The following is a 144,179-nucleotide window of genomic DNA, read 5'->3' as shown; positions in this document are numbered from 1 at the left end:
AATTGAGTGGTGGTGATGTGCTGAATTTGTGAATTATTGTTGTAATTACTACTGGAATTGTTGCAGAGGAACCATGAATTTGATGTTATTGATGTAGTGCTAAATGTCATGGAACTATGATGATGTTGTGCCAAATATGTAAATTTGGTATATGATAATTGAGGCTCTTGGGGCTGTAACTTACATGAGACAAGTAGAGATGACCTAAATAAATTAAGATCAATGATAAACAAGTTTAGTTGTTGAAAACTTAAGTAGAGTTAAACCTCAGACTGGTCCCTGAACTTGCACTTGACCCTCAAAGTGGTCCTTAAGCTTGCACTGGCCTCAATATTATCCCCGAATTTAACACAAGTGTTTTACGGTCGTCCCTGAAGCATTTTTCGGGAAATATTCCTTAACGGCGCGCTGACGTGTATGGAGAGGGGCCACGTTAAAGAGGTAACGGTTATCTGATGTGGCAGTTATCTTTATTTAACTCAATTTAGTCCCTGAAATCATTTATAACCCTAATCCCCAATTTATCACGAGAAAGCAAACTGTTTCTTCTTCTCTACTCTCCTTCGTCTTCCCTGGGACCGTTGAGCTTGATTTGAGTGGGTCATGATGGGTGGAGGCAGCAACCATATTAGTAGCTCCAGTAATCGACGATCAGAGAGAAGCTGTGGGAGGAGAACCACCAGAAGTAGTCACGAACGAGTTCCAGATAGGTGTGGGTGTGGTAGTCGACCCGTCCTGAAGTGGTCAGGAACAGAGGCGAATCCAGGGAGACCATTTTATGGTTGTCCTAACTACAATGTAAGTGATTTTTGTTAATGAATATACCTAGCATCGTTGCTTATTAAATTTGTAACATTTCTTCTCCATGGGCATGAAATGTGGTTGCAGAGTGTTAGCAAGAGGTGGTGTGATCTCTTTATGTGGGCTGACAAAGTTGCTGATAAAGAAGAAGAAAGTGACAGAGGTAATTCTGGCTTTGAAATGGAGGAGTGGAGATTGAAATTTGGTTGGAAACTTGGAAGCTTGGAGTCTGAAGTTAGGGCTCTAAAACTAGCATTTTGTTTGTTGTTGGTTGTTGTTACAGTAATTGTAATTGTTGTTTGTGTAGTATGGAAGAAGTGATTTTCAGTTGAATATTGTGTAAAACAAAAGTTGTAATTGCTGTACCTTATGATGAAGAAATAAATAGATTTGTGTAATTCTATTTTAAGTAGCCAAGGAAGTGTAATAAAATTTGACACATTCAACAATAACATTCCCACATTGTTAATTGTTTTCCAAAGTTGTCTGTGTCAAACTAGACACGATCAAAAGGCAACATAGAGTATTTAACTACCATAATCCAAAACACATACACCCTGACACATAGAACTCAGAAACCATAAAGTTCAATGTTTAAAAGCAAAATATCCTAACAGAAAAATAGCAAAATGTTCATTTGTTGAATTTTCTTGGTGGTTTGAACCCCGGAGTTGGAACAAAACGCATGGTGTTACGCAACCTTGAAGCTGTAGCTGCTGATGCACCAACCATTGGATCGATACAAGCACTTGTCGTAGGTGGAGTATTTGAAATAGTTGGTGGAGGAGCACTGGTTGCTGCTAGAGGAATCGAAGCTGTTGCAGGTGGTGGAGGTTGTCTTCTTTTTTGAGGGAGCTTTGGTGGCCTTGCCTGTGGCTGATTTACCTGGTGGGATTCTTCATTTTCATTTTCTGATACCATTGGTTGACTCATGCCTACCTCAATCTCAGTAGGATTGCCCTCATCTGGGACTTCATGTGCAGCAGGGAGAGGTTGTTGCTGATTTCCTGTATTAGCTTCACTAGCAGCAGCAGCTGTAGCAACTGCCACAGCTGCAACCTGCAGCCTCGTCGTCAGCCTTCTTCTTAGCACAATTTTTCTTATCGTGACCCTTGCCACCACAATGACGGCATGAACCCTCTTTATATACCCTCTTCATCTTGGTGATCTTCTGCTTCTTGCCTCCAACCGGCCTTCTTCAACTCCCTTTCTTCTTTTCTTCTTGGGTGCCCCTAGCATCTTCTTAAATTTGGGTTCTTGTGGTTTGTTATAAAGTGACTTCTCCCATAGTTTCTGGCCAGTAATAGGATTGATATGGAATGCATAGGTGTCATTGTATGCATCCATTGTCAACCATCTATGACAGAAGTCTTCAGGCTACCTGCCTGCCCTAGCCATTGCAGTATGGACACAGGGCATTCCTGTTTCAAATCAATAAAATGCATCCAAGTTACTAAGTAACCAATTCCAATTCCAGTATGCAATCCACAATAAATTAAGAAAAACAATTACAATATCAAAATAATTATTGGAATGGTAGTGAAAATTAAAGTAATACCACTTCGTTGCCAAAGTCCTGACAAACCCCAATTTGACGGTTTATCTTGTATTGATTTTAGGGGATTTTATAACCCTTTATCCACATTTATTCAATGAAATAGCATGGTTTTGTATATTCTCCTTTAATTGTGCTTAAGAGTGAAAACATGCTTTTTAGGTCTTAAAATAGCTAAATCTAATTCTCCTTGATTCCATTAGATGCCTTGATATGTTTGTTAAGTGATTTAAGGTTTAGGAGGCAAAGATTGGATCAAGCGAATGAAGAAAGAAGCATGAAAAGTTGGAGAACTCATGAAGAAATGAAAGAACCGGAAAGCTGTCAAGCCGACCTCTTCGCACTTAAACGACCATAACTTGAGCTACAGAGGTCCAAATGATGCGGTTTCAGTTGGGTTGGAAAGCTAACATCCGGGGCTTCGAAACGATATAAGATTTGCCATAGTTACTACAAGTATGGTGGTGCGCACGCGCCGTTGCTGCCACCTAGTCCACTTGAAGCAAAACGTGGCCAGCGATTTTAGAAGCCTTGTGGGCCCAATCCAACTCATTTCTGATGCTATTTAACCCAAGGAGTGAAGAGGGAAACACGTGTTAGTTACCATTAGTTTAGTTTAGTAGTTAGAATTAGTTTCTAGAGAGAGAAGCTCTCACTTCTCTCTAGAATTAGGATTAGGATTAGTTCTTAGATCTAGGTTTTAATCTTTACTTTCTTCCACTTCTACCTCTCACTTTGTTGCTACATTCATCTTCTTCTACTCTTTTATTGTAATTTCCTTTATGTTGTTCTTATATTTTGTTGTAGATCTAGTATTGTTCCTTCTACATTCTTCCAATTCAATAAGAGGTAATTCATAATAATTGTCCTTCTTTGCTTTTCCATTGTTGATCTCTTATTTTTGTAGTTGTAGATTCCTTTAATTCTTGCATTTAGTAATGTTTACTTCTATTGCACTTTATGTGTTTGTTAAAATGTCTCTTTTAGTTTTAGTGTAGATTTTGTTCCTCTTGGCCTAGGTAGAGTAATTAGTGACACTTGAGTTATCTAATTCCTTTGTTGATTGATAATTGGAGATATTGCTAATTGGTTTAGAGTGCACTAAAGCTAGTCTTTCCTTAGGAGTTGGCTAGGACTTGTGGCTCAAGTCAATTCATCCACTTGACTTTCCTTTGTTTAGTAAGGGTTAACTAAGTGGTAGCAATGAACAATTCTCATCACAATTGAGAAGGATAACTAGGATAGAACTTCTAGTTCTCATACCTTGCCAAGGGCCTTTTATAGTTGTTAATTTATTTTCATTGCCATTCACTTTCATGTCTCTTATCCAAAACCCCAAAACAACTCAAACCAATAACAAGACACTTTATTATAATTCTTAGGGAGAACGACCCGAGGTTTGAATACTTCGGTTTATAAATTTAGGGGTTTGTTTTAGTGACAAACAACTTTTTGTATGAAAGGATTATTGCTTGGTTTAGAAACTATACTTCGACGAGATTTTATTTGAGAAATTCTAAACCGTCAAAAATCCAATCGTCAAAATGGCGCCGTTGCCGGGGAATTGCAATGGTGTTGTGTTATTGGTTATTGTATATATGTGAATATTGTGAATAGCTTGATTTTTAGATTACCTGTTAGTTTTTGCTAGTTTTAGTATTTTGTTTCATTATTTCTTATTAATTTTTGTTTCTTATTTTCTCTTGCTACCATGAATTCTCACTTTGGCTATGAGTGTAATTACAACTATGTTGTAGGTGATGAGAACTATAATGAGAATGTGTATCAAGAATGGGATAACAAAAGGTGGGAGGAACCATATGCTTATGATCAATCTTCTTGGCAACAACCTCCACCAATGAACTATGAAGAAGAGCCATTCCATGATGCATACCAATCCAATGGCTATGGTGAATCTCCTTGTGATTTTCAAGAACCACCACCATATGCCTATGAATCATATCCTCAACATGGCCTCCAACCACACTCACCAGCCTCTTTTCACCAACCACCTTCATATGACCCTAATCCATATCCATCCTACCAACAACCATATGAGCCATATGAACCATATATAGAGCCACCACCATTCCAACATCAATATTTTCAAGAGCCACCTCCTCCATATTATTACCAAGATGAACCACCTCCAATAAATGAAAATTTTCAACCACAAGATGAATACTACTTTCCACCACAACCTCCCATGGAAGAATATTCATATCCATTGATCCAAGAGCCACATGATCCTAATCATGATATCCAAGTGGAACAAGAGTCAAGGGATCGTCTCAAGGAAGCATTGGATCAATTTCAAGCAACCATGGAGTGTGTTGTGCAACAAGTGGAAAGAATGGAAAATATTGAACCACCACAATTCTACCAAGAACAATCATCTTCCTACTATGAACCTGGTGGACGAAATTGTGACTTATACTTTCACACAACTCGAATAATCCCCGGTAATGGCTCCAAAAACTTGGTGCACAATACCATGGCTTACATACATTCTTCACAACCTCGCACATCTAGCCAGCAAGTGTACTGGGTCGTCCAAGTAATAAACCTTACGCGAGTAAGGGTCGATCCCACAGAGATTGTTGGTATGAAGCAAGCTATGGTCACCTTGTAAATCTCAGTTAGGTAGATTAAATAGTTTTGGGTTTCGAAAATTAATAATAAAAAGAAAATAAAAGGTGATAGAAATACTTATGTAAATCAATAGTGGAAATTTCAGATAGGCGTATGGAGGTGCTGTGCTCCTCTTGAATCTCTACTTTCTTATTACATTCATCCAATCCTTCTTACTCCTTTCCATGGCAAGCTGTATGTAGGGCATCACCGTTGTCAATGGCTACATCCCATCCTCTCAGTGAAAACGTTCCTATGCTCTGTCACAGCACGGCTAATCATCTGTCGGTTCTCAATCAGGTTGGAATAGAATCCCTTGATTCTTTTGCGCTTGTCATCACGCCCAGCCTTCAGGAGTTTGAAGCTCGTCACAATCATTCAATCCCAGAATCCTACTCGGAATACCACAGACAAGGTTTAGACTTTCCGGATCCTCATGAATGCTGCCATCTATCTAGCTTATACCACGAAGATTCTGTTGGGGAATCTAAGAGATATGCGCCCGTCCTAAGGTAGAACGGAAGTGGTTGTCAGTCACGCGCATTCATGGGTGAGAATGATGATGAGTGTCACGGATCATCACATTCATCAAGTTGAAGTGCAACGTATATCTTGGAATAAGAATAAAAGAGAATTGAATAGAAAGTAATAGTAATTGTATTGAAACTTGAGGTACAGCAGAGCTCCACACCCTTAATCTATGGTGTGCAGAAACTCCACCGTTGAAAATACATAAGTGAAAGGTTCAGGCATGGCCGAATGGCCAGCCCCCAAAACGTGATCACAGGATTCAAAATACAATCCAGGATGATAATATGATAGTAAAAAGTTCTATTTATAATAAACTAGCTCCTAGGGTTTACATGAGTAAGTAATTGATGCATAAATCCACTTCCGGGGCCCACTTGGTGTATGTTTGGGCTGAGCTTGATCTATCCATGAGCTGAGGCTTCTCTTGGAGTTGAACTCCAAGTTATAACGTGTTTTGGGCGTTCAACTCCGGATCATGACGTTTTTCTGGCGTTTAACTCCAGACAGCAGCATGTACTTGGCGTTCAACGCCAAGTTACGTCATCAATTTCCGAATAAAGTATGGACTATTATATATTGCTGGAAAGCTCTGGATGTCTACTTTCCAAAGTCGTTGAGAGCGCGCCAATTGGAGTTCTGTAGCTCCAAAAAATCCATTTCGAGTGCAGGGAGGTCAGATTCCAACAGCATCAGCAGTCCTTTTGTCAGCCTTTTTCAGAGTTTTGCTCAAGTCCCTCAATTTCAGCCAGAAATTACCTGAAATCACAAAAAAACACACAAACTCATAGTAAAGTCCAGAAATGTGAATTTAACATAAAAACGAATGAAAAAATCCCTAAAAGTAGCTTGAACTTACTAAAAACTACCTAAAAACAATGCCAAAAAGCGTATAAATTATCCGCTCATCAGAACCCTTCTCCCAAAATGATGAATCCTTCCATCCACCCCAACCTCTAATGGATGAAACCCTTGGTGTTCTTGTTCAAGGGCAAGAAGTGATGAAAAGGGATGTGCAAAATTTCATGGCCGCCTTGGATGCGGTAACAAATCAATTAGCCTCCCAATGCTTGAACACTCATGGAACTCCCATGGCTACATGTGGAGAATCAAATGAAGAACATAGCATGAAGGAGAGATTGGAAACTCCGGTAGGAAATGAAGGAAGTTGCTTTGTATTGGAACAATTGGAGGAAGCTTTAATTGTTGAAGACAAGGAAGAAGTGGTAGAAGACTTAGGAGATGCGGAGCCTCCATGGGAACATAGAGTTGAAGAAAATCCCTCCAAGATAATTCAAATTGATGCTAGGGAGGAAAGTGCACACCTTCCAAAGCATATTCCATATGAAGACTTGGATGGGATAGAGAAAGAATTGAGTTCCCTTGGTGATGAAGAGCAAGTATCAAGTCCTAGTGGTGGAGAATCCTTTAAACTTGAAGAACCTTTTCCCGGTGCATTTGAAAATGTTGTGGAGGTAAACTTCTTTCAACCTCCCAATTATAGTTTGATTAAGGGAAAAGGCTTAGATAGTATTGATGAACAAAGGATTGAATTAGAGAAATTTAGTGAAGAGGTGGAAGTCCTTAAAAATAGAAAGATGGGAGTGGAATACGCTTTGTCAATATCTTTGGGAGCATATTTGCCTAGGTTGTCATCTACTCCTTCACTTGAGTGGGTAAAATTCATTTCTATTAGCTTTATTGTCCCACTTGAATATGGCTTGTGGTGCGCGAAATTGTGAACAATACTTTTTCACAACTCTCATAATCCCCGGTAATGGCTCCAAAAACGTGGTAGCTCAATACCATGGCATTACACAACTTCGCACAACTAACCAGCAAGTGCACTGGGTCGTCCAAGTAATAAACCTTACGCGAGTAAGGGTCGATCCCACGGAGATTGTTAGTATTGAAGCAAGCTATGGTCATCTTGTAAATCTTAGTCAGGCAAACTCAAATAGTAATGGTGATGAACGAAAATAACACAAAAGATAAAGATAGTGATACTTATGTAATTCATTGGTAGGAACTTCAGATAAGCGCATGAAGATGCCTTCCCTTCCGTCTCTCTGCTTTCCTACTGTCTTCATCCAATCCTTCTTACTCCTTTCCATGGCAAGCTTAAGCAAGGGTTTCACCGTTGTCAGTGGCTACCTCCCATCCTCTCAGTGAAAGCGATTGCATATGCTCTGTCACAGCATAGCGGAATTCATCTGTCGGTTCTCAATCAGGCCGGAATAGAATCCAGTGATTCTTTTGCGTCTGTCACTAACGCCCCGCCCTCAGGAGTTTGAAGCACGTCACAGTCATTCAGTCATTGAATCCTACTCAGAATACCACAGACAAGGTTAGACCTTCCGGATTCTCTTGAATGCCGCCATCAGTTCTCGCCTATACCACGAAGACTCTGATCTCACAGAATGGTTGGCTCGTTTGTCAGACGAGCACTCGGTTGTCAGGCGATCAACCATGCATCGTGCAATCAGGAATCCAAGAGATATTCACTAGGGCCTTGATCGCTTGTAGAACAAGAGTGGTTGTCAGTCACCTTGTTCATGGGTGAGAATGATGATGAGTGTCACGGATCATCACATTCATCAAGTTGAAGAACAAGTGATATCTTGGACAAAGAACAAACGGAATTGAATGGAAGAACAATAGTAATTGCATTAATACTCGAGGTACAGCAGAGCTCCACACCTTAATCTATGGTGTGTAGAAACTCCACCGTTGAAAATACATAAGCATAAGGTCTAGGCATGGCCGAATGGCCAGCCTCCCAATGATCTAAGATAGCATACAAAAATGAAGATAGCTACCAAAGTCCCTTTTTACAATAGTAAAAGGTCCTACTTATAAGAACTAGTAGCCTAAGGTGTACAGAAATGAGTAAATGACATAAAAATCCACTTCCGGGCCCACTTGGTGTGTGCTTGGGCTGAGCAATGAAGCAAATTTCGTGCAGAGACTCCTCTTGGAGTTAAACGCCAGCTTTAGTGCCAGTTTGGGCGTTTAACTCCCATTTGGGTGCCAGTTCCAGCGTTTAACGCTGGGATTTCTTGAGGTGACTTTGAACGCTGGTTTGGGCCATCAAATCTTGGGCAAAGTATGGACTATCATATATTGCTGGAAAGCCCAGGATGTCTACTTTTCAACGCCGTTGAGAGCGCGCCAATTGGGCTTCTGTAGCTCCAGAAAATCCACTTCGAGTGCAGGGAGGTCAGAATCCAACAGCATCTGCAGTCCTTTTTGGTCTCTGAATCAGATTTTTGCTCAGGTCCCTCAATTTCAGCCAGAAAATACCTGAAATCACAGAAAAACACACAAACTCATAGTAAAGTCCAGAAAAGTGAATTTTAACTAAAAACTAATAAAAATATACTAAAAACTAACTAGATCATAACAAAAACATACTAAAAACAATGCCAAAAAGTATACAAATTATCCGCTCATCACAACACCAAACTTAAATTGTTGCTTGTCCCCAAGCAACTAAAAATAAAACAAGATAAAAAGAAGAGAATATGCAATGAATTCCAAAAACATCTGTGAAGATCAGTATTAATTAGATGAGCGGGGCTTTTAACTTTTTGCCTCTGAATAGTTTTGGCATCTCACTCTATCCTTTGAAATTCAGAATGATTGGCTTCTTTAGGAACTCAGAGTCCAGATAGTGTTAATGATTCTCTTAGTAAAGTATGATGATTCTTGAACATAGCTATTTATTGAGTCTTGGCTGTGGCCCAAAGCACTCTGTCTTCCAGTATTACCACCGGATACATACATCCCACAGACACATAATTGGGTGAACCTTTTCAGATTGTGACTCAGCTTTGCTAAAGTCCCCAATTAGAGGTGTCCAGGGTTCTTAAGCACACTCTTATTTGCCTTGGATCACAACTCTTTATTTCTCTATATATATATTTTTTCGTTTTTTTCTTTTTTTTTCGATTTTTCTCTTTTTTTTTTTGAATAGCTTTTTCTTGCTTCAAGAATCATTTTAATGATTTTTCAGATCCTCAGTAACATGTCTCCTTTTTCATCATTCTTTCAAGAGCCAACATTCATGAACTACAAATTCAAGATACATATGCACTGTTTAAGCATACATTCAGAGAACAAAAATATTGCCACCACATCAAAATAATTAAACTGTTATAAAATTCAAAATTCATGCAATTCTTCCTTTTTCAATTAAACACATTTTTATTCAAGAAAGGTGATGGATTCATAGGACATTCATAACTTTAAGGCATAGACACTAAGACACTAATGATCACAAGACACAAACATGGATAAACATAAGCATAAAATTCGAAAAACAGAAGAATAAAGAACAAGGAAATCAAAGAACGGGTCCACCTTAGTGATGGCGGCTCTTTCTTGCTCTTGACGATCCTATGGAGTGCTTGAGCTCCTTAATGTCTCTTCCTTGTCTTTGTTGCTCCTCCTTCATGATTCTTTGATCTTCTCTAATCTCATGAAGGATGATGGAGTGTTCTTGATGCTCCACCCTTAGTTGTCCCATGTTGGAACTCAATTCTCCTAGGGAGGTGTTTAGTTGCTCCCAATAGTTTTGTGGAGGAAAGTGCATCCCTTGAGGAATCTCAGGGATCTCATGATGAGTGGGATCTCTTGTGTGCTCCATCCTCTTCTTAGTGATGGGCTTGTCCTCCTCAATGGGGGTGTCTCCCTCTATGTCAACTCCAACTTATAGAGTTCTTGGGCTATAACCTCATGAACCTCTATTTCTTCTCCAATCATGATGCTATGGATCATGATAGCCCGGTCTATGGTAACTTCGGACCGGTTGCTAGTGGGAATGATTGAGCGTTGTATGAACTCTAACCATCCTCTAGCCACGGGCTTGAGGTCATGCCTTCTCAATTGGACCGGCTTTCCCCTTGAATCTTGCTTCCATTGTGCGCCCTCTTCACATATGACTGTGAGGACTTGGTCCAACCTATGATCAAAGTTGACCCTTCTTGTGTAAGGATGTTCATCTCCTTGCATCATAGGCAAGTTGAACGCCACCCTCACACTCTCCGGACTAAAATCCAAGTATTTCTCCCGAACCATAGTAAGATAATTCTTTGGATTCGGGTTCACACTTTGGTCATGGTTCTTGGTGATCCATGCATTGGCATAGAACTCTTGAACCATCAAGATTCCGACTTGTTGAATGGGGTTGGTAAGAACTTCCCAACCTCTTCTTCGGATCTCATGTCGGATCTCCGGATATTCACCCTTTTTGAGTGAAAAGGGGACCTCGGGATCACCTTCTTCAAGGCCACAACTTCATAGAAGTGGTCTTGATGCACCCTTGAGATGAACCTATCCATCTCCCATGACTCGGAGGTGGAAGCTTTTGCCTTCCCTTTCCTCTTTCTAGAGGTTTCTCCGGCCTTGGATGCCATAAATGGTTATGGAAAAACAAAAAGCAATACTTTTACCACACCAAACTTAAAATGTTTGCTCGTCCTCGAGCAAAAGAAGAAAGAAGAGAGTAGAAGAAGAAGAAGAAATGAGGAAGAGGGAGATGGTGGTGTGTTCGGCCAAAGAGGGGGAGAAGTGGTGCTTAGGTTGTGTGAAAATGAAGGGTTGAAGAAGGGTATATATAGGAGAGAGGGGGGTAATGGTTCGGCCATTATGGGTGGGTTTGGGAGGGAAAGTGGTTTGAATTTGAAGGGTGAGGTTGGTGGGGATTTATGAAGGATGGATGTGAGTGGTGAAGAGAAAGATGGGATTTGATAGGTGAAGGGTTTTTGGGGAAGAGGTGTTGAGGTGATTGGTGAATGGGGGAAGAAGAGAGAGAGTGGTGGTGGGGTCCTGTGGGGTCCACAGATCCTGTGGTGTCAAGGAAAAGTCATCCCTGCACCAAATGGCATCAAAATTCACGTTTTGAGCCAATTCTGGCGTTAAACGCCGGGTTGGTGCCCATTCCTGGCGTTTAACGCCAGGTTCTTGCCCTTTCCTGGCGTTTAACGCCAGTCTGATGCCCCTTTCTGGCGTTAAACGCCCAGAATGGTGCCAGACTGGGCGTTAAACGCCCAACTGCTAGGCTTACTGGCGTTTAAACGCCAGCAGCATCTTCCTCCAGGGTGTGCTGTTTTTCTTCCTGTTTTTCATTCTGTTTTTGCTTTTTCAATTAATTTTGTGACTTCTCATGATCATCAACCTACAAAAGAGATAAAATAACAAAAGAAAATAATTAAATATAAAACATTGGGTTGCCTCCCAACAAGCGCTTCTTTAGTGTCATTAGCTTGACAGAGGACTCTCATGGAGCCTCAGAAATGCTCAGAACCGTGTTGGAACCTCCCAACACCAAACTTAGAGTTTGAATGTGGGGGTTCAACACCAAACTTAGAGTTTGGTTGTGGCCTCCCAACACCAAACTTAGAGTTTGACTGTGGGGGCTCTGTTTGGCTCTGTTTTGAGAGAAGCTCTTCATGCTTCCTCTCCATGATGACAGAGGGATATCCTTGGGCCTTAAACACCAAGAATTCTTTATTCACTTAAATGATCAACTCTCCTCTATCAACATCAATCACAGCCTTTGCTGTGGCTAGGAAGGGTCTGCCAAGGATGATGGATTCATCCATGCACTTCCCAGTCTCTAGGAGTATGAAATCAGCAGGGATGTAATGGTCTTCAATCTTCACCAAAACATCCTCTACAAGTCCATAAGCTTGTTTTCTTGAGTTGTCTGCCATCTCTAGTGAGATTCTTGCAGCTTGTACCTCAAAGATCCCTAGCTTCTCCATTACAGAGAGGGGCATGAAGTTTACACTTGACCCTAAGTCACACAAGGCCTTCTTGAAGGTCATGGTGCCTATGGTACAAGGTATTGAAAACTTCCCAGGATCCTGCCTCTTTTGAGGCAGTTTCTGCCTAGACAAGTCATCCAGTTCTTTGGTGAGCAGAGGGGGTTCATCCTCCCAAGTCTCATTTCCAAATAACTTGTCATTTAGCTTCATGATTGCTCCAAGGTATTTGGCAACTTGCTCCTCAGTGACATACTCATCCTCTTCAGAGGAAGAATACTCATCAGAGCTCATGAATGGCAGAAGTAAGTCCAATGGAATCTCTATGGTCTCATTTTGAGCCTCAGATTCCCATGGTTCCTCATTAGGGAACTCATTGGAGGCCAGTGGACTCCCAGTGAGGCCTTCCTCAGTGGCGTTCACTGCCTCTTCTTCCTCCCAAAATTCGGCCATGTTGATGGCCTTGCACTCTCCTTTTGGATTTTCTTCTGTATTGCTTGGGAGAGTACTTGGAGGGAGTTCAGTAATTTTCTTGCTCAGCTGACCCACTTGTCCTTCCAAATTTCTAATGGAAGACCTTGTTTCAGTCATGAAACTTTGAGTGGTCTTGATTAGATCAGAGACCATGGTTGCTAAATCAGAAGTATTCTGCTTAGAACTCTCTGTCTGTTGCTGAGAAGATGATGGAAAAGGCTTGCTATTGCTAAACCTGTTTCTTCCACCATTATTATTATTGAAACCTTGTTGAGGTCTCTGTTGATCCTTCCATGAAAGATTTGGATGATTCCTCCATGAAGGATTATAGGTGTTTCCATAGGGTTCTCCCATGTAATTCACCTCTTCTATTGAAGGGTTCTCAGGATCATAAGCTTCTTCCTCAGATGAAGCTTCCTTAGTACTGCTTGGTGCATTTTGCATTCCAGACAGACTTTGAGAAATCATATTGACTTGTTGAGTCAATATTTTGTTCTGAGCCAATATGGCATTCAAAGTATCAATCTCAAGAACTCCTTTCTTCTGACTAGTCCCATTGTTCACAGGATTTCTTTCAGAAGTGTACATGAATTGGTTATTTGCAACCATTTCAATCAGTTCTTGAGCTTCAGTAGGCGTCTTCTTCAGATGAAGAGATCCTCCAGAAGAGCTATCCAAAGACATCTTGGACAGTTCAGAGACCATCATAGAAAATACCTATGATGCTCCATTCAGAAAGCATATCAGTGGGACACTTTCTGATCAATTGTTTGTATCTTTCTCAAGCTTCATAGAGGGATTCTCCTTCCTTCTGTCTGAAGGTTTGGACTTCCACTCTAAGCTTACTCAATTTTTGAGGTGGAAAGAACTTTGCCAAGAAGGCATTGACTAGCTTTTCCCAAGAGTCCAGGCTTTCTTTAGGTTGAGAGTCCAACCATGTTCTAGCTCTGTCTCTTACAGCAAAAGGGAATAGCATAAGTCTGTAGACCTCAGGGTCAACCCCATTAGTCTTGACAGTGTCACAGATTTGCAAGAACTCAGCTAAAAACTGATGAGGATCTTCCAGTGGAAGTCCATGGAACTTGCAATTCTGTTGCATTAGAGAAACTAATTGAGGCTTAAGCTCAAAGTTGTTTGCTCCAATGGCAGGGATAGAGATGCTTCTCCCATAGAAATCGGGAGTAGGTGCAGTGAAGTCACCCAGCACCTTCCTTGCATTGTTGGCATTGTTGTTGTTTTCGGCTGCCATTTGTTCTTCCTCCTTGAAGAATTCGTTCAGGTGCTCTAAAGAGAGTTGTGCTTTGGCTTCTCTTAGCTTTCTCTTCAAGGTCCTTTCAGGTTCAGGATCAGCCTCAACAAGAATGCCTTTGTCTTTGCTCCTGCTCATAAGAAAGATAAGGGAACAAGAAAATGTGGAATCCTCTATGTCACAGTATAGAGATCCCTTTAGGTGTCAGAGGAAAAGAAGAGTAGAAGACAGGAGTGGAAAAATTCGAACTTAACAAAGAAAATGGAGTTCGAATTTTGCATTAAGGGATAGTGTTAGTCCATAAATAGAAGGATGTGAGAAGGAGGGAAGTAATTTTCGAAAATTAAGTGAAAATTTTGAAAACAATTTTGAAAAACATTACTTGATTTTCGAAAATGAAAATGGAAAAGAAATCAAGTGATTTTTGAAAAAGATTTTGAAATTAGAAATCAAAAGGATTTGATTGAAAACTATTTTGAAAAAGATGTGGTTAAGAAGATATGATTGATTTAAAAAAAATGTGATTGAGAAGATATGATTTGAAAAACATTTTAAAAAGATTTGATTTGAAAATTAAAAATTTGACTAACAAGAAAAGATATGATTCAAACATTAAACCTTTCTCAACAGAAAAGGTAACATACTTGAAATGTTGAATCAAATCATTAATTGATAGTAAGTATCTTTAAAAATGGAAAGAAATTGGTTTTGAAAAAGATTTGATTGAAAAATTGATTTGAAAAAGATTTGATTTTGAAAAGATTTTGAAAACTAATAAAAAAATTGATTTGAAAACAGAATCTTCCCTTCTAGCCATCCTGGCGTTAAACGCCCAGAATGGTATCCATTCTGGCATTTAACGCCCAAAATGCTACCCTTTTGGGCGTTAAACGCCCAACCAGGTACCCTGGCTGGCGTTTAAACGCCAGTCTGTCCTTCTTCACTGGGCGTTTTGAACGCCCAGCTTTTTCTGTGCAATTCCTCTGCTGTATGTTCTGAATCTTCAATTCTCTGTATTATTGACTTGAAAAGACACAAATTAAAAATATTTTTGGATTTTTAATAATAAGGAAAAATCAAAATGCAACAAGAATCAAATAACAATGCATGCAAGACACCAAACTTAGCAGTTTGTATACTACTGACACTAACAAAATGGAAATGCATATGAGACACACAAAACACTCAAGTCAATAGAATTTCAAAGATCAGAGCAAGTAAATCATCAAGAACATCTTGAAGATCACTAAGACATATGAATGCATGCAATTGACACCAAACTTAGGATGAGACACTAGACTCAAACAAGAAATATTTTTTTGATTTTATGATTTTGTAATTTTTTTTTTGTGTTTTTCGAAAATTAAGTGGAAAAAGATATCAAAATTCTTAATGAGAATTCCAGGAATCAGTGCAATGCTAGTCTAAGACTCCGGTCCAGGAATTAGACATGGCTTTACAGCCAGGCAAGCTCTCAAAGAAAGCTTCGGTCCAAAACACTAGACATGACCAAAGGTCAGCCAAGCCTTAGCAGATCACTGCTCCAAAAGCAAGATTGATAAGAAATCAACAAGCTCTTGTGGTGATAAGTTGAAACCTCGGTCCAATGAGATTAGACATGGCTTCTCAGCCAGCCAGATTTCAACAAATCATCATGAAACTCTAGAATTCATCTTCAAGAATTTCAAAAAAAATAAATACCTAATCTAAGCAACAAGATGATCCGTCAGTTGTCCAACCTTGAACAATCCCTGGCAATAACACCAAAAACTTGATGTTGTTGCCGGATCTTGGCACTGATGTTACCAAAAGCTTGCTCAAAACTAGAACAATCCCCGGCAACGGCGCCAAAAACTTGGTGCGCGAAATTGTGAACAATACTTTTTCACAACTCTCATAATCCCCGGTAATGGCTCCAAAAACGTGGTAGCTCAATACCATGGCATTACACAACTTCGCACAACTAACCAGCAAGTGCACTGGGTCGTCCAAGTAATAAACCTTACGCGAGTAAGGGTCGATCCCACGGAGATTGTTAGTATTGAAGCAAGCTATGGTCATCTTGTAAATCTTAGTCAGGCAAACTCAAATAGTAATGGTGATGAACGAAAATAACACAAAAGATAAAGATAGTGATACTTATGTAATTCATTGGTAGGAACTTCAGATAAGCGCATGAAGATGCCTTCCCTTCCGTCTCTCTGCTTTCCTACTGTCTTCATCCAATCCTTCTTACTCCTTTCCATGGCAAGCTTAAGCAAGGGTTTCACCGTTGTCAGTGGCTACCTCCCATCCTCTCAGTGAAAGCGATTGCATATGCTCTGTCACAGCATAGCGGAATTCATCTGTCGGTTCTCAATCAGGCCGGAATAGAATCCAGTGATTCTTTTGCGTCTGTCACTAACGCCCCGCCCTCAGGAGTTTGAAGCACGTCACAGTCATTCAGTCATTGAATCCTACTCAGAATACCACAGACAAGGTTAGACCTTCCGGATTCTCTTGAATGCCGCCATCAGTTCTCGCCTATACCACGAAGACTCTGATCTCACGGAATGGTTGGCTTGTTTGTCAGACGAGCACTCGGTTGTCAGGCGATCAACCATGCATCGTGCAATCAGGAATCCAAGAGATATTCACTAGGGCCTTGATCGCTTGTAGAACAAGAGTGGTTGTCAGTCACCTTGTTCATGGGTGAGAATGATGATGAGTGTCACGGATCATCACATTCATCAAGTTGAAGAACAAGTGATATCTTGGACAAAGAACAAGCGGAATTGAATGGAAGAACAATAGTAATTGCATTAATACTCGAGGTACAGCAGAGCTCCACACCTTAATCTATGGTGTGTAGAAACTCCACCGTTGAAAATACATAAGCATAAGGTCTAGGCATGGCCGAATGGCCAGCCTCCCAATGATCTAAGATAGCATACAAAAATGAAGATAGCTACCAAAGTCCCTTTTTACAATAGTAAAAGGTCCTACTTATAAGAACTAGTAGCCTAAGGTGTACAGAAATGAGTAAATGACATAAAAATCCACTTCCGGGCCCACTTGGTGTGTGCTTGGGCTGAGCAATGAAGCAAATTTCGTGCAGAGACTCCTCTTGGAGTTAAACGCCAGCTTTAGTGCCAGTTTGGGCGTTTAACTCCCATTTGGGTGCCAGTTCCAGCGTTTAACGCTGGGATTTCTTGAGGTGACTTTGAACGTCGGTTTGGGCCATCAAATCTTGGGCAAAGTATGGACTATCATATATTGCTGGAAAGCCCAGGATGTCTACTTTCCAACGCCGTTGAGAGCGCGCCCATTGGGCTTCTGTAGCTCCAGAAAATCCACTTCGAGTGCAGGGAGGTCAGAATCCAACAGCATCTGCAGTCCTTTTTGGTCTCTGAATCAGATTTTTGCTTAGGTCCCTCAATTTCAGCCAGAAAATACCTGAAATCACAGAAAAACACACAAACTCATAGTAAAGTCCAGAAAAGTGAATTTTAACTAAAAACTAATAAAAATATACTAAAAACTAACTAGATCATAACAAAAACATACTAAAAACAATGTCAAAAAGTATACAAATTATCCGCTCATCAGCTTGCTTGAAACGGATGGTCAACTTAGGATGCTTTGTGGGATGAAGCGTAAGCGAAAGATGTTTCGTGGTTGGCGTTGCAAATCAAGGCTCATTTTGGTTGATACTTCAAGAGTTGAATACAAAGGTGGGAATAGTGCTCAAATAGATGGGTCTAGGAGGATTGTTGGACACTTCATAGAGGATTCTTCTTGTTTACCACCCGGATGGACTAATAATGATGATCAACTTCAAGACGGGTGTGAAAACAAAGTGTGGGACCCCGGATCACAAGAAGAGGATCAACTTTGGGAGCCCCAAGCTTGTGAAGAACTCCATCAACACTTGGCTCAATCCATAAAGAATCTTGGGCCACAATGGAGAACCAAGCATTGGTGGGAGTTCCAAGATGAGTACAAGCACAGGCCACCTTGAGAGAAGCTCCCCATAAGTCCAACTTAAGGACAATAAATAAAAGTGCTAGGTGGGAGACACCCCACCATGGTAAACTCTCTCCATTCTCTTTTAGTTTTGTTTAATAAGTGATTTGAGTTACCATTGTAGGTAGATTTTCATTTCATATTGATTTGTTTGTAAAGATTGGTTGTTAGTATGTTGTATTCATTAGTAGTAGATGAATAAATCCTAAAATTGAATTGTATTTTTGTGAATTGTTTGATATTTGATTGAATAAAGAAGAGTTTTGGACATTATAGGGAGCTCTTGGGCATTTTTTCTGCTTTTTGGGCAAAAAAAAAACGGCCATCGGCGCGTAAGCACGCTGTGCGCGCGCGCGCACATTGTACTTCTGCAACTTCTGGTACAAAAACCAGAGAGTTGTGCGCGCGTTGTGCCAGCATTGTGCTGGGAGCACAAGCTCATCCACGCGTAAGCGCGCTGTGCGCGCGCGCGCGGATCGACCCAACCTCATCCACGCGTAAGCGCGCTGTGCGCGCGCGCGCGGATTGTCCCTGCTGCATCCACGCGTAAGCGCGCTGTGCGCGCGCGCGGATTTGCACCCTGCTTTTCTCTCTCCTCCTTTCTCCTTCTTTCCTCTTCTCTTCTTCTTTCTTTCTCATTTTTTTCTTCTTCCTCTCTTGAAAGATTTTTTTTCTTTTCTCTTTTAATATAAAAAAAAAATTTTAATAAAAAAAAAAAGAAAAAAATATAATAATAAATAAATAAATAACTAAATAAAATACTAAAAAAATAAAAAAATTAAAAATATAAAAATTTTTTTTTCTCTTCTTCCATTTTCTTTTGTCTATTACATTTGCATACTTTTATTCTTTGCATTTTAATTTTGTTTCTATAATTTGTTCTCATTTTATTTTCTAAATTTCTCATTTTAATAATAGTGTTGAACTCTCTCACTCAATTGTTGAGAATTTCTTGCATTTGTTTTGGTGCTTCATGACTTGTTACATTAATTGTAATATTTGTCAACACACAAGATTAGTGCTTTATTCCTTCCTAATTCATTACCCTTTGTTTTTTTTTCTTGTACCGCTTCATCATTGAGTTAGGATGGAATTAAATGCTTTCATGCGTATCACTAATCTTGTTTGTGTCAATTCTTATTTGATCTTGATGCTCAATATCCTCTTCATGCTTTAACTTTACTCTTGCATCAAGTATCATTGATATGCCATTTTCTCTTATTGTTTCCTCCTCTACATGTTGTAGCTACCATGTAGTAGAGAACAATACCTTTATTTGGCATTAGCCCCCGCCTATATTCTATTTGCTGTGATATCTTTGTTATAGGCTTAACTTTCTTTCTTTTTCTTTCCTTTTAGGTTGGCCACCAAGAGAGGAGAAAGGAAAAGCTTTTAAATGGGGCGACACACAAGTCATCCGCACAACCTTTTGCAGGAGCTCATCAATTGTAGCAACCCGTCCACCTTGCTCTCCTTTGCGTGCACCGAGGACGGTGCAATCTTCAAGTGTGGGGAGGTCGGCGACCGATCTCCATGGGTAACAATTTCCTTTTCAACACCAATGTTAGTTAGTTGTTGCATTTGCATGATAGGTTGCATGTTAGTTAGAATTTGTACATATTTTACTACCTTCTTCTTATTAGGACTACTTGGTTAGAGTGATGATTTCTTTCCCAAGAAACCGTTTTAGGGGAACCTACCAATTTGAAAAATTTTTGTTGAACTTGCTTGATAGAATTTATTTTGGAACATGGTTTTTGAGTTAAGAACACAAGCATGTGAGTTTTGAGCCTAATTGGGTGGTTACATCTTATAACCACCTATTTTCCATTCTTGTGTGCATTATTCTCTTTCTATGAATGTAATCTTTGATTTGTTTGATTCTTTATGTCCATTATTTTGTGTATACATGCATTTATATGATTGAGGCCATCATTTCATTAGCTCACTTACCCAAATGGCTTTACCTTTTATCTTCCTTTGTTAGCCAACTTTGAACCTACGCTTAACCCACTTATTCTTATTTTAGCACATTACAAGCCTTAGAGCGGAAAACAATAAATGTCCTTAATTTGGATCTTTGATTAGCTTAGGCAAGTGTGTGTGAGTATCATTCAAGTGTGGGAATCTTGGGACATTGGGTGAATAAAAGGGTGTATTTTGTATTATTATTGGAAATATTGGGAATTGGGTACATACTCATGTATTAATCAAATGTAAAACCTTATGCATTGAGGTTCTTGTATATAGAAAGAAAAAAATGAGAAAAACAAAAGAAAAAGAAAAGAAAAAAAATAATATGGAAAAGAAAAAAATGTATATAGAAAAAGAAAGAAAAAGAAAAGCAATAAAGGGGACAAAATGCCCCAAAGTGAAGCTCAATAAGAATCAATGCATAAATGTTGTGAAATGAAAAGAAAATGCATGAGTATGTGAAAAAGTGAGGAATGGGTAGTTAGATTAGTACTTAATTGTATAGGTCATTATATAGGTTAGGTGGGAAAGTTTAAGTTAATCAAAGATTCAAATCCTAAGTCCACTAGCCATATATGATCCTACCTTGACCATAACCCCATTACAACCTAAAGAAAAGACCTCATGATACATGTATGCATGCATTGAATAATTGTTGATTGTTAGATGAAAAACAAATCTTGGAAAGCATTATTAGGGGAGAATTGAGTAAATCAACCCCAAACACCGAGTGACTAGAGTGCAAACACTTCCGGTGAGGGTTCGATGCTCAATTCCTTGATTCCCGGCTTTCACGAGCGTTCTTCTTGCAAGTCTATGTGAACTTCATGTTTATACTTCAATTGGTAGGACTCATGAATCGTTATATGATCTTAAGCCCTACTTGCGCTTGTATGTCTTGGAGATTGATTTATTTTTAACCAAGTAGGTAGAATCATTTTGCATTTAGTTGCATGCATATAGTTTCTTTGCTTTGAATAAATGTTGATCCCTTTGCTTTCTCTTGGTTTTAGCATGAGGACATGCTTGGTTTAAGTGTGGGGAGGTTGACAAACCCCAATTTGACGGTTTATCTTGTATTGATTTTAGGGGATTTTATAACCCTTTACCCACATTTATTCAATGAAATAGCATGGTTTTGTATATTCTCCTTTAATTGTGCTTAAGAGTGAAAACATGCTTTTTAGGTCTTAAAATAGCTAAATCTAATTCTCCTTGATTCCATTAGATGCCTTGATATGTTTGTTAAGTGATTTAAGGTTTAGGAGGCAAAGATTGGATCAAGGGAATGAAGAAAGAAGCATGAAAAGTTGGAGAACTCATGAAGAAATGAAAGAACCGGAAAGCTGTCAAGCCGACCTCTTCGCACTTAAACGACCATAACTTGAGCTACAGAGGTCCAAATGATGCGGTTCCAGTTGGGTTGGAAAGCTAACATCCGGGGCTTCGAAACGATATAAGATTTGCCATAATTGCTACAAGTATGGTGGCGCGCACGCGCATAGTACGCGCACGCGCCGTTGCTGCCACCTAGTCCACTTGAAGCAAAACGTGGCCAGCGATTTTAGAAGCCTTGTGGGCCCAATCCAACTCATTTCTGATGCTATTTAACCCAAGGAGTGAAGAGGGAAACACATGTTAGTTACCATTAGTTTAGTTTAGTAGTTAAAATTAGTTTCTAGAGAGAGAAGCTCTCACTTTTCTCTAGAATTAGGATTAGGATTAGTTCTTAGATCTAGGTTTTAATCTTTACTTTCTTCCACTTCTACCTCTCAATTCTTTGTTGCTACATTCATCTTCTTCTACTCTTTTATTGTAATTTCCTTTATGTTGTTCTTATATTTTGTTGTAGATCTAGTATTGTTCCTTCTACATTCTTCCAATTCAATAAGAGGTAATTCATAATAATTGTCCTTCTTTGCTTTTCCATTGTTGATCTCTTATTTTTGTAGTTGTAGATTCCTTTAATTCTTGCATTTAGTAATGTTTACTTCTATTGCACTTTATGTGTTTGTTAAAATGTCTCTTTTAGTTTTAGTGTAGATTTTGTTCCTCTTGGCCTAGGTAGAGTAATTAGTGACACTTGAGTTATCTAATTCCTTTGTTGATTGATAATTGGAGATATTGCTAATTGGTTTGGAGTGCACTAAAGCTAGTCTTTCCTTAGGAGTTGGCTAGGACTTGTGGCTCAAGTCAATTCATCCACTTGACTTTCCTTTGTTTAGTAAGGGTTAACTAAGTGGTAGCAATGAACAATTCTCATCACAATTGAGAAGGATAACTAGGATAGAACTTCTAGTTCTCATACCTTGCCAATGGCCTTTTATAGTTGTTAGTTTATTTTCATTGCCATTCACTTTCATGTCTCTTATCCAAAACCCCAAAACAACTCAAACCAATAACAAGACACTTTATTGTAATTCCTAGGGAGAACGACCCGAGGTTTGAATACTTCGGTTTATAAATTTAGGGGTTTGTTTTAGTGACAAACAACTTTTTGTATGAAAGGATTATTGCTTGGTTTAGAAACTATACTTCGACGAGATTTTATTTGAGAAATTCTAAACCGTCAAAAATCCAATCGTCAAGTCCACAGGTGCATATTCGCTTTCCCATGTCCACTACCATGTTTGTTGGCCACCCATGTACCTCGAATTGTTCATAGTCTGCATCTCCATACCACATTGGCACCCAATGCTTTGAAGCATTCCTGATCTTTTCCAATCGGCTACATTGAACAGGGGGTAGTAGCCCAACATGGTTCTTGAATTTCATTTTATTTTGGGCTATCATCCTCATGATATACATTCTAACTTCCTCGAGTAGTGTGATAATTGATTTAGCCCTTGCTTCCTTGATTCTTGCATTGAATACTTCGCAAGCATTGTTACAAATGTTGTCACATTTTGGTTGGATAGGGAAGAAGGCCCGACTCCATGCATCTCTTCGCCATTTGGCAAGGTACTCCCAGGCTTCCTTCTTAGCTCTCTGAATTTTCATCATCCCCTCAACGAATTCCTCTTGAGTGGTAGATCTTGCACACTCCCACAGTAATCCTCTAAGTTTGTTGTCTTTCCACTACTTATTAAAGTTTCTCCACAAGTGCCATACACAAAATCTGTGTTGGACATTAGGGAAGACCTCCTGGACAGCTGTGATTAGTCCCTGCAGGAAACTACAAAAATTATTAACTTACAATATCGGGACCCAACCTAGTCCCTCAACTTACATAAGTGACATAAACTTAGTCCCTACATATACATAAGTGTTATAAAATTAGTCCCTACACATACATAAGTGACGGTAAACTCGTCCCGACGAGATAGTAAGTTCTACTCCTATCCTATTCTATTAATACAGGCATATTAAAATAGAATCATGAAAGCAAAATATGACAACAACAATGTCTGAAACAAACCAATGCATATTGAAACAGAATCATGAAAGCAAAATATGGCAACAAAAAATACATCAACCTAAATAGTTCAACCATTTCTAAATTACAATAACTAGTGTATAACAAATTCGTCGTTACCTTTTGCATGTCCAAAATGAAACAGCATCCATTTTGGGTGTAGCTCCCTAGATCATCATGCATCAGCTCAAGGAACCACCTCCAATTATCTGTGTTCTCTACTGGTACAATGGCATATGCAATAACGTAAATGTGATTATTGGCGTCTTGTCCAATGACTGCCAATATTTGTTCACCAAATCTGGTTTTCAGGAATGCTCCATCAAGCCCTATTAGAGGTCTGCATCCCGCCTTAAACCCCTTCATGCATCCATCGAGACAAATGTACATCTTGTCAAAAGTGGGCTCTTCTGATTGGTTGGGATGAGGAATTGTTGTGATGCGCACAGTAGAACCAGGGTTGCACTTTAGGAGAGTCTCATCATCATCTCTCACCATCCAATATTGTGCAGCAGCATCACCATACACAATGTGCCTTGCATCTCCGAGTGCTCTTGTCAGCGAAGATTTGTTCAACTCCAAGTCACATTTACTTTTAAAGTATGTTAAAGCTTCAGAGTGCTTCAGATTCGGAAATTTCCTAAGCTTCTTGACCAACTTGCTAGCTAACCACCATCTGTTAGCTAATCTATTTTTTGTCTCCCTTGGGCAGGTATGATCATCATTGAAGGTTTTAACTTGCCAGCAAACACTCTCACTATCTTTAGAGGCATAGATAACCCATGGACAATCCTCAACCTTACATAAAGCCCTGTATCGTATTTTATCATTTTTTCTTGAATCTAACTCTCTTACCTTCATGGATGCAATAATCCCTCACAGCCTCCTTAAAATCCATCTTTGTGTTGAATTTCATCCCTACCTCTAATTGGAGTTCCCCGAACCTTGTTCCTTCTCTGAAAACAGGAAATGTGTCGTCATCCTGAACTTCAACAAATTCATCCTCTGAGTTGGGGGTGTCTTTATTTCTTCGGAATGCCAAGAATCTGCCCCATCTGACTCATCATGATATTCATCATGAGCATCATAACCCCCAATATCAGGACTACAGTTTCCCGGTTGTCCAAAAAAGAACTCATCACCGGAATCATCCTCAGGTACTAATCCATCATCAGGTTCTAGTATCTCCTTCCACAATTTACTGAGTTTAACTTTTTTAGGATGCTTCATGTTTACCTCTTTCCTTCTACCTTGCAGTATTGTATTGGTAACCTCTTCATCACTCGAACTTTCCTCAGCTCTAGGCTTGTAAGCACTATCCTCCGCACTTTCATAACTGTCCAAAGAGTCTGATTCTGATAACACAACCGTATCAGCTTGCTTTCCCTTATCCTTAGTTGTTTGCCTCGTCACATGACTTTTGGCTAGACCCCTGGTTATATATCTCCTATTCAATGTTATTCTTGGTTTGCCTTTCTTTCCAGTTTTTTTCAAAGCAGCACCTTTCTTCTCTGTCCCATTCTTTGAGAGCACTTTCGGTTGGAAAATCTTACCCTGTTTTGGCTTAGGCACCAGTGTTGGAGTACTTTTGGGAACTGGTGTTGATTTTGTGGTTGCAGCTGGTTCTTGAGTATGACCTATGTCTTGGTTGGGTGGGGGCAGGAGTAGCAGCCATAGAAATTGGGGTCTGAATGGTGGATTTGGAGGTTGGGGTTGATTTGGTGGTTGCAGATGGTACTTCAATATGGTTTATGTCTTGGTTGGGTGGGGCAGGGGTAGTTTTCGTAGAGGTTGTCTCCTGGGTGGGTTCAGTAGTACTCGGACGGTTGATACATGGGGTTGGAACTAGGTCTAGAGGAATGGCCCTGGAGCTTGGTCCTGTTCTCAGCAAAACTGGTTGGGTAGGGACTTCAACCACCACCTCTTCCTTGTCCTTTCTGAATGGTGGTTCTTCCAAGTACGTTGGAATAGATACCCCATGTTCATAGTACACATGCACCTCTCTATAGTTGCTTTCAGCAAGGAAGCACATCTCCAGGAGCTCAGCATCAGAATTAAGTTCCCTTAGGCCAGTCTGTAAATCATGTTGCTTGTATGTGAAGTTTGTATTCATAGGTTTTGATGAATGACAAACCAACAAACGACATGAAAGACAAACCAACAAACAACTTGAATGAACAAGCATGATTGAAAGATCAACCAACATTCAACGTTGAGGAATGAAGAGTTGAAAGCAACACAACAACAACAACAAGAAACTCAAGTCCACAACATTTGAAGACAAGTATAGTGTCTTAGGACTTAGGTAACTTCTTGTTAAGAACCAATTGCTAAATCTCTCAACACACACTCACAAAATGTTTTGATGCACATCTTGCAATTCGATGCTAGCCAAATGGTTTAAAAACTTGTTTTCAAAGGTACAAAAGCATAGAAATTGACTCCAACAAGTTTGAGATCAATCCTAAGCATTTTGAAGTGATTTTAAGCCATTCTTTAAGGTTTGCATCGATGCACACTCATCTTGCATCGATGCAAAGCATGCAACGACTTGTTGCATCGATGCAAAGATGTTTGCATCGATGCAACCTAGCTGAAAATTCAAATTTCAGCGTCAAAGACACATTTGCATCGATGCAAAGTGTTATGCATCGATGCAAATAATTCAAAAACATAAAAAACGGCTAGTTTTGACATAAAGGCTCCATCCCATTAATTCCCCAACGTTTCTAAGGTTTGGGGAATCTATAAATGGATGGATTGAAGCCTTATTTCACAATTTTTGAGTATTTGGAAACTATCTTGTTCATATTCTTTCATTCTACACATTTTTAAAGTGATATAATACACAATTTGAGAGAGCAATATCAATTGGTTCAATAGTGCTAAACTTGTAATCATACACTCTTCTAGAGAGTACTCATTTCATCTCAACAATTCTTTGAGAATTGTTTTCTTGTACACCTTGTAAATTGGAGTGTGATCTCCAAGATTGAGTCAAGAGTTATAAACATTATAGTCGGTGAGGATACCAAAGAGGTATACTAAGTACTCAAGGCAAATCTTAGAGAAGGTATCTCTAAGTGGAGTGGGTTAGTATACGAGTGGTGATCATATACCGTGAGGTGTTAGAAACTAAGGACTCGGATTGTAAAAGGTTTTGCGCGAGCACCTTGAAGCTTGGCAATAGTGGAACTTCTCAATTGCGATTGAGAAAGAAAGTGGACGTAGGACAAGGATTGTGCCGAACCACTCTAAATAGCGTTTGCATCTCTCCAAACTCATCTCTTCAATATTATTGTCTTTTACCTTTGAGCAAATAAATTGTGATCGAAAAGTAGCTTCGTAAGTACTTAAGGAGTGGCTTAAGTCTGATTGGTGAAAAGCTTGATCAATTTATTTGAGTTGGTGTCTATTGGAAAGTAAAAGCTCCTTATAAATGCTTAGCAATTGAGTTAAGCTCTTGGAAAAATACTAGTACAATAACACTTTCGTATATTGTCTTTAACTTTCGTAAAAAGATTCATTGTTGTTGCAATACTCAATTCACCCCCCCTCTTGAGTAATTGTGCATAGGTTCTACAAGTGGTATCAGAGCTTAACCCTTTGAAAGACTTAACCGTTTAAGGGAAAAGATCATGGCAAGCACAGGCTTTAACAACAACAACACTAGCGAAGGTAACTCAACCGCTAGACCTCCTCTTTTCAGCGGAACAAATTACTCTTATTGGAAAAATAAGATGAGAATTTGGATCCATTCTCAAGATGTGAGAATTTGGAAAGTGATTGAGAATGGAAATCACATTCCAACAAAGACAACAAGCGCTAAAGAAGGAGAAGTCTCCGTCTCAAAGCAAGTACCGAAAGGAGAAGATGAATATAGTGACGATGATTGGAAGAAAGTGGCAATGAATGATAAAGCCATCAACTTCATTCATTGTGCACTTAACGAGCATGATTATATGAAGATCTCTACATGTGAAACCGCTAAAGAGATTTGGGATAAACTCCAAATCACTTACGAAGGAACCGACCACGTTAAAGAATCAAAGGTATTTATGTTGGTTCATGAATGGGAAAATTTTAAAATGAAAGATGAAGAGAGCATTGAAGAAGCTCTTGAAAGACTCTCCAAGATCTTCAACAATCTAAGCATGCTTGGCACAAAATACAATGATAAACAAATTGTGACCAAGGTGCTTACAAGCCTTACACCAAAATGGAACTCCAAAGTGAACGCCATTGTGGAAGGAAGGCTCTATGATCAACTTACATTTGATCAACTACGAGGTAATCTACTCACCTATGAAATGACTATGCTAAATAGACAAAAAGGTGAAGAAAGCAAGAAGAAAAGTCTCGCCCTTAAAACAACATCACTGCAAGAAGAGAGTGATGATAATGAAGAAGAAGGAGATGAAGAATTTGCACTCTTATTAAAAAGATTCAATAAGTTTGCAATGAAGAAAAACTTCAAGAGCAAAACAAAGGTACCAAAATGCTATGAGTGTGGAGAAGTTGGACACATCAAACCCAATTGTCCAAAACTTCAAAAGGAGGACAAAAACAAGAAATTTAAGAAGAAGGAGAAAGCATACATATCATGGGAGAACGAGGATGAATCCGACTCCGATGACGACGAGGTTGCAAATCTTTGCTTAATGGCAAGCGAAGAAAAGGTTAGTGATGACAACTCCACTTCTTTTAATTTACAAGATGAATATGATGCCTTACTTGAGGTGTACACAAAACTTACCCAAGATTATTCTCTCCTAAAGAAAAAGAATATGGAACTTTTAAAACAAAATGAGTTGTTGAAAAACGAGAATATCAATCTTGGAAAAGATAAGTGTAGCACAAGTAGTGATCCATACAAATCTTGTAAAATGCATGAAAATGAAATTACAAATCTTAAGAACACTTTAGCTAAGTTCAATGAATCTTCAAAGAACTTAGATAAAATGTTGAAAAACCTAAAGCATGTTCATAATAAGGAAGGTTTGGGTTTTGAAAAAGGAAAATTTAAAAATGCTAAAACTCCTATTAGGCAACCGCAAGCCCAAAAGGTAAGCATGCCTAAAAGGAATGAAGCCTTTAAACATCCTCCTCAACATGCTTCATTTAGAAATTATAATCACAATGCATATAGATCAAAGGATGTTGCATTTAGGAAACAACCTAGGCAACCATTTAGAAACATGCATAGGATGCATAATCCAAATGTCATATGTCATTATTGTAATAAAGTAGGTCATATAGCACCCGTATGCTTTACTAGAATTAAACATATAAACTTTCGTAGTCAAGATACGAGATGGGCACCTTATGGGCATTATGCTCATACTAACCATCAAGGACCCAAATTCACTTGGGTACCTAAATCCCAATTTTAATCATTTTGTAGGTACGTGTTGGAGCTAAGGATACAAATTGGTATGTTGATAGTGGATGCTCCAAACACATGACCGGCGATGAATCAAAGTTCACCGCAATAGAGCCTACAAACGGAGGAAACGTGATCTATGGAGACAACAACACCGGTAAAGTAATCGGCGTTGGAAAAGTTGGTAAAAATCCTTCTACCTCCATAGATAATGTTATACTTGTCAAAGGTCTCAAACATAATCTCATTAGTGTTAGCCAACTTTGTGACAAAGGAAACTTAGTCACCTTTGATTCAAAATGTTGTTTGATAAAAAGGCAAGACACTAATGAAATTGTGCTAATTGGGCACCGTGTTGACAATGTATACATGATTAATCTAAATGAAGTTTCCTCAAATGATGTGAAATGCCTTGTTAGTAAAAATGATGAAACTTGGTTATGGCATCGTAGAGTAGCTCATGCTAACATGGACCATCTTAACAAGTTGGTCTCTAAAGAGTTAGTAATTGGCTTACCAAAGCTACGTTTTGAAAAAGACGTCCTTTGCGACGCATGTCAAAAGGAAAAACAAGTAAAGGCCTCTTTTAAATCCAAAAACATTGTTTCAACAACAAGGCCATTACAACTTTTGCACATGGATCTGTTTGGTCCTTCTAGGACTATGAGCTTTGGTGGCAATTACTATGCTTTAGTTATTGTTGATGATTACTCTCGATTTACATGGACCTTGTTCCTAGCAAACAAGAGTGATGCATTTCGAGCATTCAAAAGATTAGCCAAAGTTATTCAAAATGAAAAGAATTTGTATATATCATCTATTAGAAGTGATCATGGTGGAGAATTTGAAAACAATCTTTTTGAAACTTTTTGTGAAGAAAATGGCATTGAGCATAATTTTTCCTCTCCTAGAACACCACAACAAAATGGTGTGGTTGAAAGGAAAAATCGTCATTTAGAAGAAATGGCGAGAACTATGCTCAATGAGGCTAATATTCCTAAGTACTTTTGGGCGGATGCGGTTAGTACCGCGTGTTATGTTATGAATAGGATTATCATTCGACCTATTCTTAAGAAAACACCGTACGAATTGTACAAAGGAAGAAAGCCAAATATTTCCCACCTTCACGTCTTTGGTTGTAAATGCTTTATTCTAAACAATGGAAAAGATAACTTAGGCAAATTTGATGCTAAGGCTGATGAAGGAATCTTCTTAGGCTACTCTTTAACTAGCAAAGCTTTTAGAGTATATAATAAACGCATCATGACTATGGAAGAAAGTATTCATGTCGCTTTTGATGAAACTAACCGTTGTTGTGCTAGAAAAGATTTTGATGAAAATGTAGAAAACTTTGATTCACTAAATTTGAATGGTGAAGACAAAGAAAAAGATTTAAATGAAGCCTCTACAAGCTCAACAAAGGATAGCGTTCAAGTTGAAGAAATTGAACCATCACAAGTACAAATAAATGCACTTCCAAAGGATTGGCGTACTTCAAAAGATCATCCTCTAGACAACGTCATTGGTGATGTTTCGAAAGGGGTAACAACTCGATCCACTTTTAGAAATTTATTTGCATATAGTGCTTTTGTTTCTCAAATTGAACCATCTACCATTGAGTCCGCAATTGATGATGAACATTGGGCTATGGCAATGCAAGAGGAGCTTAACCAATTCAAACGAAATGACGTTTGGGAATTGGTGCCTAAACCAAGTAATCAAACAATTGTAGGAACAAAATGGGTTTTTAGAAATAAACTCGATGAAAATGGTACAATTGTTAGAAACAAAGCTAGATTAGTAGCTAAAGGTTATAATCAAGAGGAAGGCATTGATTATGACAAAACTTATGCTCCCGTAGCTAGATTAGAAGCAATTAGGATGCTACTTGCTTTTGCATCCTCTTATAACTTCAAACTTTATCAAATGGATGTTAAGAGTGCCTTTCTTAATGGTTTCATTAAAGAAGAAGTATATGTTGAACAACCTCCCGGTTTTGAGGATTATGAAAATCCTAATCATGTTTTTAAACTCAAGAAAGCTCTTTATGGTCTTAAACAAGCTCCAAGAGCTTGGTATGAACGTTTGAGCAAGTTTTTAATAGAAAAGGGTTTTAGAAGAGGGAAGGTTGATACAACTTTATTTATCTTGATTGAAAACAAAAATATCCTTTTGGTACAAGTTTATGTCGATGACATAATATTTGGTTCAACTAACGAATCACTTTGCAAGTTTTTCTCAAACCTCATGCAAAGTGAATTTGAAATGTCCATGATGGGCGAACTCAACTTCTTCCTTGGTCTGCAAATCAAACAAGGAAAAGAAGGAACTTTCGTTAGCCAAACCAAATATTGCAAGGAACTGCTCAAAAGATTTGGAATGGACAATGCTAAGGCAATGGACACACCAATGAGCACTACTTGCTACCTTGACAAAGATGAACAAGGTAAAAGCATAGATATAAAGAAGTATAGAGGCATGATAGGATCATTACTTTATCTAACGGCAAGTAGGCCAGATATCATGTTTAGTGTATGCATGTGTGCGAGATACCAAGCTAATCCTAAGGAATCTCACTTAAGTGCGGTAAAAAGGATTATGAAGTATCTCATAGGAACATTAAATGTTGGATTGTGGTATCCGAAAGGATCCACTTGTGATTTGATTGGTTATTCCGATTCCGATTTTGCCGGTTGCAAATTGGATAGGAAAAGCACTAGCGGCACTTGTCACTTGCTAGGAAACTCTCTTGTTTCATGGCATAGTAAGAAACAAGTAAGTGTAGCCTTATCTACCGCCGAAGCCGAGTATGTAGCCACCGGTAGTTGTTGCGCCCAAATTTTATGGATGAAACAACAACTTATGGACTATGGACTCATGCTTGATCACATTCCTATCAAATGTGATAATACTAGTGCAATAAATTTAACCAAGAATCCGGTTCAACATTCAAGAACCAAGCATATTGAGATTAGACATCACTTCATAAGAGACCATGTTGAAAAGGGTGATGTGGTTATTGAATTTGTCGAAACTAGTAAACAACTAGCGAACATCTTCACTAAACCTTTATGTAAAGAAAGTTTTTTTAACATCCGAAATGAACTTGGTATCTTGGATTCTAATCTAATATGATTTGTTTGAATTCATTGTATTCATATTGTTTTTTTTTCTTATATCTCTTACTAACTTAAGCATTGGAGATATCCAATTAGCCATTGTTTTGTAGGTTTATGAGTTGATGAATGAGTGATTAATCTTGAGGTAGATTGAAGAATTTGAAGATTATAAACAATGGAGGATCAACAAATTGAAGTTTATCATGGTTTAAGTGAGTATATACATGATGAAACTCAAAGGATTGAAGAAAGAACCACCAAAGGATGAAAATTTGGTGATTTTGGGCAAAATGATGCATGTTGCATCGATGCAACCAAGCTTTGCATCGATGCAAAGCACACGACGTGCTATGTGCATCGATGCAAAGCCTATTGCATCGATGCAAACACGACCAAATTGCACAAAAACACGTGAATTTGGCATTTTTGAGAAACAAAACCCCATTTTTGAGCAAAGTCACTTTTTATTGCTTTATGTTTATTTGATTATATGAATTGTTAAACTAACTCCTAGTAAGCTAAGGATTTCTATTATGGTTTAAATACTTTGATATTTCCTTCATAATTTTGTTTAATGATTAATACTTGTATGCTTATTTGGTGAATAACTCAAAATAGGCTTGGTACCCCTATTTTAAGTTAATGTGCATGCTTTGATATATTTCACTTCTTTAGGGGGAATTATGCATGCTTATTATATATAAAGAGAGGAAATCAAATTCTTTTTGAAAGGGGGAATATCTCATCCTTGGGATTAATAGAGAAATTGAATTTAAAAAAAAAAATTTCATTGTTTTATGCATGCTTCTATGACACATTTCAAACTCCCTTTTTTTTGATAATGTCAAAAGGGGGAAGAAAAGTTTGAGGATATTTGAAGTTTTGAACTTTTGAAAAAAGAAGAAAAGTTTGAGAATATTTGAAGTTTTGAACTTTTTTTTGAGGATTTGAAAAGAAGAAATAAGTTTGCGAAACAATGATTTCAAAAAGACTTCCGCTAAGCAAAAACTTTGATATCTAAATCGTTTTCTTTGATAAGCGCCCTTTAAAGGAACAAATGCACATATTTAGGGGGAACTCCTGCAAAATTTTTTTGTGAAGTCTTCTCCAAAGCTTTCTATAAAACAAAGTGCATTATTGTTGCTTTCAAAATCATTTATAAATACATATCCTCAAAATTGGTTTGTCATTATCAAAAAGGGGGAAATTGTAAATCATGTTGCTTGTATGTGAAGTTTGTATTCATAGGTTTTGATGACTGACAAACCAACAAACGACATGAAAGACAAACCAACAAACAACTTGAATGAACAAGCATGATTGAAAGATCAACCAACATTCAACGTTGAGGAATGAAGAGTTGAAAGCAACACAACAACAACAAGAAACTCAAGTCCACAACATTTGAAGACAAGTATAGTGTCTTAGGACTTAGGTAACTTCTTGTTAAGAACCAATTGCTAAATCTCTCAACACACACTCACAAAATGTTTTGATGCACATCTTGCAATTCGATGCTAGCCAAATGGTTTAAAAACTTGTTTTCAAAGGTACAAAAGCATAGGAATTGACTCCAACAAGTTTGAGATCAATCCTAAGCATTTTGAAGTGATTTTAAGCCATTCTTCAAGGTTTGCATCGATGCACACTCATCTTGCATCGATGCAAAGCATGCAACGACTTGTTGCATCGATGCAAAGATGTTTGCATCGATGCAACCTAGCTGAAAATTCAAATTTCAGCGTCAAAGACACATTTGCATCGATGCGAAGTGTTATGCATCGATGCAAATAATTCAAAAACATAAAAAACGGCTAGTTTTGACATAAAGGCTCCATCCCATTAATTCCCCAACGTTTCTAAGGTTTGGGGAATCTATAAATGGATGGATTGAAGCCTTATTTCACAATTTTTGAGTATTTGGAAACTATCTTGTTCATATTCTTTCATTCTACACATTTTTAAAGTGATATAATACACAATTTGAGAGAGCAATATCAATTGGTTCAATAGTGCTAAACTTGTAATCATACACTCTTCTAGAGAGTACTCATTTCATCTCAACAATTCTTTGAGAATTGTTTTCTTGTACACCTTGTAAATTGGAGTGTGATCTCCAAGGTTGAGTCAAGAGTTATAAACACTATAGTCGGTGAGGATACCAAAGAGGTATACTAAGTACTCAAGGCAAATCTTAGAGAAGGTATCTCTAAGTGGAGTGGGTTAGTATACGAGTGGTGATCATATACCGTGAGGTGTTAGAAACTAAGGACTCGGATTGTAAAAGGTTTTGCGCGAGCACCTTGAAGCTTGGCAATAGTGGAACTTCTCAATTGCGATTGAGAAAGAAAGTGGACGTAGGACAAGGATTGTGCCGAACCACTCTAAATAGCGTTTGCATCTCTCCAAACTCATCTCTTCAATATTATTGTCTTTTACCTTTGAGCAAATAAATTGTGATCGAAAAGTAGCTTCGTAAGTACTTAAGGAGTGGCTTAAGTCCGATTGGTGAAAAGCTTGATCAATTTATTTGAGTTAGTGTCTATTGGAAAGTAAAAGCTCCTTATAAATGCTTAGCAATTGAGTTAAGCTCTTGGAAAAATACTAGTACAATAACACTTTCGTATATTGTCTTTAACTTTCGTAAAAAGATTCATTGTTGTTGCAATACTCAATTCACCCCCCCTCTTAAGTAATTGTGCATAGGTTCTACACAGTCTTTAAGGGTCTGTTTGGAATCAGCTACCAACAGTGTTCCTCCTTATCATACCCAAGTTCTTTGTAGTAATTTCTGATGAAAAAGACATCTAGCCTATCAGGGTCAAGCTTCGGAATCTCTGAAATATGGTCCCTGGTGTATGACACGACACCGTCTTCACTCCTCACAAAAGATCCCCCATGGTGACACACAATAGTTATGAGACCCATCTGAAAAAAATAACAAATGATCATCAAAATTGGCATCAACCAGGAAAGCACAATAACCCCAGTCCCTAACCATCCATGAACACACATAAACTGCATATATAAATAAGCTACATTCTTCTATTTTCAGCACATTACAACCATAGCTACCATCATTACAGCAAAAAACAATAACAAAAAAAAAACGCAACAACAACATACGGAGAAAACCCTAACAAAAATTTTCAGAAAAACCATATAACAAAACGATGAGCGAATGAATATATAACGACTTGACAATGTACAAAAAGTCATGATCAACAAAAATAGAGGAGCAGATGGTAGCTATTTTGTTTATCCTTTCTATTTTGGTTACCTCTAACAATCAAAGTGCTTCCCGTCAGACCACTACGTGTGCGATAGAGACGAGATAATCTCAATATGCTTGATTTCGTTGAGAGAGAAGGGCAGCAAAAATCCTTCTCAAACTGGCGCCATTGATGACAATAAGGAGAAGAGGAAGAGACTGTATTGGCTTGAGAGAGAAGTAGTAACTGTATGTTAAATCCCTTCTACAAACACTAACCGACGACGTTTCAATGCAATTTGGGCGCCAAATTAAAAACGAAGTCGTTTTGGGAGTCCATCCTGGCTTCCAGCGTGGCACCCGTCAATCCAAGTCATCTTTCTGTCACCAAAAAATGCTTCAGGGACGACCGTGAAACACTTGTATTAAATTCGGAGATAATATTGAGGCCAGTGCAAGCTTAAGGACCACTTTGAGGGTCGAGTACAAGTTTAGGGACCACTCTGAGGTTTAACTTAACTTAAGTATCTATGCTATAGAAATTCTGCAAAATTTTGGATAGTAATTTAAAATGAATTTTGGGAATAATTTGGCCGTTTTTTATAAGCAAAATTATTTTTCTAATGAACTTCAAGAAGTCCAGATTATCCCATAAAAATTTCAGAATTCTTCACCAAGTAGATTGGAAGATATGATTTTTCAAAGAATAGTATTTTCTATAGAAAATGTCAATTTCGTATTGACAAGGCAGCATCTTCAAATCCACTTATCTTTTTTTCTATATAACATTTTGAGTTGCAACTAAAAGGATGTCGAAGCTCTGTATGTCTAATTTATCTTATCAAAAATTTAGGTCAGTCCAAGTTCTGTAAGTAAAGTTATTCGATTAGGAAGCTGTCTTGCCATTGTTACGATCGAAACAGAACCTTGTATAATTTCGGCAAGCTTTCTCGAGGCATTTCTTCTATTCTATAAATTCAACTTGAGTGAGACCAATTTTATACAAAACTTTGATATGCCAACTTATTTTTCAAAACATTTCAGAATTGTTGGAGTTGTGACTTGAGAGTTGTGATTTTTGAAAGTTTGAACATTTTTTGCATAAAACTCTTTTCGCAGATTTTGAACCAACAACTTCCAAGTCACATATCTTTTGATTCTAAATGATTTTAAAGTTGAAACTTGTGGTACACAAAATATTTAGATATCTAGAATAGTTGGTTGAAATTTCATATTCATAGCTATTTCAGAGAATTAATTGTGTATCTCGGAAGGTGACTTGTTCATTGAAATTTTAGAATTAATTGTGCATCATTCCTCAGCATGTAAGCAGCAAATTCCACTCGCTGTCCTTCAGGGACTTGCTGTACTCGCATTGCTCGTCCTATTTCTTTAAACTAGTCATCAGCTCGTGTAGCACTAGTGTCCCCATGGAATTGAGGCGGATTTATCTTCAAGAAAGTGGCTAACGTCATGGGCCGGTTATCGTTACGTCCACCTTCACCTTTGTCGCCATTTTCATTTCCATGTCTAGTCTCATGGTTATTTTCAGCTCCATTATGACGATCAAGATATTCAGCTACTTGGTTAGTAGCAGCTACTGAATCACGTACCAGCGACCATAGCATTTACAGATTCGAGAATAGTCATTACATCAGGGAAAGTTCCCTCACTTGTTCCTCTCAGTCGAGAGCATCCTCACCTATTTGCATCCATTTGAGTCCTATCAATACCCAATAATCAATATTAAGGTGATTAGTCTTAATATATCAAAATTAAGTATTTCTTACAATGGATGTTCATAGACCTCCATGTAGATTATATTACAAAAATAACCTAACTGCATGGTATAAAAAGATTCAGAGTATGCAAGGAAGTATAGGCAGTCCGTCCCAAGGCTCAAAGGACAAACCGCTCTGATACCAACTGTAACACCCCAAATTTCGACACGTCATGACTAATGTCAATTGTTTAGGTGTTACTTGTCGTAAGGACCTACTTGGCTCTAGACTCGGATTTTAGTATAAGCCTTTACCGGTTTAATCGTGAATAAACTATTTATAATCAAACTCAGTAGTCAAATATAGCACCAAACCTGACTATAATCAAATTCAATAAACATTTATAATCAAACAAACATAAGTTAAGTTTGAGGATACATGCCAAGTACCAAAATAACGAGTACTACACCAAGTTATATTTACAAAGACAAAATTAAAGAAAAAAGTACTACAAAAGCCTGGGGAAAGTAATACTAAGATCACCAAAAAGAGTAAAAAGTCAGCTAGGTCGCTCTTCGGAATGGTCTTCAACTAGAGTGAATACGTACGACATGCCGGGGTTGAAACATGGGCGATGTACCGAAACTCTAAACTTGATGCATGAAAACTTGTCTCTCAACAAATTTCCCTTCGGCAAGTATACCGAATTATCGTCAAGTAAAACTCACAATAGAGTGAGGTCGAATCCCACAAGGATTGATTGGTCAAGCAACTTTAGTTAGAAGAATATGCTAGTTGAGCTAAACAGAATTTAGATTGGGAACTTGCAGGAATTTAAATGACTGGAAAGTAAATAACAGAAATTAAAGTGCAGAATCTTAAATGGGGATTTGAGTAATGAGCATGAAAATAAATGGCAGAAAGTAAAGAGAATGGGTAAGATCGGAAATGGGGTAATCATTGGGTTCAGGAGATGTTGCATTCTCCGGATCAAGTTCATTCTCATCTCTTCCTCAATCAATGCATTCATGGATCTCCTTGGCAATCTTAAGTGATTGGATCCCAATTCCTTGGCAATCCAATCTCTCTAAGCTTGAACAATTACCCAATTTCTTAATTTAATTGCTCATGGGAAGAGATGAAGTGTGGTCATTGATTATACCACATGTATTTCCAAATCAAAGTGTTGGGAGGATTACATGTCACTATATCCGCCCAAACCCCAATTTGGTCCAACATGAGAAAGCATTTCTAGCATGATCTCCTCATCCCTTTTCCAAGGCTCAAAGGAGATCCAATTATGGAGAGTTTCTTTTCCAAGACAACTAACCAATTGAATTAAGATTGAAAGCTTTCTAGTAAGATCAAGAGAAAAGAAAGAAGAAGAAGAATGAAAACTATAATTGATCCATCAAATTACAACAGAGCTCCCTAACCCAATGAAAGGGGTTTAGTTGTTCATAGCTCTAGAAATAAAAAATGACAGAAAAGAAGTATCCATGCTAAAAGTGCAGAAAAGTAAATATGCAGAGAGTAGTTCCCAAAAGTACCAAGCTTCTCTATAGTTCAAAACTACTCCTATATATATTACTCCTCTTGATCTTCTAGTGAGTTCTTCAAGTCTTGGATGTGGGCTCTGGATCTTGAGTTGAAGCAGTTCTCATCTTTAGTGGGCCCAGCTTGCAGAGAAATATGCATTAGGCTTGGGCATTTAGTGAGATTAACGTTGAGTGCCGTTGTGGGTTCGAGAACGTTAGTGGCATTCACTTTTTCCACTAACGTTCCACCCTCATGTACCCACGTTAACTCCAACGTTAGTGGTCTTAACCTTCTCACATAATAAAATTTCACTGTGTATCATAGTAAGGAACAGTGCTATCAATTAGGCGAACATTCTCGCATTAGCAATCTCAGACTATCCGTTAGGCGGGCACTTTCGCATTAGCAGTTCGGCATAAGGCCCATTCAATATAATTCTTAACTTTTATTCTGTTCCTTGTTTCTCATTTTTCTTTCTTCACTTTATCTCTCAATATCATTGTCTTTAATTTTAACCTTTCTTAGGGGCAACTTACATTACTTTTCATTTTCTAAGTTTGTCTAATCTAAAACCATATTAGTAAGGTAACTCTAGAGATCTTAATCTTTAATTTAAGTTAAATTTTACTGAATTTGGATTAGAATTGAATTTTATACAAGCTTTAAAATTCTGCTATTGCATTTACAAAATTTCAGAAAAATAGACAGCAGCCATATTTTTTCTAAATTTCATAATAATTTCAATTCTAATTTGTTGCTTCTAAATTTTGGTGAGATTACAGTTAACATTCCTAAGTTTCAGAATCCACAAGTTTCAGGTTCATATCACTTCATTTGATTAATTAATTATCAATTGGAAGTGGAGCTCTATTTTCATAAACCAGTTCAGAGTTTCCAGCAAACAACCGACCTTCCAAGTGACTTTTCTAAGTCTAAAAAATAGATATAAACATGAAACTTGTACTCACTTAAAATAGACTAATAGATCTTTAAAATCTTTCTAGAATCAACTCAAAACTCTGTTTAAATTAAAAGTTATATTGTCTGGAAGTTGGTACTGCAGAACCAGAAAACCAGAAAACTCTACAGCAACCACTAAACTTCAAAAAATCATATCTTCCAAATCACTTGGACAAATTCTCTGAAATTTTTGTGGCATGTTTAAGACACACTAAAGTTTTACAGAAAAATAATTTCATCTAAAAATTAGGTCTGGACTGCTCCCAGAAAGTTGTTCGTTCTGCTGCTAATTATGCAGATTTTTGTGGAAATTATGCACAATGTATTTCTAACAACCTCATGTACCAAATCTCATATTCAAGCCTAGAATTCATATAAAACCATAATTTTACCTTTCTTTTGACTAACTAAAATTGCTAGCATGGTCAAAACAGCTCTAAAAGTTCATACTCATTAATTTACCCCTTTTTACAAACGCACATTCATAATTCTAATTCACTTTCTTTGCATTTCATCATAACAGAAAATTAATAAACACTCCTCATCAATCAAACACATGGTAAACCATCCATCATCATCAGTAGACACAGCTACAAACAAGATATTCTATATATACTATCCCTTACCTCTCTTTGAGAATTTCACAAACCAAAGCTATCATTTGCCATATTAAATCAGAAAACCCTAACAAACATAATTAAAGAGATTTGTCAATTTACAGGGCTAATTGGCTGAGTTGCATATGGAGCAAGAAAAGAGTTCTTACTCTTGTGATGAGCTAAAATTGATTGGTTTGGTCACCAATTAAAAGAATTGAAGCTCAATAAGGGTAGAATCTTTAATTTAGGAAAAAGCAACAGAACACAGAGTTATTGGTTCTTACCCAACAAGAAAAACAATAAGAAAACCAGAAAGCGAAAGAGGTAGGATTCCTTCTTTGGCTTCGGGTAGCAGCTCTCTTGATGGCCCTTCTCTTTCTTCTTGGTGGTGACGCACGCAGAAGATGATGATTTCTACCGGGTCTTCCTCTTCCTCCTTCTTGGCCACTACTCTTGCTTCCTTTCTTCTCTTTGTGTGGTTTTCAGGAAAATTGAGAGACTTGGCTCATATATATATATATATATATATATATATATAGAAGATGGGAAGAGGTGAGCTGGTGTGGCAAGTCTTCGTGGCCTCTTCCTCTTGCAACACCATATCACAGCATTGATTACATGAAGAGGTAACCATGGTTTCCTTTGAAACACGTTCAGTGGTGAGCGGAGAAGAGAAGATGAGTTTAATCAAAGTTTCTTCGGGTCTGGTTTATTTAAGGAAAGCATGGTTTGGTTGAACCGGGAAAAGGAAAACCAATCCGGTTTAAGGGTTTGGATTATCAATCTAATATGATTCAATGATTCATTCATTTGTCCTCTTCAAGAACAACCAAAAATATTATTAAAATCTTCTAGGGGAGTACTTATTCCATAAAATAATTAAATCGAAAAAAGGTTCATTGCATGGAAGTACTAAAAGAAAAGTTTTGCGCTACGTGTTCTAATTCTAATTCGTTATATATATATATATATATATATATATATATATATATATATATATATATATATATATATATATATATATATATATATATATATATATATATATATATAAAGCTATGCATGTCAGCAAATGCTGTAAAGAATCAGAAATCACAGGCCTCATGGGGTAGGATGGTTACATTATACCCTCCTAAAAAAAAATTTGTCCTCAAAATTTTGTTACCTCGAGTGTGGGGATCGGTTTCGGTAGTATTTCCTGCATCCAAAACGAACACCCTTCCTAGCTGTTGCTGTCCGGGGGAACCAAATTCAGGCTTTCGTCGTATACATTCTTTGGCTATAGGTCCGGGCTTTCCGCAATTATAGAAAATGCCGGACTTCAACAAGCAGGGCTTGCCTCCATGATTCTTACCACACACGGTGCATATCAATTTTGGTTGGGTTGGTTGTAGCTGTTTGCCTAAGTCTGGCTGCCGAGTTACTTTGAAGTTTCTTCCTTGCGGAGCGAGCTTACGATTGAAATCCATTGTTGGAAGGTTCCTGTGGTTAGTTTGTGCTGCCACCAACTTCTTTACACATTCCTCCATCAGTTGGCTCTTGTTAACTAATTCTGCAAAATTCTGAATTTCCATTGGACCCACATGAGCTAACAATTCTTCCCTAAGTCCTCCTTTGAACTTGATGCACTTCCATTTCTTATATGCAGCTGGTGCTCCTTGACAAATGTTTGAGAACCGGCATAACTCTTCAAATTCGCGAGTGTACTCAGTGACTGTCATGTTCCCCTATTTCTACTGAAGCAACTCTAACTCCTTAGCGGTACGGAAACACTGAGGAAAATACTTTTTATAAAATTCAGCCGAAAATTCCTTCCAAGTAATGTCAATAGCTTTTCTTCCTAATAGTTGGAGTACTCCTTGTCACCAATGTTGTGCATCATTCCTCAGCATGTAAGCAGCAAATTCCACTCGCTGTCCTTTAGGGACTTGCAGTGCTCGCATTGCTCGTCCTATTTTTTTAAACCAGTCATCAGCTCGTGTAGCACTAATGTCCCCATGGAATTGAGGCGGATTTATCTTCAAGAAAGTGGCTAAAGTCATGGGTCAGTTATCATTACGTCCACCTTCACTTTCGTTGCCATTTTTATTTCCATGTCTAGTCTTATGGTTATTTTCAGCTCCATTCTGACGATCAAGACGTTTAGCTACTCGGTTAGTAGCAGCTACTGAATCACGTACAGTAGCGACCATAGCATTTACAGATTAGAGAATAGCCAATGCATCAGGGAAAGTTTCCTCACTTGTTCCTCCCAGTCGAGGGCGTCCTCGCCTATTTGCAGCCATTTGAGTCCTATCAATACCCAATAATCAATATTAAGGTGATCAGTCTTAATATATCAAAATTAAATATTAATATTACTGACAATGGATGTTCATAGACCTTCATGCAGATTATATTACAAAAATATCCTAACTGCATGGTATAAAAAGATTCAGAGTATGCAAGGAAGCATAGGTAGTCCGTCCCAAGGCACAAAGGACAAACCACTCTGATACCAACTGTAACACCCCAACTTTTGACACGTCATGACCAATGTCAATTGGCTCTAGACTCTGATTTTAATATAAGCCTTTACTGGTTTAATCATGAATAAACTATTTATAATCAAACTCAGTAGTCAAATATAGCACCGAACCTAACTATAATCAGACTCAATAAACATTTATAATCAAACAAACATAAGTTTAGTTTGAAGATACATGCCAAGTACCAAAATAATGAGTAGTATACCAAGTTATATTTACAAAGACAAAATTAAAGAAAAATAGTCCCAACCCTCACACAGGTTTCCTAAAATGGAGCCGAACTACTAAGATATCCTACCCCTCTAAAAGTACTACAAAAGCAAGGGGAAAGTAATACTAAGATCACCAAAAAGAGTAAAAAGTCAGCTAGGTCGATCTTCAGAATGGTCTTCAACTAGAGTGAATACGTATGACATACTGGGGTTGAAACGTGGGCGATGTACCGAAACCCAAAACTCAACGGACTTGTCTGCCAAACCCATCTGGGGAGGGAAAAGAAAAGAAAGAAGGGTATTCTCTAAAATTATCAATTTTTCTTATTTCGCAGCTCATCACACTTGTCATCAATATAGTACTCCAATGGTTCACTCACAAACTCCAGAAATCTAAGTCTCCGTCTTCTAAACTTTCTACCAGAAAATATCTAGTTAAACTCACTTAGGGCATTCTCTATGTTTCAAAGTCTAAAAACATTTCATTGAAAAACAGGCCAGTGTGCGAACACATAGGGTTGTGCGTACGCATGCCCAAAAGAGTTTTTTGAGGTCTGTATGTACGCAAAGTAAAATTTTCTATTTTGTGTGCACGCATGAATACATGCGGATGCCCTCAACAGAAGGCACTTCCAAACTTGTGTGTACGCACAACTTGCAAATTTCACAGGGTGTGTGTGCGCACCATAGTGTACGTATGCATGTTTTCTAAAAATTATAGGGTATGCGTGCGTGTAGGCACAAGTGAAAACATGGCCCCTACTCCGAGCATGTGCACAACAGTGTGCGTGAGTACACAAACCAGAACTCACAATTTCTACATCATTATAGAATTCAGATTTTTGACACAACTTCCAATGATCATATCTTTTTCTACAAAATTATGATTTTCACAAAATCTATACCTTTTTGAAGCTCCTTAAATTATCTATAATTTGGTACAAAATCCAATCAATTTCAAAAACTGAAGCTCAAGATATAATCTGCCAAAGTTGGCACAAAATCCATTTTTACCAAAAACCTTAAAAAACTCAATTTTACCAAAACTCTCAATTCAAAACCAATTGCTCTACATCCAAACTAGTCCAAATGTATTTAAATCATATTAATATACTCTCCAATCATTCCACAACCTATCAACATGCAATTTCATCAATTTCATCCAAAAATTCTCACTTACATACCTCAAATTCTCAATTATTACAACTCAAAGCAACATTTCACTATCCTCAACATTTATCAACATCAACAAGCTTCATAATTCTTTATCAACACTCATAATCATCATTTTCAACCCCACATCATAAATCAACATCAACATTCATCAAAATCATACATTCATAAAAGTCATCATACATCAACACTCAATACCAACCAATTCAATCCTATCCTAAAGTCTACTAGCCTAAGTGTCCAGAAATATTACATATTACATAGAGAAAACTGAAACCATACCTTGGCCGATTTCCAATATGTCTAATACACCAAATTTGAGTCCAAATTAAACCTCCAAGCATTAACCAATCCACCAATCAACTCCAACAAGCATCAACAATTTAATTTTCCAAGATATATACATTAATTTACCACTAATCAATAACTAAGGTTCCTAAATACACAATTTCACAAGGGTAAAGAGTTTTCTTACCTTTCTCGATGGTGTTTGGGGGCACAAATTACCAATAGCCCAATATTAGATACCACCTAATCAAAAATACAAAATCTACTTAAAACTTAAACCTTAATTTTTGAATTTCTTAGGGCTACATGATGCGTGAGCATCCTTTCTATCTTTTTCTAGTGAATTTGCATTCAAATTATTAAGTTTAATCAAAATTTAAATATCTTTTAGTCACTATGGATGCTACTTTGAGTTCTATACAATTCTATTTATTTCAGGTAGCATTCGGATGGATTTGACGGAGTTTTGTAGCAGAAAAGGAAGAAAGTGAATGATGCTGTCAACTCTGACCTCCTTGCACTCAAACAGGAATAACTTGAGTTACAGAGGTCTAATTGACGTGATTCTAGTAGCATTGGAAAGCTAACTTTCAAAACTTTCCAACGATATATAATAGTATACCCTTTTCGTCCAGTTCACACTACCTCCTCCACGCTGAACTTGGGAATTTCCAAGTTCAGCGTGAAGTCCACTTACAAAGGAAGAAATTGCACATCACCCCACGCTGAACTTGGGCTAATCTAAGTTCAGCGTGGAATCAAAAGGGAAGCGTGAATCAACACTGCCTTCTCCACACTGAACTTGAAGTTTTCCAAGTTCAGCGTGGACCCTTAATACGCAAGTGGTCCCAGGCATTCATACAAAGCTGCGAATGGAGCTAAATATAATTTGATTGAATTTGTATTTTATTTTAAAATAGGAAAAGATATTATTTTAATTTTAGAAAATATAATTTACATTAAATAGGATTAGATATAAAAGGGGAAAGAATCAGCCCTTGGGGCTCCTCTCTCTTCTCTTCTACATCATTCCGCACTTTACAGTTTTTCCGAATCCTAGTTTTCTCTCTGCACCATGAGCAACTAAACATCCACTATTAAGGTTAGGAGCTCTGTCTATTGTATGGATTGATACTATTATTTTTCTATTTTAATTCATGTACTGGTTTATAATTCAAGAATTATTTTTGTTCTTTATTTTATGAATTTGGGTGGAACGGAAGTATGACCCTCTTTCTAATTGAGTTCTTGTATAACTTGGAAAAACTCTTTACTTGAACAATAGCTTGAAAACATATTCTCTTAAATTTTTAATTATCTAGACTTAATGGGATACGTGACATATAATCCTCTTATATTTGGGTAATTAGGAGTTTTCTGGCATATAAACTATAATTAAGCTTCACCCTCTAATTGGAATTAAGTGACCAAGGAATTGGCAGTTGATGAGAGTTAGAGGAGACTAAAAAGGTCTAAGGAATTAGGGTTTAGTCACATATAGTTTGTCATGAACTAAATCCTGCATGATTAAAATAGTTAGTAAGAAAAGTCAATCCGAAAAATACATAACTCTACAGCCTTAACTGTTTCTCCATATATTATTCATAACTTATTTAGTGCTTGTCTTCTGATATTCTGAATTTACTGTTTAATGCTTGTGAACTCTCAAACACCATTTTCTACTTGTCTAACTAAATAAATTAATCAACCATTGTTGCTTAGTCCATCAATCCTCGTGGGATCGACCATTACTCACCTGAGGTATTACTTGGTACGACCCAGTGCACTTGCCGGTTAGTTCGTGGGTTATAAATTTCGCACCACTACATAATGGAAAAAAAATTTCAAAATCTTACCAACAAAAGTTAGATGAAATTAATGGACTCGACAAGAGCTTTGTGTAGCTGTAAATGACACATAAATTGGAGTACCGTAGCTCGAGTTATGACTACTGGAAGAGAGGAATGAATAGTAACAATGGTGGAAAAAGCTCGCACCTCTCTCCTCTTTCCTTTCAGCTATGTTTCTGTTGTTTAAGTGATGAATGAGGTTGAATGGCCTTCATTGATGTGTTTATATATGTTGGGTTTGGTCCCAACTTGGAACCGGTCCAACCCGTTAGTATTTTTTGCCCGTTTAGCCTAACGTTGGGCCAAACCTTTAAAATTAGCATCATTTTTTTAACTTTAATTATTTTTCTAAGTTTTTCTACAGTTTTTACTGCTCTCACACAGTACTGGACAGATTTAAACCAGTATTGCTGGCTAATTTACTGGTACGCATTTTTATGCAATTTTCCGCAGAAAATTACATTTTCCAACTCAGAAAAATTTATTGAGTCCAAAAATTATATTCAAACTTTCTAATTAATATTCTAAATTTTTGAATCCTATTTTAGGTAATTAAATTAATTTAATTAAGCAGATAATTAATCACGGTTCTTACAGGACACCTAGCGCCAAATGTCCATTCACCGGCGTTTAGTGCCGAAACACTAATTTTGCACACAAGCCTTGCTTTCTGGGTGGTGCTAAATGCCCAGTACCTGGTGTTTAGCGTCAAATGCATACAAAAGAATAGACACCACATGTTTATAATGCAATAAATCAACAAGGCTTGAGGAGATTTGATTTTGTAAATTGCATAGCTATTAGAAAAGATTTCTTAGAGTTTTATTTAAGTTTAAAATATCTTTTTAATTAGGACTATAAATAGGATAGAGATCCAATTCGCGGGAACTTTTCTTTTTCTAATTTTCATTTCACATTTTTACACTTTTTCTCTGCTAGGATTTTCTACACTATGAACAACGAAACCTCCATTGTTAAGGTTAGAAGCTATGTTTACTTGAATGGATTAATAATTATTTGTTCCTCTACTCTTGATTAATGCTATGATTATGGTTTAAGGATTGGTTTCGTTCTTTATCCCAAGGGTAAGTGATTATTAAAAAATAACTCTAATTCAACTTGAATTCTATTTAAATCTTAGAAAAGCTATATCATTAGAATTACAGCTTGAAATGAATTTCTCATAACTTCTAATTATCTGGACTTAGTATGGTACGCGATGTAACACCCTACCACATAGAGCTTTACGTTTAAGTCGTAAAATAGAGGTGATGAGGTATTACGACAAGTAAAAATAAAATATATACATACACTACAAGAAAAAGCAATATTTGTATCAAAAAAATTGTTACAAAAAGCCAAAATTTTGAAACAAAAGGAATTTGTAACAAAAAAGGTCGTTGTAGTATGTCCCATTACAAAAAGTTTTTGTAACAAAAAATGGAACTGTTACAATTCAAAGTAATATTTTATAACAAATTATTTTGATACAAAAATTGAAATTCGTTACAAAAGTGATAACAAATTTTTTTCTTCAAAATATTTTTGGTGACAATATTTTTTCTTATCATAAAATTTTGTTACAAAATATAACTTAATTTTGTAACATTTTTTTCTTTAGTTACAAAAGCACAATATTTATTTTGTAATATTTTTTTAATATTATCATCAATACAGGTTATAACTCGGCCTCGTAACCGCCATCAACATGAGCTATAACTCATTATCACCCGTTACAACTCAGATTTTATGAGCCACAGCTCGGTAACGTCAATACTCTATCATAACCGACATATAAACGGCTTACTAATCAATGACATTATTAACCGTTCCAAAACCGATGATTACAAAGATGCAACGGACAAAAAAAACCTGTTATATAAAGAAAGGTAAAGTGTATCTCGATTTCAGGTTCGAATAAGACAAAATACTAACTTAAGCATTGTAGTGCCTTTGCAGGTACACTCCTCCTCCTCTTCATTGCTCGTACTCCCATACTACTGCACAAGAAAAAAAGCTCGGACCCAAGAGTTGGACGATTCGGCCTCCAAGGATATAGCTCGGCGGACACCAGGTAGTCAAAGCCGATCTATTCAGCAAGCAAGATCAATAACCAATAATAAACATACTTCCCTGCAATTTCTTGAGAGACAACCCGAGATTTAAATACTTCGGTTATTTTTATTGGGTTTATACTTGTGACAAACAAATTAAACTTTGATTGTGAATTATTTGTTAGTTTAGATCTATACTTCAATGAGATTATTTTTGTAAAAATTTTATACCGACATTTATCCTCCATCATCCACCGTTTACTATTTTAAAGGACCAAATTGATACTTTTTTTGTAGAGACTAATTAGTCTGAAGTCCAAATCTTCAAAGACCTATTTGTCATTTTATTCATAAGACTTTTATTTATAAATTTATAACATGAATATTAATGTGCTGTTTTATTGTCAAGAATACAATTCTCTTTGTTAGCCTTTTTTTCTTAATGAAATTAATGTGTTTTTTAGTAACTGTGAAGTCTTTGGAGATTTATTCATTGTATAAATTTATTTTCTTTAATCAAAAACTCATTCGATGTGTCCTAACACAAAAGTTGAGCTTTTCAGCACAGAAATATTATAGGCTAGCACACAAAATATTTGTCTACAGCACAAAAAAAATAAGAATTGTCTTAAATATCTTATTTTATTGTTGTTTTCTTTATTGCATAGCACAAAAATTATTATGACTAATACATAAATTTTTATTCATAACACACAAAAATCTGTAAACTTCTTAATAAACTATAAAAAAAACTGCTAAAAAATAATTGTGTCCTCTGCAGCACATAAATTATAACACATAGAATAATAACTTTCTTCTCAACACAATAATTATGAAATATATTAAACCAATGCTTGATTCGTTTAGTAATTTTCTATTTTAATCTTACAAGTAACAAATCTATTATACTATCTAATTAAAATGTTGAAAAAAAATCTCTATCTCAAAATACAAATATATTTCTTTCTCTTTATTTACATATTTATATTTAATCCTATTGAATTTTTAAATTGAGAGCTCATACTTTATCTATGATAAAGACTTGAATATTTCTCTATCATTGATTCATGATCTACTAAATTCAAATTCTAAAAAAAGGATCAAATTGAAAAATTACAAATATGTTAAACAAATATAATATAAAAAGGCATATTAAAACTACTTTAGTTAGAACTTTTTATTCTTTTTCTTTAATGCATTTGTAATCTTTTTTTGGTATTTGATCCTAACTGTTTTTTAAGACGTCTTCTTATTTTCACATGTGGTGGACTTTGAAGTTATTAACATTATTGAAAAAATCGTCTTTATGTGATAATATAGTTTTTCCTTTATCTTTGGATTTATACTCCTACATCTTAGTCATTACATTATCAATCGCATGGTATAGAATAACAGTTAATTCTAAGCATTCTAACGCAAATTCACAAACATTATGTGAATGAAAACTAGCTGATCAAATCTTTTACGTATTAGCTTCAATAATGGTTCATCATGACTATTCTTAACATCTCTATACCTTCTCTTTAATTCTTACTTCAATACTCCAGTATGTATTTTGTTTTTACTTTATCTACTTGCTCAAAATTTAGTACACACAAAGAAGAATGACATAATATACATATTGATTCAAATAATAAACATTAATATCTTATTTCACCTAATAACGCATCATATGTGACTTCAAAACTATTAAACTTAGAGTTTACAATATCTTCTAATACCTTCTATGCTTTAATGCCTAAAAGATGTTGCTTTAATCTTGCAATATAATTTACCTTTTTTTAAAAAAAAATTGTGCTTGCATTTCTTTGAATTTTGTTTCATGACTAAAAAATGTTGCTTTAATCTTGCAATACAATTTACCTTTTTTTTTAAATTGTGCTTGCATTTCTTTGAATTTTGTTTAATGACAAAAAATGTTGCTTTAATCTTGCAATACAATTTATCTTTTTTTTTTTAAATTGTGCTTGCACTTTTTTAAACTTTTTATAAGTATAAGCATGTCAAAATTGATATTCAATTGGTAATTTTGTTACACAAGATATATCACTATTAAAATCTACAACATTAGCGTTCCTTTATTTTTGTTCTTTACTGTCAAGACAATTATCATATTACTTCATAAACTGAATCAATTAGCTCTTCCGCATAATAAGCTTATTAAAAAAAAGCATATATCCTTTCAATACTTTGTGTACTTCTCATTTTAACCAAAAAGTGATGATTAAAATATTATAAAACTCATAGATCACGATCTACATGGAGTTTTATAAAAAAGAATAAAAAGGTAAGCGAATAAATTAAAGCATGAAAATATATAAGCATGGTAAAGAAATAACGTCTTCGAACACAGAAATGTAGTGACTCAGTACAAAAACATTACATGTCAACTACTTTTTTCTACCTACATCATACTTAATAAGAAAATCACTTCGATTGTTTTCAGATGACTTTTTAGAAAGAAGTTCAAACAATATGATTCGTTTCTTGTTGAATTTTAACATATCTTTTACAACTATTTAATTTATGTGGAACCTTCTTCAAAATGTGCCAAATACACCACCTATGAATTGTAGTTGACATGCAAACCTCAATAGTATTTGGCATCATGCGCATTGATCAGTAATGATGTCTTTTATAACTTTTTTACCCATACAACGAAGCCAACGTTCAAATAACCACTTGAATGACTCATTGTTATCTTAACTAATTTTTTTATACACATTTAATAATAAAACACTGAATCAATTGGTACATTAGCGCCTAACAATACACTAGTATTTATAATTTGAAATTAGAAGTATATATAAATACTAAAAAAATTAATTCTGTATATGAAAAGTATTTTATATAAAATAATAGAAACTTAATTTATATTTTCTTTCTTTCTTTCTTTTTAAAATAATTAAATTTGTTATATATTTTTTAATTTAATTTTGATATAATGTTAGATGAAAAATTTTATGCATCTGGTTAATTATGTATTGTAATTAAAATATTTTTTATTATTCTTTCTAAAAATAAAAAATCTATTTTAAATTATTAAATTAATCAATTCATTTTAAAATTTTATATGCAACATAGTTACATATAATAGAACAAAAGTAAAAAAAAAGTAATAAGGATGAATAAATTGAGAATAAAATAAAATATATAAAGTCATGAAGAGAATAAAACATTAGATTAATACCTAAATTATAATTGTTTGAATTAAAATTTTCAATTGGAAATATCAAAAAGAGAAACAATAAAATTGAAAAATACATACATAGAGTTATGGAGAGTTATATAAAAAACATAGAGAATTTGAAATTTACCTTTTTATGAAGAGAGAATGACCATTAGACAAGAAATAGAAAAAAAAAAGTTGAAAATATAAAAATAAGAGGAGGGTTTAATGGAATAAAAGAGTGACGATACAAGAACTAAATTTGATCAGGTTAAATAATAGTTAAAATGATAGAAAAATAAAAAAATAAATTTACAACTTTGGCAAATTTAATTTAATTTATTTGTAATGGGGTCATTTAAAATTTGAAGTGGGATCACATTAGATAAAATTATTTTTTTTTAAATTGAAAATAGTGGGACAAGTACTCCCTCACTATTGTGCCTAGGTTCGTGCCTGCTCATTGTCCTCATTCTTCATTAAGGCACATCCAAAAAATACAGAATGGCCATGGTCACACCAACAAAAAAAGCAAAAGCCAAATCATACTAGAAAATTTAGAAATAAGAATATATCTCAATTCGGCACAAAATTACGCACATAACACAAGAATTCAGATACTTAATACAAAAATTATGCATAATATCAAATACCAATTTGTCTTGTAAGTGATATCAAAAGTCACCACATCACTAAAATACTCAAATGCAGCTTTGCTTTTTGCATCATCCCAAAATATATTTTTAATTAACTTATCAACATCAAGTTTAAGCTCATAACAAATTTTGATTTCGATCTTTCATTCTTAAAAAATATTTTTTCAATTCTTTTGCATTATCTACCTTAGAAACATTACGAATCTCCTTACTAATATGATTTCTAACTTTTTTTTATTAAATTTAATTCACGATGATCACTAATTGCTACAACAAGTGTTTGATATGTTTTACTTGGTTTAATACTAATTTTATCATTATTTTCAATTGTCCAATAAACATGTAAGCTAAACTCTCTGTGTTTAAGCATTTTAGCTTGATCGAGACAATATGGATGTGAATGAGTAACCTAATGCTAGTATTCTTCAATATATGCACAAAAAATTTTGTAGGATACTGTGTAATAAATGTCGGATTCGTCTTCACAACTAGAGGTATACCAGATTTTCTATTTCTTTTTCTATTTGAGTTTCTTATTTTAGTAGAAAAACTTGTAAATTTAATATAATTTTTATAGAATTTTTCAACCCTTTCAAAAGTGTTAAAATTTATTCCAATTTTTAATACATATTGGTCATTAATATCATACAAAAATTAATCCTAAAATAATTACCGTAAAAATCACATAAAAAATAAGTTTTGGATAATCACAACACAAAAATATTTAAGTATCGTATCGAAATTCACATACATAAAAAAAAATATTAAAACGGCTTAATCATAAGATAACTCAAGTAATAAGAACTAACATCATTATAAATAACTATAATTAAGAACAAAAGAACAAAAATATACAAAAATAACAGATAAATATAAAACATAGAACAAAAACAGAAGTTAATATATTGATAACTCATATTAATTTATCAGAATTATTAAAGAAGATATTTGACTATTTGTACCTCTTCTATTACATTCAATGAAAAAGAAACAATTAATTTATACTATTTTAGTTTATCTAAATGATTATCTATTATAATTAAAAATTTGTGTAATGAAAATTCAGATTCAATTTTATAAATATAACATTGTAAATTAAAAGACTTTAAAATAAGATAGAATAAGTATAAAATTTTGAACGAAATACATAAAAAAGTGTAGAAAAATTGCAGCAAAAAATAAAAAGAAAAAGGGAAAAATGATGAGTCTTTGAAAGAGATGTTATTCATTAAGGCCATGTTTGTTTGAAGGAAAAATGAAGGAAAGAAAAGGAAGTAAAAAAAAAATAAAAAGAAAAATGATTATTTTTCATTGTTTGGTTGAGAAGAAAAATGAGAGAGAAAGAAAAAAGGATAGAAAAATATTGGTGGACTCACTAATTTCTTTTCCCTCAAAAAAAAAATGGAGAGAAAATTAATTCTCTCTCTACTTCTAATATTACCCATTTATTTTTTTCAATATATTTTATAATATAAAGGTAAAATTGTCTTTTTATAACATTTCTTTCCTTCTTATTTTCCTTCCATCCAAACACATTTAAAGAAAATAAAAATTTTCTCAATTTCTTTCCTTTCCTTTCTTTCCTTTATATTTTATTTCTCTCTATTTTTTTTCTTTCAACCAAACATAATATAAGGGAGAAAGAAAATGGACGTAATAAAAGGTGTATACTTTAGGGGTGCACATGGCCCAGTTAGGGTTTGAAGATCTGACTCAGTTTCGAATATTTTAGGGACTAATTTGGTGTGATTTCACCGAATTTAGGACTGAATATGGATCTTAAAAATAGACCCGGTCATAATTTCGGATCGGATCTGAGTTAAGACGAACACGATTTTACCCAACCCATATGCACCCTAGTAAGAGAACTAAAAAATATATACATGTTTTAAATTAATTTTAATATTATGTTATATTAATTATAAACTTATTATTTTATTTTTAATCACACTTGTTGAATTAGAAAATAGATAAAAAGTATCAAATTAGAATTTATAAACAAATTCAAATTTAAATATGGATATCAACTTTTCTGATAACAAATTTCTTCTTTATAAATAAATGTATAATAAATAAGTTTTTTTTTTATAAATTATTGTTAAAGCTCTAAAGACCTGATTTTCACCCGTTTAGACCAAATATAATTATAGCCTAAAAATATTTAATTTTATTGAGTTTAGAACCGAATTAGAATCTAAAAAGTAGACCCAATATATATTTAAAACCAAATCTCAATAAAGACAAACTTGATTTCACTCTATTCATGAAAACATTAGTATGTTTAATTATTTAGGTAGTGAGATTGTACTTTTTTATTTTTCATATTGGAAAGAAGATGGAGTATCACATGAGTATGAGAGTACATGGTGTTTTACGCAAGTGTGATGGTTTGGAAATCGTTGGGTCCGATTTTATGATCTGTAAAGAAATCGCTTGGTCCGATTTCTTTGGATCCAAAAAAATTTGAATGTAAAGCATGAAATCGGTGGGTCCAATTTCCATGCACTGCCTTCCATAAACCACAAATCGGACGGTCCGATTTGTGTTCCTTTTCAACTGCAATAAATCGGACCGTCCGATTTCTTCCTTCACCTGAACGCCGTCACAATGATGTAAAACTCCCCCAAATTCCATAACCCAGCATTACACCAAACTTAGTCTCATATCAAAAAAAATTAGCCGTGAGATTGAAAAGAAATTATTTAATTTATTTCGGAAAAAAGTTTCTACTGTCAATCATTTGGTGTTGTGAAATTACAATATTAGCCACACCAATCTTTTGATTCGTGGTCTCCTTCTTCTCCTCTCTCCCCCTTGTGTAATGTGTATTGCACTATTGCTTGCTGCTCTGTCTACTCTGAGCTACAGGCCTGCAGCATCGTTTTCGGGATATTGACCATCAGCGAACTTGCTCTGACCAACAACACTTTGGTGTCAGTTTGGCTTCACTAAAATGCAGTCCAGCCCCTTGCTCCTCGAAGAACCCATCAGGATGGCTTCCATCCTCGAGCCATCAAAGCCTGTTAGTCTCTCTCTCTCTCTCCCCGCCTTGTTTCATTTTGTTCCTTTTTCGGATTTCTTCAGTAATGCTTGTTGATTCGCTTGTTCCGTTGTCCCTGGAGTAAAAGCAATCGTTGTATTGGGGTTAATTTCTTTGATTTCAATTACTGTTTGCTTTTCTTTTTGGTTTTTCCGAAACCATTAAGTATCCTTGGAGTCAAATCTATTTGAGCATTTCATATCTCATACAGGGCATGGCTCTCCCAGTACCCATTTTTTTCATAGCTAGGATTCGAACCTGCGATCACTAGTTTAGGAGAAGGTGTACCGGTCACTCTCACTGATCATGTGTCGGTTTGCAGTTTTGCACTTAATGGTCCTAGTTCTTCAAGTATTTGAGTAAAATTGTATAGAATCGTACCGATAACAACTAATTTTCTATTTTTGATTTGACTGTAGCGTGTAGGTTTAAGTTGAATTTGGAGAGGGTGGGAGATTTGATTTATTTCTGCAGTTTTCTTTCCTTTTCTACGAGAAGTTTGTCCTTGTTCTTTTGGAGATTTTGAGTGTTTTTGTCAATCATGATGATGATTGATGTTGTTGAGATGCAATCTGCAGTGCTTTTTCCCAGCGATGACAAAGATTGTTGGCACACTGGGTCCAAAGTCGCGATCAGTCGATGTGATTTCGCAATGCCTTGAAGCTGGAATGTCTGGTATTTCAACTTTGCTGTCTGTCATCTTTGTTTAACAACTGATTTTAGTTTTTTTTTTTCTTTTGTATCAATGACCCTTTTTATTTATTATTTTTCTGAAAGAACTACATGATTGGGTAGTATTTGGTTAGTTTGGGTTTTTGGGTTCCTATGCTGTCATATAAGAAAATTGTCAGTCAAATAGGCGTAGTTGGTTAACTAAGAGTTAGAATGCCTAGTAGTTTTTAAAAATTCATAACTATATAATTATAATTATATAATTATGGTCAATGAGATGGAAAAGCCAATAACTAGATTTTCTTTTATTTTGATAAAAGAAATACCGGTGACCTATTGTTTTCTAGTGTCATATTCTTTTTCTCTTTTGGGGAAAAAACCAAGGCTCGAGGGAATTGAAATATTTATATTATTAATGTCTAAAATTAGCTCAGATTATTCATTGGTCATCTTATTGTTTTTTATCTTACCTTTTGCTAGTGGCAAGGTTTGATTTCTCATGGGGTGATCCAGAATACCATCAAGAGACATTGGAAAATTTAAAGGCTGCTATCAAAAGTACCAAAAAACTCTGCGCGGTAAACATTTGCCACCCACACACATACACATATATACTCAGGCCAATCTATGTGCTGTTTTTACTACTACATGATCAAACATATGAGATTAATTGGTCTCTCCTTTGAATGAGTGCTCTTGTTTTACATGTCTATCTCTGATATTTTTATTTTTATAATATATTGTTCCAGAAGTTCAGTCTAATATTTCACTGTCTCTGTTTATTCCCTTGTTCCTTGAAAGTTGGTCATACAATCTGCACTATAATAGGTTTTGATCTTCACCATTCCAAGCAGGGGCGAGCTAGGTGAAATATTAGGGAGGGGACCAAAATAAAATTTTTAGAGGGCTAAACTAAACTTTGTATATAATTTATAAGAAAAAAAAATTAAAAAATGGGAGGGGGGGGGTGAATTGCCCCCCGTTACTTTGTATTACTTGATGAATATATAACTTAAATTATAAAAATGAACATTTTAACATCCTAGTGTAGGAAATGGGATGCTAGAATTCATTTGGCTCAAGTTCAAGTGCGACTATATATTAATTTTCTGAATTTACATAACATTGACCCTCTTTGAATCTAGGCATCCTAACAAATTCAGCAGTATTTAAACATCAAAATAAGACTATATGAGGACCAAAAGAATTTAAATCCAATCTCAGCAATCCCAAAAGGTAAAAAGTACTGTGACAATTACGTAGAACCTTTTACTTATATTTACTGATATAAGAAGCTAAATAATACTGAATGAATAATGAATTAATTCTCGAGGCTCGAGCTTATGTTTCTTGATACCAAGGCTTCTGTTATTGCATATCATCAAAATTTACTGTGATTTTCATTTGATAAATTTTATCCTTAGATATACTTTCTATATGTGAAAATACTGTATAAAGTTCATTTAACATAGAAATATGTACTCATTTTTATCCAATTTCAGGTTATGCTAGACACTGTGGGTCCAGAACTACAAGTTGTCAACAAAACTGAGCACCCAATTTCCCTTCAAGCTGATACATTGGTTGTCTTAACGCCGGATCAAGACAAAGAAGCTACTTCAAATCTTTTACCAGTAAATTTTAATGGGCTATCAAAGGTTGGTGTACCTTTTCCATGTAACTCGTTTGTTGGGGTCTGTAATATATTTGTGTTGAATATTTTATGGTGTTTGTGTGCTTGGTTCCTAATCCCTGCCTCACCTCACTTTCCTGCCGCATCATTCCCATCTGATTCCTCACCACATACCCATTAGTAATATCCGCCTTGAGGTTTCTATCACTCCCAGATCCCAAATTTTCTGAAGGCCCATGCATTTGATGTAAAGTACCTAACAAGGCTGGTTGTTCAAATTATGAATAATTGACCCTGCCTATTTACTTGATAGGATAGGTGAGTTCCATTCCTCCACTCTTTGTGCTGATGGCACAAGATCCTCTCTGTCTTCAATGATATAAACGAACTTTTACCTTCACCTTGTCACACAACTCAAATTTCACTTTCAGTATCCTTTGTTAGGAGTTGTTTCTAACTTGGTGTTATAATCTGATGTTTCTTGAAAGAATTGAATATAATAAAATTTGAAAAAGTGTCATTTTGTTTAAAGTCCTTTGGAAGGATGCTTTGATTTATTAGTTCAAACATTCAACTAATATACTACAACAACAACAACAAAGCCTTGTTCCACTAGGTGGGGTCGGCTACATGAATCAAACGATGTCATTGTACTCTATCATGTATTATGTCTACAAAGAGAACGTTTACATGTAGATCTCGCTTGACCACCTCATAGATGGTTTTCTTAGGTCTTCCTCTGTCTTTCGCCCTTTGTTCATCTTCCATGTCATCTACCCTCCTGACTAGGTGTTCTATTGGTCTTCTTCTCACATATCCAAACCACCTGAGACGCGATTCAACCATCTTTTCCACAATGGGTGCTACTTCAACTCTCTTTCTTATATCTTTATTCCTTATTTTATCCAATCGCGTATGACCATTCATCTATCTCAACATCTTCATCTTTGCCACACTCAGCTTATGTTCGTGTTCTCCTTTGGCCGCCCAATACTTCATACCATAAAGCATAGCTGGTCTTATAGTGGTGCGATAGAATTTACCTTTAAGTTTTAAAGGTACTTTTTTGTCGCATATAAAACCAGATGCACTCCGCCATTTTGACCAACTTGCTTGGATCTTATGATTTACATCGTGTTTAATCTCTCCATTATCTTGTATGATGCATCCAAGATACTTAGAACTTTTAACATTTCGTAGGATGGTTTCTTCAATCTTCACCTCTATATTAGGGTTTTTCCTTCTCAGACTGAACTTACATTCTATATATTCCGTCTTGCTACGGCTTATGTGCAGACCATACACTTCTAGAGCTTCTCTCTATAAGTCAAACTTTTTATATAGGTTTTTCCTTGACTCTCCCATAAGGACGATATCATCGGAAAAAAAGCATGCACCATGACATAGGCTCCTGGATGTGCTCTGTGAGTACTTCCAAGACTAATGTGAAAAGGTATAGACTTAAGGATGATCCATGGTGTAATCCTATACCAATAGAAAATTCTTGTCACACCACCTTGAGTTTTCACACTAGTTGTGGTCCCATCGTGCATGTCTTTAATTGCACGAATATATGCGATCCTTACTCTTCTCTTCTCTAAAACCTTCCATAAGACCTTCCTTGGCACCCGATCATACGCTTTTTTCAAATCAATAAACACCATATGTAGATCTCTTTTATTACTACGATACCTCTTCATCATCTTTCTTAATAGGTATATCGCTTCAGTGATAGATCTGCCTGACATAAATTCAAATTAGTTCTCTGTTACTTGTATCTCTTTTCTCAACCTCCGTTCTATCACCCTTTCTCATAACATCATGATATGACTCATGAGCTTGATTCTTATATAGGTTTTGCAACTTTGTATATTCCCTTTATTCTTGTAGATAAGTACTAAGGTGCTCTTTTTTCACTCATCAGGTATCTTCTTTAACCTTAAAATCTCATTAAAAAGTTTAGTTAACCAGTTGATGTCTTTTTCTCTAAGACCCTTCCAAACCTCAATCTGGATATCATCAGATTCTACTGTCCTGCTATTTTTCATCTGCTTCAGAGCATCTTTTACCTCGAAGTCTTGAATCCTTAGATAGTAGTTAAAGTTTGGATCTTCTTCCCTTGTGCATAACTGACCAAGGCTCGGAAAAGTCTTCTGTCTCTCATTAAAGAACTCGTAGAAGTAGTTCTTCCATCTTTCATTAATCTTCTCCTCTTGAGCCAACACCTCTCCATCTTTATCCTTTATGCACTTAACCTGATCTAAATCTCTCGTGCTTCTTTTACGGCTCTTTGCGATTTTATATATACCTTTTTCTCCTTCTTTCGTGTTTAAAAATTGGTAGAGACCCTCATATGCTCTTGTTCTTGCTTCACTTACAGTCACTTTTATCTCTTGCTTAGTCGCCTTATATTTTTCCCAATTATCTGCGTTGCGGCATAAAGACCACTCTTTAAAGCACTCATTTTTTATCTTTATCTTTTTTGTACACTCGCATTCCACCACCAGGACTCCTTATCTCTTGGTCCTGTTCCTTTAGATTCACCAAAACTTTCTTTTGCTGTTCTTCTAATAATTTCTGTCATCTCCTTCCATATCTCTTCCGCGCTTCCATTACCATCCCACTTTGTTTCTTCTCCTACTCGTCTTAGAAAACTTCTTTGTTCCTCACCTTTCATCCGCCACCACCTCATCCTTGGGTTCTTCGTATGATGTCTTTTTCTCAACTTTTGCTCAACGCGAAAATCCATGACAAACACCCTATATTGTGTTGTCAAACTCTCTCTCGGGATAATTTTACAATTAATGCAAAATTCCGGTCGACTCTCCTCAACAAGAAGTCGATTTGAGAGCATGTCTTGCCACTCTTATAGGTTATAAGATGTTCGTCTCTTTTTTTAAAACATGTATTTGCGATGAAAAGATCAAAGGTTGAAGAAAAGTCCAAAATAGTTTTATCTTCGGCATTGATCACCCCGAAATCATGGCCTCCGTGAATATTTTTATACCCAGTCACTTTTCTCCCAACATGGCCATTTAAATCTTCTCCTAAAAAAATCTTATCTCCCGAAGGTATGTCTTGAACCAAACTCTCTAGATCCTCCTAAAACCTTATCTTGTGTTGTTCGTCCGAACCCACTTGCGGTGCATAGGTGCTAATCACATGGAAAACACCTCCCTCCACCACAAGTTTGATAGAGATGATTCGATCTCCTACCCTCTTGACATCCACTACGTCTTTCTTCCACTGCTTATCCACAATAATTCCAACCCCATTCCTATTCTTCACCTTTCCTGTATACCAAAGTTTGAAACCAGAAGTATCTAACTCTCTAGCTTTCGCACCAACCCATTTTGTTTTTTGTAGGCACATAATGTTAATCTTCCTCATTGTCATGATGTCCACCACCTCCATGGACTTTCCTGTTAGAGTGCTTATGTTTCATGTCCCAAATCTCAATTTTCTGTCGCTCCGACCTTTATCTTTTACTTTGTGAACTAGCTTATGTACCCTCGTCCGTTCACGAAATCGCGAGAACGCTTGCTCATTTAACACTACATTCAGGCACCGATGCAGCGACTCTTACTCATTTGACACTGTACTCGAGCCATACAGCGCGTTGCTTCCGGGCAACGACCTAGCTTTAGCACAATAATGTCTTTGATTCATGTCATGAGAATTCGACTATATTTTTATGTTGGTTGTCGAAAACCTAACACAACCCTTCTCGTTTATCCGGACTTGGGACCAGCTATGTACCGCAAGTGTAACATAGGCAGAGTTATTCAACTGATGTACATCTTTATAAAATCTTAGGATTCAATATTTCCCATGCGTATTTGAGGATTAGAAATAGTAGTAGAAGTCATAAGATTAGATGAATAATGTATCCCTAGTTAATAATAACATCCACATTGGCAGTAACATTCAAATTTATTTATATAGTTTCTTTATTTATGTTTGAATGTATATAAATACTACTTCTCTGAAGTTCTAGTACTCAAGCAATTTAGGAAACATTTCTACTCCATATTCTTTAAAACCTCTCCTTTCTCTTTTGTATGGTTTTGCAAATTTTGTTTTCTTATTTCTCATTTTATATTGATTATTTCTGTGTTTATGATGCTTGTCTTGACTATTGTCTCCATAATTTTGTAGGCTGTGAAGAAGGGTGATACTATTTTTATTGGTCAATACCTGTTTACAGGAAGTGAAACGACTTCTGTGTGGCTAGAGGTAATGTTGCCTTTCATGGATAAAGTTTAATATTCGATGCTCATGCAAATAGGTATGCTTATTGTTTTTAAAATGTTGGCATTTCTGATAGGAAAAGATGAAATAATAAGGAAGAAGGTGTAAGGTTCTAGGATTTGGATAGAGAAAGCGTAGAGAAGCGGTAGTATGAATAGTTAGAATAACAAGAATAGAAATAATGTGAGAAATCACTGAAAAGGGAGTATCAATGTGATAGTCCCAACCCATTGAATGAGTATATTAAGTGTATATGATTGTAATAGAAATGACGTTTGGCATTCAAGAGGCCAATTCTCTCCACAATTCTCTCTCTAGTCTTTTCCTACCTAAAACCAATGTTCCTCATTTCCTATTTATATCTCTCTTGTAACAAACTCCCTAAATTTGTAACTAACTCCCTAAATTCACAAAGCCTTTCTTATTCCTCTTCTCCTATATGTATATTTAAAAGGAGTAACTTCTCTATGTTGCCCCTGAACTTCTTGGCTGTCGGGGTTTGTCACAGAAGGTCTGTAGAATTTTCTTTTTATGATTAACTGAATCATAGTTGAACGGTTTTCAGCTTAAATAGAAGTTGAGAGTAGCTTGTGAGGGAAGCTACAATGTGGGTAGTATGGAAAATACATTGATAAGTTAGTTGCTGACCTATCCTAGCTGGCTGAGGCAGTTACATTGCCTCAGTTACACTCTAGATGAACTTAGAGTCACTACAGCTTCTCCTAACATACTCTATTATGAAACAGAAAAGCACAGTGAAAGTGGAAAGTAAACTGGTTTTAAATAAGCATCAAATTGATGTGGGGTGTGTTATCTTAATATGAATTGATAATGAGTTCAATTATAAGTGGCATGACAAGCTCTCAAATCGACTTCTTCTTGTTGAGGAGAGTCGACCGGAAATTTTACATTAACTGTAAAATTATCCCGGAAGAGTTTGACAACACAACATAGGGTGCTCGTCATTGATTTTCGTGTTGAGTAAAAGTTGAGAAAAATACATCATACGAAGAATCCAAGGACGAGGTGGTGGCGGATGAAAGGTGAGGAACAAAGAAGCTTCCTAAGACGGGTAGGAGAAAAGACAAAGTGGGATGAGAATGGCAGAAGTTGTTCGAAGAACAGCAAAAGAAAGTTTTGGTGAATCTAAAGGAATAGGACCAAGAGACAAGGAGTCCTGGTAGTGGAATGCGAGTATACAAGAAAAGATAAAAATAAAAAGGGAATGCTTTAAAGAGTGGTCTTTATGCCGCAATGCAGATAACTGGGAAAAATATAAGGCGGCTAAGAAAGAGACAAAAGTGGCTGTAAGTGAAGCAAGAACAAGAGCATATGAGGGTCTCTACCAGTCTTTGGGTACGAAAGAAGGAGAAAAATGTATATATAGAATCGCAAAGAGCCGGGAAAGAAGAACGAGAGATTTGGATTAGGTTAAGTGCATAAAGGATAAGGATGGAGAGGTGTTGGCTCAAGAGGAGAAGATTAATGAAAGGTGGAAGAGCTACTTCTACGAGTTATTTAATGAGGGACAGAAGACTGTTCCGAGCCTTGGTCGATTATGTACAAGGGAAGAAGATCAAAACTTTGACTACTATCGAAGGATTCGAGACTTCGAGGTAAAAGATGTTCTAAAGCAGATGAAAAATGGCAGGGCAGTAGGACCTGATAATATCCCGATTGAGGTTTGGAAGGGTCTTGGAGAAAAAGGCATCAACTGGTTAACCAAATTTTTTAATGAGATTTTAAAGTCAAAGAAGATGCCTGATGAGTGGAGAAAGAGCACCTTGGTACCTATCTACAAGAATAAGGGGGATATACAAAGTTGCGAAAATTATAGAAGGATTAAGCTTATGAGTCATAATATGAAGTTATAGGAAAGGGTGATAGAATAGAGGTTGAGAAAAGAGACACAAGTAACAGAGAACCAATTTGGATTTATGCCAGGCAGATCTACCACTGAAGCGATATACCCATTAAGAAGGATGATGGAGAGGTATCGTAATAATAAAAGGGATCTAAATATAGTGTTTATTGATTTGGAAAAAGCGTATGATAGGGTACCAAGGAAGGTCTTATGGAATGTTTTAGAAAAGAGGAGAGTAAGGATCGTATATATTTGGGCAATTAAAGACATGTATGATGGGGCCACAACTAGTATGAAGACTTAAGGTGGTGTGACAGAGGAATTCCCTATTGGTATAGGATTGCACCATGGATCATCCTTAAGTCCATATTTTTTCACATTAGTCTTGGAAGTACTCACAAAGCACATTCAAGAGCCTGTGCCATGGTGCATGCTTTTTGCCGATGATATCGTCCTTGTGGGAGAGTCAAGGGAAGACCTAAATAAGAAGTTGGAGTTATGGAGAGAAGCTTTAGAAGTGTATGGTCTGCGCATAAGCCGTAACAAGACGGAATATATGAAATGTAAGTTCAGTTTGAGAAGGGAAAACCCCAATATAGAGGTGAAAATTGGAGAAAACATCCTACGAAAAGTTAAAAATTTTAAGTATCTTAGGTGCATCATACAGGATAATGGAGAGATTGAACAGGATGTAAATTATAGGATCCAAGCAGGTTGGTCAAAATGGCGGAGTGCATCTGGTTTTATATGCGACAAAAAAGTGTCTCTAAAACTTAAAAGTAAATTCTATCGCACCGCTATAAGACCGGCTATGCTGTATGGTACGGAGTGTTGGGCGGCTAAAGGAGAGCACGAACATAAGATGAGTGTGGCAGAGATGAAGATGTTGAGATAGATGAGTGGTCATACGCGATTGGATAAAATAAGGAATGAAGATATAAGGGAGAGAGTTGGAGTAGCACCCATTGTGGAAAAGATGGTTGAATCGCGTCTCAGGTGGTTTGGACATGTGAGAAGAAGACCTATAGAACATTCAGTCAGAGGGTGGATGAGATGGAAGATGGACAAAGGGAGAAAGACAGAGGAAGACCATTCATGAGGTGGTCAAACGAGATCTACATGTAAACGGTCTCTCTGTAGACATGATAATGGCATCGTTTGATTCATATAGCCAACCCCACTTAGTGGGACAAGGCTTTGTTGTTGTTGTATATGTTATTTTATTATGTTATGTTAGTAGCATGTACCTGCGACTTTTTATTTATACTACTACTATTGATTAGTAATAATACTAATATTCTTACAAAGATTGTTAGATTGAAATCCATTCGTTTGCCTTTGTTTATTGACTTATGCTTTAAGGCCTGACATGTTATTAGAGTTGACAAGATCAAATGGTCTTGAGTTCGATGTTTTTATTCTTCTAACTATAAACATTAAGTTATAGCAAAATGTTAGGTGGATCTATGCATTCTCATGCAACACAATGAACTCTTGCATGATGGACCATGTTAAATATAAAACAATTTATGTCCTTCTACTTAAGAGCATGGATTTGTGGGAGAATTGGTTCAGCCAAAGTCCAGAATTTTCTCATAGTACCTCAGGTTTAAGATTGGGTTTGTATCACTATATATATATATATATATATATATATATATATATATATATGTATGTATATATATATATATATATATAGTAAAGTATCTTTTTTTGTCCCCAACGTTCGGAGTAAGTCTCAAAGTTGTCCCTAATGTTTCAATCGTCCTATTTAAGTCCCTAACGTTTCAAAATTGACTCAATGTTGTCCTATCGTTAGGAATCTGTTAACAGAATTGACGGCGGGACAAAATTGAGACGATTTTGCAACGTTAGAGACTTAAATAGGACGAAAATGTTAAGGACAAAAACGATACATAAAAATAAATTTTAATTTAATTTTATCTTTCAATAATATTAATTTTTTATTTTTTATTGTATATAGTATTCAATTATTTTTTAATTACATCTAAATAATACTTAATCACATTACTTTTATTTTAAATAAATTTATTTTTTATAATTTTAAAGAATTTTGATACATTAGAGATAAAAGGTATAATTTATATTTTATTGTATATATATTAGAAATGTTCACTGTTTAGGAAAACAATCCTTATGTTTATTTATATGAGATATGCAAAGATTAATCATGACGAATCATAAATAATCAAATTCTAATTCCTTGATAATTTAATTTCTCTTTAACTTAATTAACCGCTAATTGCTCAGTCAATTACTTAAGGAAAAGAGATGAAGCATAATTCTGATTTAATTTCAAATAAGATTAAAAAATAGTCGTAAGGTTGAATTATATGTCACATATTCAAGTTAGTCCTAACAATTGAAACTCACAAGGTGTTGCACACTCTTTGAACCTATTCCTAGTGTAATAAAAAAGTAGTGTGAAAGAGTTTTCAGCTAATTCAAATATTAATTTTTTCCAAAACAATATTTAGAATCCAAAACGGAGTTAGAATGTTTCCCAACAATTCTAAATCTTTAAGGATGAAGAACGAAAACTCAATCATGAATTAAATCAAAATAAAATAGAACGCTTAGATTAATAATCCATAAAAAGATGAACAGAACTCCTAACTTTAACCAAGGAGAATTGTGGCTCATGCTTAACTTCAAAACAAAACAAATATGAAAAAATGGCCAAGGGGCAAATCCCCTGGATGTTGGATGCCCTTTTCTAAGTTCCTTAAGGACTTTATATACTAAAACTTAAAACAAAACCTAATCCTTAAATTCCAACTAATTCAAAATCAAATCAAATGAAATCAAATGTTTCACATTAAATCTTCAGCTTTGTGTGCTCTGGTTCAAGGCTTCACTGGTCCAAAGTGTGGGCTTTGAATGTTGCAAAAATTTGCTTGTGGAGACTTGGGCCAAGTGGCGTGTGAAACGCCCTCCCTTGATGTGCAAAACGCCATCATTTTTCTTTCTTGGGAGTGCTCCTTGGTTGGCATGTGGAATGCCAATATGTGACGTGTAAAACGCCAATAAAAATTGGCGTGTGACACGCCCAAATGGGTCTTTGAAGTCTTTGAAGTGGCCTTCTAGACGCCGGGCTTTGGTGTGTGAAACGCCACAACAAAATTCAAGTCCTCGAGGGTGGTGTTTGGCGTGCGGCATGCCAACAAGTGGCGTTACACGCCCTTGTAATTTTTGCTCAAAAAAGGGCTTGAAGGCGTTTTGAATGTTACACGCCAAGTACGCCACTCCCTTATGCTTTGTTCCTTGTAAAACGCCATTGCATGCATGCTTTATTGATTTCTTTATTAGCGCCTAATGCATGCTTCACTTGAAGAACGCTAATAAACATGCATGCTTCTTTATTCATTCATTGATTTGCTTTATTTATGCATGCATTCCTATAATATATGCTTCATACTTCATTGGCCTCATTAGTTAATAATGAATGCCTTACTTGCTTCGGTTGGCGTGCTTTATTCATTTGCATCATTCAAATCGCTCCATTGATTAATTGCATGCTTCCTTGGCTTCATAGTAACGCATGCATGCATTGCTTCGTGCATTTTTAATTAACTTTCTTTCATGCATCCTTTAATTCACGCCACATGTATACTTTATTCATTAATTAACGCCATAGAGTGCTTCATTAGTGTACATCACCAACGCCGCTTGAGAAGGCTTCATGGGCCACGCTTTCTTCAAGGGCCATGCTTTTCCAAAGTGTATCCTAAGCTTCAAAGTGTGCTTGTTTTGTGCTTTTTTTTTTTTATCTTTTTCTATTATTTCCTACAAAATTCATCAAATATCAAAGCAATATCCAACTTAGCACCAAAACACTCTATACTTAGGCATTTATGCATTTATTTCTTGTATGAAAAAGCATAGAAAAACACAGCATGATGCCCATGCATCATTCTTCCGGCAGCATTGCAGCCCAGAGCAGAGAGGGAGAGATATAGAAGAGAGTTTTGGGACTCTTAGAGAGGAAGAAGCTGTTTTCTGAAAAAAGGAGGCTGAGGAAGGTGAGTTGTTGCATTTAGGGTTTCCTAAATTACCAAAATAATCCTCAAATTTAAAAAGAATTCCCAAAATACCTGCCATCTCCATCTTTTCTATTGTGGTCCGCCATGGCACCACCACAATTGCGGTTGCCATTTCACCGCCGAGAAAAACTAGTTCCGTCGAGCATTGTATGGCGGCGGGCATGAATTCCACCACGCCATGACACTATGGCAGTGCCATAACCGCAATTTTAAAACACCGAGTGGGGTGAGGTGCTAGGTCCCTTAATGATAAGAAAGTAACAGCGGAAACAAAAAGATGAAGAGAAAATAGCGAAAATAGAAGAGAAGAAAGGGTTTTCCTACTAGACCTTTAAGAAACCTGTTTTTAGCAACCTAGGTCACCGGAAGGGATTCCCTACTAGACCTCCAAGGAACTTGTCCTTGACAACCTAGATCAAAGGGGGAAATTGAAAGAGACTAACACACAGAATTACCTTAGGTTGGATCCTTTAATTTTCTTCATGCAACAAGCGAAGCAAATTACTCACGTTAATTGATCACACAATAAAAACGTGCTTAGAGCAACTGGAAAAAAAATTTATGGGTATCTCCGACAATGTGAAATTTCCATTCTACCCTTATGCCTTAAAATGCCCCAATTGTCCTCTTGACATGTATCACTTAAGCAACTCCAGGGTTCAAATCCTGGGATGTAAAAGGAGCAACAATTTGGGAGGGTCGCTCAGTCTGCAGTGCCTGAATCCGGATAGTTGGCCCAAACGGCTGGATGCCTGGTGGGAGACCAAAAACATATATTGTTTTATTCCTTGTGATTTTGTGTACTTATTGCAGGTTATAACAGCTATTTTCAGTTATTATAATTTATAAGTTGCCTTAGCAGTTTGTTCTACAAAGAACAAAGGTGACTTAGATATTGCATGTAGATGAAAATTATTTGGATCCTCATTGTTTTCTCCTTGTTTGTTTCTCTTGCCTCCTCTTTTTTCACTTTTCCTTTTAAAGCTTTCTTACCATAGTATGTGCTGTCAGCATCAGATAGTTTCCATGCTTCCTATTTTCTGTTGATTCTATGGAGAGGGAAAATTATAGGGATATTGAAAGGAGCATAGTGCTGATACTTGTTCTCAAAATTCTTACTACTCTTTTACTCAATTAGTTCTGATTTCGAAATGCAGGTCAAAGATGTGGATGGTGATGATGTCACTTGTGTCATAAAAAATTCTGCTACACTTGCTGGCTCTCTTTATACTCTACATGTCTCCCAAATTCGTATTGATCTTCCTACGCTTACTGATAAGGATAAGGAGGTAACTTACAAAATATTATGTACTTAAATTAGTGAGATTCACGCGCTGATCAGGATGATATATACTTTTGTAGCTTGAGAGCAGTGCTATACCTTTTTACCTACATAAGCTGGGAATAAGGGTAGAATTGAGTGATATATCTTTGTCAAAATCATAGATTCGTTTTACAGAATTATCTTTCAATTATTTCTGAATATTCTTTAATGTTTTATTTGAAGTTTAGATAGATTTAAAAGTGTTCTAATGGCTACAAAATAGATGTGGTAAATTATGATATCACTTCTAGTCGCTTGTGTATCTTAGTGTAATTTCACATTCATGGCTGTAAAGATACCTACAATTTTAATCTCGTGTAGTCGTGTTAATCTTCTGATTTTCCATTCACTCACTCAGGTAATAAGCACATGGGGGCTTCAGAACAATATAGACTTCTTGTCATTATCATACACTAGACATGCAGAAGATGTTCGTCATGTAAGGTCTATCCCCGCTAGGTTTTTCTTTATGATTGCCTATTTTTTTTCTCCTTTATTATTATAAGATAGGTTCAAAGGAAATAACTAACATAGATTTAAAACTTAGACAGTTACTTAAATTTTGTCAGGATTTTGCTGCTGTATTTTACTTTGTTTCTCTTATGATAATTGACTTTTGTTCTATTGACTTGTTATGAACGCATTAAGAATAACTTGATGGTGATGCCGATTGCATATTTGTGTATAGATTATGATTTCTGCTTATTAATGATGAATATGTGCTTAATTGTAGATATAGCATTGTTGTATAAAATGTTTATCCACCCCCCCTCCCAAAAACAAAACTAAGAAAAAGAACATAAAAGAATGTCATTAAGATGGGGAATGGAATAATACAAGAAGGGAGGACAAGAGATCCTCTGAAGTCTCTGAACAAAAGCTTAGTGAAGTGTAGATTCCAATCTCTCAATGTGCCTAAGAGGGAAAACCCTAAAACCATCAAGAGTTTTACACTAGACATAATAGAAGTGTCTAATTCTATCTCACAGAATTTGTTTATTTGAAAATCTATCATTAAAGGAGCATGAATTGCACTACAACCCGGTGTCCAAATAGTAGCATATATTGCACAATACCACAGTTTGTCTCTTTCCTTCCCCCTAAACCAACAAATTTAATCAACAAAGCTTATCATAAGGTTGCGAGGCAGAACCAACACTCACCAAAGTATTCCATAAAGAGCCATAGGACAGGGCAAACAAGATATGAAAGTGTATCCGATTTTGTCCCACACATAAAACACATCAGTGGAGATATCCTTATGCAGCCTTTGAACCTGTAAATTGTCATTGGTATTAATTTTGTTAAGCACAACTGTCGAGATAAAGGGTTTGAGTTTAGAGGGAGCTTTGGATCTTAGTGATTTAGAAAGGGAGAGGATTGAGTTCTGAAATCTGATATTGTTGAACTAATGAGTCACAGTGTACATTAATTGATGTATTTATATGCAGTGAGTAGTTGCTGCTGCACATTACTCTATCTAATTGATAAGCTGTGGGAACAAGGGATTATCTTGCACTGTTACATGGCTTATCCCTTTAGGTGTTAATCTAAAATATTTTTCTGTTATTAACTAAAATTGAAAGAAATACAAATATAGGCTCGAGTTCATTGAACCTGAACATAAATAATAAGCTCTAGGTCGGTGGAATCATTTTGTTTTTTCATAATGGAATTAGCTTATGTGCCAATAGTTTTCGATTCTGCAGGCTCGTGAGTTTCTCTCTAAATTCGGTGACCTCAAACAGACACAAATTTTTGCAAAGATTGAAAATATAGAGGTGAGACACTTTAAGATCATTTGAACATTTTACTTTCCACCCAAATAGACAATAATAATTGTTGAAGACCCTTGGCGTATAGTTAAGATATTGCCTTTGAAGTCTCATCTTTCTGGTTTCTACTCTTTAGGGATTGACTCATTTTGATGAGATATTGAGAGAAGCTGATGGTATAATCCTCTCACGTGGAAATTTGGGGATAGATCTGCCACCAGAGAAGGTTAGCTTTTTTGTGTATAGAAAAACCAGAATTTTAAAATTCTTTCATGTGATTGTTGTCATTGTAGTATGCCTTTTGTAGCTGTTTATAGTGCTTATAGTACATTTTACTGGACTATTACAAATGTCTGTACATTTGGCAGGTGTTTTTATTCCAAAAGGCTGCTATTTACAAGTGCAACATGGCTGGAAAGCCGGCTGTTGTTACACGTGTCGTGGACACTATGACTGATAATCTAAGACCTACCCGTGCTGAAGCAACTGATGTTGCCAACGCTGTGTTGGATGGTAAGTTTTATTTTACAAATATATCCCTTTCATGATGTGCTGAAGTTTGATTGTTAGATTTAGCAAATTCTGCCTGTGGCCTAGACACTGGGATTAGATCAATGATATTATCTGTTTCTTAAGTATTTCTTTTAGTTCTGGGTTTATCACATTATAAATAAGTATGCAATTCACCTTCATCTTAAATATGTTTTCTTTTCTCCTTTTTAATTCTCAGGCAGTGATGCAATTGTTCTTGGGGCAGAGACCCTACGAGGATTATACCCAGTGGAGACTATTTCCACTGTTGGGAAAATTTGTTCTGAGGTAGGTTTGTGCTTTTCATTGTAAACAACATTCCTACTACACTTATACAGTTATATACCAAATTTCCATGTCACTTTTCAGTTCTTAAAGATCAAGTTCACTTTTAGGTAGTCTGATGAAATTTCCATTTGTGATATTTTAGGAGTCGTCCTATTGTCTACCAAACATTTTTTCTTTTACCTTTTTCCTGCCTTTTTACAAAATTGTTATTGAGAAATCAAACCTCAATTTGGTGTTATTCATAATTTAGGTGGTGCTAATGCTAGGGAATATTTGTCTAACGAGTTCCTAGATATTATGACATCCCATGGCATTCTTTATCGAATTTCTTGTGCTTATACTCCTTGGCAAGGAAAGGTTGTTGAACACAAACCCATCACCCCACTGAAGCAGCTTGAAGTCCTCTTATTTATAGTGGTGTCTTTTCTGCTTTATTTTTTGGTTGGGGTTGCAGTTCAAGGTGGAGGTTGAGATGGGTAGGATGGTGTTCTTGCTGCCACATTGGTTATTGTTGATGGAAATATCTTAGTAGGGTGGGGTCCTAATGATGCTATTGCTTGTTGCCAAATGTCACACCCAAATATTCAGTTTGAATTGTGTCAGATTGTGTAAATGTCTTCTCCAGTGCCAAGATGGCCTCTATTGAACTATCTTTGGCAACAGTATCAGTTGGATATTAAGAATGCCTTATTCATTGGAGACTTGAAGAAAAAGTCTATACAGAGCAACTTACGTCTTTTCCAAGATACCAAATTATCTCCTTGAAAAACTCATTATCTTGAGATAGAGTGTCTATTTGAAGGAAAACTTTGACACTTTTAACCAGATACGTCCATATGGCTTTTATTTTCTTAGAGAAATCTTTTAACTTGACTCCATTTTGATCTGATTAAAGCTGTATTAATCCTATACTTATCCTTGAAAAAGGATTTGTTTTGATAAAATACATCTAGAAGAGGTGGGACTATATCCCCATGGGAGCATACATAAATCATAAATGTAGATTATACAAGATTGGTTATTGAGAGGAGCCAATTCTGTGGCATTTGAATACTTCTTGTTGTAAATCTAGTGACTTTGAGGAGTAAAATCAAGTGCCGAGACAGAATTTTAGCCTTTTAGGCCACAGCATTTTGAATTTGTGAACTATGTTTGATTTTCAGATAACTTGATAATAAATTGCAACTACCTCTATAAAATTATTTCTTAACAACAAATCTGCTATTAGTGTTGCTTATCTCTGTTCAATGAGGCAGCATAGAACTGATAGGAACCTAGAGAAAACTGGGCTAATTATAGTGGCTCTACGTGTAACTAACTGCTGTGGTGGCATAGTATGTAGAAAGAGTGAACGTGCAAAGGGTATATGCTGTAAGGGGAAGCATCTTAGGCTACTGGGAGAGATTGAGCACTCAACTGGAAGATGTAATTGTTCTTTTATGTCTGCAATTATCACATTGCTGGATGTGTTTTCTTGCTGAAACAATCCATTCAACAACTTCTGCTATCTTTTATTTAAAGTTGATAGTGGTCTCCCAAAAGATTTAGGATAATGTTTTAACTACTCTGTTTTCTGCGTTTAAATCTGTAGAAAGATCAAAATTCCTAGAAAGAGAGAGATGCTAATTGAAGCTGCAACTGGTTTGAATATTTTGTCTAGAAATAGTTTGGAGGATATCTGCTCAAGTCCTTTTTTATGAATAAGTTGTGTGGAGGATGCTTAATAATACTAGTTTTAGGTATTAAAGTAAAAGAAGGATATACTGTGTTTTGTTAAATATATTCCATTTCAAGTGGGAAAAGATTTATAAATTAGATCTGGAATTCATATTTGGCACCAGAAACATTTAATATATCATTTAAATATAGTTCTGATAGTCAGAATACTTTCTAATTTCCAAACCACAGAGTTGGTCTTAACAAGCTGCTCATTTGCAGGCAGAGAAAGTTTACAATCAAGATTTGTATTTCAAGAAGACTGTCAGATATGTAGGAGAGCCAATGAGCCATATGGAATCAATAGCTTCCTCTGCGGTATTACTCTCTCTTCCATTACTTAGGTTTTCAGTATTTGTTTATTTGTTGAACTGTGCTACGTCTATTCAATTGATCAATGAATCTTGTGCCAGATGTAGCCATGTAGACATGTCAAAAATGTTAGAAAAATATATATCTTCACAGCATATCTTGTAAATATGGTAGCAAATCATCTATACATGTGACAGGATGACTGGATTAATTAGGGGCTATCTTAGACTTTAGGGAATTTGAGTCAATTACTTGTGAGAATTAAATACTATACACAAGAAACTTAACAAAATCCATATCAACACTTCATTTCAAGCTGGTGTATATATGTTGTGTGCATCAAGCTTGTCACATGTATAAGTTATGCTTGGATCCTTGAGGGCCTTCATGAAGATATTGGCCATATTGGCCACTTGATCATGCTAAATGATGTTGGTAACGTCTTTGGAGATAATGTTTACCCATGAATAGTAATCAATTTCTATATGCTTGGTGCGGTTCATGAAAGAGTAGATTAGAAGTGATATGCAAGGCAGCTTGATTATTGCAAATGAGTTCATGGTCACAATCTCACAAAAGGTTTCAAGTCTTGAATGCCGGGATAAGTTGGCGTTTACCTTTGCCTCTTGTAAATCCATTTGGTTAAACACCTTAGGCTATGTTTGGTTACTATTCATGTCCATAGGAGACATTTCCATAGGCTCCTTGAAATAATACTAATAATATTAAAATTTAATTTGGATTCCATTTCCTATAAATTAGGAAAATCATACTAAATATTTGGGGTCATTATAATCATGCTATTTTCATTGTAGCTGCATGCATATATATGGCAACCATGGTGCAACTGAGACACAAGGAGTTTTACACTAATGCTTCTCTCTTGTCTTAACTCTCACCACTAAGTTTGTTGTCACTTTTTTGAGAGAGAATTCTATTGTGAGACCCTGCTAATGCTTTTTCAAACTCTATACTCAGCCTACAGAAATGTATACTACAGCAAAGGTCCCCGGGTCAACTATACTTTTAGCAAACTTGGTACATATTATATCATTAGGAGCACGGATATGTTGAATGGTGACGACGATGAGTTTTTCTGTTCCTGGGTTTTTTTTTGGGGGGGGGGGGGGGGTGGCATGCAACTTTTGCTGCCTCATGTGCTGCCCTGAAAAGTGGAGTTTGGGAGAATTTCATGTGATGTGATATGTAGCAGGTGTTGAGAGAGCAGAGAACAGATAGGAAATTGATTATGGGGAATATGATTGAATAGAGAGATCTCTCAAAGTGCCTCCTTATGAGAGAACTTTTGCGTGGTTTAGAAATTTGCGGATAAATCCTTGTTGCAAGTATAGTTTCTAAACCTTCAAAAGTCCTTTCATACAAACGTTTTGGTTGTCACAAGTAACAAACTCCTTTGAAATTGATAATCGAGTATTCAAATCTCGGGTCGTCTTCTCAAGGAATTGCAGGGAGGTATGTTCTTATTATTGGTTATGAGTTTGTAAATTAGGGGTTTTAGAAATTAGGGAGCAGTATGTTGCATAAGAAGAAATAAAATAAATAAATAACTATAAAATAAACTCTTGGCAAGGTACGAAAACAGGAAGTCCTATCCTGGTTATCCTTATCAATTGTAAAGAGAATTGGATTCTTCTCCCACTTTGTTAACCTCTAACTATGAAGGTAAGTTATATGGATGAATTAATTCTGATTCCTCAGGTCCTAGTCTTTCCTTGGGAAAGACTAGAGTTATTGGAACTTGAATTAATTCTTGAAAAATTCCAATTTTCAATCAACAATGAGTTTGATAACTCAAGGGTCACCAATTATTTAACCAAAGCCGAAAGGGAAAAATAAATCTAAATTGAATTGAAAGCAATCTTAAACAGAATAAAACAATCATAATCTGAAATACCTCAAAATGCATTAATAAAAGAAATCAATTCTAACACGAAGTTCGTAAACCAATATTAACAAACTGAAATAAAATAATAGAATAAATAAAGAACCTGGGATTGAGAGCCACTCCTAAAACTAAGAGAAATCTTAAATCCTAATACTAAGAGAGAGGATCTAAAAACTACATCTAAAACATGAAAAGTGAATTATGAGAGCATCATTATGAATGGATGCATTCCCCCACTTTATAGCCTCTAATCTGTGTTCTCTGGGTCGAAAACTGGGTCAAAAATAGCACAGAAGTCACTTCCAGCACTTTCTGGTCCGTACAGGTCGCGGAAAAGTGACGCGGCCGCATGGATCACGCGGCCGCGCGGGTTGCGTTCCTGCCAGGTCACGTGTCCGCGTGACTCACGCGTTCGCGTCGCCTGGCGTCGGGGCAACTATGGCAAATTATATATCAAATCGAAGCCCCGGACGTTAGCTTTCCAACGCAACTAGAACCGCGTCGTTTGAACCTCTGTAGCTAAAGTTATAGTCGTTTGAGTGCGAAGAGGTCAGTCTGGACAGCTTAGCAATTTCTCCAACTTATTGTATTTCTTCCACTTTTGCATGCTTCCTTTCCATCATCGAAGCCATTCCTGCCCTATAATATCTGAAATCACTTAACACACATATCAAGGCATCTAATGGTAATAAGAGAGGATTAAACATAGGGAACTTAAGGCCAAAGAAGCATGTTTTCAATCAAAGCACATAATTAGGAAGATAAATGTAAAACCATGCAAATAGTATGAATAAGTGGGTAAAGAGTTGATAAAAACTACTCAATTGAGCACAAGATAAACCATAAAATAGTGGTTTATCAACCTCCCCACACTTAAACATTAGCATGTCCTCATGCTAAGCTCAAGAGAAGCTATAAAGATGAAGAGGAATGATAGAATGTATGAGATGCAACCTATGAATGCAACTAAATGCAACATGCTTCTACCTACTTGGTTAAAAGTAAACAATTCTTTTAAGAACATATATGAACTGGATTTCACTAATTCAAATCATAAAAATGAAGTACAAATAGACTTGCAAGGAGAAAATAGTTCATGAAAGCCGGGAACAAGAGATTGAGCATCGAAGCCTCACTGGTAGTGTATACACTCTAATCACTCAAGTGTTTAAGGTTCGATTCTCTCAATTCTCTACTAACCTTGCTTTCTAAGGCTTGTTTTTCTTCTACCAATCAACAAAAATTTAATGCATAAATGCACATATCAAGAGGTTTTTTAAGGGTTGTAATGGGGTTAGGGTCAAGGTAGGATTGCATTTGGCCAAATAGACTAAAATCTGAATCCTTAATTAACTGAAACTTTTCCACCTAACTTAAACAATCCATGTAATCATAATACAACATCTAACCATCCATTAACCATGTTTTCCACATATTCATGCATTCTAATTTCAAGTACAGTACATATGCATTGCCTTTACTACTTACTTTGGGACATTTTGTCCCCTTTTTCTTATTTGTTCTTTTTCTCTTCTCTTTTTTGTTTTTCAATGCATATGATTAAATTATTGGATGCATGAATTATGTCCTAAACATTTCTTTCACATTTTCAGAAAATTCTAACATACTCAATTCTCAAACCAAATGTTTCCAAATTCACTTCCCCATACTTAATTCATGAGCAATCTCACTAGTCTAAGCTAACCAAGGATTCAAATTAAGGATATTATTGTTTTCCGCTTAGAGTTAATGATGTGCTAAAGTAAAGAATAAAGGGGTATAATAGGCTCAACATTGGTTTGCAAGGGATAATAAAAGGTAAGGCCATATGGGTATGTAAGCTCAGTGAAACAAATGCCTCAATCATGTAAGTGCATGCATACATCAAATAATGGAAATATAGAATTAAGCAAGACAAAGATCACAATTTTAGAGAAAAATACACACTAAAACAAAATTTTGGTTGATAAAATGCAACCAATTCAAATAGGCTCAAAATCTCACAGGTTTTGTGTGTCCGAACTCTAAACCATGTTCCAAAATAATATTTCTTCAAACAAGTGTAACATTAAATTTTATTTAAATTAGTGAAATGCTCTAAAAGGTTTCTTGAAAAAGAAAATATTACTTTAACCAAGTGGTAAAATATGCAAAAATCAAACCAGTATGCAAATGCAACAACTAATCTACAAAGAAAATTTAAACATTGGTGTTTGAGACAAGAAAGTACCAACCCATGGAGATCGGTATCGACCTCCCCACACTTAAAGATTGCACCGTCCTCGGTGCATGCTGAGATGTGCAGGTGGATGGGTTGTTCCAACTGATGCTTTTCTTCAAGATTTTGCAGATGGACTTGTCTGTCTCCCCATGTAAACGTCTTCCGGTTCCCTTCCAGGTGGCCATCCTGAAAGAAAAAGGGAAGAAAAAGTAACTTAGAAATAAAGATAAGAAAATAAATAAAGTATGGGTGGGGTAATGCCAAATGATAAGGGTCTCATTTACATGGAAGCTTCAACATGTACGTGAGAAAATAATAGAAGCTATGGCATACCAGTGGTATAAAATTTGTAACATAGGGGAGGAGAGTGGGTAATGGAAGTATCAATACAAGTTCATGCCAATGCAAATGGAGTGCAAGTATCATAAAAGATTGGCATTGGCAGATAATTAGTATCATCCCACAGTGTAAAACAAGTTACCAAAATAAATTCAAGAAAATATGCAACGGTTGAATAAGAAAATTTTTTTAACACCAATAAAAAATTCAGAAAAGGAAAGAAAAATATGCACAATTTTAAAATGCAATGAATGAAATATGCAAATAAATGAAGTAAAATAGGATAAAGGTGAAAAAGAATGAGAAGTGAAAGAAATAAAGTAAGAAAGAAAGAAGAAAGAAGAAAAGATAGAAGAAATTAGGATTGAGGAAGAAAAGATAAGATATTTTGGCATATAAGGTTAAGGTGTGCGATGCTGGCGACGCGGCCGCGTGGGGCACGCGGTTGCGCGACTTGCGCTGATACTGATTGACGCGATCGCGTCGGCGACACAATTCATGCTACTGGCGCGAGGGCAGCCTCGCGCTCGCACAACTCTCTGTTCAATTTATTATTAGTGCCAAATTTTAAGTGACGCGATCGCATGGGCCATGCGATCGCGTGAGTGGGCTCTAAAGGAATATGACGCGGTCGCGTGGGTCACGCGGCCGCGTGGGAAGGATTATGCGTTCAGCACCAATCCAGCACCACTCTCTCACAACTTTCGGGTGTGCACCACTTTGACGTCGAAATCTTGGTCACGCGGCCGCATGGGTCACGCGGTCGCGTGGGTCACACGGTCGCGTGGGAGGCCATTATTCCCATGCGACGCGGACGCATCAGCGACGCGGTCGCGTGGGTTGAGTTGTGCCATTGGCACGCCTCCAGCCACGCTCCAGCGTGGCTCTCTGTTCATTTTTATTTTTTTTTTATACATGCAATATGCAGAATGCAATATTAATATGAATGTTATGCAAAACTCCAAGTTCAATGAAATAAAATAAAATTCGAAATTAAACAAAACTAAATAAAATTATAATTGAAAAAAGGAAAGATCATACCATGGTGGGTTGTCTCCCACCTAGCACTTTTAGTTAAAGTCCTTAAGTTGGACATTTGATGAGCTTCCTGTCATGGTGGCTTATGCTTGTATTGATCCAGGAATCCCCACCAATGTTTGTATCTCCAGTAACCTCCGGGGTCCCAGACTAAGCATGTAAAGCCCTTACGAAGCTTCAAACAGATTCTTAGGCTCCTGTGGTGACAAATGTCAGAACAGATTCCAAGATCCCAAACCTTACCTTTACACCCGTTTTTGTCTTGATCTGCATTTTTCCAGCCGGGTGAAAGGTGATCTGAATTCTCACTGCAACGACCAAACAGCTTCCTAGACCCATTCAGTTGAGCTTTATACCAACCTTTGCGTTTAAACTTAAAGCTTCCAACCATGATGAACCTTGCAGGACAATTCTTACCACTGACCATCTTCCTCTTACTCTTGATGCCACAAAGAGTTCTAAGTTGACCATCCGTCTCCAGTAGCCCATATTCAAGTGGGATTAGAAAGCTAAGGGATATGAATTTTACCCACTTGAATGTTGTGAAGGATGATGGCAACTTAGGGGGAGATATTTTTAATGAAATTGCAAGCTCCACTCCCTTGTGCTCCTCTCTGATAATTACCACCTCTTTGCAAGTTTCTTCAATTTCAACCTCTTCCTCTTGGTAGCTCTCTTTCAATTCAATCTCCTCTTCATTGCTTTCCAAGGACATGGTAGGTTGTGCTTCTTCTTCTTGGATCTCCATCTCTTGATCACCCTCTTCCAAGTCTTCAACTATGATATGCTTTGGAGGTTGTACACTCTCCTCAGCATCAATTTCAACCGTCTTGGAAGGAGGCTCTATGTCTTGACTTTCTCATGGAGGTTCTGCATCTCCTAAGTCTTCAACCACTTCTTCTTCTTCTTGAACAATGACAGCGTCTTCTACTTGTTCTAGTACGAATTCATTCTCTGTCTTGTCCACTGGGGTTTCTGGTATCTCCGTCATGCTACGCTCTTCAGTAGACTGTCCACATGGAGCTGTGGCTGATCCTTGTATATTTGAGCGCCTAGAAACCTATTGAATTACTACTTGCTCCAATTGTTGAATGGTTGCCTGAAATCGATCCACTGTTTCCTTGAAACGATCCTTTGTCTCTTGATGTACTCGACTTTCATAAGTAGGATCATAGTGCTCTTGGATTGATGGATATGGAGATGATGAATATTGAAGTGGTGGTTCTTGGGAGTAATTGGGATGGAATTGGGGTGGTTCTATATATGGTTCATATGGCTCATAAGGTGGTTGGTATGGTGGTCGAGGGTTAGGGTCATATGGAGGTGAATGGCGGAAAGGGGCTTGTGAGTTTGGTGGTCCAAAGTTATGTTGAAGAAAGGGTTCATAGGCATCTGGTGGTGGTTGTTGATAGTCCATTGGAGGTGGTTGTTGCCATGAGGATTGATCAAGTGCTTGTGGCTCCTCCCATCTTTGATTGTTCCAACCTTGATGCCTGTTCTCATTGTAATTTCTTCTTCCTGCAACATTATTGTAACCAGACTCATAGCCAAAGGGGTGAGAGTTCATGATAGCAAATAAAAAAAATTAAAAACAAAAATAAAAACAAATTGAAATTAAAAGGTTATTTGAATTTGAAAATTAAATTTTGAAATTTGAATTTTAAATTTTGAAATTTGAATTTTAAATTTTTGAAATTTGAAATTTATTTTTTTTTGAAATTTGAAAATTGAAAATTTTTAAATTTGATTTTTGAAATAAGATAAGATAAGATAAAAATTTTAAAATAAAAATCAATAACCTCTTAATTTACGAAAAAGCCAATAAAAATAAAAAATAAAAACAAATCAAAAAGCAAATATTTACAATAACAAATAATAAGGCACACGTTTGCAATTCCTTGGCAACGGCGCCATTTTGACGTTAGGATTTTTGCCAGTAAAGAATTTCATAAAAATAGTCGCGTTGTAGATAGTCTCTAAACCGACAGAAATCCCTTCGTACAAACGTTTTGGTTGTCACAAGTAACAAACCCCCTTGAAATTGATAACCGAGTATTCAAACCTCGGGTCGTCTTTTCAAGGAATTGCAGGGAGGTATGTTCTTATTATTGGTTATGAGTTTGTAAATTAGGGGTTTTAGAAATTAGGGAGCAGTATGTTGCATAAAAAGAAATAAAATAAATAAATAACTATAAAATAAACTCTTGGCAAGGTACGAAAACAGGAAGTCATATCCTGGTTATCCTTATCAATTGTAAAGAGAATTGGATTCTTCTCCCACTTTGTTAACCTCTAACTATGAAGGTAAGTTATGTGGATGAATTAATTCTGATTCCTCAAGTCCTAGTCTTTCCTAGAGTTATTGGAACTTGAATTAATTCTTGAAGAATTCCAATTTTCAATCAACAATGAGTTTGATAACTCAAGGGTCACCAATTATTTACCAAAGGCGAAAGGGAAAAATAAATCTAAATTGAATTGAAAGCAATCTTAAACAGAATAAAACAATCATAATCTGAAATACCTCAAAATGCATTAATAAAAGAAATCAATTCTAACATGAAGTTCGTAAACCAACATTAACAAACTGAAATAAAATAATAGAATAAATAAAGAACCTGGGATTGAGAGCCACTCCTAAAACTAAGAGAAATCTTAAATCCTAATACTAAGAGAGAGGAGAGAACCTCTCTCTCTAAAAACTACATCTAAAACATGAAAAGTGAATTATGAGAGCATCATTATGAATGGATGTATTCCCCCACTTTATAACTTCTAATCTGTGTTCTCTGGGTCAAAAACAGCACAGAAGTCACTTCCAGCACTTTCTGGTCCGTACAGGTCGCGGAAAAGTGACGTGGCCGCATGGCTCACGCGGCCGCGCGGGTTGCGTTCCTGCCAGGTCACGTGTCCGCGTGACTCACGCGTTCGCGTCGCCTGGCGTCGGGGCAACTATGGCAAATTATATATCAAATCGAAGTCCCGGACGTTAGCTTTCCAACGCAACTGGAACCGCGTCGTTTGAATCTCTGTAGCTAAAGTTATAGCCGTTTGAGTGCGAAGAGGTCAGTCTGGACAGCTTAGCAATTTCTCCAACTTATTGTATTTCTTCCACTTTTGCATGCTTCCTTTCCATCCTCGAAGCCATTCCTGCCCTATAATATCTGAAATCACTTAACACACATATCAAGGCATCTAATGGTAATAAGAGAGGATTAAACATAGGGAACTTAAGGCCAAAGAAGCATGTTTTCAATTAAAGCACATAATTAGAAAGGCAAATGTAAAACTATGCAAATAGTATGAATAAGTGGGTAAAGAGTTGATAAAAATCATTCAATTGAGCACAAGATAAACCATAAAATAGTGGTTTATCACCTCCATTTTGATTGTTCCATTTCTTTAATTTTTTTCTATATCAAGGTTTTTACTTGATATCACATACTAATGTTGCTGTTGAGACCATAATAAAGAACATTTTCTCATCATTATATTCTTTTGTCTGTTACCAGTTTCTGTCAGTTACATTAGCAAATTTGTGGAGGAGCCTTAGTATTCTACATATATAATATATCACGTGCATATCTCATTAATAGCATTTTATATATATGAATGCATCAATTTTGAGTAATTTTACTGGGGATTATTGTGTCTTTTCCTCGGTATATATATATATATATATATATATATATATAATAAGTCTGATTATAACATAAACAGAATTTGGTCAGGAGATAGAATTCATCCAAGAACACTAGTATTCAAGTAAATTAATATCCTTGTACATGCAGGTTCGGGCAGCAATCAAGGTTAAGGCATCTGTTATTATATGCTTCACCTCTTCTGGAAGGGCTGCAAGGTTTTATTATATCTGTTTTTATAACTTTGTTAAAATAATTTTATCATCTTTTGTTCATTATACCTTGTTATTATCAAATAAACTATCTTATAACATCCTTATTGTATCATACTACTGTCTTTGGTGATCTTTGATACTGTCTTTGGTGAGTTTTGTTGTTCGTTTGAGAACTGTGTTAAGGATAGGGAGGTATGCTCTGGTGATTTCAAAGTAATTTGGTGTTGGTTGTTCAGTGTTGGACATGGCAACAAAACTGACACTCTGCCACTGCGGACATATGTGTCAGAGGCATGTTGCCAGGTCTTGCTGTGTGCTGCTTCAACATTTATGGTCAAAATCCCCGACACGCTACACACACAGCTGCTTCTATAGTTACCACTTTGTAGGCACTGAGATCCAACTTTACCTAGGACCAAATCCTTTTTCCTAAGCATGTCCTCCCTTCCGAACATCATTTGCGAGTTTCTTTCCAAGGCCACCCTGATAGTTACTCACCATCTTTTTTCTCATTTCACTGCAATAATAGATATATTAGAGTTCTTAGAATGTGAGAGATAGAAGAGAGAAATCAGAGGGAGAGAGAATACAGAGAAAAATATCTGCAACTTAATCGGTTATTCTCTGTGAGCACTGAATAGTGCTTTGATACAACGCACTGTGGCTTGCTTAGCAAGCTAATCCCCAAGGGTTAGAACTGTCTTTTCTCTACTTACGTTATTTACCCTAGCTGATTTTCTAACTAACTCCTATGGAGCTATCACTGGCTTACTCTATGGTGATCAATCAATTTCCCTCTGCAGACCCCTTAATAATATTGGCCTTGGGTTTTCTATCGGCTTACTCAGTGCACTGTATTGCTTTGTTTATCTTACAGTGTCTCATATCAATATATTGTCAAATAATTTATAGTATCTATTTTTCCCCCTTAAAATTTCCCCTTTAAAATCCATAATCTCAATGTTTATTAGTATTTGCTTATTGTGTTGATAGTTTCTGAATGGCCATCTTTTGATGAAATTCATCAGATGATATTGATCTCCTCTAATAACCTTCTTAGGGGAGTCTTATGTGTAAATTATACCAAGTACAAAGACACCAAGTGTATTTTACCTAAATCTTTGGGAAGATCAAAGTATGTTTTTAGAACGATTCTATTTTGATGACTGACAGTGTAAAAGGTTTTATATTATCATCTAATCCAATTCATTGGTTTAGATAATCAAATTCGAAGTCTTTTACACTAACAATGAGGGGAGTCGGGTTGAATTTCATCCAATTTCAGCAGAGATCAGTGTAATTTGCCAGTTTATCTAGGCTGTTAACAGTTGCATGCTATTTTCTTCATTTTTAATATCTTGCAAGCCTATAGTTTGAGAATATGATGATCCGTGACTGAGCAGGTTAATTGCAAAGTACCGGCCAACCATGCCTGTAATATCTGTTGTCATTCCTCAACTAAAGACAAATCAACTCCGATGGACTTTCACCGGAGGTTTTCAGGTACTTTTTATAAGGGTGTAACACTTGTTGATTCATTAAGAATATTTTATAAGGAAACAACATTAAATCCACTCTGACTTGACACATCCTTTGGTGATTCATTTGTAGGCAAGACAATCACTTATTATTAGAGGCCTTTTTCCTATGCTAGCAGATCCACGTCATCCAGTAAGAATAATTAATCTTGATTATTCATATTTATATGTATAGAAGATGAAAATTTGATTTAAAAAATAGGGATGAGAATGATATTCATCTGGGCAGGGACATATCTCATCCTAGATGTACAAAATTATCCCTAGTTCGTGAATAGAATATGTTAAAAGCATAGTTTATAAGCATGGAATATTGTTAGCATCATTTTGGTATCACGTGAAAGGAATCATAGTATTATTCCTAGTATGTACACACTTAGGGTCAATTTTATCTTGTTACTATTAAGTACCAATAATTGACCAAGATACATGTTACTTATTCTTGGTAAGAACTTACGCTTGTTTGTATTGTGGCTGTAGGCCGAGTCTAAAAGTGCAACAAATGAATCAATCCTCAAGGTTGCTTTAGACCACGGCAAGGCCTGCGGTATTGTAAAGCCACATGATCGTATTGTTGTTTGCCAGAAAGTTGGCGACTCGTCAGTGGTGAAGATTATTGAGCTCGAAGATTAGAAACCTCATAATTTTGAAGGATGTATTGAGATATCGCTTGTACTTGTTTTATTTTGCTTTCCATCGATGTATAACTAATAATAAGCCCAAAGGTATGTAATGTTCAAGTAACCTCCAAATGCTTCCGACAAACCTGACTGATTATTTAAGGATTTAGAGTCGCTTTGCAGCATCACCTATGTCGTATTTTGTATTCCCCTCTTATCTGCAATAAATAACGAATCACCAATGTTCAGTGAGTACCTTGTACATAGACATAGCTAAAATTCTGTTTTACTGGGTTTCTGATTTCCTATCAACTAAGGTGTCTTGGACGATTATCAAAGGTTCAAGATCTTATTCTGGAAGTAAAACCAACTCTTCTTTATGGGTGCTAGTCAAAGAAGTACATCAAAGTTCAGAATTTGTCATGAAAAAGAAGTAAATTTGACAGTTATAAACAAAGAACACAACTTTTTGGAAATAATAACTTGAAATAAAATTAGACTTTACAGAAATCCAAAGCATTTGACAAAGAATAATCTTTACAGACATTTGAAGATGCAACTACAATGAAAGAGTAACAACAAATAAAAGAAAAGCCTTTGTAGAGAAGTAAAATGCATGAAAAGTAAAGAAAACAGAAAATGTAGGACAAACAGGACTTAGAGGACTATGTTATGTGTATACTAATATTAGTCACCAAAATCAGTTATTAGTATAAAATACATGTTGAAATATAAATACATATTGAAAATAAATCAAATTACGTATTTATATATAACTATATTAGTGATTGATTTTAGTGATTGATTTTGGTATACGAATATCATTTTTGGGACTCAACAAATGCAGAAATTCTATGAAGATGTATGTGTTTAAGGGTATTTTGAGAGTAAAAATTTCAACCTTGAGCCAGTTTTCTCTGTAACGAATAAAAATATGGCTCTGTATGTAAATTAGAACCAAGTAGAGTTAGCCTCACAAAGTAATGAACTGGCGTCACCAAATACGCATGAGGAATTAGTTACGAGTCAGGGACACGTGGCAAGTATTCCGAACAATTCGGGGCTAAGAAGCGAAGGGAGAGAATGATTAATAGGAGGCTCGATGACTTTGCATGGTAGCGTGTTGTGGTATTCACTTGTCAGCTAATTCATTCTGTTTCTCTTTGTTTTTCTTTTTATTCTGAGTAAATTTTCATAATGATCTGTAAGATTTATGCAACTAACTGAAATGGTCCTCAAAATTCAAATTTCTCTATAATAGTTTTTCAAATAGAGTTTCGGATACTATTGTAAGACCAGAACTTTTGAAAAGTCTTTTTGTGAGCAAGTCTTAAATCATATAGTTATTTATAGTCTTAATTTCAAAAATTATTTTATTGAAGATAACTAATGCAAGTTTTGATTTATTGGATTTGAGACGAGTTATGATTATTATCCAATTTTATAATTATTGGATTATTTTCTATATTTAAATTATAAAGTTGCCAATTATAAAATAATAAGGATTTTATATGATTTGGATTAGATAAGTAATATTTTAAATATTAATACTGCTATTTTGGAAAATGAAAAAATTAAGTATATTATTTCTTATTATTTGATTTGGGCATTTTATTGAAAATAATTGTAAAGTTGATGAACAAATAGTATTTTATACGTTATTGTTATTGGATTAGAATTTATTTCTAATTACTATATTATCCATATTTTTAAGTGAAATTACTATAATGCCCCTTACCCTAATTTTGGCATACCCTTTCTCCCATTCCCCCTTCATGCTGCGCAGCCTCAAACCCCCTTCTTTATTGTCCTTGCTGCGCAGTCTTTATGCTGAACACCCACACCCACACCCTTCTTTGAGAAACGCATCACACACACACCCACAAAGCACGGTTGGCCGAGGGAGGAGAATCGCACCGGCGTGTCGTGCTTCACCACCGCCGTCGCGCTGGGCCGTTGTGCTCCACGTTGTGCCGTCGCCGCTGCACACCGAGGGAAGAGAGATCGAGAATAGAGCAGCAATTGGAGGGGAAGAGACTGACGGGAAGGGCCTCGCAAGGAAGGTTCACGCCGTGCCGCCACTAGCGCTGGGGTCTGACGCCGCCTGTCACCGTCGGGAGCTTCCTTGCCGTTGCCACAAAAGCTGCCTTTGTCGGCGCCGTTGGAGGCGCGAACGGAAGAACGCCGTTGAGAAGGGAAATGTGAGCTGCGAGCCACAGGCTGAGGAGAAGCTCCACCCTTGTTGTCGCTGGAGGAGTTCTGTGCGTCGCCATCGAGGGTTGCCGCGGGTGGGGAGAAGACGCTGCCGCCTCACGCCGCTGTCACCATCTGAGCTCGCTGCTGCTGATGATGGTAAGCCCAAACCGTCGCCGGCAAAGGGATTCAGGCCGCCGCAGGTGTTGCTGCCGGAAAAGGGAACTGCATCTCCATGATTCCGACCACCGGGAGAGGTTTTGTGACCTCTGGAAGCACCGCTGGAGTTCCAGACTCAGCTTCTGCCACTCGAGACCCTGCTGCCGTCGCCGGAAAAGTTTGCCGGTAAGGGTTTTATTTGAGGTTTCTGTCCTTTTTGAGTTCCGAGAATATCGTAGCCACTGCGTGTTAGTTTCAGTTGGCGCGATCTGAAATTATCGTCGCTGTCGCTTGAGGTGGCTGCCGCGTTGCCGCCGAACCGGTTCGGAGACCGCCGCTGTTTCGGTTCAGCCGCTCCTTCTTCGGTTCGGTAAGCGTTTCGATTTGAAAGCCCTTTCGTTATTATTCTGTTATCTCACGCTGAGGTTTGTGGTGTTAATTGCTATAAGATTGAGTTCGGTTCTTGTATGTTGCGATTAGAGTTGTTGAGACTGTTGCGAAAGTGGCTTGGAGCTGAGGTTTTGGTTGCCGTCAGTTCGATTTGAGGCGGAAAGGACTTGATGAGTCATTTGGGTTATGGAATTGCGTTTTGAGGTAGGGGCGCTTTCCAAAAACTATGTTTTATGTATTGGAATTATTACATATGGATACTGATGTGAGATATTGTGTATTTGGTGATTGTATGTGCCTTATGTATTACTTGATTGACTCGAATGATTATGGATGTTGGTTTGGCTGAATTGTTGTGCGTCTTTGTGAAATGTAATGTTTTGAAGTTGATTCTTTAAAGATTTGAAATCTAAGTTTAATCCGCTGAGGATTTATTTGATTTGAGTTAATTGTTTTGATGATTTGAAAAGTCGAATGCACTTTTGGATTCAGCCTGGTTTACTTTAATTGATTCGGTTTTGGACAAATGATTTGTTATTGAGCCGTTTCTTTAAAGCCTTGGAAATGAGTTAAATCGATTGATATTGTGTTAATTTTGAAATAGTATCCTTGAGATACGCCACTGAGGCGATTGTTGGATTTAGCATGCTTTGAATTGATTTCTGGTTTTGTGTTGTTGAAAAGGAATGAGGAACGGTTTAGTTGGAACCCGAACCGGGTGACAAAAGTCCAAGTTTTAGGGGAGGTGCTACCGAAATTTTTATAAAATCCGAGTCCTTATTGAAATGTTGTCTGGAAAATGATAAATTAAAGACTTTTGCTATTTTATTTGAATTATCAAGAAAAGGATGATTCATGCTTTCGAAATGAGTTAGTAAAGAGGAAATTGTGATTTAGTCTTGCTTCTTAAGCAAGGCCTTGTACCTCTTTCAGGAGAAGGTTAATTAGATGAAACTTGTGTTTTAAAGCTGTTTGAATGTGAAAAGGATTTATGCCTTTGAATTTGACTTGGGGGTTTCAATTAAAGAAGTTTCAATGACTTTGAAAGAACTTGAATGCTTATTGACAAGTTTCATTTTGAAATGTTTTGAGAAATGTTTTAAGTACTCTTTGAATTTTGAATTCTTGCAAGACTAAAACAATTTTGAACAGTTGAAACGTTCTAGAATTTATCAAGGGGGTTGAAGTTGGTTTTGCCTAAGTAAAGGAAACGGCTTTGAAAGAAGTGAATGATTACGTGACTCAGTTTGGCATAGATCCTATTTTATCACTCAAATCGGAAAGCCAAGGTTTTAATGATTTTAAATGATTTTGGCGGAATGAGTTATGTTATTGTCCCCTAAAGACTTGGAACTCTGTCGGGAAAACTTTTCTTATAAAATCCCATTGTTGGATGGGTGATTTTGAATACTTTGAAATAAATCTTTAACTTGCCATGGTTTTGGGAGTTTTGGAAAGAGAATGTCGAGGGTGGCTTTGTTTTAAAAAGAGAACTCACTTTGAGTAAATTTGGCTTATGAGCCTGAGATGATTTGAGAAATGAGATCTTTAAAGCCAAGGCTGAAAAGAGTTTAAATATGAATTATGAATTTAAGCCGAAGGACTGTATTTATTGATAAATTGGCTGGTTTTGGATTGAACCGTGAGTCGGATGGCTGAGATGGATGGTGATCCATGGTTGAGTACAAATGCATGTATGCAATTGAATGAATTGTGAATTTAAGCCGGATGGCTGAGATGAATGTTGTATGCGAGTATGCTTGTGTTTTCTCTCTGGTTGTAAGGGTGACAGGGCACCGATACCCTCTAATGGCGACAGGGCGCAGATACCCTCTAATGGTGACAGGGCGCAGATACCCTCTAATGATAATAATGCGCAACAGAGAGACTGTGTCCGGGTTAGCTATCGGACACGTCGGGTTGGCTTGGTAACCGACAGATGATATCATCAGCCACTAGGACAGGCATGCATCATATGCATCTATGTGACATTGTTTGGGTGTGCATATTGTACGTGGTTTGCCTTTGTGATTAACTGCTAATTGTTCTACTTGCTGTAACTGTTTGTTTGTGATTGAACTTCCTATCTGTGTTTGCATCTAGGACTCTGTTGGATTGTGGTGATTGGTTGATGATTGGATTCTTTGGGCCTAGGGCTGTGGTTGGAATGGGATGAACCGATGGTTGATTTCGGTTTTGTGTTTCTGGTTTGGAATAAAGTATGAAATGCTAATTTGGTTCAGCATGGTTACACCTTTTTGAAAGGCTTTTGAGTTTTTGAGAATTGAACAGTTTCTCTTTTATTGTAAACTGTTGTTTTTGAAAGGAGGCATAAGACGGTTATTAATCACTGGTATGGTTTATCTTCACGTATCCTATTACAGTAGTTCCCAAAAACCCTCTACTGAGAACCCTTTCGAGGATGATGTTCTCACCCCTATATTTTTCCCCTTTCAGGATATGGGCGCAGAAGTCATGAAGAGTTTATTTAATTGTTGTTGAGATGCTCTGTATTGCTTTAGATTATTATTTTTGTACCCTCGCCTTTACCTTGATATATTCTGTAAGAGGGATAGGAATTGTATTGGGTAATGTTTGTAGTATTATTTATATATATGTATGTATATATATATGGATGTACTCTTGATGAGCTTTTGTAAGTTGTATGGTATCTATGGATGTACGTTATCGAACGAAAGTAAATTTTGGAGCAGTATTGCGGTTTAAAGTTTTAAACATGCTCATATTTTAGTATTAAATAGTATAAGTGTCGTCGTAATGTCCGAGCTATTAGAGTTGCGTAGCCGAAAGTGTGAGCTTTGGTAGTTAGGGTGTTATATTATGGTATCAGAGCGGTCCTTCCTGTAGAGCCTGAGGAATGGACCAATTATGCTTCAGTTGCATACCCTGAACGTTTGTCATGTATTAGGTCTTGTCGAATGACAAGAATTAGAGCCTTATGCACATGAGGATCTATTGATTAACGCTGTTAGTCTTGCATTGCATAATTCTTGGTATTAAGTTTTGCCGGCTTAATACTAGTGAATTTTGTATATGAAAGCACTAATGGGTTATCATAGATGATATACGAGTTGAGTAAAGCGAATCGCGGGTTTTAGGAACGTTAGAAACTATTTCTCGAGGCTATTCAGTTGTGTATCTTGGATTTTGTTCGAGTCGACCTGTTCTTTCATATCCTAACTTGAAGTTCTTGTTGCTACTCCTCTTGAAAAGTAATTTGATGTTTCCACTCTGTTTCTCTATTCATATGCATTCTTGTTGATCTTAAGTGCATATGCTTATTTAAAATCCTTGTTGCATCTATCTTCCTCTATTTGAGTTCTTCTTAATTCATGTATTCTTTGATATAGCTTTGAACTTGTCCTAATGCGCTGTGCATTTTAACTCCGGGATTTCGAGTCCATTATTAGAGAAATTGTTGATTCAGTTTTTCTCTTATTTGACAGTGAGTACAGCCAATTTTGAGATTTTATGAAAATTGCTATTTAATAGATATATACTTATCTATACATGAAATTTTGAAGATTTCTCATACCGCTTAGCAACTATCTATCTTTTATACCTCGGCTGTATTTTTACTGGTTTATGGAACTGCATTTACCTTAAATTACAATTTGACTTTCTAGCAATTTTACTATAGTTCCAATGCACATCTTCATTTGATTATGTATTTGGATATTTTTCAAAATTTTGGAAAGGAAAGCTTTTTCACTTTTATCCCGGTTGAGTTTCGGTTGATAAGCTTTTCTTAACTTATTTTGAATTGAGTTTGATTTAGCATGCTATATGGTTTGTGCCATTGTTGCTCTTTTGAAAGTGTTGGACTCATAGCTTTCTTCCTATGAACGGACTAAATTCTCTATTAAATCTTCCATCTCTATGAATGTCATACTTGACTTTGTTTTTAACTAATCTTTTACATCTTGTGAACGTTACCATTGATCTTGGTTTTTCCAATCTTGTGAATCTCATTCTTATGTGAGTTAGTTTGATTCGTTTCAAGATAGTGCATCGTTTATCCTCTCGTTGTCTTTACAAGAGTTTTTTTTTAGTCAAAGATTTATCCTTGAGAAATTACTAATGATTGGGTTGTCTTTTCCTATGACTTTGTATTCTTTTGAATCAATTGAAAGCTTGTTTGATGTCTCATGCCTAGTGGATCTTGTTTGAACTACTTTGACTTAAGATCCTTCCTTGTATGACTTAACTCCTTTTAAGTACATTCTAATCTCCTTGAATATCCTTCGAAGATGGTAATTTCAAGAACACTTTGGAGTCTTGTTTTGAACTTTTAAAGAAGTTTTGAATTCTCTTTGAAGAAGTTCTAAATGGAATTTATTTTCTATTGCTTGATTGAGATTGAAACCATTGTTCGATTTTGACAAAGTTGATTTAAATTTGGCATGCGCTATTTTAAATGAAGTTTCAAATGGCTTCGTTGTTTAATGGAAACCTATCTATTTGTAACGCACCGCTTATTGCCTTTACCAAATTGTACGCAAATTTTATCTTGGAAATTCTTTTCTAAAAAGAGTTTAATTTTCTCTTTCGTCCTTGCTATGAATGTTATACACGCTTGTTGGAGTATGGACTCTGGGAATTTTTGAACAAGCATTTGATTTCTCTTCCGAGTTTTATGATTGCCTTTGGTTAAGTTGTGCACCTAATTATCTTTCTAAAATATTTGAGAAGATATTTTAGCCTTTATCCAAACTTGTGTGCACCTTGTTTTTAAAATTCTGCATGATCTATTTCAACATAAAAATTGTATTACAGCAAAGCCACGTTATGGCTTTTGTTATTCTCTTGGAGAATGTTTGTTACTTAACCTTTCTTCTAAATTGCGAAGTGATTTTTCCGCAAGTTTTCAATTCTTTTATGAACAATGTATTCGGAAGTATTTTTAATCATGCTCTTGAGTTCTGTGAGTTTTATCTTGGGTTTGAAATATTTTCTTCTGTAAACATCATACTTCCTCGACTTAGCTTGAGTTTGTTTCAAACTGATGCGCTGGTTTTCTTCTTATTGATCCCATTGGATTTCTTTGATTTAAGGGTCATCTTTGAGGTTGTCAATTGTATTGTGTCTAGCAAACTTCATTGCTTGAGTATCCTTGGCCATCTGGGATTGGATACATCCTTTCAAATCTATTATTGCTATCCTTGATATTTGACTCTCCTTTCTAAATCTTGTATCCTTCTGAGTAGACTCGAGAATTGTTTTGATATCACGTGCGACTTGTAGACGTAGTAACGCGATGCGTTAGTTCTTTAAGACGTGATATGTGTATATAGAAGGTGAAACAGTAGGTGTACCATGTTTTGAGTTGTGGGTATTTTGTCTATCGCAGACAAGTTTGCGGGTGTTAGGCTTATGTTGGCTATGAGGTTGTACAATGTTTGGTGGAGTTGGAAAATTGAAGCTCTAAAGTGGGAACGAGTTTTGTCAGCGAACGGTATGCCGCTGTTTAAATACCAACATGTTTTGCAGCCTTTTACCACACTAATTACCACTTTGCTTTGTGAACGCCTATCTTGATTTACACCCTATTGTGGCACCTCAAGTGTTTGTAAAGCCTTGAGATCATATGACCTTGTGCATTGAGCCTATCTTGTAACGTTTGCTTTGCAATCCCATTCCTACCTTTGTATCCTTATGCATACGACCATCCAAGTATTTGAAAACCGTATATATATGTTTATATGTTGAGAAGTATTTTTGCTTCTTCCTTAAATGTGTTCAAGGGTAAACTGTTAGGAAATTTCTTTCGTTTTGTATCAATTTTTGAGGACGAAAATTTTTATAAGGTGGGTAGAATGTAAGACCCAGAACTTTTGAAAAGTCTTTTTGTGAGCAAGTCAATCATATAGTTATTTATAACCTTAATTTCAGAAATTATTTTATTAAAGATAACTAAGGCAAGTTTTGATTTATTGGATTTGAGACGAGTTATGATTATTATCCAATTTTATAATTATTGGATTATTTTCTATATTTAAATTATAAAGTTGCCAGTTATAAAATAATAAGGATTTTATATGATTTAGATTAGATAAGTAATATTTTAAATATTAATACTGATATTTTAGAAAATGAAGAAATTAAGTATATTATTTCTTATTATTTGATTTGGGCATTTTATTGAAAATAATTGTAAGTTGATGAACGAATAGTATTTTATACATTATTGTTATTGGATTAGAATTTATTTCTAATTACTATATTATCCATATTTTTAAGTGAAATTACTATAATGCCCCTTACCCTAATTTTGGCATACCCTTTCCCCCATTCCCCCTTCATGCTGCGCAGCCTCAAACCCCCTTCTTCACTGTCCTTGCTGCGCAGCCTTTATGCTGAACACCCACACCCACACTCTTCTTTGAGAAACGCATCACACACACACCCACAAAGCACGGTTGGTCGAGGGAGGAGAATCGCACCGGCGCGTCGGGCTTCACCACCGCCGTCGTGCTGGGCCGTTGTGCTCCACGCTGTGCCGTCGCCGCTGCACACCGAGGGAAGAGAGATCGAGAACAGAGCTGCAATTGGAGGGGAAGAGACTGACGGGAAGGGCCTCGCGAGGAGGGTTCACGCCGTGCCGCCGCCAGCGCTGGGGTCTGACGCCGCCTGTCACCGTCGGGAGCTTCCTTGCTGTTGCCACAGAAGCTGCCTTTTCTGGCGCCGTTGGAGGCGCGAACGGAAGAACGCCGTTGAGAAGGGAAATGTGAGCTGCGAGCCATGGGCTGAGGAGATGCTCCACCCTCGTTGTCGCTGGAAGAGTTCTATGCGTCGCCGTCGAGGGTTACCGCGGGTGGGGAGAAGACGCCGCCGCCTCATGCCGCTGTCACCATCTGAGCTCGCTGCTGTTGATGATGGTAAGCCCAAACCGTCGCCTGCAAAGGGATTCAGGCCACCGCAGGTGTTGCTGCCGGAAAAGGGAACTGCATCTCCATGATTCCGGCCGCCGGGAGAGGTTTTGTGACCTCTGGAAGCACCGCCGGAGTTCCGGACTCAGCTTCTGCCACTTGAGACCCTGCTGCCGTCGCTGAAAAAGTTTGCCGGTAAGGGTTTTATTTGAGGTTTCTGTCCTTTTTGAGTTCCGATAATATCGTAGTCACTGCGTGTTGGTTTCAGTTGGCGCGATCTGAAATTGTCGTCGCTGTCGCTTGAGGTGGCTGCCGCGTTGCCGCCAAACCAGTTCGGAGACCGCCGCTGTTTTGGTTCAGCCGCTCCTTCTTCGGTTCGGTAAGCGTTTCGATTTGAAAGCCCTTTTGTTATTATTCTGTTATCTCACGCTGAGGTTTGTGGCGTTAATTGCTATAAGATTGAGTTCGATTATTCTATATTGCGATTAGAGTTGTTGAGACTGTTGCGAAAGTGGCTTGGAGCTGAGGTTTTTGGTTGCCGTCAGTTCGGTTTGAGGCAGAAAGGACTTGATGAGTCATCTGGGTTATGGAATTGCGTTTTGAGGTAGGGGCGCTTTCCAAAAACTATGTTTTATGTATTGGAATTATTACATATGGATACTAATGTGAGATATTGTGTATTTGGTGATTGTATCTGCCTTATGTATTACTTGATTGACTCGAATGATTATGGATGTTGGTTTGGCTGAATTGTTGTGCGGCTTTGTGAAATGTAATGTTTTGAAGTTGATTCTTTAAAGATTTGAAATCTGAGTTTAATCCGCTGAGGATTGATTTGATTTGAGTTAATTGTTTTGATGATTTGAAAAGTCGAATGCACTTTTGGATTCAGCCTGGTTTACTTTAATTGATTCGGTTTTGGACAAATGATTTGTTATTGAGCCGTTTCTTTAAAGCCTTGGAAATGAGTTAAATCGATTGATATTGAGTTAATTTTGAAATAATATCCTTGAGATACGCCACTGAGGCGATTGTTGGATTTAGCATGCTTTGAATTGATTTCTGGTTTTGTGTTGTTGAAAAGGAATGAGGAACGGTTTAGTTGGGACCCGAACCGGGTTGCAAAAGTCCAAATTTTAGGGGAGGTGCTGCCGAAATTTCTATAAAATCCGAGTCCTTATTGAAATGTTGTCTGGAAAATAATGAATTAAAGACTTTTACTATTTTATTTGAATTATCAAGAAAAGGATGATTCATGCTTTCGAAATGAGTTAGTAAAGAGGAAATTGTGATTTAGTCTTGCTTCTTAAGGAAGGCCTTGTACCTCTTTCAGGAGAAGGTTAATTAGATGAAACTTGTGTTTTAAAGCTGTTTGAATGTGAAAAGGATTTATGCCTTTGAATTTGACTTGGGGGTTTCAATTAAAGAAGTTTCAATGACTTTGAAAGAACCTGATTGCCTATTGACAAGTTTCATTTTGAAATGTTTTGAGAAATGTTTTAAGTACTCTTTGAATTTTGAATTCTTACAAGACTAAAACAATTTTGAACAGTTGAAATATTCTAGAATTTATCAAGGGGGTTGAAGTTGGTTTTGCCTAAGTAAAGGAAACGGCTTTGAAAGAAGTGAATGATTACGTGACTCGGTTTGGCATAGATCCTATTTTATCACTCAAATCGGAAAGCCAAGGTTTTAATGATTTTAAATGATTTTGGCGGAATGAGTTATGTTATTCTCCTCTAAAAACTTGGAACTCTGTCGGGAAAACTTTTCTTATAAAATCCCATTGTTGGATGGGTGGTTTTGAATACTTTGAAATAAATCCTTAACTTGCCATGGTTTTGGGAGTTTTGGAAAGAGAATGCCGAGGGTGGCCTTGTTTTAAAAGGAGAACTCACTTTGAGTAAATTTGGCTTATGAGCCTGAGATGATTTGAGAAATGAGATCTTTAAAGCCAAGGCTGAAAAGAGTTTAAATTTGATTTCAAAGTGAAATGGCTTGAGAAAAGTGAGTTATGGCTTAAATGCCGGTTATATGAATTTGATGATGTTAAATGGTGGAATGGCTGTGTATGATGTTGATTTATGGCTGATTGCCGAATGAGTTATGGGCCGTATGGCTGATTATGAATTATGAATTTAAGCCGAAGGGCTGTATTTATTGATAAATTGGCTAGTTCTGGATTGAACCGTGAGCAGGATGGCTGAGATGGATGGTGATCCATGGTTGAGTACAAATGCATGTATGCAATTGAATGAATTGTGAATTTAAGCCGGATGGCTGAGATGAATGTTGTATGCGAGTATGCTTGTGTTTTCTCTCTGGTTGTAAGGGTGACAGGGCACCGATACCCTCTAATGGCGACAGCGCGCAGATACCCTCTAATGGCGGCAGGGCGCAAATACCCTCTAATGATAATAATGCGCAACAGAAAGACTGTGTCCGGGTTAGCTACCGGACACGTCGGGTTAGCTTGGTAATCGACAAATGATATCATCAGCCACTAGGACAGGCATGCATCATATGCATCTATGTGACATTGTTTGGGTGTGCATATTGTATGTGGTTTGCCTTTGTGATTAACTACTAATTGTTCTACTTACTGTAACTGTTTGTTTGTGCTTGAATTTCCTATCTGAGTTTGCATCTGGGACTCTGTTGGATTGTGGTAATTGGTTGATGGTTGGATTGTTCGGGTCTAGGGCCATGGTTGAAATGGGATGAACCGATGGTTGATTTCGGTTTTGTGTTTCTGGTTTGGAATAAAGTATGAAATGCTAATTTGGTTCAGCATGGTTACACCTTTTTAAAAGGCTTTTTGAGTTTTTGAGAATTGAATAGTTTCTCTTTTAAAAAAGATTTTACATTTGTCTTTTATTGTAAACTGTTATTTTTGAAAAGAGGCATAAGACGGTTATTAATCACTGGTATGGTTTATCTTCACGTATCCTATTACAGTAATTCCCAAAAACCCTCTACTGAGAACCCTTTTCGAGGATGATGTTCTCACCCCCTATATTTTTCCCCTTTTAGGATATGGGCGCAGAAGTCATGAAGAGTTTATTTAATTGTTGTTGAGATGCTCTGTATTGCTTTAGATTATTATTTTTGTACCCTCGCCTTTACCTTGATATATTCTGTAAGAGGGATAGGAATTGTATTGGGTAATGTTTGTAGTATTATTTATATATATGTATGTATATATATATGGATGTACTCTTGATGAGCTTTTGTAAGTTGTATGGTATCTATGGATGTACGTTATCGAACGAAAGTAAATTTTGGAGCAGTATTGCGATTTAAAGTTTTAAACAGGCTCATATTTTAGTATTAAATAGTATAAGTGTCGTCGTAATGTCCGAGCTATCAGAGTTGCGCAGCCGGAAGCATGAGCTTTGGTAGTTAGGGTGTTACAACTATAGTGATCTCTACGTCATTTCCAACGCTGAGTCAACTGTTGCACATGGCCTGGTCCGGTCCAAAGACCCGGCCCGATCCCGAACACTTTAGGGGCTAATTTGGTGTGATTTCACTGGGTTTAGGGCCAGGTAAGGGTCACAAAAATAGACCCGGTCATTAATTCAGGTCGGGTCCGGCCCATAGCTCCGGTCACGCGAAGTTGGTTCGATGGCCCGGTCATCATGCACAATTAATATTTTGTGTTATTAGTGATGAATCATGGCTATTCTTATGTGGAATTTAAGTATTGTAAACTTTAATATTTTGTGTTATTAGTCATTATATGACTATAAGTTAATGTTTTATGTTTAGAATGCATAAGATTTTAGACTAATGCATAATATTGTGTTATTTGTATTGATTTAAATATTTGGTGTTATTAGACAATTATTAGTATTGATTGTGGTTATGCTTTAGTATTGATTGTGGTTATGCTTTAATTTTGAAGAAGGGTTGGTTCTTATTATATTTTTCTAAGTGAATTTTACCATGTCAATTAATGGTTGGAGTCTTGAAAATTTAGATATTTTTACATGCTAGCTAACAAGAAGGTATCAACATAATGTAATGTTAATGGCCCGATTTTTGCCCGGTTTTCACCCAGTATAATTGTGGCCCGAAAGTGTGTTGGTTTCATTGGGTCTAAAGTTGGGTTCGGGTATAATAAATAGACCTAGTGTATATTTCGGGTCGGGTTTTGGTCACATCAAATCCGGCTTCACCCGATCCATGTGCACCCCTATGTCAAAGTATGGCCATCTTTTGTCATGCTAAAGAATCAAACGGCATGAATTTATTCCAATTTGAACCCAATTTGATCCATTCCCTATTTTATAACCCCAATTCCAAATGTAGAGCGTGATTTTCATCTTTTTCTTCGTCTCTTTTTTTCTTCTTCTCTATCTCTTTAGCTCAGGTACTCACTCTTGTACTAGTTGTTTTTTTCAGCTAGTTCATAAAATTCTAGCTGCCAATCACTAAGGTACTGTTTGTTTCTAATTTATTCGTATGTTCTCCCTTCATTTGTCTCTATTGGAATATCTTTTGCATCTACTTCTGATGCATGTTGCGTTAGGTTTATTTCAATCTGTGAGCTGAGTTTTCAAATTGGACTCGCTTTATTTTATTTTAATTCCTGAATTTCTCATTGATTTATTTGTAAAAATGAGCTATCATTTAGTTCTTCATACAAGGGTAGTTTTAATCGGTGAAGTATTTTGTTATTTGTTTTTTGTTTCGGTTGGTTGCAATCAGTGACCGATCTAAAAATTTTTGTCATGGAAGCAAAATATATTAAAATAATAATAATTATTTGGGTTTAACTAACATTTGTCTTAAGGGCACATGACAAATTTATCATTAATTGAAGGTTTTAAAATTTTTCATTTAATAACTGTAAATTAAATACATTAAAAATTTAATTTTTTTTGTATTTTTAATAAAAAATTCTCAATTTATAATCTTAATATGTGTCTTTAGAACACAAGATAGATAAATTCTAATAATTTTTTTAATAAAAATATTATATGTGCATAAAAATCAATTATACAAAATTATTCATTAATTACTGTTATAATTATATTTTGTTATTCTAAACTATGATTAGTCTTTAAAATATATAATTTACATATTAAAATACTAAAAGAGTAAATTAAATAATAATATATATTTTAGAATTTTATTTTTTAGGTTTTATATTTTTAAAAAAATTGAGTAATCTTTTTTTTTTAACAATACAATCGAAATGTCTCTCTTTATATATATATATCACTAAATAATTATTTAAAAATTCACTTTTCACACAATCAAAAGCCAACTCTCAGCGATATTCATAATTGAAAAAATTCTTTCAATTAATGTAGTTGTTACAGAAAAAACTAAAACTAATTTTAAAAAAAGATAAATAATATCTTTTGAGTTCATTTTTAAGAAAGAACACCAATTTCATTTAAATTGAGAATTGATCATTCTAATAAACATCTAATATGAAATTTTTAAATTGATTATTAAATTTCAAAAATTGAGTAAAAAATTATTATAGAGTCAAATTTAATAATTTAATGGGAGTAAATAAATATTATTATTATATACTACCAAAAAAGTTTCAAATTATAGTGGAGGTACTTGCCCCACTACAATATATATAGATACATTCCTGGTTGCAATGCTGTAATACTATGAGATACATTGAAAATATTATTCACTTCTATTAAGAATGGTTCTAGTAGTTTCAAATTGATTTAATTAAAAAATGTTGTTTAATTGGAACCATATGAGATACATTGAAAATATTATTCACTTCTATTAAGAATGGTTATAGTAGTTTCAAATCGATTTAATTAAAAAATGTTGTTTACATTGAAAATATTATTCACTTCTATTAAGAATGGTTATAGTAGTTTCAAATTGATTTAATTAAAAAATGTTGTTTAATTGGAACCATACTTTTGCTTTATAGAAATAAAGAGATGGAGAAGAAGAAAAAAAGATGAAAAAAAAGATAAATAATATATTCTGCATATTTGGAATTAGGATTATAAAATGAAAAAATGTTTAAATTTAGTCCAAATTAGAATAAATTTATGTCATTTAGTTGTTGAAATTGTCTAAAATGATAAAAGATGATCACATTAACAGTCTGACAACTAACTCAGCGTCAAAAATGACATAAAGATTACTATAGTGCCCAAAGATCTGGGAGACCATTGTAAAAAAATTTGAATTTCAAAAACTATTTCGAATAATTACATAAATCTGAGGGATTATTACGGGGATTTATTCTCCTATTCTCCTAACTTTAATTCTTCCTTGAATTCAGGTAGCTCCCAAATTGTGGTTGTGATCGGGAATAACTCACCAATCTCTTCTTCGATCTTATTATATTATACCCTACACTCTTTGTTGTAATTGAATTGGCCATTTACTGTTTCCTTGGTGATACATATATACTTCCACTTACTCCATACTCATCCTATTATTCAATAAACTCGCATATATTTCAATTCACCCATCCAATTGGTGCTTTCATTAACCTTGTTAGTGGTGGAAAACACACGTATGAAGGGGATAGAAGCCGATATTAAGAGACCCTATCAGATGCTGGAAACCAGGGAGGGAGAAATCAGAGCCGAGCGAGCGAGAATGTCTAAGACGAAGGATCTCAGGTTTGAAGCAATTCAAACTTCGATTGCTCAGTTGATTTCTGATTAGAATCAGAGCCACTCCTTCAAACGAGATTGTGCATGGTTTGAAGTTCGAACTCAAGCTACGATCAACATTCACATTATAATCGACAATATCGAAGGGCCTATCTTCCCAAGTTTGACGGCAGTGATGCGTTGGGATGGATCTTCTCCATGAATCAATATTTTGAGTTTTTCATGGTTCCTGAGGAGGAGCAAATTAGAATCGCTGCAATCCACATGTCAGGAAGAGCAATCACTTGGTTTCAGATGTCACAGCGTACGACACAGCTCAGGTCGCGGACTCAGTTGAAGAGAGAAATAGAGATTAAATTTGGACTATTATTTGAGTCACCTGGAGAACTTCTATTCAATTTGTAAATAACACGTTTCGTTAAGTGACTATTATCTGAGTTTGTGGCATTGGCGAATTGGACTAGAATTGATCCTCTTGAAGCTCTTAAAGATTGTTTCACTAATGGCTTGAGACAAGATATTAGATGTGAGGTGAAGGCTCAGTTCCCTTCTTCCCTCATGAGAGCTGTGACTTTAACTAGGCTCTACAAGGGTAAATTTGCATCAGTTCCAAGGATAAATAATCATTACCGCACCCAAACTTCCAACCAAAACACCACACCGCCACAATGAACCAAAACACGAAGCAACCTTCCACCTCTTCTCACCAAACAAACCCAACGTCCCTTAAAAAAACACAAATAAGAACCCAATAACAAAATCGACCTTTGCTAAAATACATAGTCGTAGAGAGAAAGGCCTTTGTTATTGGTGTGATGAGAAGTTATCAGCGAGTCACAAATGTGGCAATCGGCACTTCATACTTTTGCAACTTGAGGCTGATGGGGTGTTGAAAAAATTGAGGTCCAATAAGAATCTGACTAACAACAAAAGCACAAAAAATAATTTTTCAACAACATGTACGATTAAATAGGTAATACCAAAGATACTCCAAATAACAAATATAATGGCAAAAATTAAATGATCAAACACCAGAATTTTATCGTGACAAAACTCACGGGACCTACTCCAATAAAATCTTCCATTATCAAAATAATGGGTACACAATCAGTCTTCCTATTAACACTAGGGCATATCAACAATCAACAAAATACATCATTAAAACTGATGGAATCAACATAAATCCTCAACAAAGTGGGTATCTCAAATTAGACAAAAGAAAAGGCAATACAACTAGCAAGTTATATTCTAATATTTATCTCTACATCAGGAATAACATACTAAAATTTCATAAAAAATAGAGCAAGATTACTGGTTTAATCGGATCAAAATGACACTGCTCTTTTTCCCCAATTTTCTTCTCCTCTTCGACAATGAAAACCCTCCTCTCACTGTTTCATTTCTTTCAAAAACAATTGAAAGAAGCTTAACCCTCTCTCTCTCTTCCCGTGGCTTATTAGCCATTTTTCTTTTATTTATTTTTTTGTTTTTAATTTGTGGGTCCTACTTAGTAGGGGACCCACCAACAAATCTCTCCCTCACCAACTCAAGTGGAGATAGGCTGCTCCACCAAGTTCGCCTTCTCTTTGTAGGAATTAAAATTCACTGTAGGTAAACTCTTAGTCATCATATCTGAACCATTATCATCAGTATAGATATTCTCAAGTGCATATGACTTCATCTCAAGCGCTTGACGTATCCAATGATACCTCACCTCTATGTGCTTCGATCTAGAATAAAATATCGGATTCTTACTGAGATAGATAGCACTCTGACTGTCACAAAATAACACAAACTTCTCTTGATTGATGCCTAACTCTTGTAAAAATTTCTTCATCCACAAGAGTTCCTTAGAAGCTTCAACAACAGCAATGTATTCTGCCTCTATAGTAGATAAAGCAACACATTTTTTATGTCGAGATTGCCACGACACAGCTACCCCTACAAAAGTCATCATATAACAAAAAGTAGACTTTCTTTAATCAAGATCCCCAGCCATATCCGCATCTGTGTAACCATCCAACATAGGTTGGCCACTCCCAAAGCATAAAACAAACTCTGGAAGTACCATTAAAGTATCTGAGAATCCACTTCACTGCTTGCCAGTGTTTCTTGCCATGATTAGAGAGAAATCGACTAATAACTCCAACAGCATGAGCAATATCCAGCCTGGTGCAAACCATAGCATACATCAAACTACAAACTGCAGATGCATATGGAATGTTCTTCATTTCTTCTTTCTCTTTCTCACTTGTAGGACACTGCCGCGAACTCAGCTTGAAATGACTAGCAAGTGGAGTACTAACAGGTTTGGAATTACTCATGCTAAACTTCTCTAAAACCTTCTCAATATACTTCTACTGCGACAACCACAATTTTCCATTCTTTCTATCACGAGTGATACTCATGCCAAGAATTTTCTTTGCAGGACCCAAATCCTTCATAGAAAAGGATATGTTCAAGTCTTTCTTAAGACTTTCAATCTTCTTAATGTCATGACCAACAATCAATATGTCATCAACATAAAGCAAGAGAATTATAAAATCACCATCAGAGAATTTTTTAACATACACACAATGATCAGAAGAAGTCTTACTATACCCATGATCTTCCATGAAGGAATCAAACTTTGTATACCACTGCCTTGGCGCTTGTTTCAACCCATATAAGGTCTTCTTCAACTTGCATACAAGATGCTCCTTTCCTTTAACCTCAAAATCCTCTGATTTCTCTATGTAAATTTTTTTATCTATGTCACCATGAAAGAATGCAGTCTTCACATCAAGTTGCTCCAACCTTTAAATTCAAGCTAGTCGCCAATCCAAGTACAACTCGAATAGAGGACATCTTTACAACTGGAGAAAAAATCTCCTCAAAATCAATACCTTTCTTTTGCTCAAAGCCTTTCACAACCAATCGACCTTTATACCTTGGTCGTGAGACATTTTCATCCGCTTTCAATTTGAACACCCAATTATTCATGAATACTCTTGGTGGACAAAATTGTGATTCATACTTAAATTGTTGTTCAGAATTGATTCCTAAGTAATGGCCCCAAAAACTTGGTGCTCAATACCATGGTCTAAACAAAATTTCACAACTTTGCTCAACTAACCAGCAAGTGTACTGGGTCGTCCAAGTAATAAACCTTACGTGAGTAAGGGTCGATCCCACATAGATTGTTGGTATGAAGCAAGCTATGGTCATCTTGTAAATCTCAGTCAGGCGGATAGTAAAGGGTTATGGAGTTTTCGAATATTAATAATAAATAAACAGAAAATAAAGATAGAAACACTTATGTAGATCATCGATGGGAATTTCAGATAGGCATATGAAGATGCTGTGCTCCTTCTGAATCTCTGCTTTCCTACTGCCTTCATCCAATCCTTCTTACTCCTTTCCATGGCAAGCTGTATGTAGGGCATCACTGTTGTCAATGGCTACATCCCATCCTCTCAGTGAAAATGGTCCAAATGCTCTGTCACAGCACGGCTAATCATCTGTCGGTTCTCGATCATGTTGGAATAGAATCCCTTGATTCTTTTGCGTTTGTCATCACGCCCAACAATTGCGAGTTTGAAGATCGTCACAATCATTCAATCACTGAATCCTACTCGGAATACCACAGACAAGGTTTAGACTTTCTGGATTCTCATGAATTCTGCCATCAATCTAGCTTATACCACGAAGATTCTGATTAAGGAATCCAAGACATATGCGCCTGGTCTAAGGTAGAACGGAAGTGGTTGTCAGTCACGCGTTCATAGGTGAGAATGATGATGAGTGTCACGGATCATCACATTCATCATATTGAAGCGCAACGAATATCTTAGAACAGGAATAAACTGAATTAAATAGAAAATAGTAGTAATTGCATTAAAACTTGAAGTACAGCAGGTCTCTATTAGGATTTGCTTTTTAAGGTTTTCAGGTGGCCATTTTTATCATGTCGAGCTCTTACGAGTTATTTCTGTAATTCTCTTTCTTAGACCTTGTTCAAGTCTCTTTCAGGGATTACTTTATAACTCTTTGTTGTTTGTGCCGACTTCATCATGTCGGGCTCTTCTGGGTTATTTCTATAGCTTTATCCTTCCGAGCCGACTTTGTCATATCGGACCCTGTCGAGTTACTTGATAATCCTCTTTTTTGAACCTTATTTTAGGTCTCTTTCAGGGATTACCTTTTTGTAGCTTTTTCTTTCTGGGTCGACTTTGTCACGTCGGGCCCTGTCGAGTTACTTGATAATCCTCTTTTTTGGACCTTGTTTTAGGTCTCTTTCAGGGATTATCTTTTGTAACTTTTTGTTTCTGAGCCGACTTTGTCACGTCGGGCCCTGTCGAGTTATTTGATAATCCTCTTTTTTGGACCTTGTTTTAGGTCTCTTTCAGGGATTATCTTTTGTAACTTTTTGTTTCTGGGATGACTTTGTCACGTCGGGCCCTGTCGAGTTACTTGATAATCCTTTTTCTTGGACCTTATTTTAGGTCTCTTTCAGGGATTATCTTTTGTAACTTTTTGTAGGAGTCCGACTTCGTCATGTCGGGCTCTTCGAAGTTATAGTAATCCTCTTTTATAGGGTTGGCCATACCTCTTTCCAAGGCTTTACTTATAACTTGGGTTGTTGTGACTGGTCCGACTTTTTGTGCCGGCCAGTCTTTAAGTTATTTTATAGCAATCCATTTTATTAGGACCTCGTCAGGTCCTTTCTATAGATCACTTTCTATAACTTCTTGCATTATTCTGTTTTCAACTTTGCCGATTTTTAGAATTTGGGTTTTTAGCCCTCGTTTTTATCGTGATCGCGTAGTGAATTTTGTTTTCACTTTCTGTCGATCTGTAGCTTTACAATCGGGCGATGAATATTTTCAGAATAATACGACTTGAGCATTTGTAGAGAATCTGAACAAATTTTATTAAAAAAGAATGCAAATATACATGAGGAGTTAATTTCCTAGGTCGGATGATTTGTAGGTCTTGGCGGGGCGCCTCGTTAAAAAACCTTTTTCAGGAAAAAGAGTGCGCCTTGTCCAAGATCTTTTATCATCCCTAGCTATAGTACCTTCTTAGGTTGCAGACGTGCCATGATCTAGCAAGCACTCGCCCGTCGAGTTCGGAAAGCTTGTAGTAGCCCTTTCCCAATACTTCTATGACTCGGAACGGTCCTTTCCTGTTTGCTGCCAGCTTTCCTTCTCCAGGTTGAGTTGTTCCTATGTCGTTTCGGATTAGGATGAGGTCGTTTTCAGCAAAGGCCCACTGTATTACTTTTTGGTTGTATCTGGAGGCCATTCATCTTTTCAGCGCCTCTTCCCTTATCCGAGCTTTCTCTCGGATTTCTAGAAGTAAGTCGAGCTCTTCCCTTTGAAGTTGGGAATTAGGCTTTTCGCTAAAATAGATTACTTTGTGTGATCCTTCTTCGACCTCCACTGGGATCGTTGCCTCCATTCCGTAGGCTAATCGGAAAGGTGACGCCTTTGTCGTGGAATGTGGAGTCGTTCGATATGCCTATAGGACTTGCGGGAGCTCTTCAGCACAGGCTCCCTTTGCATCCTGTAATCTCCGTTTTAACCCTGCTAGTATAACTTTATTAGTAGCTTCGGCTTGCCCATTGACTTGGGGGTGCTCGACAGAGGTGAATTGTTATTTTATATTCAGTTCGGCCGCTAGTTTTCTGAAGCCTGCGTATGTGAACTGGGTACCATTGTCTGTAGTGATGGAGTATGGAACTCTGAACCTTGTGACGGTGTTTCTGTATAGAAACTTCCGACTTCTTTGAGTTGTGGCGTTGGCTAGGGGTTCTACCTCAATCCATTTTGTGAAGTAGTCTATTCTTACTATGAGGAATTTGACTTGTCTCGATCCTTGAGGAAAAGGTCCGAGGAGATCGTGTCCCTATTTTGTGAATGGCCAAGGTGAGGTTATACTGATGAGTTTTTCTGGCGGAGCAGTGTGGAAGTTGGCATGTTTTTGACATGGCGAACATGTCCTTACAAATTCTGTGGCTTCTTTTTATAGAGTTGGCCAATAGAATTCTGCCCGAAGTACTTTTTTGGCGAGTGCTTACGCTCCGAGGTGATTGCCACAAGTGACACTGTGTACTTCTTCTAGGATATCCTTAGTGTTGGAAGTCGGCACGCATTTTAGCAATGGTGTTAAAATTCCTCTTTTGTATAAAGTATTATTTATGATGGTGTAGTATTGTGCTTCCCGTTTTAACCTCTTTGCCTCTTTCTCATCTGTAGGGAGGGCTTCTGTTGTGAGGTAATTAATTATGGGGGTCATCCATCCCTGATCGTGACCTGTTATGGCTAGGACCTTTTCTTCTTTTGAGATTGATGGCTTCTATAGAATTTCTTGGATAAGGCTTCTATTGTTGCCTCCTAGTTTGGTGCTGGCTAATTTTGAGAGTGCATCGGCCCGGGCATTCTGTTCTCGGGGTATGTGTTGAATCTCATGCTCTCCAAGTTATCCGAGTTGTTCCCTAGTTTTGTCCAAGAATTTTTTCATAGTGGGATATTTGGCTTGGTAGCTTCTTATTATTTGTGAAATGACTACTTGTGAATCGCTGAAGATGATAAGTTTTTGAGCTCCAACCTTCCTAGCCAGCTTCAAACCAGCTAGTAGTGCCTCATATTCCGCTTGATTGTTTGAGGCAGGGAACCCAAATTTGAGGGAGAGTTCGATTTGGGTCCCCTGGTCGCTTTCAATTATTACGCCTGTGCCACTTCCCGTTTTATTTGAGGAGCCATCCACATATAGATTCCATTCTGCGGGGATTTTCGGTGTGTCCATAAATTCCGCAATGAAGTCGGCCAGATATTGAGATTTGATAGCCGTCCGAGCTTCGTATTGAAGGTCGAATTCGGACAACTCGACTGCGCATTACAGGATTCTGCCTGCCAAGTCTGTTTTCTGTAGGATTCCTTTTATGGGCTGGTTGGTCCTAACTTTAATGGTATGAGATTGGAAATACGGGCGAAGTCGTCGAGATGTTATTATGAGAGCGTAAGCGAACTTTTCTATTTTCTGGTAGTTCTGCTCGGACCCTTGTAATGCTTTGCTGATAAAGTATACGGGTTGTTGCCCATTGTTGTCTTCTCGGACCAGTGCTGAGGCTATTGCCCGATTTCCCACTGCGAGGTACAAGCTGAGTAGTTCTCCTTCCCGTGGCCGACTTAATATAGGTGGCCGTCCCAGAAATTTTTTGAAGTCTTAGAAGGCTTGCTCGCATTCAGCTGTCCATTCAAACTCCTTTCCCTTCCTTATAATGGCGTAGAAGGGGAGAGATCTTATTGTTGATCCAGCCAGGAATCTGGACAAGGCTGCCAACCGCCCGTTGAGTTGTTGTACCTCTTTGATATAAGGCGAACTTTTCATGTCGAGTACGACCCTGCGCTTGTCCAGGTTTGCCTCGATTCCTCTCTGTGTGATCATAAAACCCAAGAATTTACCAGCTTCTACTGCAAAGGTACATTTCGTGGGATTGAGTCGTATGTCGTATCGTCTTATGGTGTTGAATTCTTGTGTCAGGTCGGATAATAACATCTCTTTGTTTTGCGTCTTCACTAGCATGTCGTCTATGTAGACCTCCATGATCTTTCCGATGTGATTCGAAAAAACTTTGTTCATTAATCTTTGGTAAGTGGCTCCCGCGTTTTTGAGACTGAAGGGCATAACAATATAGCAGTAATTTGCCTTTGGGGTTAAGAAAGATGTTTTTTCTTGATCGGGTAGGTACATTGGGATTTGGTTATATCCCGAGTATGCGTCCATAAAGGAGAGGTATTTGTATCCGGAGGAGGCATCTACCAGTGCGTCGATGTTTGGGAGTAGACAAGGATCCTTTGGGCAAACTTTGTTGAGATCAGTATAGTCGGTGCACATTCTCCACTTTCCATTTGACTTTTTTACCAAAACGACATTAGCAAGCCATAGCGGGTATTTGACTTCTCTTATGAAGCCTGCCTCCAGTAGAGCTCGTACCTACCGGCCGAGATCCTGGGTAGACTGCTAGCTTGTGGCACATTAGTTTGGGATCTATGCCTGGCATGGCTGCGGCCTTCCATGCAAAGAGGTCGGCGTTGTTGCGTAGAAACTGTATGAGTGATTCTTTTATGTCCTCTTTTAGGAGTGTGCCGATGTTGGTTGTTTGGTCCGGGGTGTTCCCAATCTGGATTTTTTCTATTTCTCCTTCAGGTTGTGGGCGGAGCTCCTCCCGCCTCCGAACTCCACCGAGCTCGATTGTGTGGAATTCTTCTCCTCTGCCTCTGAGGTTTAGACTTTCGTTGTAACAGCGGCGCGCCATCTTCTGATCTGCCTTTACTGTGGCTATTCCTCCTGCAGTTGGGAACTTCATGCATAGATGCGGAGTCGAGACTATTGCGCTGAGATGATTTAACGTTGCCCGACCTATTAGGGCATTGTAGGCTGAGCTTACATCGACGACGATGTAATCTATTTTGAGTGTTCTTGACTGACTTCCTTTTCCAAAGGTTGTGTGGAGTGAGATGTATCCCATTAGTTGTACTGGGGTATCTCCTAGCCCGAACAGGCTGTCCGGATATATCTGAGTTCTTTTTCTTCCAAGCCGAGTTTATCGAAAGCGGTTTTGAATAAGATATCGGCAGAGCTCCCTGGTACACGAAATTGTGATCAATACTATTCACAACTCAAATAATCCCCGGTGATGAATCCAAAAACTTGGTGTTCAATACCATGGCATAAACACAACTTCGCACAACTAACCAGCAAGTGTATTGGGTCGTCCAAGTAATAAACCTTACGCGAGTAAGGATCGATCCCACAGAGATTGTTGGTATGAAGCAAGTTATGGTCACCTTGTAAATCTTAGTTAGGCAAACTCAAATGGTTATGAATGATGAATAAAACACAAAGATAAAGATAGAGATACTTATGTAATTCATTGGTGAGAATTTCAGATAAGCGTATGAAGATGCTTGGTCCCTTTCCTGCTGTCTTCATCCAATCCTTCTTACTCCTTTCCATGGCAAACTGTATGCAAGGGTTTCACCGTTGTCAGTGGCTACCTCCCATCCTCTCAGTGAAAATGTTCAACGCACCCTGTTACGGCACGGCTATTCATCTGTCGGTTCTCAATCAGGTTGGAATAGAATCCAGTGATTCTTTTGCGTCTGTCACTAACGCCCAGCCTTCAGGAGTTTGAAGCTTGTCACAGTCATTCAATCATTGAATCCTACTCAAAATACCACATATAAGGTTTAGACCTTCCGGATTCTCTTGAATGCCGCCATCAATTCTAGCTTATACCACGAAGATTCCGGTTAAAGAATCCAAGAGATATCCACCCAATCTAAGGTAGAACGGAGGTGGTTGTCAGGCACGCGTTCATAGGTGAGAATGATGATGAGTGTCACGGATCACCACATTCATCAAGTTGAAGAACAAGTGATATCTTAGAACAAGAACAAGCGGAATTGAATAGAAGAACAATAGTAATTGCATTAATACTCGAGGTACAGCAGAGCTCCACACCTTAATCTATGGTGTGTAGAAACTCCACCGTTGAAAATACATAAGAACAAGGTCTAGGCATGGCCAAATGGCCAGCCTCCCAATGATCTAAGATAGCATAAGAATAAAGATAGCTACCAAGATGAAAATACAATAGTAAAAGGTCCTACTTATAGAGAACTAGTAGCCTAGGGTTTACAGAGATGAGTAAATGACATAAAAATCCACTTCCGGGCCCACTTGGTGTGTGCTTGGGCTGAGAATTGAAGCATTTTCGTGTAGAGACTCTTCTTGGAGTTAAACGCCAGCTTTTATGCCAGTTTGGGTGTTTAACTCCCATCCTTGTGCCAGTTCCGGCGTTTAACGTTGGAAATTCTGATGGTGACTTTGAACGCCGATTTGGGCCATCAAATCTTGGGCAAAGTATAAACTATCATATATTTCTGGAAAGCCCAGAATGTCTACTTTCCAACGCCGTTGAGAGCACGCCAATTGGGCTTCTGTAGCTCCAGAAAATCCATTTCGAGTGCAGGGAGGTCAGAATCCAACAGCATCTGCAGCCCTTTTCAGTCTCTGAATCAGATTTTTGCTCAGGTCCCTCAATTTCAGCCAGAAAATACCTGAAATCACAGAAAAATACAAAAACTCATAGTAAAGTCCAGAAAAGTGAATTTTAACTAAAAACTAATAAAAATATACTAAAAACTAACTAGATTATACTAAAAACATACTAAAAACAATGCCAAAAAGCGTACAAATTATCCGCTCATCACAACACCAAACTTAAATTGTTGCTTGTCCTCAAGCAACTGAAAATCAAATAAGATAAAAAGAAGAGAATATGCAATGAATTCCAAAAACATCTATGAAGATCAGTATTAATTAGATGAGCGGGGCTTTTAGCTTTTTGCCTCTGAATAGTTTTGGCATCTCACTCTATCCTTTGAAATTCAGAATGATTGGCTTCTTTAGGAACTCAGAATCCAAATAGTGTCATTGATTCTCCTAGTTAAGTATGATGATTCTTGAACACAGCTACTTTATGAGTCTTGGCCGTGGCCCAAAGCACTCTGTCTTCCAGTATTACCACCGGATACATACATGCCACAGACACATAATTGAGTGAACCTTTTCAGATTGTGACTCAGCTTTGCTAGAGTCCCCAATTAGAGGTGTCCAGGGTTCTTAAGCACACTCTTTTTGCATTGGATCACAACTTTATTTCTTTATTTTTCTTTTTTTCTTTTTTTTCCGTTTTCTTTTCTCCCTTTTTTCGTTTTTCTCCTTCTCTCTTTTTTTTGTATTCACTGCTTTTTCTTGCTTCAAGAATCATTTTTATGATTTTTCAGATCCTCATTAACATGTCTCCTTTTTCATCATTCTTTCAAGAGCCAACATTCATGAACCACAAATTCAAAAGACATATGTACTGTTTAAGCATACATTCAGAAAACAAAAGTATTGCCACCACATCAAAATAATTAAACTGTTATAAAATTCAAAATTCATGCAATTCTTCTCTTTTTCAATTAAGAACATTTTTCATTTAAGAGAGGTGATGGATTCATAGGACATTCATAACTTTAAGGCATAGACACTAAGACATTAATGATCACAAGACACAAACATAGCTAAACATAAGCATAATTTTCGAAAAACAGAAAAATAAAGAACGGGTCCACCTTAGTGATGGCGGCTTGTTCTTCCTCTTGAAGATCCTATGGAGTGCTTGAGCTCCTCAATGTCTCTTCCTTGCCTTTGTTGCTCCTCTCTCATGATTCTTTGATCTTCTCTAATTTCATGGAGGAGGACGGAGTGTTCTTGGTGCTCCACCCTTAGTTGTCCCATGTTGGAACTCAATTCTCCTAGGGAGGTGTTTAGTTGCTCCCAATAGTTTTGTGGAGAAAAGTGCAGCCCTTGAGGCATCTCAGGGATTTGATGATGAGAGGGGTCTCTTGTTTGCTCCATCCTCTTCTTAGTGATGGGCTTGTCCTCATCAATGGGGATGTCTCCCTCTATGTCAACTCCAACTGAAAAATAGAGGTGACAAATGAGATGAGGAAAGGCTAACCTTGCCAAGGTAGAGGACTTGTCCGCCACCTTATAAAGTTCTTGGGATATCACCTCATGAACTTCTATTTCTTCTCCAATCATGATGCTATGAATCATGATAGCCCGGTTTATAGTAACTTCGGACCGGTTGCTAGTGGGAATGAATGAGCGTTGGATAAACTCCAACCATCCTCTAGCCACGGGCTTGAGGTCATGCCTTCTCAATTGAACCGGCTTTCCTCTTGAATCTCTCTTCCATTGGGCGCCCTCTTCACAAATGACTGTGAGGACTTGGTCCAACCTTTGATCAAAGTTAACCCTTCTAGTGTAAGGATGTTCATCTCCTTGCATCATGGGCAAGTTGAATGCCAACCTTACATTTTCCAGACTAAAATCCAAGTATTTCCCCCGAACCATAGTAAGCCAATTCTTTGGGTCCGGGTTCACACTTTGGTCATGGTTCTTGGTGATCCATGCATTGGCATAGAACTCTTGAACCATTAAGATTCCGACTTGTTGAATGGGGTTGGTAAGAACTTCCCAACCTCTTCTTCGGATCTCATGTCGGATCTCCGGATATTCACTCTTTTTGAGTTTGAAAGGCACCTCGGGGATCACTTTCTTCAAGGCCACAACTTCATAGAAGTGGTCTTGATACACCCTTGAGATGAATCTCTCCATCTCCCATGACTCGGAGGTGGAAGCTTTTGCCTTCCCTTTCCTCTTTCTAGAGGTCTCTCCGGCCTTGGATGCCATAAATGGTTATGGAAAAACAAAAAGCAATACTTTTACCACACCAAACTTAAAAGGTTTGCTCGTCCTCGAGCGAAAAAAGAAAGAAGAGAGTAGAAGAAGAAGAAATGAAGGAGATGGAGATAGCTTTGTGGTTCGGCCAAAGGGGGAGAAGTAGTGTTTAGGTTGTGTGAAAATGAAGGAGTGAAGATGGGTTTATAAAGGAGTGGAGAGAGGGGTAGGGTTCGGTTATGGGAGGGTGGGTTTGGGAAGGAAAAGTGTTTTGAATTTGAATGGTGGGGTAGGTGGGGTTTTATGAAGGATGGATGTGAGTGGTGAAGAGAAAGATGGGATTTGATAGGTGAAGGTTTTTTTTTGGGGGAAGAGGTGTTGAGGTGATTGGTGAGTGGGTGAAGAAGAAGAGAGAGAGTGGTGGGCTAGGTGGGGATCCTGTGGGGTCCACAGATCCTGAGGTGTCAAGGAAAAGTCATCCCTGCACCAAGTGGCGAGCAAAATTGCTCCCTGTGCCAATTCTGGCGTTAAACGCCGGGCTGGTGCCCATTTTTGGCGTTTAACGCCAACTTCTTGCCCTTTTCTGGCGTTTAATGCCAGTCTGGTGCCCCTTTATGGCGTTAAACGCCAGAATGGTGCCAGACTTATTTCTGTTTTTCATTCTGTTTTTGCTTTTTCAATTGATTTTGTGACTTCTCATGATCATCAACCTACAGAAAACATAAAATAACAAGGAAAATAGATAAAATATAACATTGGGTTGCCTCCCAACAAGTGCTTCTTTAATGTCAGTAGCTTGACAGAGGGCTCTCATGGAGCCTCACAGATGCTCAGAGCAATGTTGGAACCTCCCAACACCAAACTTAGAGTTTGAATGTGGGGGTTCAACACCAAACTTAGAAGTTGGTTGTGGCCTTCCAACACCAAACTTAGAGTTTGACTGTGGGGGCTCTGTTTGACTCTATTTTGAGAGAAGCTCTTCATGCTTCCTCTCCATAGTGACAGAGGGATATCCTTGAGTCTTAAACACCAAAGATTCTTCATTCACTTGAATGATCAATTCTCCTCTATCAACATCAATCACAGCCTTTGCTGTGGCTAGGAAGGGTCTGCCAAGGATGATGGATTCATCCATGTACTTCCCAGTCTCTAGGACTATGAAATCAGCAGGGATGTAATGGTCTTCAACTTTTACCAGAACATCCTCTACAAGTCCATAAGCTTGTTTTCTTGAGTTGTCTGCCATCTCTAGTGAGATTTTTGCAGCTTGCACCTCAAAGATCCCTAGCTTCTCCATTACAGAGAGAGACATGAGGTTTACACTTGACCCTAGGTCACACAAGGCCTTCTTGAAGGTCATGGTGCCTATGGCACAAGGTATTGAAAACTTCCCAGGATCCTGTCTCTTTTGAGGTAATTTCTGCCTAGACAAGTCATCCAGTTCTTTGGTAAGCAAAGGGAGTTCATCCTCCCAAGTTTCATTTCCAAATAACTTGTCATTTAGCTTCATGATTGCTCCAAGGTATTTAGCAACTTGCTCTTCAGTGACATACTCATCCTCTTCAGAGGAAGAATACTCATCAGAGCTCATGAATGGCAGAAGTAATTCCAATGGACTCTCTCTGGTCTCAGTGAGAGCCTCAGATTCCCATGGTTCCTCATTGGGGAACTCATTGGAGGTCAGTGGACGTCCATTGAGGTCTTCCTCAGTGGCATTCACTGCCTCTCCCTCCTCTCCAAATTCGGCCATGTTGATGGCCTTGCACTCTCCTTTTGGATTTTCTTCTGTATTGCTTGGAAGAGTACTAGGAGGGAGTTCAGTAATTTTCTTGCTCAGTTGACCCACTTGTGCCTCCAAATTTCTAATGGAGGACCTTGTTTCAGTCATGAAACTTTGAGTGGTTTTGATTAGATCAGAGACCATGGTTGCTAAGTCAGAGTGGTTCTGCTTAGAATTCTCTGTCTGTTGCTGAGAAGATGATGGAAAAGGCTTGCCATTGCTAAACTTGTTTCTTCCACCATTATTGTTGTTGAAACCTTGTTGAGGTCTCTGTTGATCCTTCCATGAGAGATTTGGATGATTTCTCCATGAAGGATTATAGGTGTTTCCATAAGGGTCTCCCATGTAATTCACCTCTTCCATTGAAGGGTTCTCAGGATCATAAGCTTCTTCTTCAGATTAAGCTTCCTTAGTACTGCCTGGTACATTTTGCATTCTAGACAGACTTTGAGAAATCATATTGACCTGCTGAGTCAATATTTTGTTCTGAGCCAATATGGCATTCAGAGTGTCAATCTCAAGAACTCCTTTCTTCTGATTAGTCCCATTGTTCACAGGATTCCTTTCAGAAGTGTACATGAATTGGTTATTTGCAACCATTTCAATTAGTTCTTGAGCTTCTGTAGGCGTCTTCTTCAGATGAAGAGATCCTCCAGCAGAGCTATCCAAAGACATCTTGGACAGTTCAGACAGACCATCATAGAAAATACCTATGAGGCTCCATTCAGAAAGCATATCAGAGGGACACTTTCTGATTAATTGTTTGTATCTTTCCCAAGCTTCATAGAGGGATTCTCCTTCCTTCTGTCTGAAGGTTTGGACTTCCACTCTAAGCTTACTCAATTTTTGAGGTGGAAAGAACTTTGCCAAGAAGGCATTGACTAGCTTTTCCCAAGAGTTCAGACTTTCTTTAGGTTGTGAGTCCACCCATATTCTAGCTCTGTCTCTTATAGCAAAAGGGAATAGCATAAGTCTGTAGACCTCAGGGTCAACCCCATTAGTCTTGACAGTGTCACAGATTTGCAAGAATTTAGCTAAAAACTGATGAGGATCTTCCAATGGAAGTCCATGGAACTTGCAATTTTGTTGCATTAGAGAAACTAATTGAGGCTTAAGCTCAAAGTTGTTTGCTCCAATGGCAGGGATAGAGATGCTTCTCCCATAGAAGTCGGGAGTAGGTGCAGTAAAGTCACCCAGCACCTTCCTTGCATTGTTGGCATTGTTGTTGTCTTCGGCTGCCATGGGTTCTTCTTCTTTGAAGATTTCTGTTAGGTCCTCTACAAAGAGTTGTGCCTTAGCTTCTCTTAGTTTTCGCTTCAAGGTCCTTTCAGGTTCAGGGTCAGCCTCAACAAGAATGCTTTTGTCTTTGCTCCTGCTCATATGAAAGAGAAGAGAACAAGAAAATATGGAATCCTCTATGTCACAGTATAGAGATTCCTTGAGGTGTCAGAGGAAAAATAGAAGGCAGAAGTAGAAAATTCGAACTTATCAAAGAAGATGGAGTTCGAATTGTGCATTAAGGAATAGTGTTAGTCCATAAATAGAAGGATGTGAGAAGAGGGGAAGTAATTTTCGAAAATTAAGTAAAAGATTTTGAAAACATTTTGAAAAACACTAATTGATTTTCGAAAACCATGATTGAGAAAGAAGTAAAGTGATTTCTGAAAAAGATTTTGAAATTAGAAATAAAAAAGATTTGATTGAAAACTATTTTGAAAAAGATGTGGTTAAGAAGATATGATTGATTTTAAAAAGTTGTGATTGAGAAAATATGATTTGAAAAACATTTTAAAAAGATTTGATTTTTTTTAAAAAATAACTTGGCTAACAAGAAAAGATATGATTTAAACATTAAACCTTTCTCAACAGAAAAGGCAACATACTTGAAATGTTGAATCAAATCATTAATTGATAGCAAGTATCCTTAAAAATAGAAAGAAATTGATTTTGAAAACATATGATTGAAAAGATATGATTTGAAAAAGATTTGATTTTGAAAAATTTTGAAAACTTAAAAAAGAAAATTTGATTTGAAAACAAAATCTTCCCTCTTGTGCCATCCTGGCGTTAAACGCCCAGAATGGTGCACATTCTGGCGTTTAACGCCCAAAACTCTACCCTTTTGGGCGTTAAACGCCCAGCCAGGCACCCTGGCTGGCGTTTAAACGCCAGTCTGTCTTCTTCACTGGGCATTTTGAACGCCCAGCTTTTTCTGTGTAGTTCCTCTGCTGTATGTTCTGAATCTTCAATCTTCCGTATTATTGACTTGAAAAGACACAAATTAAAAATATTTTTGGATTTTTAATAATGAGGAATAATCAAAATGAAACTAAAATCAAATAACAATGCATGCAAGACACCAAACTTAGCAGTTTGTATACTACTGACACTAAAAATGAGAATGCATATGAGACACATAAACACTCAAGTCAAGAGAATTTAAAGATCAAAGCAATGAAATCATCAAGAACATCTTGAAGATCACTTAAGACACATGAATGAATGCAAGAAGAACAGAAACATGCAATTGACACTAAACTTAAAATGAGACTCTAGACTCAAACAAGAAATTTTTTGGATTTTATGATTTTGTAATTTTTTTGTGCTTTTTCGAAAATTAAGTGGAAAAGAAAATAAAGGTATCAAAATTCTTAATGAGAATTCCAGGAATCATGCAATGTTAGTCTAAAGCTTCAGTCTAAAGAAATTAGACATGGCTAGCTAAGTTTCAGCAGAACATTGCATTCAAGAGCTAAATTGATGAAGATCAATCAGCTTTGGTGATGATAAGAACATCACCTTGAAACACTAGAATTCGTTCTAAAGAACTCCGAAGAAAAATACCTAATCTAAGCAATAAGATGAACCGTCAGTTGTCCATACTCGAACAATCCCCGGCAACAGCGCCAAAAACTTGGTGCACGAAATTGTGATCAATACTTTTCACAATTCAAATAATCCCCGGTTATGAATCCAAAAACTTGGTGTTCAATACCATGGCATAAACACAACATCGCACAACTAACCAGCAAGTGTACTGGGTCGTCCAAGTAATAAACCTTACGCGAGTAAGGGTCGATCCCACAGAGATTGTTGGTATGAAGCAAGCTATGGTCACCTTGTAAATCTTAGTTAGGCAAACTCAAATGGTTATGAATGATGAATAAAACACAAAGATAAAGATAGAGATACTTATGTAATTCATTGGTGGGAATTTCAGATAAGCGTATGAAGATGCTTGGTCCCTTCCGTCTCTCTGCTTTCCTGCTGTCTTCATCCAATCCTTCTTACTCCTTTCCATGGAAAACTGTATGCAAGGGTTTCACCGTTGTCAGTGGCTACCTCCCATCCTCTCAGTGAAAATGTTCAATGCACTCTGTCACGGCACGGCTATTCATCTGTCGGTTCTCAATCAGGTTGGAATAGAATCCAGTGATTCTTTTGCATCTGTCACTAACGCCCAGCCTTCAGGAGTTTGAAGCACGTCATAGTCATTCAATCATTGAATCCTACTCAGAATACCACAGACAAGGTTTAGACCTTCCGGATTCTCTTGAATGCCGCCATCAATTCTAGCTTATACCACGAAGATTCCGGTTAAAGAATCCAAGAGATATCCACCCAATCTAAGGTAGAACAGAGGTGGTTGTCAGGCACGCGTTCATAGGTGAGAATGATGATGAGTGTCACGGATCATCACATTCATCAAGTTGAAGAACAAGTGATATCTTAGAACAAGAACAAGCGGAATTGAATAGAAGAACAATAGTAATTGCATTAATACTCGAGGTACAGCAGAGCTCCACACCTTAATCTATGGTGTGTAAAAACTCCACCGTTGAAAATATATAAGAACAAGGTCTAGGAATGGCCGAATGGCCAGCCTCCCAATGATCTAAGATAGCTACCAAGATGAAAATACAATAGTAAAAGGTCCTACTTATAGAGAACTAGTAGCCTAGGGTTTACAGAGATGAGTAAATGACATAAAAATCCACTTCCAGGCCCACTTGGTGTGTGCTTGGGCTGAGAATTGAAGCATTTTCGTGTAGAGACTCTTCTTGGAATTAAACACCAGCTTTTATGCCAGTTTGGGCATTTAACTCCCATCCTTGTGCCAGTTCTGGCGTTTAACACTGGAAATTCTGATGGTGATTTTGAACGCCAGTTTGGGCCATCAAATCTTGGGCAAAGTATGGACTATCATATATTGCTGGAAAGCCCAAGATGTCGACTTTCCAACGCCGTTAAGAGCGCGCCAATTGGGCTTCTGTAGCTCCAGAAAATCCACTTCGAGTGCAGGGAGGTCAGAATCCAATAGCATCTGCAGCCCTTTTCAGTCTCTGAATCAGATTTTTGCTCAGGTCCCTCAATTTTAGCCAGAAAATACCTGAAATCACAGAAAAACACAGAAACTCATAGTAAAGTCCAGAAAAGTGAATTTTAACTAAAAACTAATAAAAATATACTAAAAACTAACTAGATTATACTAAAAACATACTAAAAACAATGCCAAAAAGCGTACAAATTATCCGCTCATCACTCCCCTAGTCTATCAATGTGCGGTAAAAATTTGCGTTTTCCAGTATAATAGTGATGACCATGGGATCGTTATGCCCTGACGCGACGCCGGATGCGTCTTCCTTGGTAAAAGTGATCGCCGAGATGTTGGGTGCTTCCTCTTTTTCTGCGACGCGGTATACGTATTTGAGATGTCTTTTGCGGGATGATTTGGAGATTCCTCCCCCGGCGAATCCGCCGTGTATCATGTGGACATGTCTTTCTGGCGTCCGGGATGATCGCGCGGTTGGTCCGACATCTTCTGCTCTTCTTCTTTTCCTTTGTTCATCATCATGGGTGGCCAGGTATCGATCTAGCTTTCCTTCTCGTACGAGCTTTTCTATGACATTTTTTAAGTCAAAACACTCATTGGTGGAGTGCCCGTGGATCCGATGGTATTCATAATATTCAGCCTGATTTCCTCCTCCTTTTTTGCCTTTGAGTGGTCGAGTTGGTGGTATTTTTTCTGTGTTGCAAACCTCTCTGTAGACAACCACAAGAGACACCCGAAGAGGGGTGTAATTGTGGTATCTTTTATTTTCTCTCCATGGCGATCTTCCTTCTTTCTGGAATCTTTGTCTTTATCCCGAGAGGTGAACCTGGCCTTTGAGGTCTCTCCTAATCGAGAGTTTTCTTCCATGTTGATGTACTTTTCCGCTCGTTCTTGCATCTCGTTCAGAGACGTAGGGTACTTCTTTGATATAGATTGACTAAAAGACCCTTCTCGCAGGCCATTAATGGGGCCCATGATAGCGGCTTCTGTTGGCAGGTTTTGTATATCCAGGCATGTCTTATTGAATCTCTCTATGTAATTGCGCAGGGTTTCCCTTTCTCCTTGTCTGATTCCCAGTAAGCTCGGCGCATGTTTAGATTTGTCCTTTTGGATGGAGAATTTGGCCAGGAATTTCTTGGCCATGTTGTCGAAACTCGAGATGGATCTAGGAAGGAGGTTGTCGAACCATCTAATTGTTGTTTTTGTTAAAGTAGTTGGAAAGGCTTTGCAACGAACTGCATCTGAGGCGTCGGTGAGATACATTCTGCTCCTGAAGTTGCTGAGATGATGGCTGGGATCCGTAGTGCCATTGTACAAGGTCATGTCTGGGAGTTTAAAGTCTTTTGGGATTCTTGTCTTCATGATCTCCTTGGTGAATAGATCTTGCTCCTTGCGGGTGCTATCTTCGGGAGTGGATCGGCTGGCTTTAGCCTTGACATTGGCTTCAAGTTTTAGGAGTTTGTTCTCCAATTCCCGGCGTCGTCTTATTTCTCTTTGTAGGTCCTTCTCAGCCTCTCGTTGACGTAGAGCTTCTTCCTCAAGTTGTTTTAACCGATCTTGAAACTCATTCAGGGCTCCCTCGTTTGGGGAGTTCTTTTTGTTGATTTGGGGAGTATCTTTTGGTGTAGTGTCCGCGTTTTTGTGCGGCATTCTATCCTCTAGATATGGGTCGTAGTTGTTGTCATGGTCGTCCGTCATGGTGCTGGGATGACTTCCAGGTTCCCTGGCAACGGCGCCAATGTTCCGAGGGTTACCTGAAACTGTGGGTCGATCTCGGACGAGATCTTATGTGCTGGTAGGGGCTGTTGTGTCCGACTTGGTGATGGTGCTGATCCTTCGTCCCCGGAGGGTGGGGGGTACCTGCAAGGGACTCCGATGCTTAAGTTAGCAAGGGTATTAAGCAGGTATTGAATAGAATCAGAGTATGAGTTATGCCTGGGTGCTTCAATGTATTTATAATGGCATAGAATGACCTTCTTAGATAAGATAAGTTAGTTATCTTATCTTATCTTTATCTTATCTTCAAGTGAGGTCATCTTATCTTCAAGGAAACCGCCCTTCTCTCTGTAGGCTTGGGCTCCCTTAGGATTTGGGGCATGTTCCTCTATTTGGGCCCTTCTTTGGGCTTGGCTGGTGACTTGGCCGAGCTCTTAAGAAAGAGGTCGAGTTGTCCTGACCTGAAGAGGTCGGTCACTTTGTCTGTAGAACATTCCGGGTTGGCCAGCTCGACCCAAGGTATAAACAAGATTCAATACCAACACTGGAACATATAACATAGAAATTACTTGCAAATCTTATAACCACAGAACCTTAAGTGGCTTACCCATAAATGGTATCATTAATTATGCCTTTCAAGTGGATATTGGAAACGTGTAAATATGAAAAAACTAAATCACACCACAACAGGAAATCTAGCTCTAAAATTTTGTAAATGCCAATGATCGTACTGGTTAATTAAGATCAGTTTATCTCAATTTCTTAGCAATTTAAGTAAATCAGTTAAAGCTAGTGAAAATAGTGAACTGAATGCCTAATAGAGAGCAGGAATTAGGATATTAAAAATGACATCGGTAAATTAAAAAAGAAGCTAGTTAAATTTTATGACCAAAACTTCAAGAAGCATTTCATTATTAATGCAATTATATTATTTTTAGTTTACCCCCCAAGCGAAGATCAAGACTGTTGTTGATCCTGGAAACTTTTTCAGGAATGAACAAAGCATTCCCACCAATCCAAGTAAGCACCTTAGGCAAACTATTTGTGTATCCACTGTCACATTAATACTCTTTTTAAAAAAAAAAAACTTTGATAATTTGATGTTTGATCATCTATTAGCCCCAAGTATATATAGATTGTAGGACTCATGTTTGAACGTATTGTCTTGCAGGTAGTGGTACTGGTACACCATTTAACCGCAGCCTAGGTAAAAAACTCATGGTAAAGGGGATCGGGTTACTCATCCTAGAACTCTTTATTATAAGATTATTGTACTTTGTTTAATAAGCATACATGGCCAATTTGCCCTTTGAATAATTGATCTAGCTTTAGTGTAAATAGACAATGTAGATTGAAAATTCTATTTAATAAATTTATTATTTTTATTGTTTAATTTCAATTTTCTTTTATAAATTTCTAAAACTAAATAAGACTGAAAGAATCAAAAATAGAAATACAAACCAAATTTACCCTTAATTTTCTCAAAATGACTGTTTATTTGCTAAAAATCTATGATTAAATTTTTTATATATTAATAAAGTTGTGTACAAATTAAGTTTATAATTAAAAGAGTACATATGTTTATTATAAAAGAATTGGAGCATATTATATGAAAATCAACACACAAAACAGGATAAATTAAAACAACAACCCTCTAACACTTAACTATTAGCTGACACCAAAAGACACCATCAATATTAGCAGACGAATAATGACCATAATAACAACAAATGAATATATATATATATATATGAAGAAGAGATCAAAGGAAGCAACATGATTGAAAAAGCTTCACCTGGGCCAAAACCACCGCCAAGCAAACTTGGCGAAAGAGAGTTAACTTTCCACCCATGTTAGGACCAGTTAGAAGAATAAAGTTGGCATCGTGTTGACCACCAATTGATATGTTATTAGGTACAAAGGCCCCCTTTCCTAAGGAATCACTCCTAAGGATTGGGTGTCCCAAACTTTTAGCATAGAGGTAAGGACTGTCTTTGGTAGATAGCATGCCTAAAAACTTGGTCTGCATGTTGGCCCTTTATAGTGATCACGAGCAATAGCTAAATTGATCAAAACATCCATCTCTGTAATATGTTGGTAGCATCCAGTTTAAGCCATAAACAAAGAATTGCTTTTGATTTTCTATTTAAATGCATGAAAAATTTATCTTGGAAAAAATATCCTAAAGGAAAGGAGTGTATTGAATCAAGATAAGAAAAGCTAAAACAAAAAGAATAATTTCAGCAGAAGAAATAGAGTGAGCAAACAATAGGAACAATACAAAATTTGACAGCCGAACATGTATGGCACATGCATCTTTCACATTTTTATTTAATCTAGTTGTAATCTTGTATTGATCAAATGGTACCAGGTTAATATTGTACATTCCCCCTCCATGGGCAATAGCAAAGTCATTATTTTAAAAATACTAATTTTATAGCATTTCTGGTCATAATACAATAAAATGACAGCCTTATCACTAATGAGGCTTAAGTAGGAGTGCTATTAATTGGGTTCAGAAGAGCAATAAGTACTAGCTGTAGTAGACACCAATTGCCTCCACTGAGTGTGATTTTCACAAAAAGCGTCCAATTAATCTCTGCAATGTACTTTTCAATAAGGACTCCTTTTCAGATTCGGCTTGGGAGAGTTCTCCCAGGAACTTTTTAATAGCAGGAGTCCAGTACCTAAAGAAGCCCTGCATGCTTATTAAAATATCAATTTAAAATATCAAGTATTCGATGTTTAAGAGAGAAAGAAAAAAGAGGTTGAGTGAATTGGTTGTTGAAGTAAGGTATAGAGTGAGGGGTTACCATGTATTCAAAGCAGGCGTAACCGGTGGGGAGAATGAGCTTGTCGTAGAGAGTGGGCTATGGTTCGGATTTGCCACCACCGTCAAAGCAGTCAATGGAATCTCCGAAAAGTGCGGCGACGGTTATGGAAATGGCTGCCAGTGCCACCAACAACCTCCGAATAAGCAATGCTATGCTTGAAGCATCAGGAAACACTCCTAACCCTATAGACTTCTTGACTGCATTAGGCAATATGGCAGCAGCAATGCAAGCGACAGCTGAAGCCTTGGGAAACCAAATTAATAATGGGAACAATGGTAATAATGGAGATAATGGTCCAATGTCGCTCTCTTCCTTCTTGAAGGTTCACCCTTCAACTTTCAGAGGGACCTCGAATCCGACCGATGCTGATAACTGGATATGGGTCATTGAGCGAGCATTACAGGCTCAGCAGGTTCCTGATGAACAGTGGATTGAGTTTAGAACCTAACAGTTGCATGGTGAAGCTCAGCACTTGTGGTAGGCGCATGAGGCGTATTCTGCAGCCTAATGGGGTTGTGATCTCTTGGGAGTTGTTCCGAGAGGAATTCTATAAGAAATATTTCCCAACCTCAGTTAGAAATGCTAAAGAGCTCAAATTGCTTCAACTTGAACAGGGCCAGATGACTATTATTGAGTACACTAGTAAGTTTGAGGAATTGTGCCGCTTCTCACGCATCTGTCAGGGAGCTCCTGAGGACTTTGCTGAGTGAAAGTGTATAAAGTATAAAGGAGGCCTTAGGAGTGACATTCAGAGCTTTGTGGCGCCTATGCAGATTCGGGTGTTTTTTGAGCTTGTGAATAGGAGTAGGGTGGCAGAGGATTATGTCAGAAGGGTTGCAGTAGAAAAACGGAGTCTGAGGATGCCATTCCAAAGGACTACAGGGAGGAATTTTGCACCTAGGGGCAGACAGTTCAAGCGTGGTGGCTTTGTCCCTCAGAACAATCAGGGGCAAGGCAACTCCAGGAGGCCTAATACCAGTGCTAATTAGAGAAGGAGACAGGGGAAGCAGCCACAGTAGGATATGAGTTACCACAGATGTGGGAAGTATCATTCAGGGCCATGCAAGTTTGGGACCGGAGTCTATTACTCCTGTGGGCAGCTAGGACACTTGGCTAGTAGTTGCCCAGAGGAGAAGAGGTATGAGACAGGCAGAGTGCAGCAACCAGGAAGAGTATACACTACTTCTTCAATAGGCACTGAGTGGTCAGAGACATTGATCAGAGGTAAATGTGAGATGGCGAGTAAAACTTTGAATGCTTTGTTTGATTCTGGAGCTTCACACACTTTTATTGCATTTGAGAAGGCTGATGAGTTAAGATTGAAAATAGTAGTACTGGGGTATAATTTAAAGGTATATAATGCCACCCACGAGGCTATGGTGACTAGGTTAGGGTGCCCCCAAGTTCCTTTTCGAATACAACAGCGTGATTTCGTGTGTAACTTGATTTGTTTGCCGATGACTGGTCTTGATCTCATTCTGGGATTGGACTGGTTATCTAAGAACCGTTTTCTACTAGATTGCTCTGCGAAAATAGTGTATTTCATGCCTGAAAGCATAAAAGGGCCGGTTGTAGTGAGTAACTACTACCTAAATTCCATGACGGTGAACTGTTCTGGGGCCGAATGTCAGAGAATATTGTTGTTAGCTGTGGGTGTTTTGGGTGATGATCAGAACTTGGAACAAATCCCGGTTGTGTGTGAGTTTTCGAAGGCATTCCCTGATGATATTGATGAATTTTCACCAAAACGGGAAGTTGAATTTGCTATTGATTTAGTACCTGGGGCCAGACCAATCTCGACTACTCCTTATAGGATGTCACCTCTAGAAATGGCCGAATTGAAGTCTCAACTAGAGGATCTGTTGGGTAAGAATTTTATCCGACCAAGTGTATCTCCGTGGGGTGCACCAGTATTACTGGTGAAGAAGAAAGATGGAAGTATGCGCTTATATGTTGATTATAGGCAGCTGAATAAGGTTACAGTGAAAAATAAATACACGTTGCCAAGGCTTGATGACCTGATGCACCAATTACAGGGAGCCAGCATATTCTCTAAAATTAATCTACGATCCAGACACCACCAGATAAGGGTCAGAGATGAGAATATTCCTAAAACTACCTTTAGAGCGCATTATGACCACTATGAATATACCGTGATGTCCTTCAGACTAACTAATGTTCCGGCAATATTCATGGATTACATGAACAGAATTTTCCAATTCATATCTGGATAAGTTTGTTGTTGTGTTTATTGACAACATTCTTATCTATTCTAAGACCGAGGATGAGCATGCAGAACACTTGCGAACAGTGCTACAAATTTTGAAGGATAGGAAGTTGTATGCCAAGCTATCCAAGTGTGAATTCTGGAAGTCTGAGGTGAAATTTCTTGGTCATGTGGTGAGTAAACAAGGAATAGCAGTGGATCCTGCTAAGGTTGAAGCGGTGATGAATTGGGAACGGCCAACTTCAGTGACGGAAATTAGGAGCTTCTTAGGCTTGGCGGGTTATTATCGAAGGTTCATTAAAGGGTTTTCACAGCTCGCTTTGCCTTTGACTAAGCTGACCAGGAAGGATGTTCCTTTTGTATGGACTCCTGAGTGCGAGGAGAGTTTTCTTGCCTTAAAGTAGAGATTGACTACCGCCCCTATGTTAGTGTTGCCTGAGCCGAGAGAACCATTCGAGGTACACTGTGATGCATCTTTGAAAGGTTTAAGATGCGTGTTGATGCAGCATCATAAGGTTGTAGTTTATGCCTCACGTCAGTTAAGGTCACATGAAAGAAATTATCCAACTTATGATTTGGAACTTGCAGCCATTGTCTTTGCCTTGAAGATTTGGAGGCACTATCTCTATGGAGTGAAATTTCAATTTTTCTCGAACCATAAGAGCTTGAAGTACCTATTTGAGCAAAAAGAATTGAATATGCGTCAGAGGAGGTGGATGGAACTCCTAAAGGATTATGACTTCGAGCTGAACTATCATCCGGGAAAGGCAAATGTAGTAGCAGATGCTTTGAGTAGGAAATCCCTATGTGCCGCTTGGATGATGCTAAGAGAGGAAGAATTGTTGAGAGCCTTTCAAGGATTGAAACTAGGAATCAGAGAAGCATTTGGGACTTTATGCCTAAGCCAATTACAGATCTCAAGCGACTTTAAGGCTGAACTAGTAAAGGCTCATCAGAATGACCAAGAATTGTATAAGATTTTTCCGACAATTGAAAAAGGCAAGCAATGGAGAGTGTCAAAAGATAGAGATGGGCTGTGGAGGTTCAAGGGCCGGATAATTGTGCCAGATGTCGGGGATTTGCGACAAAGCATATTGGAGGAAGCTCACAAGAGCGGGTTCTTCATTCATCCTGGAAGCACCAAGATGTACCAAGACTTAAAGACGATGTTCTGGTGGACAGGAATGAAAAATAATGTAGCGTTACATGTTTCAAAATGCCTAAGTTGTCAGAAAGTCAAGATTGAACACCAAAGACTAGCAAGAACCCTTCAACCTTTGGAGATTTCACAGTAGAAATGGGAGAGCATCGCTATGGATTTTGTATTGGGCTTACCAAGGACTCGGACAGGTTGTGATACTATTTGGGTGGTTATAGACCGACTGACCAAGTTAGCTCATTTACTGTTTATTTGGATAAGTTGTACTCTGGAGGAGTTGGCTCGCTTATACATAAAGGAGATTGTGAGGCTACATGGCGTACCTTCCACCATTGTATCAGATAGAGATCCTCGCTTTACATCACAGTTCTAGGGTGCTTTTCAGCGAGCTTTTGGCACTAAATTAAGCCTAAGTAATGCCTATCATCCTTAGACGGATGGCCAATCCAAAAGAACAATCCAAACCTTGGAAGACATGTTAAGAGCTTGTGTTTTGGATCAACCGGCGAGCTGGGATCGATATATGCCTCTGGTAGAATTTGCTTATAATAATAGTTATCATGCGAGTATTGGAATGGTTGCATATGAGGCTTTTTGTGGAAGAAAATGCCAGTCTTCGTTATGTTGGTATGAAGCAGGAGAAAAGAGCTTGATAGGACCTGAAATGGTAAGTGAAACCACTGAGCAAATAAAGAAAATCCGGAGTCGAATGCTTGAAGCTCAAAGCCATCAGAAGAGCTATACTAACCGAAGACGGAAGCCCTTAGAATTCGAGAAAGGAGAAAACGTCTTCTTGAAGGTTACTCCGACCACTGGAATTGGGAGGTCCATCAAAATCAAGAAGTTAAATCCCCGTTACATTGGGCCGTTCGAAATCCCGAAGAGAATTGGACCAGTGGCATGTAGGATCGCATTACCACCATATCTTTCAAACTTGCATGACGTGTTCCACGTATCGCAACTTCATAAATACACTTTTAACCCTAGTCATGTCCTAGAGCCGGAATCAGTCCAAGTGAGAGAAGATCTGACGCTTCCAGTAACTCCGGTTAGGATTGATGATACCAGCATCAAGCGTCTACATGGAAAGGAGGTTTCTTTGGTGAAAGTAGCTTGGAGTCGGGCTGGTATTGAAGAACATACCTGGGAGCTTGAGTCAGAGATGCAAAAGGACTACCCACACCTCTTTTTTGGTAACTCACTTTGAATTTTGGGGATAAATTTTCTAATTAGATGGGTAGGATGTAAATCCCGCTAAAATCGGTAAATAATTAGTTAATAAATTGAATTTTAATTAGGAAAGCTAAAAAATGAAAAACTAATATCAAAATAGGATAGAGCTCGTCGAAACGAGAATTTTGATACTGATTTTGAAAATTTGGCCCAAAATCGGACCGAAAGGGCCAAACTGGTTGAACCAGGGCCCAAACCGGACCCATAATTAAAAAGAAGCAGCAGCTTCTTCTCCTTCATTCATACCCAACGAAGCCAACAGAATTGGGGGAAAGGGGAGAGGAGCTCTCAAACTCTCACCACCTTTGATCCACCATAACTCTTCCATCCGGGCTCCGATCGCCGCACCGTTCACGGCCATACGCTCAGCGTGTTGAGCTCTACCTTTCTATCAGATCAATTTCACTAGTAAGCCTCATTTTTAATTCAGAATCTCTATTCCTCTTTCTTTGGTGAGACTGAAATCTTATAGTGAAATCTTGTCCAATTTTGTATTTTAGGCTCAAGTTAGCTTCCGGGACTCAATGGGCTCAAGCTATTGAGCATATGGGTATGGTAAGGACACCCTAACCCTAGCTCAATCTTGCATTTATAGTGGAAAAACTGAATTTGGAACATGTATATGAATTAGGTGTAGATTAAGTGGGTATATATGCATTGGAATTTAGTTGGGAGTATTTGGAGGCTTATTGGTGATCAAGGCTTGGTTTGTGGTTGTTTTAATTGAGCTTGGAGGGGCTGTGTTTTGTGTTGTGAGGCTACCTTGGGTGAAATAAAGTTATTGGCCAAGGTATTGTTTAAGTTTCACACGTTTAATATTTACGGTATTGTGAAAAACTTAGGTTAGAGGAACCATATGATAAGTTGAATTGGTTATTTCATTTAATGATTAGTCTTGTAATATTGTTGGAATAAATTGTTGGTGAATATGTGTTGGAATTATGAGGTGTTGAAGTTATTAATTGTATGCTCTTGGATCTATTTATGATGGGTTATGTTGATGTTGGTATATATTGATGGATTATGGTTGGTGTTTGTTAATAAAGAGTGTTTATATGAGTTGATGGATTAATGTATAAAGGGTTGATAAATGTGTTTATGGAATAATGTGTGTGAAGAGTTGATAATTGCATTAATGGAATGGTTTAGGGTTTAGGGTTGATCATATATGTATATATGATATATGCTAATGCAATGTTGAGGTTATGGCTCATTGGATTGGTTAAAGGTAGCTTGAAGTGATTGTTGATAAGTTGGGATTGGATATGTTAGCAATATGCATGTTTTAGAGATAAGGATTTATGAATGATGTGAAAATGAGGGTTGGAAATGTTTTGATAAAAAGTGATTTTGATGAACTTTGGACGTCCATAATTTACTCAACAAATTTCGGATTGAGTTGTGATTTGTTGCAAATGAAAGATGGTTCTATGAGCTTCTGATTGATATCAATTTTGTGGAAACAAAATTTCGTAGAGAAAGTTATGGACGTTGAAAGTTTGGTGTATAAATTTGTGTTACAGGATGGCAAAACTAGTTGCAGCAAGCTTTCTGGACATTCTGCTCATTTTTGAAAAAACGCCCATCCACGTGTACGCGTGGCATAGAATTTTGGCGACGCATGCATGAGAAGCATGCATACGCGTGTGTGTATATTCACGCGTACGCATGACTCACGCGTGCGTGGCCTACGCGTACGCGTGGGTGCTGCCTACTGCAAAAATTGGTTTTGACTATTTTAAACCAATTTTTCCACTTCTACACCTCCATTTTCTTCCCTTTAAGGCTTAAAGTATGGTTCTAGGTCTAGTAGATAAAAGAAGCTAGGAAAACAAGATAACTTGAGGGTAAAGTAAGATGTAAATGGTGGCTTTTATGAAGAAAATAAGAATGTTAACGAAGTTTAACGCTAAGGCTTGATAATTGATGATGTATTGAAAATGAAATTGCCATGGCTTATGAATAATGATATCTAAGATATAAGTTTCCCTGGGTAAAAACCGTGGCTCACCACCACGTGTTCCAGGTTGAACCTCGACACTCTGTTGACCCTACGTCGTAAGGGTGACCGGGCACGTATAAATTTCCGGGTATGGATAGCCCCCATTGAGCGATTAATTGATGTTGAATGTGAAATGTATGCATAGGCTCTTGGGGATGCACGACGGGGGATAGTCTAAGGTTTTTGGACTTGTCAGGTTGGCTGGATAACCGACAGATGAGCCTCATCAGCCATAGGACAGGCATGCATTATATGCATTTGTTTGTTTTGATTGTTATGCATTTCCTGGGTATGCCTAATTGATATATACCATCTGCTACCTGTTATATTTGCTACTTGCACTATCTGCTCATTACTTGTGCGTGAACTTGTTTGGTTGCTTGTCTTTGCTGCATTGCAGATGATGGAGGGGTGGAGGAAAAAGTGAAATGCTTTGGTGTTAGGTTAGGTTAGAAATTGAGTAAGTTAGGTATTAAGTTAAGTAGATTTAGAATACCTACCCCTGTTTATGGTTTCTATTTAGTAATTAAGTTGGATAACTAAATAACGGAGTTCTAGGATTGCCTATGGCATTCTCATGACCTTATTTATTATACGCGTGGCACTTTTAGCATGCTGAGAACCTCCAATTCTCATTCCATACTGTGTTGTTATTTTTCAGAAGCAGGTCGAGAGGCTCCTCACTAGGCGTCTGGATCCTTGAAGCGAAGTAGTTCTGGGGTGTATTTTGGATTTCTGTTTGTATATATCTATATATGTAATTAGGTTACTCTCTAAGAAACTTGTGTATGTTGCTGCTCCTCTTAGAGGTTGAGGGAGAGATAGGAGTTTATTCTGGTATTTTGGTGTATTTTGGGGATACTTATGTATGTTTATATGTATATATATATCATTCAGCCAGCCTTAGCTTCGCAGGCTGAGTCAGGGGCTAGCTATGCTGTTTCCTTGGCTTCCCTTTACTCTTTTGCTTATCTTTATCATTTTTCGATTAGGTTTCTTAGCACGCAAGTAATCCTTTCTTTTGAGCGTTGCACTTTTTATTTTGCGATTTTTGCTTACCCGTTTGTTTCAAGGCTCCTAGTATATTATCCTCTTCTCTATTATGTATTTATTTTGCTGTTTAGAGATTCGTAACACCACATTATCTCTGTTATATGATTTAAGCGTAAAACTCTGTGTAGTAGGGTGTTGTAATAAATCTTTTCCTAATTAATTACCTTAGTTACTCCTAGTTTAATTTTTTTATATTTAGTTATTTCTTACTTCTTTAATTTCTTATTATTTCAATCTTCCTCAATTGTAAACCAAACCTCATATTTTCTTTTAGTCAAGGTTTAAACACGATCCAAAATCAAACTCGATTATTGTTTTAAGTTTTTGTGACATTATTTCACTTAAATTTGATAGTGTTAAATTCTAGTTTATAACTATATTTACAAATCACTTACCATTATGTGGCATGAGGAAACTAACACGTGGTTGGATCAAGAGAAAAACAAAGCCAAGAGGAATGAAATTGAAAGAGCAAAAGATGACCATAAAATTTATTCACTTTGTTTGATTTAGCATGAACAATAGAAGAGGAGAAACTTTATGACGGGACCCACACATCAAATTTCCTCTCCTCAACGGGGAAAAATTCAAAAGAAGAGAGGGTTTGAAATATGAAAATGTTTTAATTATCTTTGTATATAATTTGAAAACAATGATGTTACACATATAAGTCTTTTGTCAAATAAGTAGTATAATCTCAAAAAAAAAAATCATTTTCATCACTAAAGGTGTGTAAAACATGCTCACACTCACCCAACAACTAAAACCTTTATAAATACCACATTTTCTATTATGAACATTGCTTCGTTTATAAAGAAACAAAATCATTTCCTCCACCACTCTCAATGTAATACTAAAAATAAAAAAAATAACACTAATTTCTCAAAATCTCTCCACAGTCACTACTTTTCCCCATACTCTCTCTCTCTCAAGCCAAACAAGCGTTAACAAAAATACATAACCGTGGCATGAACGAAGGTAAATTGTTGGATTCTACTTTCCTTTTTTTATTTGTAGTAATTCACTATTCTCCCTCTCTCTCTCTCTCACAACAAACTAAAAATAAAGCATCAACAAAAATACAGAAATTAATTTATTAATGAAAAAATTAATATAATACAAACATATTGGTACATAGTATATAATATACAGATGTGGACCTGTAAATGCAGAAGCCTGCAAAATGCAAGCCACGTTTTGCATAAAACAAAAAAAAAAGATAGAATGGTGGCTATTAAATGCAACCTACGTTTTGCAGGACATGTCACCAGAAAATGAAACATGGACCAGGCTATTCTTTGCATGGAGACCAAACTAGGCGTTGACTGTGTGAAACATGCCAAAGGTTATCTGTACTTTGCAAGTGATCATTTCCAAGCGTAAGCTGTGTTTTGCAACACGGCTACAAGAAAAAACAGTATTTGTAACAAAAAAAAATTGTTGCAAAAAATCTGAATTTTGAAATAAAAGAAATTTGTAACAATAAAAGAGCTATTGCAATATGTCCCGTTACAAAAAGTTTTTGTAACAAAAAATGAAACTATTACAATACAAAGTAATATTTTGTAACAAAATTTTTAGTACAAAAACTAAAATTTGTTACAAAAGTGATAATAATTTTTTACCTTTAAAATATTTTTCATAACAAAATATTTCCTTCTATCATAAAATTTCGTTACAAAATATAACTTGATTTTGTAACTTTTTTTATTTAGTTACAAAAAGACAATATTTATTTTGTAACATTTTTTTAATACAAATTACATATATAATTTACCAAATTATTTTATTTTAATTAACTGATATATTAACTAATTTATTGAGTAAGCCAATATTTATATAATATATGTAATAACATAGATAATTCGAACATGCTTCCTTTAACTAAGATTATTTTAAAACAAACTAACATTAGTGTCTACATCGATTAGCTCTACAAGTTATATTTCTTTCACAAGTTCAACCAAAAGTTAAAAGTCTAATATAGATTAGTGTCTCTATGAATTAAAATATTCTTGAGTCCTTTAGGTAGCATGTCACCATTTTATCACTCCTGTAAATGGGAAAAACCAAACAAAAATTAGAAACAAGATATAACACTAATTACAATTTTTTCCATTCACTTTTATTCAAAATTTTTTAAAAAATTTTGGCAAAACCTCCCCTAAAATTGGATTTTTCCACCGTCTACAGTTTCATAAAAAACAACCAATTCATCACTTATTTCTCAATCATTATACAACTTGAATTAGTGCAACTATAACATGAGATAAATCTCATATCTAGCAAGAAAATTAGTGCAACCATAACATGACACTAAAAAATATCAATTTTATAATCATTTCTTGAATCAAAGATAGGTGAAAGTTTAGAACTCACATTCATGTCATAGAACCAGAACAAATAAGCTATTGTCACCCCTGGTGCTCTCCCAAGTCTAGCAGTACAATGCACATAAACTCTTCTTTTTTCCTCTAAGATTGCCCATTCCAATGATGAGACTATTTTAGGTAGAACATTTTACAAGGAGTTTGGATCAAATTCTATTGCCTAATAAAATAGATTTATAAAATATATCAAGCTGTGAATTATAATCCAGTCTCAGAAAAACAAGCAAAGCATTTAACAAACTCACAATAATTTCGAAAAAAGATTTTCTAACACATTTAAAGCGTAATGTCAATTGCACCAAAAATATATGGATCTTTGACTTAGCCATACATTGTATAATCAGACAGGAAAAATTAAAATCTCTATCTCATAACAATGCCATTAAGCAAGATAAGTTGGTATTGTTGTATATACTTTCATAAAATTCAGAGCGGGTATTATTTTCTCAACAAAATTGACTGAAATGCAGACTTGTAGCTTTCTTACTTACCGGCCTTGATGTGAAGATTATCATTGGTCTAGAATTTCTCAATAGAAAATCATGTCATAGTATAGTCCTAAATCAACAAATAATCCTTTGATCAAATTTTGATATAGTTATCACAAGTTTAACCCCAATAAAAAGTAACTGAGAGTATTAATCTCGGGTCATCCTCAAGAGATTGGATAAACGTGTGCGTCAAGATTGGTTAGAATTCTGGAGTTGGGAGTCATAAACAAGAATTGAAACTACTAAAGCTTCGCATGCAAGAATTTTAAAGTGCAAGAAACTAAATCAAAGCAATTAAAGCAAGGTATAAGTAAGTGCAATCTAGCAAGAGAACATATAAATCTATTTCTACTCTAGAACTAAGTAAACAACTAAACTAACTATAACAAGAATCAAGTAATTGGGATTTTTGGGTTTTAAATATGAATTATAAAAAGGACTCTTGGCTAAGGCATAGGAATTGGGATCACCATCCTTGTCTAGTAACCATATATTGACAATTATGAGGAGCCAAACTCATTAAGTCTACTTCTATAAGTGAAGTATGTCAAATAGGCTTGATCAACTTCAACTCATAAGTCCTAATCCAACTACTAATTGACTTAGTAGTAGATTTATGTCAATGGGTATCAATTTGACCAACAAGGATTGTCAAATCACGAATTCAATTAGACCCAATGACTCAAGTTCACCCAATTCCCTTAGCCTAGGCCAAGAGTATAGAAAACTACTCCATAATCAAAGGAAGCATTTCATCAAACATGGTAGACATTAACTAAAGACATATTTAAATTGCAAAATTAATCAGAAATTACAAGTATCCACTAACAATTATCAATAGAAAACAACTCAAATAACACTATAAATTATAGAAGACATCAATGCACTAATAGAAATCCAAAATCAACAAACCTCATAAAATGAGAAGAAAAAGAAAAAATAGAGAGAAAACAAAATTCTAACACAAGAACCAAGCAAATTATAACAAGAGAACTAAGATTAAACAAATAAATCTCAATTCAACAAGACCCAATTCAGAAATTCAACAAAGGATGATAAAAACAAACTAAATCTAGAGAGAAGTAAGAGTTTCTCTCTCTAGAAAATAAGAACCAAAAACTAGCAAAAATTATGTGTATGGTGTGTATGAGTGAGTCCTCCTTTTTCCCTCAGTTCCTTGGGTTTTTTCCATGCAGAATTCAGCTCAGATTGGGCTTAGAGCCTTGTAGAAATTGCCAACAATGATTTCATTAATGAGTCACGTACTGGGCGCCACGCTTGTGCGTCGGTCACGCGTGCGCGTCATATGAACTCCTCGAGCCACGCGTACGCTTTAGTTATGTGTACGCGTCAGTGGGTTTTGCGATCACCACGCAAGTGTGTCAGTTTATGCGCGCACTAGTCTCAGCTACACACGGCCACGTGTGCGCGTCAGTCCCAAAGCTTTATTCTTCATGTCCCTTCCGCTTGTGCACACTTTCTTTCCATCTTCTAGGCCATTCTTGCCCAATAAAACCTGAATTCACTTAACAAACACATCACGGCATTGAATGGTAATGGAAGATTATTAAAATTCAGCATTTTTAGGGTTAAAGAAGCATGTTTTAAACCATGAAGCATAATTTGGAAGGAAACACAAAAACATACAATTTATATGAATAAGTGTGAAAAATATTGATAAAATCCACAAATTCTACACAAGATAAACCACAAAATTGGGGTTTATCAGGCCTCCTCATATGTCGAACATCGAGTTCGTGACACCTCCTTGTTATCGACTTCAAGTCTATTCCCCAATATTCTACATCATGATCCTGTTGTAAGTTCAAAATGTGTGTCATACCCTCTTCCTTCTTGAGGTGATTAATGTCTTCAGGTTTCTGTGGTTGGGATCCCATAATGAGATTGTCAGTTATAAGTGTATAATTCATACCTGAAATAAATCTATCATAGATTGCATCAGCAACAACAATCATATTATTGATGCTATGCATTTTATATAATAGACACAAAAATTAATACAGTACTAACCGTTCCTTCTAGCACCTTATACCCATCATTATATCAAACAGTTGGCATTCATAAGTAACAAATAGGGAATAAAAGAGGAAACTAACCCAGATCGTGGTGATACTCATAAAAACTGCACGTTTTACCTCATCAAAACTGATCGGTCTAGTTAATTTTCTTTTCATGGTTGTTGAAATTTTGGTTTCAAAATCTTTGAATGCATGTGCCGGATTAGCTTGGCTAATCGATGTGAAGATATCCTTGGAGTATTTTTTAGCTACTTATGCAATTTTCTCACGAGTGGTAGCATACGTACCATCATTCTTTTTCAGTTTCCAAATTTTATTTCTCCAGATTCTGGATTGGAATGATTGGTGAAAGAAACTTGTATTTCTATCCTCTTCTTTTAGCCACTTTACACGAGATTTCTCCCTCCAATAGCTTTCCTCCCTAAAGTAAGCATCTTCAAGTTTATTTTTCAAGATTTCAATCTGTTCTCCTCCTGTAATAACCTCCTCTATGAGGATTTCAAGCTGAGATGTGAGTTCACTAATATCTTTCTTCGAATTAAATTTGTTCTGTTGTTGCCATTAAACAATACGATATCTACAATGTTTCAATTTTTGAGCCAAAACAAACATTGCTGAGCCATCTACCCATTCTTTCCAAGCTTTGGTGATAATTACTCTAATTTCTTCTAAACCACACCACCTTTCCTGAAACTTAAACCTCCGTTTAGATTTTTCCATGACCAAATTTGTATCAAGGAGGATAGACGCATGATTTGAACCATTTTTTGCAAGCCAAGACAGCAAGACTGACGAAAAAAGGATCCATCCACTCACATTTTGCAAGTGCACGGTCAAGTCACTCCCTGATCTGGTCCTATCCTCGTCGCTTATTAGTCCAGGTGAACCTTCTTCCAATCATACTCAAGTCCTTCAATCCACCACCATCAATAAAATTCACAAATTCAGAAATAGATGAAGCTGAATTTAACCTTCCTCCTTCCTTCTCATCGATGCTCACTATAGTATTAAAATTACCCATAATTACAACCTTTTCAAGGAAACGTTGTACAAAAGAGAAAAGTTATGTGTATTGAGTAGAACGAATCACATCTAAACTATTTAAATGTATCCCAATCAGCCCCTAAGAACAGTTCGAAGCAGGATTAGTTATCTTGGCAGCTATGAAGAACTCTTTTTGGCAAGAACTTCAACCGATGTATCCTCCTTCTATGCTAAAGTCAATCTTCAAGCTGTATACGTCGAATTAACAATCCTCTAGTCCATAAAGTAACAAGATCTCACCTTACTTTCTATCAAACGAGATTGATTTTTTGTTTCACATATAAACACAATAAAAAAAATGGGATTGACATATCCCTTTAAGGTTATGGGCAGTTAGAGGTCTCCCTAAATTCTGACCGTTTCATGAAAGAACTCTCATAATGAAGGAAAGGAAAGGAATAAAGAAGAAAGTAAAAAATTGACAAAAGTCAAACATTGACTTAGACAAGGTGAACTTTAATTCGTAACCTTTTAAACAAGGTGAACTCTACTATACCCTCTCTAAAATAAAAGGTAAATTATCATTTGTGACATATACAGTAATTATTGATAAATTATCCTTTCATCAGAACTTTAAGATTCACGTCATCTTCTCTTTTCTTTATGTTTCTCTTAAAATTTCATAACAGTGTTATTTTCATCATTTCTACCAAATACACCTTTTTTCTAATTTAAAATAAAAACTAATGCATTGGTAGGAGCATATTAAACTATTGGAAAGTTATCCAGTATTTCACACTAGTTTAATGGAATACGATATGTCATGTACGAATAAGTTGCTCTTGTTATTTTTGGTGTTTAGTGAGGGGTTAAATTCCTAAAATGTCCATCTTATTGATGAAAACGACGAAAATAAGTTGCCAAATATTTTGGCTTTGAATGCTGCTACTCTCTTATCTTCTTTATTTTATTTATTTATGTATTTATCTAGGAGGCCACTCAGATAAAGATGCCTAAAATGTCTTTTTTTTTAAAGATATTTTCATGTTGTGTTTTAATTGGTTTCTGTATAATTTATTCAGTGTTCCTCATCACATATTATTAAATTTCTCAAAAGATTTTCTTTCCAAAAATAATAAAAAATATTTAATTTGGACTAAAACAAAAAAGGTAATAGATTAACTATTAGATTTTCTTTAAAAGATTATTTACATAAAAAATATATCACATTCATCAACACAACACACACACATATAACAAGCTCAAGCCTCTTAAAATTTTTATAAATAAAAAAATAATTAATTTATATACGTATAATATATAAAATAATTATTATATTATTATTATATTATAGATTAAGATTTACTAATTTAATTTTTTTTTTATTTTTAATATAAGTATTAGAAATAAATAAAATTTTTATAACTAAATGTAGTGTAACAAAATATATATAATATTAATTAGCTCTTAAAAAATTCTAAAAAATAGTTTCTTTCATTTTAGTAAAATAACTATTTATTAAAGTAGATAAATTAATTATTTTCTTTTCATATACAACTTTTTTTAAGACAAAAGTAATTAATTAGGACATTGATTAAGATAATTAAAGTCACTATTTCATTAAATTTTTAATTTTAAAAAAAATCCTAGTTAATTTTGGTATAGAAATTTCGAATTTGAAAACATTGATAAAAATTATGTTAAATTTTGATTTATTTTATTCTCATTTAAATTAATCACTATATAAGTTAAAGTTCTATTTTGAAGTTATATTCGAGTTTTAATCTAATTTTAAAGTTTTAATTTACTTAGTTTTATTTTTTAACTTAGGTATCCGTGACTCATATTAGTGTTTTAAGTGTTTAGTTGAAAAAAAATAAGGTAAAAAAAATTTCAATTGTCACATCAAATAGTCGCTAGAGTGTATAATGTAGCAGTCGTTAATCCATCTCAGCATGTCGTTAACGATTTTGTGAGACAGTGACAAAAATAAGATTAGAAACCAATGTGAGTCATAACTATTAAGTTGGGAGACTAAATTGAGTAAATCGAAATTTTTGAAATTAGATTGAAACATAGTTGTTAGAACTGAACCAGTGATCGAACCAGTTAAGCTACTAGTTCACTGGATTATCGATTCAACCGATAAATTACTAGTTGAACCGATAAAACCGGTCTCACGTAAATAGAAAATATAAAATAGTTAAAAACTTAAAATTAAAATTTGAAATACATATCTTCATTAACATTTTATGAAGAATAAAGTCTCAACTTCTAAAAATAACTAATATAAAAAAATCATAAAATTTTAATACTACAATAGTATCTTATTTTGACATAATAAAAAAATAATTAATTCACAAAGCCTATCATCTAACTATAGTATCAGTAGATTTTAATAATAACATCAAAACAAATAACCTTAATCACAATACTAGCAATAAAATAGATCAAGTAAATTAATAAACTTTTAGTGAAATTTATATTTATATTAATAATGATATATAATTAATTTTAAAAATAGAAAAAACAAAAATTAAATTAAATTAGATATTTATGTGTACTATATAATTAGTATTTGTCAATTATAGTACTTAGAAGTACAATGGCTAAGTGGCAAGTAGAGGTTGCTTTTGCTCCAAAGTTCTTAGTTCGAGACCTTGTGGAGACATTTTAAAATTTTTTTCAAGCAGACCAGTTCGGTTAGACCGGTTCTTACCGGTTCACACCGATTTTATTCCTTAAATGGTCCAAAGTATAAATCGAACTAGGGTTCGGTTCTAGTCCGGTTCACTAGTTTTTCGGTCAAACCAGCTGATCCAGTTTGGTTTGAGGATATGATCTGATCTGTAAGATGATCGGATCCACACTCTTATCAAATAGAAATAAATATGTTTAAAAAAGTAAACAAAAAAAATTATTGACTTTTTTTATAAAAATAAAATTTTTTAATATTTTTTATTTTATGGATATATTTGGTATCTGATCTAAACATAAAAATGCGAATATCGAATTTGATCTAATGAGTTTAGTGCGGATTGAATCGAAATTTCAGCCATATCCCATATGTAAACACCCCGAGCAATAATAACTAAAAAATTATAATGATTATATTTTTAACTAAGAGGAAGTGCCAGAAAAAAAGTACTAAATACAAGAATATTTAATCAAATATTAAAAAAAAATTTACTTTAAAACAGTTGAACTTTTTTTGCTCGTATATATATATATATATATATATATATATATATATATATATATATATATATATATATATATATATTGATGAATGTGATATATTTTTTTATGTAAATATTCTTTTAAAAAAATCTAATAGTTAATCTATTACTTTTTTTGTTTAAGTCCAAATTAAATATTTTTTTTATTGTTTTTGGAAAGAAAATCTTTTGATAAATTTAATAATATGTGATGAGGAACACCGAATAAATTATACAGAAACCAATTAAAATACAGCATGAAAACATCTTTAAAAAAAGATGTTTTAGGCGTCTTTATCTAAGTGGCTTCCATTTATTTATTTTGGGTCTAAGTTAGAGGCATATGTCATATGTGAAAGGGTTAACATACCTAGTAAGAGATCCAATTAAAAAAGACACGTGTAAACGACTAATATTTAATATTTTTATTTTTAAAAATATATTAAAATTAATGTTGAGTCTATAATTTAATTAAAAATTTGATAAAAACCGTAATTAATTTTACATAAAATTGATAATTAAAAATCATTAGTTAAAAGTTTAGTTAAATTAATTAAATTATTTAACGATTTTTAATTATCAACTTTACGTAAAATTAATTATACATAAATTTTTATCTAAAAAATTATATTATAAATAAAAATATAATATAATAATATAAATATATTTAATATAATTAAAAATTTTAATTTTTTTCTTAAACTCTAATTTTAAAATTTTTTATTAAATTTTCTTTAATTTTTATTTGATTCTTTCTATTTCTTAATACAATATCGTATAAAAAATTACATTAATTTTGGTTTATTTATTAAATTTAAAAATATAAAAACACATACATTTGTCGAACTGAATTTTTTTTATAATCTTATTTTCCATTGATTTATTTATAATTTTTCATCATCATCACTATATATTATTATTCTATCATTGCCATTAGCTATTATAATTGTTACTATAATTGTTATTGTGGTCGTCATTATTGTTATTATTATTGGTTAATCGTGAACAAATTCTATTTAATTAATTAATTAATCAATAATAATAATAATAATTGTGAACAATTTTTCTTTTAATTCTTTTGTAAATTAATTTGAAAAAAGTAAATATTATTTAAATTATAATTATTTCTATAATTTTTTTAGGTAATCATTTTATAATAAATGTATTAAGAATATGTTTAATATTTTATTGGTCTTTATAGTTTATCAAATTTATAATTAGATTTTTTATATTTTTTTTCAATCACGTTCTTACACTACTTTTAATTTTATAATTAAGTCTTTTTGTGTCAAAAATATTAAAATCAACAGAATATTTCTTTTAAAAAATTTCTGATCAAAGTTCTAATTAAATTTTTAATTGTGGGTATATTCAATTTGTATAAAAATATTTCATTAACACTAGCATGCTTATACTGGAAAGGATTGAATTACAAAATGTAAAATAATATAAAGATTCAATTAAAAGAAAAAAATTTAGTAGCCTAATTATAAATTTGATAAAACAATAAGAACTAATAAAATAATTAAATCTTAAGAATATAGTTGAATTAAATTTTAACTCTTTTTTATATATAATTAGACTCTTAAATATAAACTCAATCAAAGAGATTTTTTTTTTGTAAATTGAAAGTTTTTTCTTATTTTTCTGTAAAAAAGAATTAATAGTAAATTTTTTTACTTTCAAATATTTTTATTGTGTGCTCTTTAAGACTAGTAAAAATATTTTTTTTGTTGCCTTTTTGTATTATAGTCACAACATATTGTAACACTTACATTTAGTTTAATTTTATAATAGTATCTGTGATGTTTTAAATATATTTTAGTTTTATCTTTAACATTTATTTTAGTTATACCTCTAAAAATATTAATACCATATAACATGACAAATTAAACTATTAGCAATACCTGAATTTAGTACTGTTATATGTAAGTGACAAATTAGCATAATATTATGAGGTTATTAATTAGCCATTAACTATTGGTTATTAATCCACTAAAAATCAACAATCAATTTTTATAAAATTAATCGTGTGATTCTTATTATGAGTAATACAAAGCAAAAAAGTACAAAGTTAAAAAAAGAAAAAGGTGCTTTTAATTATATTAAATATAAAATAGACATAGATTTCATATTTAATTAGTATGGAATTAAACAAATACAAATATGTGATCTTTTTATTTTAATTAGCAATTGAGGTATATATATATATATATATATATATATATATATATATATATATATATATATATATATATATATATATATATATATATTACTCATAATCTCTTATAGTGGGTACTTACTTTTTTTTTTTTAATGAAATATGATAGTCATGAAATTTATACGATAATACAAATGAATTGATGGTATAATATTTAAATCCTAACTATTATTGCATAATTCATGACTTGTTCTATTCATTTTTTTTCATGATAGTTATATTCTATCCTATCTATGTAACCATGAAGAATTTATATAATAATTTTGGTAAATAAAAAATCAGTATTTTTGTGATAATAAATACTATATACATCATTGACTAAACTAACTGTATTTAATCAAATTTGATCTTTTTTAAATCATAAATTAATTAGAAAAATACAATTCATAAACCTAAAAATTAAAAAATATGATTGATTATGCAATTATATTGGTGATATCAAATTAAACTTTTAGATATACTCATTAATCATCAAAAGAAGAACTTCTATTGTACCTAATTTAAAGTATTTTATTTCTTATAAAGTCTATCAACTTTACTCTATTTTTTATTAATATTCAAAATTCCTACTAAAATAAATTTTTAGGTTTTACAAAATATAACATACATAATTTTGATTACAAACAAAATTAAGAACTTACCATTATTTTCTATCAATATTTAAATAAATTTTTAAGCTCATTACAAATTAAACATATTTGCAAGTTAAAAAAATACTATGTGCATACAAAAAATTAAATATTAAAATAATTACTATGTATTAAGGTAATACATAGGAACGGAGTTATGTTATATTTTGAAAAAAAAAAACTAAAAATTAATTTTATAAAAAATTAGTTAAATAAAAATTTATACATAATTTGTTAAAAAAAAATAAAGAGGGAGCATTGTCCCTCTTCCTTTACATAAGATTTTGTCTTTGTTTATACATATTAATTTACATATTTTTAATTAAATAATTAACTATTAAAATAATTAAACTTAACATAATAGAATAATCAAATAATAAATAAATAATTTAACTATTTTATAGTACTATAATGAAAAATTTTATGAAAATCAAATGATATTTTTATACATAATAACTAAATTTTTTTTACCAAAGAAGAAAAA

The 144,179-nt window shown here is 36.2% G+C and overlaps 4 protein-coding genes and 1 non-coding gene across 20 annotated transcripts; all 5 read left to right on the top strand.

The window, feature by feature from the left end:
- The first annotated feature begins 54,592 nt into the window (after positions 1–54,592).
- On the top strand, positions 54,593–85,101 carry LOC112789640 (pyruvate kinase 1, cytosolic). 5 transcript variants are annotated; one of them, XM_025831613.3, is made up of 16 exons: positions 54,593–54,883; positions 55,480–55,576; positions 56,054–56,151; positions 57,076–57,231; positions 61,365–61,442; positions 68,543–68,674; positions 69,068–69,148; positions 70,419–70,490; positions 70,621–70,710; positions 70,853–70,997; positions 71,215–71,303; positions 73,242–73,337; positions 82,627–82,694; positions 84,095–84,194; positions 84,303–84,362; positions 84,710–85,101. In XM_025831613.3, exons 1-16 carry the CDS (start codon positions 54,815–54,817, stop codon positions 84,860–84,862), a joined length of 1,584 nt encoding a protein of 527 aa, XP_025687398.1. In that variant the 5' UTR covers positions 54,593–54,814; the 3' UTR covers positions 84,863–85,101. The 5 variants fall into 5 exon arrangements, 4 of the variants coding, with proteins under 4 accessions (XP_025687398.1, XP_025687397.1, XP_072088541.1 ...); XM_025831612.3 differs by having other exon boundaries at positions 70,404–70,490; XM_072232440.1 differs by having other exon boundaries at positions 55,321–55,576.
- A 1,467-nt stretch (positions 85,102–86,568) lies between these two features.
- LOC112789639 (uncharacterized) lies at positions 86,569–90,327 on the top strand. 11 transcript variants are annotated; one of them, XM_072232438.1, is made up of 5 exons: positions 86,569–87,387; positions 87,498–87,571; positions 87,682–87,795; positions 89,695–89,944; positions 90,049–90,327. In XM_072232438.1, the coding sequence occupies exon 1, from the start codon at positions 86,577–86,579 to the stop codon at positions 87,279–87,281; it is 705 nt and encodes a 234-aa protein (XP_072088539.1). In that variant the 5' UTR covers positions 86,569–86,576; the 3' UTR covers positions 87,282–87,387; positions 87,498–87,571; positions 87,682–87,795; positions 89,695–89,944; positions 90,049–90,327. The 11 variants fall into 11 exon arrangements, with proteins under 11 accessions (XP_072088539.1, XP_072088536.1, XP_072088537.1 ...); XM_072232435.1 differs by having other exon boundaries at positions 87,461–87,571; XM_072232436.1 differs by having other exon boundaries at positions 87,461–87,571; positions 87,682–89,601.
- Positions 90,328–93,738: 3,411 nt separating this feature from the next.
- LOC112789638 (uncharacterized) lies at positions 93,739–97,770 on the top strand. Of its 2 annotated transcripts, XM_025831607.3 has the most exons (3): positions 93,739–94,860; positions 94,971–95,085; positions 97,515–97,770. In XM_025831607.3, the coding sequence occupies exon 1, from the start codon at positions 93,866–93,868 to the stop codon at positions 94,568–94,570; it is 705 nt and encodes a 234-aa protein (XP_025687392.1). In that variant the 5' UTR covers positions 93,739–93,865; the 3' UTR covers positions 94,571–94,860; positions 94,971–95,085; positions 97,515–97,770. The 2 variants fall into 2 exon arrangements, with proteins under 2 accessions (XP_025687392.1, XP_072088530.1); XM_072232429.1 differs by having other exon boundaries at positions 93,739–95,085.
- Positions 97,771–115,892: 18,122 nt separating this feature from the next.
- Positions 115,893–116,000, top strand: LOC112793115 (small nucleolar RNA R71). The gene has a single exon (XR_003197824.1). It is a non-coding gene; the product is annotated as a small nucleolar RNA R71 (small nucleolar RNA).
- A 12,006-nt stretch (positions 116,001–128,006) lies between these two features.
- On the top strand, positions 128,007–129,302 carry LOC112773323 (uncharacterized). Its single transcript, XM_025818405.1, has 2 exons — positions 128,007–128,525; positions 129,297–129,302. Exons 1-2 carry the CDS (start codon positions 128,007–128,009, stop codon positions 129,300–129,302), a joined length of 525 nt encoding a protein of 174 aa, XP_025674190.1.
- The last annotated feature ends 14,877 nt before the right edge of the window (positions 129,303–144,179 follow it).

Source organism: Arachis hypogaea, chromosome 3, assembly GCF_003086295.3.
Source record: "Arachis hypogaea cultivar Tifrunner chromosome 3, arahy.Tifrunner.gnm2.J5K5, whole genome shotgun sequence".
Taxonomy (NCBI): domain Eukaryota; kingdom Viridiplantae; phylum Streptophyta; class Magnoliopsida; order Fabales; family Fabaceae; genus Arachis; species Arachis hypogaea.
The sequence above is the reverse complement of the archived record's forward strand: the minus strand, read 5'-3'. Positions and strand labels throughout refer to the sequence as shown.

Bases quoted from the DNA above. Each gene is read 5' to 3' on its own strand.
- LOC112789640 (XM_025831612.3), top strand. From the start codon at position 54,815: ATGCAGTCCAGCCCCTTGCTCCTCGAAGAACCCATCAGGATGGCTTCC. The intron at 70,491-70,620 runs GTGAGACACTTT...TCTACTCTTTAG, and splicing joins CAAAGATTGAAAATATAGAG to GGATTGACTCATTTTGATGA. The intron at 84,363-84,709 runs GTAAGAATAATT...TTGTGGCTGTAG, and splicing joins TAGCAGATCCACGTCATCCA to GCCGAGTCTAAAAGTGCAAC.
- LOC112789639 (XM_072232437.1), top strand. From the start codon at position 86,577: ATGCCCCTTACCCTAATTTTGGCATACCCTTTCTCCCATTCCCCCTTC.
- LOC112789638 (XM_025831607.3), top strand. From the start codon at position 93,866: ATGCCCCTTACCCTAATTTTGGCATACCCTTTCCCCCATTCCCCCTTC.
- LOC112773323 (XM_025818405.1), top strand. From the start codon at position 128,007: ATGGTTGCATATGAGGCTTTTTGTGGAAGAAAATGCCAGTCTTCGTTA.